General features: G+C 57.0%; 1 protein-coding gene and 1 pseudogene across 3 annotated transcripts; one reads left to right on the plus strand and one right to left on the minus strand.

Moving 5' to 3' along the window:
- Positions 1-25,706: 25,706 nt before the first annotated feature.
- Positions 25,707-121,092, plus strand: CFAP46 (cilia and flagella associated protein 46). 3 transcript variants are annotated; one of them, XM_078435037.2, is made up of 59 exons: positions 25,707-25,786; positions 26,245-26,369; positions 26,593-26,724; positions 27,298-27,362; positions 29,040-29,204; positions 30,072-30,195; positions 30,662-30,756; positions 31,542-31,652; positions 34,181-34,280; positions 40,353-40,451; positions 42,138-42,328; positions 47,304-47,532; positions 47,666-47,786; positions 48,790-48,913; positions 49,092-49,222; positions 50,081-50,208; positions 51,043-51,176; positions 51,956-52,168; positions 53,614-53,779; positions 54,173-54,322; positions 54,674-54,781; positions 55,065-55,231; positions 65,199-65,330; positions 65,727-65,889; positions 71,209-71,293; positions 73,482-73,620; positions 73,911-74,094; positions 77,568-77,727; positions 78,027-78,232; positions 79,312-79,539; positions 80,181-80,330; positions 83,180-83,328; positions 84,116-84,214; positions 84,603-84,735; positions 85,481-85,627; positions 87,524-87,724; positions 87,812-87,918; positions 89,163-89,339; positions 90,471-90,606; positions 98,570-98,758; positions 99,449-99,637; positions 100,597-100,731; positions 100,800-100,979; positions 101,413-101,583; positions 107,152-107,249; positions 107,692-107,768; positions 108,273-108,403; positions 108,902-109,023; positions 109,883-109,962; positions 111,370-111,528; positions 114,914-114,987; positions 115,089-115,149; positions 115,220-115,255; positions 115,853-115,955; positions 117,019-117,131; positions 118,462-118,543; positions 119,110-119,246; positions 119,325-119,405; positions 120,432-121,092. In XM_078435037.2, the coding sequence occupies exons 1-59, from the start codon at positions 25,738-25,740 to the stop codon at positions 120,554-120,556; spliced, it is 7,866 nt and encodes a 2,621-aa protein (XP_078291163.2). In that variant the 5' UTR covers positions 25,707-25,737; the 3' UTR covers positions 120,557-121,092. The 3 variants fall into 3 exon arrangements, with proteins under 3 accessions (XP_078291163.2, XP_078291161.2, XP_078291162.2); XM_078435035.2 differs by lacking the exons at positions 115,853-115,955; positions 117,019-117,131; positions 118,462-118,543; ... (1 more) ...; positions 119,325-119,405; positions 120,432-121,092 and having other exon boundaries at positions 25,711-25,786; positions 26,191-26,369; positions 115,220-115,834; XM_078435036.2 differs by lacking the exons at positions 54,173-54,322; positions 115,853-115,955; positions 117,019-117,131; ... (2 more) ...; positions 119,325-119,405; positions 120,432-121,092 and having other exon boundaries at positions 25,711-25,786; positions 26,191-26,369; positions 115,220-115,834.
- On the minus strand, positions 81,254-81,731 carry LOC132684724 (phosphatidylinositol N-acetylglucosaminyltransferase subunit P pseudogene; annotated as a pseudogene).
- Positions 121,093-121,896: the final 804 nt, after the last annotated feature.

Below are 121,896 nucleotides of genomic sequence, written 5' to 3' on the forward strand. Positions count from 1 at the left end.
GGCGAGCCTTCGTCCAACTCAGGCCTCCGTGTGGTGTCCGCAACCAGAACTTTAATGAGAGGCATTTCTATGGAAACAAAAGGAAAACAAGGGCTAATAGTTACTATCATAAACTCAATTTCTCAGTTTGGAGAGCAGCCGGTTGAGAACATTTCTGGCTTTGGGCTTCCAGCGTCTTTAGATGGTGGACTAAGGGTGGCAGTTCCATCGTGCTGGGCGCCCCTGGTTTGCAGCTCGAGGTCCCTGCTGGTGTCGGCAGGTGTCCCAGTGAAGTCTCTGAGAGGTCCAGGCAGAGGCAGGCGGAGCGTTATGCCGACAGGACCCGTGGTGGTAACGTCTCTGAAGTTTACAGCAAGCCGTCTGCCGTCATCAAGCTGTTGGACCTTTGGCAAAAGGGCAGTGTCAGTGCCAGTGATTCCAAGTCAGGAAGGTGGGAGGGAAATCGGAAACATCAGTTTGGAGAGTTGTAGCCAGATAGCGGAGGAAACCAGAAGAATTCGGGACCCAGGAGCAGAATCTGGCGAGGGGCTGCGGCTTTCTACCGAACGGTTACTCATTCTACTCCCAGCCTGTTTTTACCAACGATAATCGCGGCCAGAAAAAGTAAATCTAGTCTCACCGACCACGGCCTGACTATTTACATAAGTGCAGTGGGAACGATGATTTTATGCGTATTCTCAAGTACAGCATTCCGGTCAAAGCTTTGGTAAGATCCAGGGGGCTTTATGGGCTCCCACAGTCAATCTTGGTTCCTTAAAACTGTCCAGGAATAAGGAATCTCAGAGATTTTTTTAAGCATCCCCAGGCTAAGAAACCAAGTCAGAGACTCATCCAATTGTTTCCTGTTCAAAGGAGAACAGATGCCTTTTGAACTTAGGTCAAAACCTATATGGTCGTGAATATAAGATATTTCGATAGGACTTTCTGAATTCCGGAGGGATCAGAAAAAAATAAACGCTTCATTTCTGCTTATGCAAAAGTATATTTCCCCAAACTGCTGTGATTTACGGATAGCTTAAAAGAAAGGAGAAAGGGGATTCTTTAATCTGGAAAACAAAACACTAAAGAATTAACAATGCTTTGAAGAAAAAGTTATAAAACTTATAACCACCCCATTAGTTCATTCGATCCCAAGTAATCAATTCTCGGTTCACTTGGGTTGGGGCGGGCGGGCCGATGTATGAATCGGTGTCTTCATTAGAGTTGTAGAAATTCTCACCGAGTTCAACGGCTGGATCCTAAAGTTCTCACCTGTGTTCTGGTCCTTTCCAGGACTCTCCGTGGGGATGAAGCCTTTCTACCTGTGCTTGATTGTAAACGCTCTCAGGGAAGAATCAAGAGCCAATAGTAACTAACTGTGAAATACAAAAGTTGCAAAAGTGGCCACAGTGAAAAGATCTGGTGAGAGCTCACTATTAAAGAAGGATGCATTGATGAGGACATTTGGTTATTTCGGTAACATACAGCATTTTGAAACAGTAATTAGAGAGAGACTATACGGATGGCAGGACATTGACAAATTTCTAGGCATTTTGTGTAATTCTGAAAACATTAATCAACACGCACCCAAACAAATAAAACCTAAAGAAGCTAAGTCACAAACGCCGTCTCTGCTGCCCTACCCCAGACCCGCTGAATCAGAGTCTCCAAAAACTCAGAATTACGGGTGCCCATGAGTTCATGACTTTCCTGTGGCAGTCGCGGGGTCCGGCCGGGGTTTAAGCCCACTGCCTGGCGAGCACGGGGCAGAATGAGCCTGGCCCGACTCTGGGCTCCCACAGGCCGGCTGCACGCACCCCTCCCGGCAATTAATGGGCATCCGCCAGGTTGCTTCACCGTCCCTCACCGTCACTTCCCCAGCCGCCAGCTGCAAACACTTGATCCCCGGAGGAGGCGGGAGGGGGCTTGCTTAGAGGAGAGAGGGGAGGTCATTACTGATCGTGGGGCTCCTCCCGCCCAAGCGCGAGCTGGACCCTCTGCGGGCGAGGAGTCCTCCCGCGCACCAGCGCCGGCGGCCCCGGGGGCAGAAGCCGCCCTCACCTCGCGCTCCCACGGCAGCTGAAAGCCTGGCGTGGGGCTCGCTGGGAGCCTTCTTCCACACCAGCGTCTTTTGAGTGGTCACCGTGATTTATCATAGAAATGAGTGTGTGGTCTTTGCCGGCCCCTGGCACAGAGCTCCTAAAACTCTTGGAATTTCCTAAGTGATGCGCCTAAAGGTGTCTTTTGTCCTGTGAACGAGGTGACCCTGGGCCGCCCCTCGGCCGCTGCAGGGTGGGCGCTGGTTGCCAGGAACCAGCTCAGAGATGGGGGCTTGGAGCGCTCATCCCGCCCCGGCCTCGGGCTAGAGACCCAGAAGGGGGTGTCCGGAGAGCTTCCGGGGTGCCGGGGGAACCTCTGCGCCCCTTCTCCACCCCTCCCCCTGCACGTCTTCGGTCTTCCTTTCCGGAGCTGTGTCCTTTCCTAAAAAACCAGCGATCCGGTGAGTGAACCGTCTCCCGAGTTCCGAGAGCCTCTCTAGCAGCTTGATCGAACCCCAGGAGGGGGTTGTGGGAAACTGCCACCCGCAGCCAGGCACCCAGAAGCCCAGGCGACGGCCCGGACTGGGGACCAGGGACTCACGGGACCGAGCCCTCACCATCTCCAGGGGGACAGTGTCAGGCGGGTCTGGATGGTAGGACACCCAGCTGGGTCAGAGGGTTGCCGGGTGCATTAACGCGCACACACCCCACACCCACACGCCCACACTCACACCCCCCCACACCCCCCACACCCCCGCACACTCACGCACACACACCCCACACCCACACACTCTCACACACCCCCACATACGACATAGTCTCTCACACTCCCCCCCATGCATGCACATTCTCACACACACACACTCATTCACACACCTCACAACCACACTCTTGTATGCACCCACATGCACAAACTTACTCACAGTCACACACACGCACACTCGCACACATTCTCACACACACATTTGCACACCCACCCACACGCTCAGGTCCCACACCCATGCAAACACATTCTTTCTCTCTCTCCCTAACACACACACACACACACACACACACGCAAATGCACACTCATACACCCCCACCCCCACGCAACACTCACACACATATTCACACACAATCGCACGTGCAAGTGCACACCCACCCACTCTTACACACGCCCACACACCCACACGCGCACCCTCTCGCACATGCACGTGCACTCGTGCCGTCATCCGTGAAGTTGGTCGGATGTCACTCTTCAAAAAGATGTCCGTGTTCTAGTTCGGTGTCTGTGTTCTGGTCCGGTGGTTGAGGCCGTGGCCTTACCTGCAAACAGGGTCTTTGCAGATGTGATTAAGGGTCTTAAGCTGAGATCATTCTGCCAGAGCACGGACCCTAAATGCAACGACTGGTGTCTTCACGAGAGAGGAGAGAGGGATTTGCACCAGACACAGGGGCCAGAGCAGGGGAGGAGCCACGGGAAGACGGGGCAGAGAATGGGCCGAGGCTCTGATCCCAGGAACACCTGGGGACACAGGAGCCAGAAGAGGCAGGAAGGGCCCTCCCCCGGAGCCTCCACAGGGAGTCTGAACCTGGCTTTGGGCTTCTGCGTCCAGAACTCCAGAGACATTTCTCCTGTTGAAGTCTCTCCGCGTATGTGGGTTTGTCGCGGCCGTCAGGCCCCCCGACCTCGGCCTTCTCCTGGAGTGTCCGTGGCATCGGGGATGCGCGCAGGGGTCCGGAGCCTGGTGCCACGTCCATCCAGGGGTGTTGTGCTCCCGGGGAGGGGCCGACAGCCTCTCCCTGGGCCTCGTGAGGGGGGGCCAGCACGAGGCCGCTCCCGCCCGCGGACTCTGGACCCGCACCTCCAGGGCAGGTACCAGGAGGGTGGACGGACGGGAGGAAGAAGGCGGGACCCCCCAAACCCCCAGCCGGGCATCGGCCGAGACGTGGAGAAGGGAATGAGGGAATGGGGTTCAGAGCCAGCTTGGGAGAGTTACTGAACAAGACTGACTTTCACAAAGCGAGTAACAAAAAGCTCTTACATTTTTCATTTTCAATCAGTCTGCACTATAAACATCTTTGTTTGGTTTTCACTCTGGGCAGGGAGGCCATTTAAATTTTAATTTTAATAGCTCCAAAATATGAGGGCTGTTACTCTTGCCCACGTTCTTTTCTTGGAAAAGATCAGAAGCTCCTTGCCAAAAGGAAAATAAGTCACTAGCTTAATAAATAATGAAACACAAAGCAAACTACTAATGCTTAATTTTTCCTACCTCCATGAATATTTCAGCAAACAATGGAGGCTCTTTATATCGCAATAACAAGGGCTCCGGGGGCCAGGGGACAGGGGCGGGGGCGGGCTCTTTCTTCCCTTGACTCTCCCGATGTCATTTGTTTAAAATTAAGGCAGGAGTTAGTATCATTTTCCGATTCACTGAAGAAAGACATTTATATTGCAGACGACACCTGATGGCATCTGCGTGCACACACCTTCCCGAAGGCAGCTGTCGGCTTCCTCTCCCAGAAGGTGTTTGTCAGTGAGGCTGGACCCCGCTCTGCCTGCCGTGCACATTGGCGACGCGCTGAGCACCTGCCTCATCGTGGTCCGCCCGTGTGCGCCGACGGCTCGGTGACGCCAGTGTCCCACGTGGGACGGCCAGCTGTCATGCACGGTGAGGGAGACCGGCAGGGACAGGGCTCGCCTGCTTGGGGCACACACGTGGGGAAATCTGTCACAGATACACACGTGTGGGCACACGCTCACACACGTGCATGCTCACGCTCACGCTCACATACCCCCACCCTCAGAACCGGCTGGCCTGTGCCCAGGGGCTCCCAGGGCACGGGCTGGCAGCCAGAGGTTTCAACTCCCCAGAAATTTCGACGTTTCCGGCTTGCCTTCATGCCACCGAGCCCCTCATTCTTCCGGCTTTACGAACATGATGAAAGCCACCCTCGGTGGCTTTTTTTTGACCCTCGGTCAAACCATTTCCAAAATTCCCGGGACATCGGCCGACACCATGACCTAGTGACCCTCCCCTTCCCACCTCTCGCAGCCTCACGGTAAGAGCCCTCCCTCTTCCCCCGGGCAGGTGCCGAGCCTGGTGCGCACTGGGGACACAGAAACGGCTCCCAGGCCCTGCCATCCTCCCAGGCACCTGAGGCCCGATCAGGACAGTCGGGACTCACGCATGTTCTTTCCCCTCAGGGGACAGTGTGTGGCATCCCGGGGAGGTGTGGCCAGGCACGGGGACCTCTGCACTGACTCGCAGCTGTTGTTTCACACTTGCAGGGGGGCCTCTCTCCTAGCAGTGAGGGGAGGGAGCCAAGTCAGGACGAGGGGGGCGACACGAGCCAGGCAGTCGGGTGGTGGCCCATCCAGGCTGCGGGTGTAGGCGGCTGAGTTCCTCACCCCTTCATGTTCTGTCCACACCCCCATTCGCCCACCTGCTCGGCGGCCTGGCCAGAGGGGTGGAATACGGGATCACCCTGTTGGGTCAGACGTGGCCTTGTGGCTGAAGTCACTGAGCTGGGTCAGCCCCAAGGCCAGCGTCCATCCCTAGGAGGCTGCTCGGCTGCGTCGTGGGCTGGCCCGGCCTCGGGCTTGCTGTAAGGGTCCCGTGCAAGTTTGCTGGGGTGGGGTCTCAGGAGCACGGGTGGGGCACAGAAGAGAGAGGTGGAAGCCAGGCACACAGTGTAGACGGAGGTAGAGAGCTGGGCACACAGTGTAGACGGAGGTAGAAGGATGGGCACACAGTGTAGACGGAGGTAGAGGGATGGGCACACAGTGTAGACGGAGGTAGAGGGATGGGCACACAGTGTAGACAGAGGTAGAGGGATGGGCACACAGTGTAGACGGAGGAGGGAGGTGGAGGGCCAGGCACACCGTGTAGACAGAGGTAGAGGGCCGGGCACACAGTGTAGATGGAGGTAGAGGGCTGGGCACACAGTGTAGATGGAGGTAGAAGGATGGGCACACAGTGTAGACAGAGGAGGGAGGTGGAGGGCCAGGCACACCGTGTAGACGGAGGTAGAGGGCTGGGCACACAGTGTAGACGGAGGCAGAGGGCTGGGCACACAGTGTAGACGGAGGTAGAGGGCTGGGCACACAGTGTAGATGGAGGTAGAGGGATGGGCACACAGTGTAGATGGAGGAGGGAGGTGGAGGGCCAGGCACTCAGTGTAGACAGAGGTAGAGGGCCGGGCACACAGTGTAGACTCCTGCTCTGGGCCCGGGGCTCAGTCCTGCTGGGACCCAAGAGATGTGGAGCAGCCCGGGCAAGTGACTCCCATGGCTGAGTCTCTCAGGGGGGGCCCGGCCCCAGGGGACATGGCAGCCCATTGTGCTGTGGACAGGTCCACACAGGGGGGCCAACTGCACCCTTGCATGGACTGCAGAAGCCCCTCTCCCAGGATAAGTGCAAAAATCACCCCCAGGGCTGATGGGCCCCCGAAGGCACCTGGAAGACACTCCACCGTGACCCCAGTGGGCGGGGGACGAATGGCCAGGGGAGGGTGGGTCCTCTCCGCCTGAGGGCCTTGGCCGCGTCGCCCCTACGCCTGGTCCCTCTTGTCTTGAGGTCAGCATGGCGAGAACAGGGCCTGGTCTTGATGACGGAGTTTGTGGCCCCTGCTTCTAGAGAAACGAGACAGGCTTGCGGGGAGGTTTCTGCCAGGGCCACCTGAGAAATGCGGGGTGTCCCCCGACCTGGAACCTGGGGGATGTTTCTAGGGAAAACTCTAAGGTGACAGTCTGCGTTAGTCTGTGTCTGCCCCTTTAGCCGGGGACTCCGGGGCCCCGATAAGGGACCCCCACCCTGAGCTTGACCGAGCTAAGTCCTGCCGGGGACAGCAGCACTGGGGCCGCCACCCTCAGAACCCCCTGTTGGCATGGCTCTCCCCACACGGCGACAAGCAGCTTTCAAGCGCAGACCCCTGTGGGGACTGTGGCCTGGAGGTGGGGGGGGCGGGTGCTCGGGGATCCCCGAAGAGGATGGGGATGGGCCCAGACCCATCACTCCACGACTCCCCCTGACCTGGGCCTGAGCAGGGCAGCCGGACCCCTGAGGGGACTGGACAGAGGGGGTGCGGGGAGGAGCCGTCGCCTGGGCTGGGCACGCATATCAGGGTCCAGTGAGGAGCTGTTTTCAGAAGGTCACAGTGGCCAGGCCACAGCGGAGCCCAGGGACAGGCTGTGTACACAAGCCCTAGGCAGGGACACCCCATGTCCAGGTGGCAGAGAGGAGCCACCGGCAGCCCCACGAGGTTGTGGGGGAGCCCACGTGGCCGCGAACCCTGAGTGGTCCTGAGTGCAGGGAGGCGGCCCCAGGATTCCGGAACCCGGTGAGCACTTCCTCATTTTACTGCCCAGATGTGGAGAGCAGACACAGGAATCCACAGTGCCCCTCGGCCAAGGGGCCAGTGACCTGCCACCCAGAGGCCGGGGTGTCAGGCCCGGGGAGGGGCCGTGCCCTCCCCAGCAGGGTCTTCGTCTGGGGAAGCCCCTTCAGGACCCCCGGGGTCCTTGCTGTGAGTGAAGCCCAACGTGGGTCACCCGGAGAGGGCGAGGGTCACCGGTCCACGGGCATCTGCTGTGGTTGGCCAGTGACACCTCCACCACAGGGGACCATGTCAGCTGGATTTCCCGACTAGGACCCTCGTGAAACTTTACCGATCTGCACACAAGTGGCTACCTGCTTGTGACTGTCGGGAGACTTACCTGGTGACTGTCCTCGGGACACTCAGGGCCACTTAGACGTCACCAGCATGCGGGGTGTCCTGCCCGTGTCCCGCCCTCCAGGTGTGGGGTCGGGGGGGCCGCGGCGTTAGCCAGCACGTGCCCTGCTCCTTGTTTGACACCCGCCTCCTTGTGTGGGTCTGCCCGCGGCTCCCAACCCCCCAGCAATGCCCACCCTGGCGTGGCCACCACCTGGGGCGCCCCTGGCCTGTCCACCAGCCGGGGTGGCAGCCCAGCCCAGCAGTCACAGCGTTGCCCCAAGAAAGGACAGGACCGCTGGGCACCCCCTGGAGGGGGCAGTCCTCACACTGGGCTGGCCTGCGGGACCCAGGCCCAAGGGGCTCCGTGGCTGGCAGGTGCCTGGAGGGGGCGGTGCCAGGACATCAGGGGGCCGCGGGGCAGCCCGTCCCCGGGAGCGTGTGTGGTGCCTCTGGGGGTCCTGGAGGGCAGGCGGCCGTGGTCTGTGCGTGAGGACGGCGGGCTCACGGGGGGCATTCCCAGGGGTTCCCAGCTTCGGTGAGTACAACCGTGAAATTTTTCTTTCTATCAAATCGCCGAGCACGGTCACAGCCGACTGAGCCTGCATTCAAACAGCTGCCTGCGGCGTCGGGGCTCCGGGAGGGAGGACGGCGAATGCCCGTGAATGGTGGCAGCGAGCCGGAGGAGAGGGGACAGCTGCAGACACACAGCCGGCGCCTCCGCGGAGGCTCTTTCTTCCCCGGACCCAGGAAGGGGCAGTCTCCGGGGACGCAGATGCTCAGGGCCACTGGAGCCGAGCAGGCGCCCTTGCAGCTGGACCTTCGCCAACTGAGCCCAGGAGCCCCGTTCAGAGGTCCGGGCACCAGCACGTCCCAACGCCACCTGCGTGCTCCCCACCCAGCCCAGACTCGCTCCCCAGACTCAGAGGGCCCCCCGGGCAGGGCCAGCGTCCCCAGTCTACAGACGGAGAAACTCGGGCGTGGCGGCTGAGCGAGTGGCCGGCAGCTGCCCCACGAGGCGTTAGCGGCCCACGGGTCCGGTTCCAGAGCCCAAGCCCCGCGGGGCACCTGCCGCCTCCTCCCCTCAGCGCCCCGGCCGCGGCCCCCGCACCTGCCCCGCGTGCCTTCCGGGTCCTGCCTCGGGCCTAGAGGAGCTGGGGCTGCGGAAGGAGGCACCTCCCGCCCCCACCTGTCCCGGCAGCCGCTCCGAGGACACCGTGAGGTGTTACAGACCCCGTCCCTTCTGGAAGCGGGAGCTCTCTGAACCCCGGATGGAGGCCACCCCGTGTGGTGGGACACGGGGGCTGGCGTGGGAGCAGAAGGAGGGGCCGGGGAGGGGCGAGGTGGTAATCTGGGGGGCAGTGGCAGAACTGGGGGTATGAGAAGGGACAGGCTCAGCCCGGTTTGGGAGGCAGAGCCCACGCAGACACCGACGTTGGGTCCCGTGTAACCAGTCGTGTTGGTAACGGCCACACTGGTGGTGCGGACACCTCTTCCCTGCACGCACGGCAAGGTGGGGACGCCGGCGGGGGCGGGGGGCGGTGCGGGGTGGGGACCCAGTGCCACAGGCCGCGTGTGGAAGCTCTGGGCAGAGGAGGTGCGGCCGGCCGGGGTCGCCGCCGGCCCTCCTCACCGGGGTGCCGTGTGTGTGTCCTCGGTCCGTCCGCCTTCTCCCCAAACCACCGTCCTTCCCACGCAGACATGTGACCAGTGCGGTCCTGACCTCGGGGTTTTCCTCTCTCTTCTTAGCGGACAGTTCAGCTCAGGCCCGTCTCCGTTTTCTTCCTTCTGCACCACCGGTCCGACCCCTGTGCCTACGCTCCTGCCGGCGCAGGGTCACTTTCCGACCGGTTTGTAGACATTAACCAGGAAACCAGCCTTCCCTTCACTGCCTTTTGCAAAGTGTCCTCAGGGGTTCCTTTGTCCGTTCACCCCCTTACAGTGGGTGAACAGTGGGATTTTTCTCATTTTGAAGTTTCCGGGCTGTCTTTTTGTGGTCATTTATCGTCTGAGTTTGTGTCTTACTTCGACCGGACTAAACGTCTGTCATTCTCCTGCTTTCTTCTGGAATTTCCCATCCCATTCAGCTTTTCTATTTCGTTTGTGGATTCCCCTAGGACGATTTGCTGTAGGAGTGAGGTCTGGCCGCCTGGCTCTCAAGCTCTGGTGGCAGGGCCACCTCCAGCCTGACCCTGGATGTGCCAGTCGCCCTGCTGCTGTGTGCGTGCCCCAGGGCACAGTCTAATGTCCTGACCTCACAAAATGTCTGTTACCCAGGAGGACTGGTCTAACCTCGACTGCGCTACAGAATGTTTTGAATGCATATGTATTTGTCAAAATCAAATTTAGAACGAACGTGATCAGTTCTTACACACACACACCCTTTTACGGACTATTATTAGAATTACATCAACTTTACAGGTTAATTTAGGGAGAATTAATGTCTTTGGAATACTGGCCTTTTCTATGAATATGGCAGTTTCTTTTATTTCTCTTCCGAACTTCAATAGCATTTAAAGTTTTCTTTGTGAATATCTAACCTATTTCTTGTCAGATTTCTTCCTGGGACTCGAGTGCCAGTGTTGTCATGGTTATGGCAAACAGGGCCGTTTTCCCATTTTTCTTTTAACTGGTCACTGTTTTCATAGGACATCTGCGGATTGTTACGGGTAATTTCGCAGCTGGTCTTTTAATCCTCCTGTTTGTAACATGCCCCTGGAGTGGCCAGGCACAGGGCCCTGCCTTCCTGAAACAAAAGCCAATTTACTTCCTTTTTTCCCCCTCTTTATGCCTCTGATTCCTTTACTTTATCAAATTGTATCAAAGTAATATTGAACATCTCTGTCTTGCTTCTGACTTGATGAGAATAACGATAGTCTCTCCTTAGGATCCTGGCAAATGTGGACCTAATTAACTTAGAGCTTTCAATCAAGAATGGACACGGGATTTTATCAAATGCCTTTTAGGCACTTTGGAAATAATCATGCTTTTTTTTAATCGATGCTCGTTACATGTTGATTTAGAAGAAAAAAATGTCTGAGTGTTAAACTACCTTTGAATTCCCAGGATGAGCCCACCTGGACGGTCTTGTCTTGTCTTGTCTTTTCTTTTCTTTTCTTTTTCTTTTCTGTTAGATTCTACTGGCTAATATTTTATTTATTTTAGATTTTTACATTGATATTCACATCCAAGATTGGTTTGGAGCTTTCATTTCTGTGCTACCTTTGTCAAAATTAAATATCGATGTTGTTCTGCTTTAATGGACATAATTTGGAAGATTTCCTTCTTCTTCGATGCCCTGAGACAGTTTAAATAGCATTAATTATTAATTCTGTTTAAAAGAATTAATATCTTTGTAAGATCGAGTCTCTGTATCCAAGAATGTGGCGGATCCTTCCCTTTTCTCCAATCTCCTGGAAATAGCAATGGAGTTAGCTTTTCCGTGAAGATTCTGCGCCCTGCCCTTGGTGACGTCGGGTCAGGGTTCAGGGTGCACAGCCTTCTGTCACAGTCGCTGCGTCTTCCATGGGAACGGATCCACTGACAGGGCTTTTTCTCCCAGGTGCCCTCCTACTTCACATTTTCCTAGAAAAGCATCCACATAAACGAGGTTCTGTAAGTGATTCCTCCTGTATCATTTATTAGTTTGCCCATTTGTGCTTTTTCGACATTTCTTAATTGGCAACAGGATAACTTGGTATTGGATTTCTTTGGTTCTTCTGTTTTCCAATCATTTTTATTATTACCTTTTAAGTTCCTTTCTTGTGCTTTTATGTTAATGTTATTCTTTCTAAAACTTCAGTTGGATGGTTGATATTCTGTTTGGTTCACAATCTTAAATATATTTTTCCTCAGAGGACTGTCTTTGGCTGGAATGTGCATGACTTTTCCTCTGGTTATTTCTGAGATGCTCTATTTAATAAATTTGTTTTGATTTCTTCTTGAATCTCAGAGTTGTTTGAGACAAAGGTGTTTTTATTCGGTTAGTAAGGCTGTTTGTAGTTGTGGGTTTTTTTTTAAATTTTTTTAAGGTTTATTTATTTTTGAGAGAGAGATAGACAGAGTGTGAGCAGGGGAGGGACAGAGAGAGAGAGAGGGAGACACAGAATCTGAAGCAGGCTGAGCTGTCAGCACAGAGCCCAATGTGGGACTCGAACCCACGGACCACGAGATCATGACCTGAGCCGAAGTAGGACGCTTAACCGACTGACCCTTGTAGCTGTGTTTTGATGTCTGATTTTGCTGTCATGTCAGACAATGTTCTCTGCCCTCTTTCTACTTTGGGGACTGTTCGAGGGGTTTTGGGGAACCTCATTTGGGATCAGTATTTGAATGTCCACAGGCACTTGAGACAAAAGTTTTTTTCTCTATCCTCAGCATATGATATAGGTCCCCATTGGAATCTCTAGCTGATACATAACATTTTACGTTTGCCTTCTTGGCCCATCATTAGCTGAGACAGAATTAAAGTTTCTTGTTATGAATACTTTCTACTGGTTTTACTGATGCTTTCTTAATTCGACCTTAACCTTGTCTGATGGCAGGACGCACTCTATCTCTGGCCTGTTCTCTTCTGTCCCATCTCTCTGGGTCACTCAAGTGGTCACGGGTCCTGCTTTAACAGCAGGTAACTACTTTGCTTTGTGGTCCCATGTCAGTCTTTTGCATTCAGCAGGTGTGTGTCAGGCCCATAACATTTACTGATATGACTCTGGTCTTATTATATTTTATGTATTTATATCTATTTGTGGTTTATTTATATTTTGCATTTATTCATATTTTTGAATTTTTATGCAACGCTTTCTGTTTTGTATTGTTTTTATTTTTTTTTCTTCCCCCCAAATGATCTGTGGATTCTGTGCTCAGTCTGTGCGGCTGGTCCTCCCCCTGTGAGGACGCGCCTCGTGGGGAAGCTTCTCCCGGGGGCCGGGGCATGGCCGTGGTGACCCAGGGCGCCAACGCTCCTGTACTCCTGCCAAGTTCAATGGATGCTGATACTTCCTCAGTTTGTCTAGGGTGTGCTATGCTATTTAAATCTCCTCACACTTTTATTGACGGATACACAAGTTCCAAATGTCTTCTCAAAAACTGTTTTCCACCCACCGCCTCCCCTGTTCACATCTCCTGTGCTGCCTCCTCCACGCTGACCGCCGTGTCTCTCTGTGGACGAGGCTGCCCTTCCGATGTCTTCAGGAACGGCTCTGCGAAACCCCACCCTCCAGTCCTTGCAAGGTGCTGGGTTCTGAGCGGTGCTGCTGGGTAAAGTAGAAGATACCTCGTTACATTAGAATTTCAGGTGAACATCAAATAATGTTTTTAGCATGAGTATGAGCTGTGTGAACATTTGAGTCAGGACCGTGTTTTATGGGACATACTTATACTGAAAAGTAATGTTTTATCTGAAATTCGAATTTGACTGGGTGTCCTCTCTGTGCATGTGTGTGATTCGTTAAATCTGCCAACTCTAAATCTGAGTGACGCGGGCGACTGGAAGCCAGCGTCCCCTCACCTCTTAGGCGACCGTGACAGGTGGTAACGCAAGGTGGGAACGCGACAGCGGACTGAAGGCCAGAGCTCCAGAGGTAGTGGCGGTCAGGCCGGATGGGGACGCTGACGGAAGTCCCCCGGGGGCACTCGGGGCTCTGCGCTGCCCCCCCCCCCCCGGCCCACAGAACCGTTCATTCTTGGGAGACGGTGAAGCCAGAGGCCCCTGGTCCAAACGTTGGGAGGCTGGGGACACCCCTGCCTCGTTGAGGTCTGCAGTGGCCGCTGTGGGGTCTCCCCGGCCCCACCAGATCCCCGAAGCACACGCTCCAGCCTGCTCTTCCTCAAGGCTGATGTCCCAGAGCCCCGCCTGGGTGCCCCTCGCCTGGGATTCGGGGCCATCTGTGACCTGCCTGTGACTTGTTTGCCAAACTTATACAGAGGTCACAGCACGGTGCCGACCAGGAGCCGAGAGGCGGCCTTGAAGCCGCGGCCTGGGCGTCTGGCTTCAGGAGCCGTCTGACAGACCCACGGAAGTCACGGCACCGGCCCCGTTCTGCTGGGACATCGCCCGCTCGGCCCAGAGAGCGCTGAGACCGAAGTCTCTGGGACAAGGCTGAGCTCCGGGAGAGCCCGCGTGCCCCACCCGGTAGGCCCCCCCGAGCCTGGCCCGTCTGCCCCCCTCCCACGGACATGCCAGCCCCTTCTGCCACACAGCACTTTGTCCTCCAAGGTGGGCCCGGGACAGGGGTGAGTGAGTCTGGGTCAGCAGGTGTGAGGCTGCTCCCAGGGGCCGCGCCCACTGGACGGAAGACAGACAGGGGCCGGGTCCAGAGGAGGACCCGGCGTCTCCCTCCCCGCCTGCCCCCGGCCCGGACCTGGGCAGGATTGGGGTTGGCCACTATTCACACCGGAGGCACAATCCCAGAGACACCACGTAAATTGGGAATGAAGGGAGGTCACCGGGGCCACCGTGGCAGTGGACTCAGGCTTTTGCCACCTGTCCGGTCCCCTGAGCAGCGTCAAGGAAGGAGCGAGAGAGGAAGCTCAGGTCTCCAGTCGTCCATCTTGACCCAGAGCTGGGGCTGGCCGACTTCGCACAACAAAGACAAGTGACGGCGTCTCAGCAGCTCCTGCAAGCGGGACCACGGACTTTGCATGAATCCCAAAGAGGGTACCTGGGTCCTAGGGGACTCCTCCCCATCCCCAGCATCTGGTGGCTCCCACACGGACTTCTCTGTTGGGCATTGTCCTGGGTGGACGGCACCTTATGTGTAGGACACATGGTCTCTTCAGGCAGCGGGGGGGGGGGGGGGGCACATTTCTGTTTCTTTTGGAAGTGCTGTGGTTCTAAACACGGTCAGGCTTGAAGCCGTGTCCAGGCAGGTGTCCGCCCCGCGTGGGTGCAAGGTTCCCGCGACACCTGAGGCTCCCACAGGTGGCTGGACCCATGGGAAGTCCAGAACCCGGCCGGAGAAGGCCACCGTGCTCGTTAGAGGGCAGGTACCCCGAGGTGTGGGAGGCAGTGCTGGCCAGTCACCCCTGCCGCCGTGGGGGAGCCTCTGTCCGGGGTCGTTGTGGCTGAGTCTCATCTCTGTTGTTCTGGAACACAGAACGTCTTTCCCTCCAGTCTTTCAGCTGCAGGTGACAGCGGACAAAGCAACAGAGAGACAGGTGTCCCCACCTGCCCCCGCCTGTCAGGTGCACGCAGAGGGAGAGCGTGCCGTCCACCCCTGGCAGCACAGAGACCCAGGGCCCTGGGTGGGGGGCAGGGGGAAGGGCAGGGCAGGGTGACCATCCACTCTGAGGCAGAGAACTTGCTAGAACTGACATGTTTATTTCTCTTCCTTCTTCAGATCAAAGGCCTCTTGAGTAAGAAGTAGAATTGTCTAAGGAACAGTGACTTTTTCCTGACTTTCCCTCCAAATACATTTTTGATAGTAAACTTTAACTCTCTGGGGGAGGGGCAGTGAACCACCAGAAGGGATCTCTGAGGTTCTGCAGACAGGAGCTGGGGCGTGGCTGGTGCGCATGTCCCGCACCCTCGGAGCGGCCGACAATGGAGGGAACCCCCCCCCGCCCCCAACGTCACTGGGAGAGGACAAAGTGCCAGAGCTCTGGGACCGCGGGGGCACTGTTTCCCGGGGCCGTCGCCCTGTGAGGCTCTCCTGTGCAGCCAGTTGGTTAGAACCACACCGCACCCCCACTCTCCCTGCAAGGTCAACCCTGTCCTCCACTGAACAAGCCTCCTTTGGGCTGCTTCTCCCCGCTTCGCCACCACCAGGCCCTCTGCTCGGGAGCTGCCTGGGACGGAAGGGCTCCGTCTGCCCCTCCCCCACCTCCAGACCCCCTGGACGACACCCCCACGGGTCCGCCCTCCCAGGCGGGCCTGTCCCGGATGGATGGTCCCCCTTCCCCAAGAGTGCCAGGCTGCCTGCCTGCCCCGACGGGTCCGGGGCAGCTGCCCAGGTCACAGCAGGGTCCCCAAGCAGGGGGCAGGGGTTAGGAGACTTGAACACACAGGGAACTATTTGGGGCCTCCTCAAGCAGGCGGTGGGTGCAAGACACCAAGTGTGGTGCTCTAGGCCAGGCCTGGGGGCTCCTGAGCTGGGGGTGGGGGCGGTCCCGGGGGCATCTGGCCCCGTCAGTGGGGAGAGGTGACAGCAGGGCCTTGCTCAGGTTTGGGCGCTCGGAAACCGCACCCCATCGCCCACCCGTGCGTCCACCCTGCCCACAGGGGCCTGCTCTCCACCCTAATGCCCGCAGCAGGCCTGGAGCTGTGCGTTAGGCACGATGCCCGGCACAGGTGACCGAGTGCTGGCTCCAGACTGTGCAGGTGTCCGTGGCCCTGCCACCCTCCTGGGGGTCCCATCCTGCCAGGGCCTCCTGGAAGCATCTCACTTCTTCCCAGATGTTTCTGCCGAAAGAACTGGGCCGTGACCCAAAGACCTCTCTCCCCAGGGTGGGGCTGGGGCCATGCGGAGCGCCCCCCCCGCCCCGCCCCCCACCAGAAGTGTGCCAGCAGATCTCTCCTGTTTGCAGGACATTTTCCACGGATGATGTTTGAGTTTGGCTGCTTCCTCCACCAAATCCTGCTGTGGGGACAGTGAGGGGAAAGCTGCAGTTCTGGAAGGTTCTCCTTGCCTTGTGCTTTGCGCACAATGAAAACCCCTCTGGGAATCCTTCTCCTGCTTGTTCTCATCCTCAGACCAGGGCCTGAAGGGGAAAGCCATCAGCCCACCAGCTCTACCAACTACGGCTGGCAAAGTCCTCAGGTCCCGGCGGGTGGGGGAGGCAGTGAGCCCCTCCCACACTGGAGACCCATCAGGAGAGAGGGCCCCCGAGTCACCTTCCTGCAAGGTTCTGTAAAAACAAGACAACAGGCCCAGACTGGAGTCGCTCACGCTAAGCCCCGCGTCACCAACCCGAGGCCTGACGACAGGTTAGGCTCCCCCAGAAATGGATCCTTACAGCCGTGAGGCGGGAACCGCCCGGGCCGCGCGGGGTAGGTCATCTGATCGGCCCCCGCCGTCCCCTGAAGAAGAGCGACCCACCAACCCGCCTTTGGCTACCGTAACCTGCTCGTCAGCTCCTTCCGCCTCTAAGTTCTCCATTGCATCCGGCCTGTCGAGCGCCTTCCTGTCTGCTGGGTGGGATGCCGCCCAACTCAGGAATCATTGAAGAAACCCGATAAAATCCTTAAATGCACTCAGTTGACGTTTGTCTTTGAGCAGTTCCAAAAGAAGCTGCCATTTTGGATCCAGGGTCGGTGGCTACGTGGGCGCCTGGTCTCCACACCCGTGAGGCTGTGGGGCCCGAGCGGGGTGTGCGGGGCGGCCTGCATTAAACAGGTGGAGAAGTTGTGTCTGCCTTGCACCTGCCACCGGAAACAGAGGGTGCGTCCCCGTTTCGGGTACAGGAGGGTGTGGGGGGCTGGGACTGGGGGTTCCCTCTGGCTGCGCCCGCTCAAGCCTGCTTCACCCCAGCTCTGTGGCTCTGGGCTCACAGGCAGATGGACCCGTGTGCTTGAAACACTTGAAAAAACTGCAGATTCCCTGGAACAGCCGTGCGGAGAAACCGCAGAGAAACTTCAAGATCAGCCACAGAACGGTACCAGGGAAACAAGGCCCGAGGCTTCTCCGCTGCAGCCCGGGGGCCACGCCAGGGGCTCGCGTCCCTCCAGCCACGCATCTGCCACATTGCACAGCTCAGGTGACCTTGACTGTGACCGCCAGAAAAATGCTCCGCAGATCTCTACGCTGACTGTCATTGTCCCTGTTTCTTCGCCAAAGAAGTGAAGGGATCAGTGCCACAGACCCACTCGATACTTGAGTAGCAAAGCATGTTTCACAATTTGAAAATTCAGGTTTTTTTTAACACTTTATTTTTTTTTAATTTTTTTTAAGTTTATTTATTTTTGAGACAGAGAGAGACAGAGCATGAACAGGGGAGGGGCAGAGAGAGAGGGAGACACAGAATCGGAAGCAGGCTCCAGGCTCTGAGCCGTCAGCCCAGAGCCTGACGCGGGGCTCGAACTCACGGACCTTGAGATCGTGACCTGAGCCGAAGTCGGACGCTTAACCGACTGAGCCACCCAGGCGCCCCTAAACACTTTATTTTTAAGTAATCTCTACACGAAAGGTGCGGCTTGAACTCACAACCCCGAGGTCAAGAGTCACACGCTGCCTGGGCCGAGCCGGCCTGAGAATTAAGCTTTTAGACTACATATCGGAAATTATGGGATCTGTAGTGCTTCGATGCAAATTCATACCCTTGCTTATATTAACAAGAAAAGGTGAAAATAATTTAATGAGGCATCTGACTCAAGAAGAACCAAAACATACCGCCAGGTTAAGTGACAAAAGGGTGGGGTAAGAATTAAAGAAGAAATTGATCAACAACAAATTGTAGGATCAGTAAATACACCCAAAAGCTCATTCTTTAAAAAGAGGAAGATAATAAAAAACAAACAAACCTGTTAGCTTAGCTAACCAAACCAAGAAGGAAAAAAGGAGACACAAAATAAAGAAATGATAATAAGGAGATAACCCGAGACACAGAGGAAACGAAAAACAACCATAAAGACTATTTTTTTCAGGTCTGTGCGTTCTAAAGTTTGGGTGACATAGATGCTTTTCCAGAAAAATACAGGTGGACTCGGGAGAAGCCATCACAGGGAACAGTCGTCAAGTTTGTGACTCTCCCTCACTCACACTTGGGCGAGAGCACGCACACCTACGCACACACATATACACAGCCATACACATACACATATACACCCCCCCATACACACCCACGCACACACATACACACCCATGCGCACACAACACACCCACATGCACACACATATACACCCCCCCACATACACACCCACGCACACACATACACACCCACGCACACACAACACACCCACATGCACACACATATACACCCCCCCACATACACACCCACATATACACCCTCCCACACACACACCCACGCACACACATACACACCCACTTGCACACACATATACACCCCCCACACACACACCCACGCACACACATACACACCCACATGCACACACATATACACCCCCCACATACACACCCACGCACACACATACACACCCACGCACACACAACACACCCACATGCACACACATATACACCCTCCCCACATACACACCCACATATACACCCTCCCACACACACACCCACGCACACACATACACACCCACGCACACACATATACACCCCCCCACATACACACCCACGCACACACATACACACCCACACATATACACACCCACATGCACACACATATACACCCCCACATACGCACCCACGCACACACATACACACCCACACATATACACACCCACATGCACACACATATACACCCCCACATACGCACCCATGCGCACACATATACACACCCACGCGCATACATATACACACCCATGCAACACACATATACATCCCCTGCACACACACACCCATGCACACACATACACACCCACGCGCATACATATACACACCCATGCAACACACATATACATCCCCTGCACACACACACCCATGCACACACATACACACCCACGCGCACACAACACACCCACATGCACACACATATACACCCCCCCACATACACACCCACATATACACCCTCCCACACACACACCCACGCACACACATACACACCCACATGCACACACATATACACCCCCCACATACACACCCACGCACACACATACACACCCACATGCACACACATATACACCCCCCACATACACACCCACGCACACACATACACACCCACGCGCACACAACACACCCACATGCACACACATATACACCCCCCCACATACACACCCACATATACACCCTCCCACACACACACCCACGCACACACATACACACCCACATGCACACACATATACACCCCCCCACATACACACCCACGCACACACATACACACCCACACATATACACACCCACATGCACACACATATACACCCCCACATACGCACCCATGCGCACACATATACACACCCACGCGCATACATATACACACCCATGCAACACACATATACATCCCCTGCACACACACACCCATGCACACACATACACACCCACGCGCATACATATACACACCCATGCAACACACATATACATCCCCTGCACACACACACCCATGCACACACATACACACCCACGCGCACACAACACACCCACATGCACACACATATACACCCCCCCACATACACACCCACATATACACCCTCCCACACACACACCCACGCACACACATACACACCCACATGCACACACATATACACCCCCCACATACACACCCACGCGCATACATATACACACCCATGCAACACACATATATACCCCCTGCACACACACACCCATGCACACACATACACACCCATGTGTTACACATATACACGCCCCCACATACACACCCACGTGCCCACATACACAGACCCACATGCACACATATATACACCTCCCCCCCACATACACACCCACGCGCACACATATACACACCCCACACACATACGCACCCATGCGCACACATATACACACCCACGCGCATACATATACACACCCATGCAACACACATATACACCCCCTGCACACACACACCCACGCACACACATATACACACACACATATACACCTCCCCCCACACATACACAGCCATGCACACACATATACACACCCACGGAACACATATACACACCCCACGCACATACACACCCATGCGCACACACACATGCACACCCATGCACGCACACATAACCACATGTACACACATCCATGCAAGCCACATGCATGCGCACACACCCACACACAGCCACGCACATCTACACTCACACGCATGTGCACCCCCCCACACGTACACACCTGCGTGCACACACCCACAAACTCACCTGCTCAAAACACACGAAAGAACACGTCCAGCGTCACCAGTGCCGGCGACTTTAGGGAACAAATGAGCACAATGTTACTAAAGCAGTCCAAGAGTGTAGAGGACTCAAGGACGAGCTTCTGAACTGTTTGAAAAGATGGCCCGGCCCCTTTCCCTACCAGTTTGGAGGCACAGATTCTCAGCAACTTGTCAGCAGGACCGGACCCCTCCCGCGGCCCCAGGAGGAGCCAGCCCGGCCTGGCCGCCATCTCGGACGTCTGCCCCGGGCTGTGCGGAGACAGACAGTCCTATTGTCCCAGGCGCCCGCGGTGGAGATACGGGTGCAGCCCGTGCGGACGGAGACAGCGGGCCTGGGGCCCAGACGCAGGATGAGGTCCCAGTGGCCGAAATGCTGCTGTGAGGGACACGCAGGGCGCACGTTAGGGACCTCCTGCTGCAGGTGGGCCCGGGTGCCGCCCGGAGACCGGCCAGGGAGGCGCGAGGAACAGCGAGGGCAAGAGCGCCCGGAGTGCAGTGTGTCCCTCCATGGGCGAGGCCGGACCGCTGGGTGGCGTCGAGCGGGCCGCCCCGGCCTTCCCTCGAGGCGTCTGGGGTCAGAGCACGGACAGGGAGGAGCACCGGCCCGGCAGGAGTGGACTTTCAGAAGGAAACACACTTGTTCTCACGCCAAACAGGGGAAAGAGCAGGTGGGGCCTGACCTGAATGGTCTTTACTAAATGGAACACCAGCCAGCAAAACAAGAACCTTGTGTCCCTGCCTCATACTTAAGGCCCCTGTATAACTAGGAAAACGAGTTTTAATGTTTAATGCTCTAGGACTTGGAAAATCTCTTACTATATGATGTTGGGAGATGCTTCCTTGGGGGATGAATATTTAATAATCGCTGTGCACACAGTGCCAAGTGTCTCTCGGAATAAACAAAGACACGTTTGAGAAGTCCCTGTGGGAGCTCGTAGCTGACTAACAGGGACTGGAGCCTTCCACCTCCGAGACGGAGCGTGATTGTAGACCCTGACGAAAATAGGGCGCTTGGGTTTCAGAATCACACCCAGGCAGAATTATCATACATACCCCCCCCCAACAGACCTCATGTTACCCCGTGTATGTACGTATACATGCAAGTACAGATGCTTCATCAGGCTTTGAATTTCAAACTTTATCTAAGAACACAGACACAATACTTGCCAGAAATCTGCCCTGCGGTCTGCACTGCATCCTAATCTTCAAAAGGCCACATTGAAGCCCTGCTGAGGACATCGCTTGGGAGTGTCCCAGGAAAAAGGAAGCAGCAGCAGATTTAACAAGAGAAATGTCTATTTCTTTTTCCCATAAGGCCTCGCAGGACTGAGTAGCTTCCCCACAGAAGGGAGAGCCGGGCTTCTCCATCCACAGCATGGAGGTTACTTCCTCATGACACAAAATGGCTGCTCAAGCTCCAGTCCTCACAGCCACATTTCCACCAGCAGGCAAAAGGAAGGACCCATGAAGGGTTGCTCTCCCTTTGAGAATACTCCCCTAAAACTGCTTTAAAGTGACCAGAACCTGGTCACTTGGCCACACTGGCAACAAGGGAGGGGGGAAGTGAGGTAGGCTTGTGCCTCAGAGTCTGTTCCTGAGGCAGAAGAATGAGAGGAGAGAGCGTAAAGGAAGATGAACAGTACTCGGAGCAGCATGGACGTCCCACAGTCTGGGAGGCGGGCTGTTCGTACTGCTCAGCTAACGCTTTAACATTGCTGGACGTTTTCCTCTTCTGTCTGTCCTCCTGGGCTCACCCAGTGGCAGCCCCACACCCTCAGGCCGGTGCCCACCCCCCCCCAACATGGCCGGGTCACAGCCTGGTCCTGCTGCACAGGCCGCGGCCGCACACGGAAGCTCCGCTCCCCACCCCCCCACTGGCCCCGGGTCCCAGGTGCCCCCACGACCGCCCGCGGGAACCTGCGGGGCTGCACCGACCTCCCCTCCCAGAAGGACCCCATCGGGATCTCTCATCCTGGCGGGGAGCAGGTGGGTGGAGCTCATGGGGCAGGGGCCCTAACCTCGAGGGGGCCTTGGCTGTGCCCACATCCTGGGGCCTCTGGTCCACCCTCCTCCGTGCCCAGCCCCGACTGGCAGTGCTCCCACCGCGGTGGACCAGCAGCCCCGCCACATGTTCTCAGGCGCCAGAGGCTGGCAGAAGCTCCTGCAGCCTCGAGGGCCAAGCGCCCGCTGCCGCCCCCCGCCGGTCCCACCCGCCTGGCCTGGGGCCCCGCTCCCTCTCAGGCCAGCCTTCTTGGAGCCCGGGGCTTGGCATTCCTTTGGCTTGGTTCGTCCTTGAGGTACAACTGAAGTAAAATAAGATGCCCCACGGTGAACGGTGACTGCAGGGAGTTTGGTGTTGTTTTATTTTATTTACTAATTTTGAGAGAGAGAGAAGGGGGGGGGGGCAGAGGGAGAGGGAGAGAGAGAATCCCAAGCAGGCTCCACAGTGTCATCGCAGAGTCTGACACGGGGCTCCATCTCAAAAACCGTGAGATCATGGCCGGAGCTGAAATCAGGAGTCAGAGGCTTAACCGACGGAGCCCCCCAGGCGCCCCAGGGGAGTTGTGAGGGGACTACAGCCGGGTGCCCGACACCCCAGAAAAGGTGTGGACTTGCCTGCCACCCCTGAGCACTTAGCCCCACCCTGATCCCCACGGTCTTTGGTTCCTCCTGCCTGTTCTAGAACCGGGTGGAAATGGACCCGCAGAGAGGACTCTTTGACTCCCGGTTCCCTTGCTCTCCGCTGTTCAGACGCATCCGCCTTGGAGGTGGGGTGTCCCCGGCTCAGTCTCTTCCGTGGCTGAGAGGTGATTGTGCGAGCACCCCACAGTTTGTTTACTGTTGGATAGTTGGGTTGTTTCCGCTTTGGGGCTCATATGAATGCAGACACATCATTTCTCTTGGGGAAAGCTCTGAAAGTAAGATCGTGGGGTCGTGTTTAACTTCGTCAAAAACTTTCTGGTTCTCAGCGTTTGTACCATTTTACGCTCCCACCAGCAGCGTGTTAGGATCCCAGTTGCTGAATCTCACCGACGTTCATCATGGTCAGTCTTCAGCAATTCTCCTGGGCCTATAACGGTATCTCACTTTGATTGGAATGTGCAACAGTTCCCTCATTACTCGGGACGCCGAGCCCCCTTTCGTGTGCTTACAAGATAATCCTGTCTTCTGCCATCCTGTGTCTATTTGCTGTCTTCTGCCCAGGTTTTTTGTGTGTTTTTGTCTTTTGTTATTGATTTATTGGCTTTTAAAAAGATAACCTTGGCACAGCTCCTGTGTCAGGTGTACTTATTGTGAATTTTCTCTTCCGATCTGCAGTTTGCCTATTCATTTTCTTAACAGTCTTTCAAGGAGCACAGGTTTTACTTTTGATGACAGATTTATTTTCTTCCTTTACGGTTTCCCTTTTCGTGCCCTAGGTAGGAAACTTCTGCCTGCTCCAAGATGGTGTGATATTTTGCTTCACTGTTTCAAACGTTTCCATTCCCTCTAAGCCTATGACCCGGCTCAAATGAAAGTTCCGGCCCGGCATGGTGCAGGGGCTGCGTGTCCCCATGCCCACCCACCTCCCCGGGGCTCTGGCATCATTGCGGAAAAGGCTCCTCTTCCCCATTGAATCAGCACATCTGGTGCCATCGGTGGACTATGGACATGGGATCTGGTTCTGAACTCTGTTCTGCTCCACTGGCCCAAACTGTCTTAAATGCTGCAGCCTTCCAGGAAGGCCTGAAATGAACACTGCTCTCCTTCAAGGCCATCTGGCCGCGCTAGTGGCTTGGATCACCCACAGCCTCCACCTTGCTAATCCCAACCGCTCTTTCTCAGTGCTCCTCTTACTGACCTCGTGGCCATATCTGACCCAGCAGACCCGCTCCCCCGACCCGACCTTGGCTCCCAGACCCGGCCCTGCAGTCCTCCCTTCCACCTCTCGGTCCGCCAGCGTCTCCCCTGCAGCGCACCCTGCTGCTGCAAGGCTGGTCTGCAGCCCCGCTCCGCACACAGCAGTGCGGCTGTGCGCAGGCCGCACCTCTGCTCAGAGCCGTCCGCTCAGCCGGGAGCCTTCCCGCGAACGTGAGCTCGAGTACCTCGGCATCCCGCGCGCCCAGACGCAACGTCCACGACCTGCTCCGGAGCTGCCACGCGCCCAGTCTTTCCTGGAGCTCCCGGCGCCGGTGCACGCCCAGGCCACCCCCGTAGGCCCAGGGCTTCGGCCTCCTGGCCTCTTTGGCCCCACCCTCGTCACCCAGACCCGCTCTCCTCTCCTGCCCGGGGCATGTGGGCGAGCCTTCACCCTCCCCAAAGACAGTCTCCGCCTGACCTCAGAAAACGCCGAGACCCGGGCGCACAGCGCCCAGCGACCCGGGAGGAGAGGGACTCGGCCCCGCGTGGCGCCCCCGCTCCCCCCCTCCCCCCGCAGCCCAGCCCAGCCCAGCCCAGCCCAGTCGCCCTCCCCAGCGCCCCTCCCCGCTCCGGGCCTGCACAGGTGCAGTTCTCGTCCCCCGGTGGCGAGCCTCCTCTCCCTTGCAGATCTCTGCTCAGCCGTCCCGTGCTCGCGCGACCCCCTCGGGAGCCGACCCCTAGGCACGGCATTCACGGTTAGCCTGATGACCTCTCCCCGCAGGGGGGCTCCCCCGCGCCCCAGCCCCGGCCCAGGCAGGGGCGAACTGCCGTCTGTAGGGTGGGTGGATGGATGGATGGATGGATGCGGGAATGAGCTACGGCAGGCAGGAATGCGTTCCGGGGTCCTGTGAGCGGGGTCCGCCGCGGCTCAGGGCCAGACCCGGGGCATCCTTGCCGGGCGGGGACGCGGGGAGGCTCGGCTGGAGCGCCGTCCAGGGGGGTGGGCGGGGGTCTCTGAGAGGTGGGGGCGCGCGGGCCGGCTCGGGCACGCCCCCCCGGGGCCGCGGCCCCGCCCCCAAGTCCTCTTCCCTCGGGGCTGGGATGAACGCACGTGGGATGGCCGCCCGGTGGCGATTCGCCTCCCGAGTAGTGTGGCCCCGTCGCCGACCCGTAGGACCGGTTCCGCGTCCCCCTTGGTTGCTAGGCAACCGCCAGCCACTAGAGGGAGGAAGCCAACCAGCCGGGGGGTCGCAGCGCCATGGACCTGGTCATCACGCAGGAGCTGGCCCACGCCGAGAGCCAGCAAGGTGGGCGGGGGCCCCGACCCTCCGCTCTGCCCCGGGGGGCCCGGTGCCGCCCGGTTCCGAATTCCCACCTTGGCAGGTCCCGCGACCCCTGAACCCTCCCCACCCCGCGCTGGGACCCCCGCGACCCTGGGGAGCTCCAGCAGGTGCCAGACCCATGACCCTGAGACGCCCTGGGACCCGCTCAGCCCCCCCCCCCCCCCCAGTTGCCCCGGGACACAGTGACCGAGTGAAACCCGCGCTTCTCACCTTTGGTCGACCTGGGCGACGGTAAACCGAGCCGCCCTTTTAAAAGGAGGCGTCGTCAGGGCCGCTGCTGAGGCTCGGGCTGCTGGAGGGGGCAGGGGGCCGTGCAGGGAGGACCCCAGACCCCTCCTCACCCTCCCGACCATCCCCACCTTGCTCAGTGGTGCCAGGCGTGCTTTCCCCAGCCCAAACCCGCCTCCATGTCGACCGCCTAGATGCTGCCTCCCTGCAGAGGGCCTACCAGCTGATCAAGTCCGCCAACCTGGGGAAATCCGAGTTTGACCCCACAGAAAGCTTCAGCCCTGACCTGTTTGTTCTGTGTGCGGAACAGGCCCTGAAGGTACTTATTCCCCGGGGTCCTGGCGGGGGGGGGGGGGGGGGGGGGGGGAGCCTTCTGGAGGTCTCTGTTCTGGGTTTACCGGAAACGGAAGTGGGGCAGGAAAGTGCTGGCTCCCCGTCTCAGATCGGTCCTCCAGCCACTCCCTCAAGGGTTTGCTGGAGGGGAGACGGGCCCGCCAGGGGCGGCTTTCTGGGGCCTTCCACGGTGCTGTGTGGTCTCGCAGATGGGGCAGCCGGACGTGAGCGAGGACTGCATCCAGATGTACTTCAAGGCCAAGGGGCCGGTCACCCAGTTCCTGGGCCGAGCGCACCTGTGCCGGGCCCAGCTCTGCGCCCCCAAGTCCACCAAAAACCTGGTGAGAGGCCCCATGTCCTTTATTAGTGCGTCTGAGCGTGCCATCTTCCTGTGCACAACCTCAGCACGTCAGTGAGACAGGCCACACCACGTGCCCGTTGGCCATTCGCAAATCAGTACCTAATTGTTTGTCCCGCTTAGCTCCCCGCCCCCCCCAACCCGCCGGGCTGCCTTGAGCCTCCTCTAAGTTTTACATCTTGTGGCTAAATAGTCAGTTCTCCCCCCCGCTTCCAAAATGCGTCGGGCTAGACAGATCCGAAAGTACTCTTCGTGGAGAGGCAGGCGAGCGGCGTCGTGTTCAGTGACGGGAAACTGGCCGAGTTTCCTGCTTCTGCCCTTTCCCTGAGCTCCCGTTGGACATTTGTGCGGGGGTCACGCCCGGAACAGCCGCCCTCGGGCCAGGCAGAGGGGAACCTGCAGAGAAAGCGCAGGCGCCCCAGCCCCGTCTGCCTACACTCGGGGTGCCAGGCCAGCCTGTAGTGCGGTTTGATGGTCACCAAAGGGACCACGAGCCACGGTCGATGTTCTAGTGGCAGATTCAGTGTAATTGTGTATGTTCTTTATGTCGTTTTAGGAGGAGTTTGAAAATTGCGTGACTCAGTATATGAAAGCAATAAACTTCGCCAAAGGAGAACCCAGGTAGGCCCGATGGACCTGGCCGTCTCTAACGGGGATTGTGTAAAAGGTACCAAACCAGGGGTCACCGAGCGCTGGCACCTGTTCAGACTGTAGGGGTTTTCCTTGTCCTGGTCTGTGTTTGGGGTGCACGTACGGCTGTGTGCTCGTCTCTAATGTGCGGAGCTGGGCCGCACAGGCGCATCGTCCCCCCCAGCCTCATCGTTTCCTCTGTTCTGTGGTTTCTGTGGTCTGCACGTGACTTTTATCTGCTTTCTCTCTGGGAACCTCTCCTTGGCCCAGTCTCCGTGGCTCCCTTACTTTCTGGGCCTCTCTGAGGGTTCAGCCGCAGGGCCCCCTCCCCCTGCTGCCTCCACTTACCTATTCCCCCCCCCCCCCCCCCCCCCCCCCCCCGCTGGATGGCCCGGGCCAAGGCCTCGTATCTCTGGTGATTCGGCTAACACTCCAGCACCGTTTTCTACTTAATCAACGTTTCGGTTTTCAAGAACTACTCTCGAAGCTGTTAAGCTTGCATACGAACTGGTGTTCCTACAACCTACTTAAGTAGGATCCAACATTTAAAGGAGGTTCAGGTGTAAATAAATCCCAGATTCACGCATCCGGTGATCTCGTAGGTGCTGCTCACGGCCCCCTCTGGCAGCCCTGCTGTGGGTGCTGGGGTACCGGGCCCAGCCCCACAGACCCTCCTCACTGGGGACGTGTGCTAAGGGGAGTGGGTATTTCAAGGGGACCATGTCCCGGAACCGTGAAGCGGGAGTGGCAGGCAGCCCGCATCCTGGGGATCTTGGGGGCACCGCAGACTGCCTGTTGCCGACCAGCAGCCTTGGCGGCCGGCAGGACCATCTTTACAAATAGACGAGGGCGCAGCTTGGCAGAGAACGAGAGGGGCTCTGCGTTAGTCCCTTGAAGGAGCAGACAGCCTTGTTTTGTTGCCGTGCCCTGGGTCCTTCCTCCATCCGGGGTAAGAGCAGGCATCCACGGTGCTCGCCCACCAGGGGAGCAGTGTGGACCGCCGGGCGCCTGGAGTCTTGCAAGGCAGAGCCGGCCCCTTGGAGAGGCCCGAGCGAGAAAGGCGGATCGGCCACTGTGATTCTCTTGGTCAGCACCTGCTTCCAGCCCTCAGGAAAAAGCCCAGCTTCCGGGGGGTGTCCCTGCTCCCCTCTTCCTCCCCCACTTGGCTCTATCATGTGCAGGTTTGGGAGTTTTGCTCCCTAAAGATTTGCTCTCCTTCTTCTGCCTGCCGGACCCTGCACCTGCACTGCTGTCCTGGCTGATTGCTCATCGCATGTCAGGTCTCAGCAGGATGTTGCTTCCTCCAGGAGGCTTTCCTTGATTCCCCCTGCTCTTGCCCGTTCTTGTCTATCCCTTGGGAACCGAAGGAGACCTTGCTGACTGGTGTATTTTCACAGGGAGCTGGTCACTTTTGGAATGACCGAATGAGTGAAGGGGTCTCTGGGCTCAGGAGTCATGTGGCGGGGTGACCATGGCCGGGGCTGAACTTGGAGCCACCAGCCCCTTCTGGGCAGGGCGCCCGTGGCCACCCCAGGGAGGGCTCTGCTCGCTCTGGCAGTGTGGGCCGGGGGCAGCTCAGATGCTGCTGCTGCCATCTACTGGAGACGCCCGAAGGGGCTGGGGACAGCCTTGTGGCCTAGTCTCAGACTTCCTCTGCTGCGGTCGCAGGTATCACTTCCTGGTATATAACGCATCTGTCCTCTACTGGCAAATGGTGAGGCCGTTTCTCAAGCCGGGATATCATCACCATCTGATCTCCAGCCTCTCCCAGATCGTAAACGTGTTAAACCAAACCGAGGAGGAAGACAAGGAGTGGCAGGCAGAGCTAATGCTGTGAGTGGAGGTGGCCCGCCCGGCCTCGGGTCCCTACCCGATGGCCCCGTGCAGCCTCTGACCTGCTTCCCCTCCCACCTTCACCGGGTGGGACTTACACTGCAGGGTGTAGGGCATTGCTTTGGACTCTGTAGTTAGAAGTGCGTGTTCTGTGTGCTTGTCTAATGATATCTAGGGATGAACTCGCAGCGTGCTGATCATGTGGGTGTCACGAGCTGAGTGTTCAGACTGAAAACGTAGGAAATGAAAGCTTGTGTCACAATCCTGGTTCGTGGTTCTAAAAACTTCGTTCCGTAACTATTAATGCAGTAGACATTTTAGCAACGTAAACTCAGCCCGAACGGCCCTATTTAGGGAAGCACACGCCAAGGCATCACCACAGGGACGGCCCTGAGGAGCCACAGTGAGATGTCAGCACGCGGTCTTTGTGCGGGGAGGAGTGAGCAGCGGCCAGACTCACCCCGTGTTTGGGGAGTGCCGTGTGCGGGCAGCGGCCGGGCGGGTGTCCACGAGACGAGCCAGAGGGTCTGCCCGGAAGTTGGAATCAGGAATCTAGACGCTTTCTTCACCTGCTTTATGGCCACGTGGGGAGCTTTTAAGAGAAAATCGATACGAATATGATGTTTTTTTTGAAAAAGCTTATTTTAAACGTCTTAGGGAGTTTCGGTGCGAATATTCCCTTTTTCCCTCCTGCCGGGAGTAAGAGTGCTCTCTCGGCCCCGGTGAGCCGCACTGGGGTGGGGGGGCGAGCCGTGTGACTTCCTGAAGCTTGTGAGATGTGAAAATAATAAATGCATACTAACCTGGTTATTAGACACGTGCAGCAAAAAACGATTCCGTCACGTCCAGCATTTTTGCATCATCCAGGGAGCTTCTGGAGTGTTATCTGCAAGCCGGACAAAAGGAGGAGGCCGCGAAGTTTTGTGCCACCGCAGCGCCCTTTATAAAAGCTAACGTGCCCCAGAAATACCGACACATCTTTTCTGTTATGGTAAGCTGGCGTGTTGAAAAACGGAGACAGAAGTGGTTTTCTGAAGTGTCATTTTCAGAAAACGGTGTAGAAAAACAGCCCCGTCCACCCACTGAGGGGTACAAAAGCATACACACAGTGCACGTGCGTCAGCAAAACAAAACAAAATCTTTTGCTTTCATCGTGATCTTTGAATACTTCACTCGCAGCATCACTGAATTAAAAAGGGTCGCAGAAAACTTGTTGCGATAAAGTCGTTGTAAACCCCAACAACCTGCATGAGGAGCATCGTCGACCACTCGCTTCCGCGGGGAGACAGCGCGGGTCGGCTGTGAAAACTGAACATCAGCACAGTTAACGAGAAGACACTTGCTCATTCCAAATATTAGTTTTAAAGGAGGGTGTATGTAATATAACAACGGAAATCTGGATCTCTACCTAATCATTTGTTTAAATCCGTTAATAACTCAATTCCGTTTGACAACAGGTGCGCCATGAGTTACTGGACGAGGCTCAGTTAAAGGAAGAAAAGAGAACCTCCGTAAGCCTGTCTGTCACCTACCACATGAACGTGCTGAAAGCGTACGTGTTTTAGGAGTCGAGGGGCTGGCCAGCGTCTCTGTGCTGCCCGAGGGGCTGTGGCTGTGCGGGGGTGGCTGAGGCCTGGGCCCGGAGGACGGGACTCTGCGTCGCCTCCCTTTACTCAGAAGCAGCCAGAGAGGCTGCCATCGGTGAGGAAAGTGGTTTAGGAGGAGACGGTCTCCAGCTGGGTGAGACTGTCTGACAGGACCTTCCAGGGGAGGCGTGACATTTGACCCTGACATTGAGAAAAACAACAGCAGGTAGTGGGTAAAACCCTGACAGGGGAGGGTCAGAGCAAACGAAGAGTGGAAATGTACCCGGGCACACACCTGCAACAGGGCTTTAGGAAGGGGGAGATCCACTGTGTGCGAAGAAAGGGCAGTGGGAGATGAGTGTGTGTGAGGGGCAGTGAGTGTGTGAGGAGATGAGCGCGTGTGAGGGGCAGTGCGTGTGTGAGGAGAGGGCAGATGTCCGGAAGCAGGCAGGTTGCCGACCCAGGGTGCCCAGCAGGGGAGGTACGAAGGGCCAAACCGGCCCACGAGGGAGCCGTCTTCTGGCTCGGGTCCTGGCAGAGGGTCTGTTCAGGAAGAAAGCTTGCTCTGGGAGTGAGGAGGATAAGGAGTGTGAGACGTCCTCTTGGAGAGAGAAGGAACGAAGGGGGAGCGATTTTTCAGGCCTTCTGTCGAGTGGGAAACACAGGCTCGTAGACTTGGGAGTTTCTCTTAGGATACCTTGAACAAATCTGACATGACGTTTTCGTTATTTAATGTTTGAATACATTCTAGGAAATTGGATAAAAATGAGTTACCTGAAGATGTCAACGCAATTCTGAAGAAGACCTATAAACACTTAAGTTATTACAATCACGAGCGCTTCCCTTCAATCAGAGAGGAAAAGTAAGTGTCTCCGGTTCCACACGTCCGTAGTCACTGCGTGAAACTCGCAAGTGTAGGAAATGTGAGAAGACAGAAAAGGCCGTCCTAAGTACCGTATGGGCCTCGGCCATTGTGGAGGGTTTCGTATATTTCTTCCCACTGTCTTTTTTGGTCTTGAGGTGTGTACCGTTTGGGGAGCATTCGGGACACGTAACTGCATATTGGACTCTAAATCAAATTTGACTTCTTTTTTTTCTTTACTAAAAAAATTTTTTTAACGTTTATTTATTTTGAGACAGAGAGAGACAGAGCACGAACGGGGGAGGGTCAGAGAGAGGGAGACACAGAATCTGAAACAGGTTCCAGGCTCTGAGCTGTCAGCACGGAGCCCAACGCGGGGCTCGAACTCACGGACCGCGAGATCACGACTTGAGCTGAAGTCGGCTGTTTAACCGACTGAGCCACCCAGGCGCCCCCAAATTTGACTTCTAAGTGTAGGTGCCTTTCAGGTCATTATAGCATCTTACACAGCATTTCAGCGTCTCAGTTCTGTGCCTTCCAGAATCCTCTCAGTGCTGTTTGAGTTTAGGATAAGTCCCGGGTCGGATTCCCAGGAGTGGGTAGCTGAGCCAGAGGCTGACAGAACGAACCAGAATGTACTTTCCAGTTTATTCCCGCAGAGATGATGGGTTTGCTTCCCAATCCACTGTTACATTGTCACATTGACATAAAAGGACGGAGCGAGCACAACCACACCCCGTTGGTGTGGCTGCTGCAGTTGCCGTATCGCTTTGTGATCCGTGTGCACGTCCCCCAGGATCACTGAGGGGTGACCCTCAGCCGTGTCTGGGCCCTTTGAAGTCCCGCTGTTGAGAATTGATCCCTTGATAAATCCCACCGATTTTCTCATCAACTCTGCACTCCAAACACGTGAAACATCCTGGCCATTGTCCGCAGTGATTATTTATATACTTTTTCCATCCATCATTTGTTAGTTGACTTGAGGGTGTTATGGGTGGCATTGAGCCCCCCCAAAAGATCGTTCAAGTCCTAACCTTTGCTGCCGGTGAACATGATCTCATTTGGAAATAGGGTTTTGTGGATGTAACCAAGTCGAGATGGGATCACACTGGATGAGCATGGGCCCCGAGCACTGACTTTTGTCCTTATGAGAAGAGGGAGGTTTGGGGCACGGATGCCCCTGGGGAGGAAGGCCGGTGACGATAGGGGCAGACACGGGAGAGCCGTGGCCGCAAGCTGAGGAACACCACGGATGGCCAGCAAACACCAGAAGCCGGCAGAGCAAGGAAGGATCTTGCCCCGGAGCCGTCAGAAGGGGTGTGGTCCTGGGACCTCCATCTCAGTCTCCGGGCCTCTAGAACTTTAGAGATTAACTTGTTGCTGTTAGGCCACCTCGTTTGGGGTAATTGGTCCCAGGAGCCCTAGAAAACTCTTAGGCGGGGTCTATTTTCAGCTGCTACGTCACAGACTGTCACAGACATGGGGGCTTCAACAGTGCACGTTGATGACCTCCCTGTGCCTGTGGGACAGGGATCCGGGCACAGCTGCCATCGAGGTGTCAGCAGGGCAGTAGTGGTCTCTTGTGAGACCCGACTGAGCAGGGGCATTATCAGCGCCAGCTACAGATTCCGGACTAGCACAGGAAGCCAGCGCTGTTTGGGGTCTGGCCAGGGAAGCGGCCTCTGCCCAACATTGTGGGTTCCTGTTGGTTAGAAGCGAGTCTCGAAGGGAAGGGATCACACAGGCCATAGGCACCAAGGTGTGGGGTCACTGGACATCCTGAGGCAGCTTGTGTCTAGACGGGATGACCAGGGCCACAAGATGTCTTGGGTTCACTGTCACTTCGTGTATGAGCTCCTCCACTGCTCTTGAATTTATACAGAGTTAATGGGCCGGGGGTGGCCTGGGGATGCATTTTTAAAATGATTTTCATCATTTTTTATTTCAAATTTAATATGTAATAATTGTAGAGAGTTTGAAAATGAATCGATGTCAGATTTCAACATGATCACGTAGGCTTTCACCTGCTTTTCCCATATAAATTGTGAACACGTTTCTGCATCATGAAATACTCTACAACGGGGTTCTCAACATGGGTTTTCAGACCCTCGAGGCGGTCAGTGAGGACACCTCGGGTTGTGCGAACCTCGGGTTGTGTGAACCCAGGCACACGCTTTTGAAGGCGGACGCATGTGTGCACGTGGATGTGTGGCGTCCCCTCCGGCGTCCTCTGCTAGGGCTGGGCCCTCCCTTGGGGGGGGTCTCACTACTCATATGAGCGGCCCCAGGGGAAGTTTCTAGAAATGGGTCTCTGGGGCACCCGGTGGTGCAGAGCCGGGCCTCCTGCTGAGCTTGGATCGAGGGGGAGGGGCGGGTCCGTGCGGTGGGAGCTCAGGGAGCACCGAGGGGCAGCACGTCAGGGGGCCGGGCCTGCCGGGGCCTTGGAGCCCCAGGGGCTGCAAGGTGAGTACGGGGTACGTTCCTGTCACCTCTGTCCATTCATTGCTCTCTTGTTTCTTGGTTTCCAGAATTGTTTTGCTTTTTGAACTGGCTCGTCTTTCCTTGACCTTGAAATGTGAGCAGATCTCCTCTGACTGCATCTCCGACTTGAAGAAAATCGACAGCCAAGTAAGTGACCGATGACTGTGGCACGCAGCGCCTCCTCCCTGGGATCTGAACACAAAAGGCGAAAAGCAGGGAAAGGAATTGCAGCGGCCCTCGTGGGGAGGGTCTGGAAACGGGGGCCTGGTAAACTCCTCCCAGTTTTCCTCACACGCACGTCACGTCGTTGAGATGATGCGATGTTTGCATCACACGCTGTTCCCGCCGTCCCTGGCACCGACCCGTGTTGCCACCGGCTGTTTGCACGGTCCACTCGAACGGCTGCACCGTTATTTCGTGATATTCATGGTCCGAAACTTACTCCTCGGCCGCGTTCTTGGACGTTCGAATCCTGTTACCTTTTGTTCTTACATGAACATTTTGTGCCTGAAGATTTTATCTGCACTTAGGGGTTTCCCCCTAACATAAGGTCACTGACGGGAAATTACTCTGGAAGTTTCACTTTTACGATTTGAAAATGCATATTATAATATTGCCCTCCAAAGAAAAATGTACATTCCCGCCAGAAGTTTCTAAGCCAGCTTCAGGTTTATGTGTTTTAACTTAAGAAGCCGCAAGGGCTCTTGCGCAGAGCAGAGGCTATTTAGCGGTGGCGTGGACAGTGTTGAACACGGTGCCCGGTGACCAGCAGAGGCCGTGAGGGCCGCTGCCCGCGAGGGTGGGGAGGTTGGAGGGAAGATTCACTCGCACGGTGGGACCATTCGCTCGGGTTGGGTGGGGGGGGGGGGTCACTTCCTGCACTTTCCATTGAGCACCTGCTGTGTTTAGTCCCAGATTACCTGTGGGTCCCAGATACCAGCGGGTCCTTGGGAGTCTCCCTCCAGATAAAGCTCTAGAGTGCCGCCCCTTCCGCGGTGCAGAGAATGGGACACTCGGTTTGGCAGAGGGGACACCAGTCATGTTTGTGGTTCTGTGGATCGGGAAATCGTTCTAAAAAGGGAAATAAAACTTCATTTGGACCTTGACCGGCTGGTAGAGCGTGGATAGGGCAGTGGGGTGGGGGTGGGGCTGGAGACCGCCGAGGCCAGAGAGCGGGGAATGAAAAGAGTGGACGTACCTATTTGGAAGCACTTCCGGGTTCTTTTGCGGGCTGTTCCTGTCTTCTGTGTCCACACACAGTGGCCCAAACTTAGCATCGGGATCCCACCGGCTTCCATCACTCACCAGCTGAGTGACACCCTCGAGGTGTAGTTTTTTGTCTCTGTACGGAGCCAGCAGGGACAAGACCGCTTTCCTGGGGCCGCTGTCGGAGTCCAGTGCTCTCCCTGTGGTGAGGGGGGTGGTTCTTGCTGCCGTCGGCGGCTTTCTGCAAAGGTGGGTCACGTGTAGGCGACGGGGCCCTCACCACCCTGCTGCCTCCGGGGGAGGTCCCTCAGGGACTCTCTCCCCGACTCTGCCCAGCCGGCCCTGCCCGCCCAAGCTCGGAGGTGGCCTCCCTTCGGGCCGCCTGCGAAAGCGACCTCCAGCGAGAGGAACATCCCTCCTGGGGGGGTGTTATCCCTCCTGGTGCTGCCATCTGACAGGGTCAGCGGGTGCTATCGGGCCTGTGGCATCTGGAAAAGTCCAATGCCCGTTCTTGTTTATGTAGATTTTTCACTCGAATGAGGCGGGCTCAGCGAAGTGCACCTCAGAGGTCAGCGCCCCCTTTCCTCGCTGGTCTTTCCGACACCCTCAGTATTTATTGGTGCTGGATTTTGTGAATATTCTGCGTGTCCTTGAAGTGGATTCCTTCATTTTTTTTTAATGTTTCTTCATTTTTGAGAGAGAGAGAAACAGAATCTGAAGCAGGCTCCAGGCTCCGGGCTGTCAGCACAGAGCCTGACGCGGGGCTCGAACTCACGAACTGTGAGATCGTGACATGAGCTGAAGAGTAGGACACTTAACCGACTGAGCCACCAGGAGCCCCTAACACGGGTATTTCTAATATCACTTGAGAAAGAGCACATTGTCCTATGTCGTATGTCACCCCACTTCTCAGCGTAATGCCTGGCCCTGGAGAGGTGCTCTGCAGATTTTTGTTGAACAGATGGATGGGTGTTAAGATCATTCCGGTCTCTCTAAAGCGGGCACGTTCAGATTCCCGTGGTTTGCCAGCTCTTTCTTCGTAGGGTCTCCCTGCAGTGACGGGCAACGTGGTTGGGAAGTCACACGGCTGGGTCAGGGCCGGTCCAGATCCACCCTGGGTCAGTGTGGAGAAGCGGCAGCCGAGAGGGAAGAGGCGTCATCGGGGAAGCAGGCAGAGCGACGTTTCTGGCACTGACTGTAATGGCTGATGTCTTACTATCCTCTTAAGAGGAGAGTTAAACAAAAGTAAAGCAAAAACAAACATGTAGTTCTAGGTGATCGTTCAGAAATGAGTGGACCTTTTCTTAAAAGGGGGAAAGAATACGAAAGGGACATGGTGAAAGAAACGAACTTTTTCTGGCCAAGATGGAATAAAAGGCCCTCAAGCCTGAAACGACGAAAAAACCAAACAGTATGTGAAACGCTACATTTCAGGACACTGAACAATAGATGATGAAGGGAAGCGAAACCAAGAGGTGGGGAACAGGTGGGGTGGGTCTTAGCATCGTCCAGTTTACCGCCTGGAGAGTTTGTAGACTCGGCGGGCGGAGGGGAACACGGGTGAAGCCAGTGGCATTCTCCTGGAAGGAGGACGAGCTGCTGGTCAGGAGGACGAGGCGGCCCCAGTTCACGGGACCGAGGACCGGAGAGGAGCCAACTGCACGAAGGGAGCTGTGGAGAGCTCCAGGGGCTGCGTCAAGTCTCTAGCCGCGTTCTGATTAGCGCCCGTGTATGAGGAAACTACACGAGCTGCAGAGAGAATCCCCCAAAAGGAGACCAGGGAGCAATCTTCAGAGGTTACACGGGGCTGAGAGTACTTCCTGGAGTGGAATTTAAAGCCGCTAGACCTAGATCCTGGCTTCGTGGCCGCTTAACACACATGTGTGTCACACACAGCATCACCACTGCCAGCTAGCCAGTGCCCGGGCCCCCGGAGCTGCTGTCGCTTTGCAAGCACCCGCGACGCAGGCTGCCGCCTGGGCGCCTGTGCGTCGGACATCGGTGCCACCACCACTACCAGGGTGCTTGCACCCCAGGCCGGGTGCCAAAAGAGATCCCCGTGGACATACCCTGTGGGAGAAAAAGGGATTGGGGGGTCCCCAGCAGCCTTCACCACCAAAGACTCCAAGAGACCTTGAAACTAGAGACCAGCAGCCTCGACTGCTGAGGAACCCTATAGTCTTCGCCGATGCTAACCTTGGCTGATGGAGCCGCACGGAGACCGTGACGCTGGGCCTTTCCTAGAACTGTAGCCGCCACATCCTGTCCACCCACAGGCGAAGGTCTTTCCCCACCAAAGTCTGGAAAAGATGACTACTTTGTCAAATGCACAGACGTCAACACAAGGCTGCAAGAAACACAAAAAATCAAGGAAACGCGGCATCACCAAAGCAACACAGCAGTGATCTGGTAGCCTCCTCCAAAGAAATGGAGAGCTATGAATTGCCAAATAATTTGAAACACTTGTTTTAGGAAAAGTCAGCAAGCCACAAGAGAACACAGATACACAATGAAATCAGGAAAACCACGTGAGCAAAACGAAAAGGTCGATAGCAATAGAAATCATAAGAAATAATGAAATAGAAATTCCGGAGCTGAAGAATACAGTGAATGCAGTGGAAAGTGCAGTAGAGAGCATCAGTAGCAGACTTGATCAAGCAGAAAAAAGAATGTGTAAACTCAAAGGGCATTTGAAGTTACCCAGAGGAGGAGAAATGAAAACGAGTATGGGAAGCCCATGTGAAGCGAAACAGTGTTTGCGTCATGGGAGTCCCAGAAGGCATAGGGAAAGGGGTGAAAACCTGATTTAAAGAAATAATGGTTGAAGTCTCCCCAAATCTGGGGAGAGATATGGTCATCCAAGTACATGAAGTTTGTTGGTCCCATAGGGTTCAACCCAGTGGGGACTTCACCAAAACGTATTATAATAAAACTGTCGGAAGTTTTATCATAAAAATTATTATAAAAGAGAATTCGAAAGCGGCAAGAGACAGTGATTTCATACAAGGGAACTGCCATACGGCCATCAATGGATTTATCAGCAGAAACCTTGCAGGTCAGAAGAGAGCTAGATGATATATTCAAAAACTTCCAAACAAGTATATTCTATCCAGCAAAGCTGGATAGTCCTTTCATTTTAGAAATGAAAGAGAAATAAAAGGTGTTCTCAGACAAAAGCTGAGGAAGTTCATGACCACTAGACTTGTCTTAGAAGGAAAGCTAAAGGGAGTTCTTCAAGCTGAAATGAAACGACATTAATTAAATATATGACAGTATAACGTTCACTGGTAAAGGTGAGCATATAGTCACGTCAGAGTATTCATATTTTAATGGTGGTGTGTAAGTCGCTTCCCCTGGTATAGAGTTTAAAAGACAACATTATTAAAAATAACACTACAGTAATTTGTTAATGGATACAAAACGTTAAAAGATGTAAATTGTGACATAAAAAACATAAAATGTAGTGGGGGGTAGTGAAAAGGTAGAGTTTTTGTACTGATTGGAGTGAAATTGTTTCAACTTAAAATAGATTGACATTACTATACATTTGTAAGGAGCCTTTTGTAACCGTGAAGCACAATGCGCAAAAGAGCGAAGGAATCAAAGCATCCCACAGTGGAGAGCCGTCAAATCACAAAGGGAAAAAAAAAGCGAGCGAGGAAGAAAGAAACACAGGAAGTGCAAAAACCAGCGAGGAAGGAAGGTGGCGGTGATAAGTCCTTACCTATTAACGACTACGTTAAATATAAAGGGTTAACTTCTTCTGTCAAAAGAGACAGGGTACTGAATGAGTTAAACAACAAACCAAAACAGGCCCGACTATGTGCCCACAAGAGACTCACCTCAGCGTCAAGGGCACGTGTAGGTGGAAAGTGAAGACGTGGGGAAAAGATGCTCCGCGTAAATGGCAACCACAGAGCAGAAGTAGCTACACTGATACAAAAGTCGAAAAACGTAATGAGACCAAGAGGACCGTTATATAAGGACGTGATGAAGGATGGAGATGAACAGCCTATGAACCGAGAGAGGGCGAGGTCTGGAAGGGTCCCAAGGGCAGGAACCTCTGTCCCTGTAGAGTGGAGGCGGCTCACCCTCCTGGTATATGGACGTGTTTGCCAACCTCGAGGCTCCCCGAACCCTGTACTGTTGGGACGTTATGGAGCCTTCCTCCCATAGGCGTGACGCAATGAGTAATCCATCTCCAGCCCCTGCCCCCTCTCTCGGGGGTAGAGGCAGGTCTGAGAATCCCAAGCTTCTAATCATGGCTTGGTCTTTGTGTGACCGGCCCCCACCCAGGAGCCCCCCCCCCCCCCCCCGGGAGCCACATCTTTAGGAAAGATGCTCCCGGTGCTCTGTCACTCAGGAGATTACCGGGGTTTCAGGAACGCTGTGCTGGGAACCGAGGCAGAGACCAATGTTGATATTCACTCACGTCGACACACCTACTCGAACGGCCGCAGTGAGCAGACTGACCGCACCAGATGTGGGAGAGGACGTGGGCGGGCTGGGGCTCTCTGTCTGCCCAGCCGCTGGGGACTCAGGATGGCACGACACCTTTGGAAAAGCTTAGCAGTTTTGTAAAAAGTGAGGTAGACGCCTCCCCGACAAACCCCGGGCTCCTGCTGCGGCCGGCCTCCGCGTCCGGCGAGCAGGGCACTCTCTTCCTAAGCCGGCGGGGGTTAAGTCAAAGAAAACACGTTGGCCAGACTTTATAAGAGTTTACCTGAAATTGGTGCCATCATGTAAAAATTCGACGTCCAGTGAAATGGGCTCTCTCCCCCGTGGTTATAAAGGTAACCAAAAAAGCTGTTTTTGCTTTCTCACTTGAGTCTTTGCATTTTGGGGGAAAAAGGTTACGTTTTTTAATATATGTATTTGTGTTCTCTAGAGGTCTTTTTGTTGAGTTTCTACCTAGTACGTTAATATCTTTAAATGGTTTTTGAAGTTAATGAATGTGTGTGATTTCTTTCACTAAAAACCCCCACGTGTACAAAAACTATGTGTGTCCTGTAGGACCCTGGGAAGCTGATTGAAATCAAATGCCTGGAGTATGAATTAGAAGCTTTAGGACTCGAAAGTAAAGTTAAAGTCTACGCCCGAGCAGCTGTTGAGGTAAGTCCTTGAACAGGAGTCAGCGTCACTGAGCGGCTTTGCACGTGTCCTGGAAGGTCGCTGGCCCCCGGGTGAGGGGGACACAAGGCCAGCCTCCCGTGCCTCGGGTTCCCACCGGTGAACACAGCCTCCCCGGCAGGAGCCCCGCCAGGACGGGCTCCCCCATGGCTCCTGGGCCACCACATAGCAGGCATATCGGGGTCACGCAGCCTGGGCAGGGGGCGGGACACGGAGATGAGCTCCCGAGAGCCCTCCTGCTGCCCGAGTGGCGGTGCCCGTCCCCGTAGCCCCATGCGCTTGCCCTTGGTCAGGCCTTCGTGTCCCTGTCATGGCTCTTTGCCATCCAGACTCACGTCCAGGAAGGCAAAAGTCACTCCCTACCACAGCGTGGGGCTATCAGCCACGCGGGGCCTGGAAACCCGAGGGGCTCGGGGTAGGCGGTAAGGTCGTTGCATGCAATGGGGGCAGGCAGGGGTCTGGGGGTGGGGAGACGAGGGTGGCCAGAGGCTGTTGGGGATTCAGGGATCCCCAAGTGCGTGGGGAGAGGCAGCGGCCCCGGGAAGGGCGGATCCAGGGGACGCCCAGGAGGGCGCGGTGTGTGCTCCCCGTCTGCGGTCAGAGAGGAGGCAGCTCCCCAAATGTGGTGGTGACGTGAGCTTGGTTTCACTCTCCCATCTGCTTACTCGGCGCGGTGGGATTTGGACCGGCAGCCACTGCCAGAAAAGGAGTCCAGAGATCGTTTTAGACCATTGTTTAATGAGAAATTTGCAGCTTAAAAGGAGAAAAAAAGCTGTCGAAACAGAGATTTGGAGCCTCGTGTTGATTGGAGCCAATGCGGGCACTCGTGGGCTTGGCTCCTGGCACCCCCAGGGAGCCTTCGGGCCAGGAGATCGGCGGCCGGGCACGGGGCCCCGTCCCCCACACCTGCAGCAGGCTCTGTGTGGCGCCTTCATTGCGGCCCGGCGGATATGCGTTGCTCTCGGACTTGCCCGTGTGGCTCCTCTAGCGTTGACCCTCCTGTCTGGCACCTGGTAGGCGCTTGACAAACGCTGTGTAGGAGACGCTTTGCAGGGAACACTTTGGCCCCACGTGTGATCAGGAGATAGCAGCAGACGGGCGGTGCGTGTGGCCCTGGGGGCCGCAGGGAGTGCTGTGTGGAGCACAGAGCAGCTTCGGGCACCGGTTCATGAGGCAGCGTGAGGGGAGGCCCCGAGGGTGCTGGCAGCCAGAAGCGTGGGACGTGGCCGAGTTTAGGACCCGTGGGCAGCCCCCGTGGGCTCTGAGGAGGCGTGGGGCTGGGAAGCCGGTTCCACGCATCTGAAAACGCGGGACCAGAGCCTGTCTGGTGGGAAGGGCACATGCAGCACGGAACAGGGGACGTGTTCTTTGGGTTGTAAACGTAACAGGCCGTGGGCCACAGGGAATGTACAAGGCTGAGAAGTGCACTTGGATGGACTCAATTCAGGGAAGAGAACCTCATCCACGGGTGCGCAGAGGCCATTCCGGGCTTTTTAAGGGAGCATCTCACAGACATTCTTACATCCCTTCTAGAAAAGAGGGTGCAGGCCATTGCCACAGACAGGCTCAGACCTCGGTCCCGGCTGGCCCTCCAGCTTCCGGGCCTCGGGACCAGGCTCCCCACGCGGTACATGGCGCTTCACGGACCGGTCGATGTGTTTTGTGCAGGCCCAGCTGAATATCGTACAGAGACTGGACATCACACTGCAGCGAGCCGTGCGCCTGGGCGACCCCAGGGTCATCCACGTGGTGTGCACCACCCAGTGGAACACGTGTCTCCCTTTGCTGCAGCACAACCTGAGACACCACCTGCGGAAGCCGCTGGCCAACGTCGCGGACGTCCTGGAGAAGGGGGACAGGTGGCCTGCGTGTCTTCGTCCTGGGCTGTCCTCTCAGAGACGGGGAAACGTGGTGGGAGGGGGCCGGGGCAGAATCCCTCAACACCGGGAAAAAGATGAAATCCAACTGAATTCCCCCGAAAAGGGTGCAAGCGGGAAACCCCACCTGTAGCAGAAAGGGCTTGTGTGGCTGCCGCAGGGATGGAGCCATCCGTGTGCCCCGCGCGGGGCTCGGCGGTCCCCCACCGCCCGCTAACGGAGAGCGGGCGCCCGCCTGGGTCCCGGCACCGAGGGTCCCCGAGCCTGCAGGCACACCTACACCTCCACTCTGCTTTCAGTAGGCCAGCCGTGGGAAGTGCTAAGAAGGCAGTAGAGCAGGGAGGGAGGGTGGGTGGGTGCTGTTTAGGCAGGACGGTCCCAGTCGGTCTCCGAGAAACCGAGCCCAGACAGAGGAGACGGCCCGGGGGCCGGGAGGATGACGCCCCAGGAGCAGAGCCCTCCATGCACGTAGAAGGGGGGCTCATCAGTCCTCCAGGGGCGGAGATTGTGCGGGGGGACAGGGTCATCAGAGGACCCGGCACAGAGGAGGTATTGCCAGTTGTCAAATGGCCACCCCGCTGTCGAGAACAGCCTGTGGACAGGGCTGGCGCCGGGTGGGATGGAAGCCGGCGTGAGCCGGGAGGGACGGAGCTGTGGGAGGTGGGCAGCAGGCCCACGGCCCCTTGCAGACACCCCGGTCTTGTGCGTCCAGAGCTCACAGGGGTCTCTGGGAAGGTCACCTGGGCTGTGGACAGGGCATAAACCCAAGGTGGCACCCATTTGAGAGCAGGAGGGCAGAGCGGGCCTTGAAATGCCTAAAGAGACAGGCCGGGCCATGGGAGGAGGACGCAGTTCCGGCCAGTGGTCCCTGGGCTCCTGCGGGGCGGGGGCGACCCTAGGTGGGCACGGGCACAGGTGCAGGGGGCAGGGGGCGGGGCGGCTGGAAAGCACACGTGCCACATTCCCAGCGTCCTCGTTTTCCATCAGTTCTTTCATTTCACAGATTCTCTAATTCTTCCTTCTCTTTGGCCTGCTTTTAATTTTAATGAGTATATTTCTTATTTCCTATTAGCTTATTTTCATGTATGACTGAGTTTAGAAAATAACTGGTAGTTTCCCCCTTTTTCTCTGCTAATTCTCCTAAGTGACATTGAGACACCGCTGCCCCCAGCAGGACGCACGCGTGGGGGCATCCGCGTTGGCAACAGGCTCTTTAGCCCCGGATGGTGTTTCTTCTGCGGCTGTGAAGACGGTCATGCGCCTTTTCTCTCCCGTTCTTACTGCCTGAATCACGCCGATTGAGTTTTGAGGGTTGAACCAACCGTGCACGCTCTGTGTGGTCCCGATCTTTTCACTCTTTAATGTATTGCCAGGTTCGGCTTCCTTCCCGTGATCTGTTAGAGGGTCTTATGCATATGTTCATGAGGACATCGGCCTGCGTTTTCCTTCCTTTGTCAGGGTTGACATCAAGGTCATGCTGGCTTTATAAAATGAATCGGGAAGCTAAGAAGTATTCTTTCTCCTTAGAAGGTTCTGGGCCTGGGGGCTGTGCCGAGTGGCTGCTTCTGGAGGAGGGTTCCAGGCTGCCACACTCCCCGTGGCAGGTCAACGCCCAGGAGTCCTGGTGGCAGCTGATGGCATTGTCTGTCCTTGTTGAGGGGCTCTTGGCGGCTCCTGTCAGTGTCCCCTCGGGCTGACCCTGAGGTCAGAGTTCCCCTGGGTGCAGAGTGCTCAGCCCAGCGAGTGCCGGCCGGAGTGTGGGCCTCCGGCTCCGAGCCGCCTGGCCTCCGGCACCCCGTGTCTCCCTCGGCTTTGCTCGGCGTGGTCCCAAACACCGCGTCCCGCACGTGTGGGGTCGTGTCTCCTCGTGGCCTCTCAGCCGCTGGTGACCCCCCTGCCTTGAAGGCTCCGGCGTGTGGGTAACACCACCTCCCCAGATGCACGGCCTCTCCTCTTCCGTCCTCTCAAATCCTGTCCTCTGTGTACCTCGAACGCGCGGAGCACGGCCTGCCAGCGTCGGGTGGACCGCTGTCTGTCCGCCTGCCTTCACTGTGACCCTCCGCGTGGAGCCTGGAGCCCCAGACCCTCTGCGCTCCGTGTCCTGCTGAGCTGGTCTTCGACCTCCCGTCTTTCCGCCCGTCCTTTCTGCTTCCTGCGGCTGCTTCCCTGCCTTCCTCGAGGTTGACTTTTAGAATTCTGTCCACTTCCTGGGGCGCCTGGGTGGCTCAGTCGGTTGAGCGTCTGACTTCGGCTCAGGTCATGATCTCATGGTCCATGAGTTCGAGCCCCGCGTCGGGCTCTGTGCTGACAGCTCAGAGCCTGGAGCCTGTTTCCGATTCTGTGTCTCCCTCTCTCTCTGACCCTCCCCCGTTCATGCTCTGTCTCTCTCTGTCTCAAAAAATAAATAAACATTAAAAAAAAAAAAAAAAAAAAAAAAAAAAAAAAAAAAAAAAATAGAATTCTGTCCACTTCCTCGGCTGTACCTTGCGGGGGGGGGGGGGGGGCGCCGCTCGAGGGCAGAGTCCGTGAGGGCCAGTTGCGCACCTGAGCCCGCACCCCGCAGGCAGGGCCCCCGCGGCCCTTCTCCTCCCTCAGCCCGCTGCCTGCCGCCCCGCCGTCGTGGCCGTGGGCTCCCCTCGACGTCGTGAAGGTGTGTCCACTTCAGCCTGCAGTGCTGCCGTCTGGTCTTGGCGGCCGGTGGTTTTCTTCAACAAGGAGAACGTGTCAGAGGGAAACGGGGGTTTCTCAGGTTTGCCTCCCTCTTGGCCGGTCCCGCTGGGTCTCTCCCTCCCACACGCCCAGGCTCCCACCTGCTTGATCTCAGCCCTAAGAGCTTCTGCCGTGTCGACCCGAAATGGCTTCACCTCATCCCCATCTTTGAAGAGTATCTTCACCGGTCACCGGATTCTGGGTTCAGGGACAGTTTTCCTCTTCAGACACTTTGAAGACGACGTTCTGCTTCTGGCCGTCCCAGTTCCTGAGGAAGACGTGCGCTGTTTTCAGCGTCGTTCTGCGTGCCGTGAGTCTTTCTGCTTCTTCTGTTTGCAGAGTTTTGGTCATGGGATTCCTCAGAGCCTCAAAGAATCCTCCTTGGGTTGGCTGCGATGCCCGGATATGTGACAGGACATCTCAGGTTTGCGGAGTTTTTGGCTGTGACTTCGTCCTTCTCGCTCTCCGCCCCCTGGGACCTGGGTTTCGAGTGCGCCCTCCATACTGCCCGCAGGTCCCCAAGTCTCCGCTCATTTTTACATCTTGTTCAGTCTGTCCCTCTGATGGCTGATTTCCTTCCGCCGTCTCCTGTGTGCCGTGAGCCCTGAGCAGGAGTTTTCCCCTCACGTAGTCTAGTTCCGAGCTCAGGTACCTCCCGTGTCTGCATTTCTCCACCTCCCCTGAGATTCAGTATTTGTTCTGTCCTTAGTATTGTTTTCCTTCAGGTTTTTGATATATTTGTGCTTGTATTTTAATACGTGCATTAGTGGATTTATCTGGTAAACTCAACATGTGGTCCTTCCTGTATCCTGACTGTGGTCACATTTTTCTCGTCCTTGCTCGCCTGGTATGTGCTGAACAGTGTGGGTGATATGCTGCGGGGTGCTAGGCTCTGTTGTCCCGTCTGGAGAAGTTGGTTTTTGTTGGAAAGGCGTCGAGTTAACCACGTCTGGTGACGAACAGCCTCCTGGTCATCCGGTCTCTGGTGTCACAGAGCCCCTCCCTCCCGCCAGCCTAGGACTCCAGCCGCCCAGGCTGTGCTCTGATGTCGCCTCCTTGGCACGGCGGCTCCGCGCTCTGTCCCCGGGGGGCCGACAATCACGGGCTCGCGCCTGACGCCCCCCAGGGGCCGCGGTCTCGCTCTGCCGGAGCCTCGTGCCGGCCGCCTCGCACATGTGGCCCCGCTTTGTGGTTGCTGCGTGTCGCAGAGTCACTTACCACCGTCGGAGGATTGCTCACTTCTACGTCCTTTTCGCCTGGTTCCGTTCCTCCCGTTCTGGCAGCTGTGTGCCCTCGTTCGAGTCACGGCCTCTTCAAGCGAGCCGTCTGCCGGGTCGTTCCCAGAGTGGGCTGACCCTCCGCGTGGCCCCCTCTGCTGTGTGTGGCATTGGCTGGCCTCGGCCAGCTCCTAAGGTGTCCTCTGTAGCCACCCCAGGACCATGGCCCTGGCTGCCGCCCGCACTCGTAGACAGTCTATGGACAAACCTGGTTCCCCGTGAGGAGCGTGGGTCCTCTCCCGGCACTAACCAGGGCCACGGGGCCTCCCTGCCTCCTCATCCCTGAGGTCACAGGCAGGCCACGTGGCATTTGCGCCTCCATCTGTGCTCAGTTCGTGGGTCCTGTGGAACTTGCGTTCGGCCAAATCTGTTGGATTTGCCAATGCTGGCATCCCAGGGCATGACCCCGTGACGTGGGCTCTCTGCCTCCCGTTGATGGAAAGGCTGTGAGGACCCCTCGCTGATACCCGTAGACACTGGCAGAGGTAGGGTGAGGGCCCATGGGGCACGGTGGCTGTTCTGAGCGTGGGGTGTGCCCCAGCTGCTGAGACCCGAGCGGGGCTGCCTTCACAGGGGCAAAGAGCAGGCTTCTGCCCGCACGCTGCAGGGGGGGGCAGGCTGCAGGGAGCAGTGGGAGTGGGGGGGAGGGCGGGCGGCACCTGTGGACGGACCAGGTGGCTGCAGCGTCCCAAGCTTCCCTGTGCGCCACCCGGCAGGCCTCACTGGCGTGTCCCTGGTCTGCCAGCTTGCTGCTTCTGGGCCTCGGAGCGCAGGCCCCAGCCGCTCTGGCTTCCGCAGGGCCCTCGCTGCTTGTCCCCCCGTCTGAGTCCTCCAGGCAGGCCGGGCAGGGCCTAAAGGATGCGGGAAAGCCAGGAGCAGCCGGAGGCTCACTGCACGTCTCCCCCTGGGGCGTCTACCGGGAAGCCAGTGCTCCCGGGGCCCGTGTGACGCTGTGCTGTCCCCCCCCCCAGCCTCATGGTCCTGCTCCGCTGCCAGGTGCACATGGAAATGGTGCACATCGAGGAGGACGAGGACCGGCTGGAGCCGGCCATGCGGCACCTGCAGAAGGCCATGCGTCTGGACAGCCTGGGCCTCTACCAGGACCAGCTCAGGATGGCCTTCAACCGGCTGCATCTGTGCACCAGGCTGTACCAGTCCCCTGAGCGTGCCGAGGACAAGGCCGTCGTGGCCATCGAGCAGGTGCTGTCATCACGGCCTTGTGGGGTTGGCCGGGGGGCTGGGGCCCTGCAGGAGCCCACGTGCCTCCTTGGAACAGCCCGGAGACGGTGTCGCTTCTGGCAACGTGACAGCCCACCCTTCCTTCCCGCTGCAGGCGAAGAAAGCTATCCCAAAAGACAGCGTCAGCAAGAAGCGGGCTCTCCTAGTGAACGCGGGCCTGGCCCTGGCCCCCGACACCTTCCAGATTGTGCTCGACAGCGAGAACGGGGCCAAAGGTAGGCCGGCTTTCTCTTCCAGAGCCCAGGGGCCGCCTGAGCCTCGTGCCGTCTTGAGGCAGACGCTCAGCCTGGCGTGTGGGGGCCACGCCGTGCCGGCCGAAGGTCCGAACCTTGACGTGTGCGGTCTGGGCCTCTGAAAGCACCGGTCTGGAGGGGGCATGGCTGCAGCCCCCCTGTGTCTTGCAGGTGGCAGTGTCCTCCGTGCCTTCCCCTCATCCCCGTGGAGACACAAATAAGGCCACATTCTGAGGTTCTGGGGGTTAGGGTTCATCATACCTTTTTGGGGGCACAGTTCTGCCCACTGACCCGCCAAGCACATCACATTCTTGGGGACGGCGGCCGGGTGCCCGGCTGGGGGGCCCCACCGAAGGCCGCCCCGAGGCTCCCCCAGCTGTCATGCCCCAGCGGTGGGTGGAAGACGGCTCTGGGACGTGGCCCTCTGTGGCCGTGGGGCTCATTGGGCGTGGCCGCCCTGGCTTTCCACTGTGCCCTACAAGTGTCGGCAGAGTCCTGAGGTGCTCCGATCGGTAAGAGCATTGCTGGCCGGCCGGGAGCCCAGCCGGAGAAGGCACCCCGGCCCTGCAGGGTGAGGGGCCCCAGGGGCGGGGGGCTGGCTCCTGGAGGCGGCTGGCGTGTTGGCTGAGAGGGGCACAGCATGTGCCACACGCTCTGTGCAACTGTGCCGGGCAGCCCCGCGCTCGGGCGAGCCAGGCTCTCCGTGGCTTGCGCTTCGTTTATCAAAGGGAGCCCCCGCCACCCAGCAGACCAGAGGGCCAGGCTGCGGGAGGGAGCGGGGGGTGTCGGGCAGGGGCCGGTGTGAGGGAGCGCCCTCCGGAGGGGCACCAGCTCACGCCTGTCCGGAGCGCAGGGTCCCCGGGCTGCTGCGTGTGGGGGCGGCACCCCCCTGGCACCAGGGTCCCCGGGACGGAGGTGCGGCCCCTCCCAGTCCTGGGCCCTGGGACACCGGACGCCAGCCTTGCCCTTCCATTTCCGCCCGCAGTGTCTACAGGGAAGACCGGGGGCCGGTTCAGCTACCTGTTCGCGAAGGCACGGCACCACATCATCAGCGTGGACAAGGCCGCCGGGCACTTGCGGCGTCTGGGGGGCGAGAACGCCAGGGAGCGGTGGGTGAGGCGGCGCCCCTGGCCGGGCTAGCGGGACACCCGCCCCAGCAGGGAGGGGCGCGGGCACCCCCCACGGGGCGAGAAGGGCCGTGGCTCGCGCGCCCCCGCGGTGGTGCCGGGTGGCCTGTCACGAGCGACACGCGCGCACGCTCTTGTCGCTTGGCTCCTCGGCGAGCAGAATACAGATCTGGGCCGAGCTCGCCAAAGTCGCCCGGAAGCAGGGGGTGTGGGACGTTTGCCGGACAGCGTGCCGCTTCTGCCTCCTGTACGACAACGTCAAGGCCAAGAAGCCGACGCGGCCGAAGAGAGGTACGAGGGCCCCCACACACGCGCCCAGGCACCAGCCAGGGTCGCATGTTCTCCGAAGCCCAGAGCCGGACCGTGCGGCCGCCCCTGGGCAGGGGCCGGCAGCCCCGATGACCAGCGGGGCAGCTCCTGCCGGGGGCCGGGTCAGTGTGCACGTGCTGGAAGCAGGGGTCCTGCGATGGAAGGGACTCCCGAGCGTCACCGTGACCCGCCGGACCCTGTGCAGCCGGGCCATTGTCCCTTTGCTCTTTGGTCCCTCAGGGTCATCGGGGCTCTAAAAGGGAAGGCACCTGCTGTGAGCAAGAGAACAGAGGCCGCCGTGTCGGGCGCCTGGGGGCAGAGGGCAGAGGGCAGAGGGCAGAGGTGACAGTGAACGGTGGGGGGGGGGGGGGCTGAGGTGGGTGGGGTTTTCTCGGGAGTGTGGGTGGAGGACGGCTCCCCACATCAGCACAGATTCTGGGGCTGATGGGTCAGCGGGCAGGTCCGGTGGACGGTCAGGGCAGAGGCATGTACCAGGGGTCTGAGGAGACCCAGGGCAGGGTTGCTGCAGGCTTGGTGGGGCCGGGTGCTTCTCAAGGGGCACAAGCAAAACCAAGAATGTGTTGTCGGGGACGTCAGTGACACGTGAGCTGCGGCTGAGCCGGCTTTGGGGACACGTTAGCCACCCGCCCAGGGAGCCCTGCACCCCGGGGGTGGGGGGGGGCCTTTCCTCCAGCCCCTTCTAGCAAAGACGCACCTCCCAGAGACCCCTGTCTGCCCCCGGAGCTGGGGGTGAGCCAGGAATCCTTGAGTTGTTCTTGTTCCTTTGCTGCAAAAGAAGCACCACGTCTGACCAAGGCTGAGGCTCCGCTCTTCCCCCAGGAAAGAAGAAGAGGGGCGGAGACAGCGCGGCCCAGGACGGCTGGGGCCCCTCAGAAGTGACGTCGCAGCGGCAGGCGTCCCCGAGCCTGCTGCGCAAGTTCGCCGAAGTGGGGTTCATCAACGCAGAGGTGCGTCGCTGGTGGGTGGGCGTGGGCGCCTGTGCTCTTGTGGAGCACTGCCCCTGAAGACCTGCCTCCTGAAGGGACAGGTGCCGAGTAGGGGCGCCTTCCTGGTGCACGAGGGCCCCGTGATCACGTGTCCCCTTTCCTTAGAGATAGTTTCTGCATCGGGAGCCCACAGTCACGTGGGGACTACGCAGTGACCTGCTGTTTTGGGGGGTTGCATCGGAGTGGACGTCAGAAGCACTTTGAGCAAGTTGTCGTGGGGAGAGGTGTGCCATCAGGGGTCAGCACTGGGCCACAGCACCTGCACCTCCGCCCGCGGGGGCCACGCTCCACGGCACTGCGTAACCAAAATCCTTGGAGCCACGTTAGGTCGTTTCTCCTGGGGTCTGGGGAGCCGGGCTAGAGCGCTCTCTGAATTACTCGGGGACCGTCTGCTAAGTTCCTCCCAAATGCCGGGCCGATGCCATGAGCTGGGGACGCAGTGACGACTGGGGCACAGCCAGTGGTGGCAGGGCCACCTGCCCGGCCGTGCCAGTGCTCTCGGCAGCCTTCAGTGCCTCTGCGCACTCGTGAGGTGACCGGGGGCAGACGCGGCCGGGCGCTGGCTAACGTTGAGAAGTGACTGTGTCCGAGGAATGGCGTGACTTGTGTGGGGCTCATAGAAGGAGCCGTCTCTTCCTGGGACACGGTATTTGTGGGTGAGGTGGAAGGAGGACCCTTGAGGCTGAGAGGACCACGGGGCATCGCGGGGTCTGCCCACCCTGTGCCTGGCCGCGTGTTCCCGCCTGGCGCTGCGTCTGTGCCCTGTGACTCTACCGCCCCTCGCTTCCTTCGCAGGCCACCGTCCACCTGCTGCGCTCAGAGGGCGTCCAGCTCAATGACCACCCCACCCCCCCGGAGGACCCGAGCCAGCACTCGGCCGGCTACACGCTCGAGGGCCCCGAGGACAACACACAGTGGGTCGTGTACCGGTAGGTGGCCCGGAGGGGCCCCGGCGTCCCCGGCAGCTGCCAGCACGACTCAGCCACGGAGCGGGCCGGGTGGCCCAGGGAGGCTGCGCCCACACCAGGGGCGTGGCTGGTGTCATGCGTGGCCGGCGTGGCAGGATGGTTTGTCTAGTGTGTTTTAGTAGAATCCACACTTTGGCTCCTTCCAGTTAGCGTTTTTTGTTATTAGTAAAAAGAGGATACGATGGGTTGGTGTAAGCAGTGGGGTGTGGAAGGGGAGCGGCTTTCCGTGCGCTCAGAGGACGAGCTGTAGTCTGGGCCTCGGTCACGAGTGTGGGTGAGCAGAGCGCTTCACGTAGAACATCCCAGAAGACACAGCACGTGAAATGCCACGACTGAAACGCTCGTGAATTTGAGATGCTCTGTTAACAGTGATACCAGGGTCTCAGTTGCCTTTGATCTAAAACTAAGTATTTTTAAGAGAGAGTGTGGTAATGCGTGAATATCGGCCCCATGTCGCAGGAGCCGCACACCGTCTAACTGCCCACCCGCTAACTGGAGGGGCGAGCCTCTGTCACTAGCGAACAGGCTCCCGTGGAGGCAGCGGGCAGGCGCAGCACGGGGACACGGCCCGGCCCCTGCGGGCGGGTCGAGGGGACACAGGGGGTCGCGGCAGGCAGTCCAGGCCGGGGGCGGGCTCCGCAGACCAGTGGGCCACAGGCAGACCGCGTGTTCGAGTCCCTAATGCCCGTTCGGGAAAGGTCTTGTTTCGAAGGAAGAGCTTGACGGGGTGCGTTCTGCAGGGCCTGGATTGAGAGTCTGTCACAGGGCGCCATGGACAGCTGGCTGCGGTCCGCCGAGATCGGGCAAGAGATCCAGGAAGGCTGGATCGTGCAGAACGCGGTGGTCTACGTCCTCAACCACAACCGCCACCTCATCGTGGCCGGGAGGCAGAGGGAGCTTGTGGACGCCTTGGACCACCTCCTGAGCATCGTCAAGGCCACGGGCCACAACGGGTAGGTGTGGCTGGCGGGTCCCGCGTGCGGTCCTGACCCCCGGGGAAGGCTCCGTCCTGCCGCTCCGAGAGACCTAGATTCAGGCCCGGGGACCGTGGGGTCACACACGGGTCCGCTGGTGGGGGTGGTGCCCCGGGACCCTCCCCACCGTCGTCAGTGCTATCCTTCCAGGAAAGGCGGGTCTGCCGTTGGCTGGTGTCTGACAGTGATTGGGACGTGGGGACAGGGGGACAGGGGGAAGGCTGTGGGAGCACAGCATCCCAGGCTTCGTTCACTTGCTGTGCACCCCAAGCCAGATGCTCACCGTCTCTGAGCCGCAGGGCGGCCTATAGTGGTGGAGGAAGGCCTCGGGCCCACCCGGCAAGGAGCCCCCCACCCTCACTGTGTCTCAGCGCGGAGCCGGCCTGCCCCACTCTGTTCCAAACCGAATGATTCTAAGGAAGGTTTGCTGAGACCCAGATCAGCTGGGAAAAATGGAGGCAAAGAGCGACTTCTTTGTACAAATCTCATCTGGTTTCATGGAAGGTTGCAAACGTGCGTCTGTGTTTTCTTACGTAGACGGATGGGGGCCCGGGAGATTGCTGTTTTCGTGAGCTAAAATCGGAAATTTAAAAGCAAGACAGACCACAGTGTCACCCGACAAGGATGACATTTAAAGACTCTCCTTGTGTGTTTTTTTGCTGGTTTGGTTTTTAGTCTGAACGATAAGCTTTAGGTTTTCTCATCGGATACCAAAGTGGATGTGCTAGGCGGGGTGGGAACCAGCAGGCCGCGTGCCGGTTTTCGTCAGGGACGATTAATAACGAACACGGAGCCCGAGCTACAGAGCCCCTCGCTGGGCAGTGAGCAGGCCCTGTGGATGCCCCTCTGATGCGAGCGCCCCAGCGGGGCTCCGCAGACGCCAGCCTCTCGACCCTCCCAGCACTGCCGTGAGTTTCCATCGCAGATGGAGCTCAGACTTTGAGTCCCCGGTTCTGGACGCGCGGAGACCGTTTGCAGCAGTTTTCAACGTTTTGGTGCCATAACGTTGCCAGTGAGAAACGTGGGCGTTCTGGCCGAGGCCCATTTGATCTGTTAACCAACCGGTAGAAGTGCCCGGGCCGCGACTGAGGCCTGACGGACCCCCGGCAGCGGGCACGGAGGCCAGATGGGCCTCTCTGTCCCGCCCCGACGATGCCCCGAGGAGCCCGCCCGCCTGGCACGGCGGCGCCCTCTCGCCAGGAAGGCCACCTGTGGCGGGGGAGCCAGGCGTCACCGGAGCGGCCCTCGTCACAGCCAGCTTCCCCTAGGAGGCCTTGGCAGCTCGGCAAACTGGCGCCGGGACCACGGGCGCCTGTCGTTGGTCCCGGCAAGATGGGAGCCCGGCAAACGCACTTTGTCACGGACTCGTCTGCTTGAGTCTGTGCGTGTGACTGTGTTCTCACCTGCCGGCACGCTCTTTCCAGAGACTGCACTCTGCTGGGGATGCTCTGCAACACTTTGGCTCGAGGCTTGATTATCAACTGGATTCCGACCCAAGTGCCGGAAAAATCTAGAAGGCCCATGCGCCCGAACCTGTTTCACGCACCACTGGACTCAGGAGCCAGCGCTGAAGTCAGGACCGCGGTGGAGGTAGAGCCCTCGCTGCGCGAGGCCGGGGGGGACCCTCAGTCCACTAGCGCAGGTGACGGGTGGCCATTAGGAGGTGAAACTGGCTAGGGTTTTCTACTGCCAGGAAATGGGGTGCAGGGCAAGGAGGGGCAGAGAACATGCATTTCTGTAAGAGGAAGACAGAGAGCCGGGTGTTGTCAGGGAGGGGAGGCGGCAGAGCCGGGCAGGTGGCAGGGCCAGCCGGGGGCCCCCCAGGGGCGCGTGGGGGCCAGGCCGCCGGCTGCAGGCCTGGTGCCTGTTTAAACCCCTGCCGGTCTGACCACGAGCCAGGTCCACTTACTTTTACTAGTTTGGGTCTTGGCTCGGGCTCCTGTTCAGAGTTCAGGCTCTAGAACAAGGCCCCATCTGTGTCAGGTTTGCGAGTTCGCCCTGAACCTGAGCACCGGGACGGAGCCCGAGGAGGTGGTGCCCATGAGCACCCAGCAGCAGCTCCTTGCCACCTGGGTGAAGGCCCGGCAGCTGCTACAGCAGCAGATCGGGCCGCGGCTGGGCGCAGACGAGCAGGTGCCAGGGGCCTGGGGCGCGGGCGGCATCTGGGAGTTCCCCGGGGCCTGCAGGGCGGACGCCTCCTGCTGAGGTCTTCCCTGGTCCCCTGCCTGAAGGCGGACAAGCAGGGACCCAGACAGGAGAGCTCCCACAGACGTGGGCTCTGAGGTCATGGGCGGCCCCGCCCCACCCCCCGGCCAGCCCAGCCACCAGACCTGCTGCCTCGTCACTGCCTGGAAAGGGACCTTGGAGAGAAACCGACACACCAATGGCTCTGGCTGTCACCGCGATGCCGGCGTGTCCCAGGGCTCCAGTCCCCAGCGTCCCGGCACCCCCGCGCTGACGGGCGCTTACGCTTCCTTCCCCCAGAGTCCCAACGAGGACATCAACTCGGTGACCAGAGTTCTCATTGCTCTGGAGATGTACTCCTGCAACGGGCTGGGCCTCATGGACTTCTCCGTGCCCCCCTTGGCCCAGGTAGGCGCCACGAGTGCCCAGAGCCCCCAGCCTGAGGCCACTCGTTCGGGTCAGCTGCTCAGACTCAGAGCCGGGGTCAGAGGGCCTTGCCTGAGGCGGCAGACTGGGTGCCCTGTCGCGGGACCCCGTCCTCACCACGGCGCTCACCTGCCCCTCGCACGGTGCCCGAGCCATTCCACGTGGGAGCCACCCGTGCGCTTCCTCTGCAGTCGGCTCGGGGCAGGGACCCCGGGGGTGGCACGTCAGCCGCGCTAAGAGACGCCCCTTCTCCCCTGCCCGGAAGGTGGTGGAAATGGCTTCCGAGTGCAACTGGTCGGACCCCCTGGTGGAGCTGCAGACCCTGACACGACTGACCCACTTTGCCCACATGGCCCACGACCACGAGGTCGCCATGGCCTGCTCGCAGAAGGCCATCCAGATGGGCATTAGGCTCCTGAGGATGTTTAGCCGGTAAGTAGCTGTGGACCGATCCCCCCGAGGCCTGAGCACCAGCCCTGGGTCATCCCAGCACGTGTCCCGGCAGCCTTGTCCGTGTGTCCGTGCGCCTCTGCCTGCCAGCTCCTCGTCAGCCAGCACGAGGCCGTCAGCCATGGCTCCAGAGAGCCGGATTCAGAGGGGTTCTGAGGCCACACGAGGCTCACTGGCCGTGAGCATGACGGTCACGGGCACAGAGGCAGAAAGGGGTGGGGCGCCTGGGTGGCGCAGTCGGTTAAGCGTCCGACTTCAGCCAGGTCACGATCTCGCGGTCCGTGAGTTCGAGCCCCGCGTCAGGCTCTGGGTTGATGGCTCCGAGCCTGGAGCCTGTTTCCGATTCTGTGTCTCCCTCTCTCTCTGCCCCTCCCCCGTTCATGCTCTGTCTCTCTCTGTCCCAAAAATAAATAAAAAACGTTGAAAAAAAAAAAGAAAGGGGCTCCCGGGTCAACCACCTGCCATCCCCGACAGACAGAGCTTTGATGAACGTAGTTCTGAGTGGGCAACGTAGACGTGCCACATAAATTCAGAAGTCACCGAGGAGGTGTCCCAGTGACAAGAAAACCCTCCGGCCCTTGTCGCCCTGCCCGCTGCGGGCCGCTCGCTCTCCGGAGGCCGTGGCTGCCGGATGTCGCGGCACGAGCTCCAGGACCCCGTCCCCGTGCGGCGCTGGACGCCCGCTTTCCCTCGCAGCTTCCGGCGGCTCTCGCGTTCCGACCTCCGATCGGGAATTGTGTTTCTGCGTCTTTCCCCTCATTGTGAGTGTCAGCTGTTTTAATTTGTTTCTACTGTGAGTTTTTTCTGTGGTAACGACCGTTTTCCTTGAGGGTCTCGTGGGTTGTTTCCTGGAAGCCACGAAATCACCGACTCGAGGGTATGAAGAAGACGCTCGTAGTGACTCAGCAGCCAGGGTGGGCGGGCCAGACCCAGGCGTGCCGAATTGCCACGTGAGGCCAACCTCGGGCCGCGTCCGCGTCTCGGGCTGCCCGCTGTGGCAGCGTGATTGGCAGCGTGGGGGGGGGGGGGTCTGTCCCCGGCTGAGAGCCCCAGGGACACGGATGCGTCCGCCATATCTCAGCGGCAGTTCCGGGGCCTGCGTGGGACACACGCAGCGTGTATTTGGGGGCCGACAAATGAATGCCACCTGAGATGTCTTAACACCGCCGGCCTCCAAGTGGCCAGGGTCTCAGATGCGCGTGGGGTCATGATGGGGGCGGCGCGTGTAGGATGGCTCCCTCCGAGGACCCTGCGGCACCACCTCAACCAGCTCTCTGGTGGGTGCCACCGTCCCCGTATTGCAGGTGAGGAAACTGAGGCAGGCGCAGGCTACGTCTGTGGCCGGAGGCCACCTCCCCGGCAGACGGCAGAGCTGGGCCCGGGCCCAGGCATCCGGTTCTACAAGCCCACGCTCCCAGAGACCCCCGGATGCAGCCTCTCGGATACGGCCACGCGCCCATTCTGTGGGCTGGAGCACTCCAGAAACTGCCGGAAGAGTCAGCCGCGATCCCTGTGGGTTCACGTCCCTGAGATGGGCACAGCACCCGGCGACGGGAGCCCCCAGGACGCAGGGCAGCAGGAGAGGCCCCCTCCCACGGGAGGGCTTGGGCCCAAGTAACAAGGTCCATTGCTGAGAGGTAACGGGGAGCCTCGTCTCTGGCTGGTCGCCGTAACTTCCTCAAGAATCGGACGCTGTTGTGGCAGCCTGTGTTCTGAGGGCGTGCGTGGGTCCCAGCTGCCCCACGAACAGAAGACCGCGTCACACACCGCAGCAGCCGACTTTCCACCGCACGCCTTCTCTCCGGGTGGGGTGGTGCGTGCCCGCCAGGACCTGCCCTCCTCAGACGGGACGCTCAGGCACAGAGGCCCGGTGTGGGGCAGCGGCGGGTCGAGGGGAGACCCAGTGGCTCTCGTGCCAGCCGGGGGGCTCCAACCACACGGGGGCACAGGAAGCTCCCTCCGAGGGCCGCAGGGCAGGGAGGGGATGGACGCGTGGCTGAAGAGTCCGGCTGAGGACTCCAGTCACCGGCCCGAAGTAGCAGGTGGTAGTGCCAGTGAGAAGGTGGCCCTGCGAGGAAGGTTGGGGTGGGTTCCCAGGACCGTGGGCCACACCACCCGTCGAGACAAGGCTGCCCTCGGGCGACCCCGGAGCTCAGGGCAGCGCCTCCAAGGCCCAGGGGTCCGTAGACGCAGAGGCAGAGATTTCCGGAAGAACGCCGAAGCCGTGGATGTCTGTTGGGATGAGGTGGGGCGGGACGAGGCTTCCCCACAGGAGGGGAGGAGAGGCGGCCGGCGGAGGGTGAGGGCCGTCGGAAGCTCGTGGCGCCGGCAAGTCGAGGAACGGGCAGTTGACTAAACCCTCTGAGGCGCTGGATGCTTGGGGCAGGTGTCCGTCAGCCTTGCCCGAGGTACCCGTGCCCACCGACCTGAGGCGGGAGCCGTGGGGGCGTCAGAAGGGCTCCGTCTGAAAACAGAGTAGCTGGAGCACAGCCGTGACGGAGCCTGTCCGTTCTCACCGCCAGCACTGAGGGTCATCACGAGGGGCCCTTCCTCCGGCACAGTGTGGACTGACCTCTCTCAGAGGCTACGGGTTATTTTCTCTCAACAGTCTGTCCTGAGAGGTACTTGGCTTCCACAAGGGAAGTCTCCCACGCTTTCTGACTTCCCACCCCAGCTGGGGGAGACCGAGGGGTGGTCCCTGGTCATGCAGCTCGGTGGCTACCGGGCGCCCACCCGCTGCTGGCCTCCACCCACACAGGAGCCCGGTGCACTGAGGCGGGACGTGTGGCCGCCGTGCACAGACCACCTGGCCGCCTGCCGGGACGCCTGACCCCGGGCAGGGCACCAGGGCTCCCCTGCTTGCTACCGGCTCCCCACCAGCATCTCAGCCACACTCTCAAATAGGGGGAATCCCTCGGGATACGCAGATTATGCGACAACCAGAGGAGAACGTTAAGAAAAACCCCTCAAACTTACTTGAGAAGTTGCGGCATTTAAAAAGCGTGTAGTGTTGTGGAAGAAGGAATAATCAAGGACTGGAGATCCCTTGGAAGGAAATTGAGTGAAGATTGCAGCGCGAGGAGGGGCTCCTGGGCGGCTCAGTGGGTTGAGCGTCCGACTTCAGCTCAGGTAACGATCTCACAGTTCACAAGTTCGAGCCCCGCGTCGGGCTCTGTGCTGACAGCTCGGAGCCTGGAGCCTGCTTCAGATTCTGTGTGTGTCTCTCTCTCTTTGCGCCTCCCCTCTTGTGCTCTGTCTCTCTGTCTCTCAAAAATAAAACATTAAAAAAAAAAAAGGTATCAGTGTGAGGAAATCTCTCAGGAAGTAGATGAAAAAGGACACACACAGAAAATGTGACGGAAAAGCCAGGAGCCACACCGGAGCCACACAGGAGGTCCAAGGACTAACCTTCAGAACCCCGGAAAGAACAGAGAGTGTGCTTCAGAAAGTTTGAATGCGGATTGTGATGCAGGAGAGGCTCCAGGGCAGACAACGCCGCCGCCTGACGGACGCTCTCACCAGCGGGCAGCAGGGGAATGGAGTCACCCTCACGTGCAGACGCACCACAGGGACACGTCTGGTCATCGCAGACGAAGAGAGTGTCCGAACCGCCTTTAAAAGAAATCCGTCTGCACCTCAGCAACTTCTTACGAGACACGTCTCCAGAGGCGAGGGAAACAAAAGGAAAAACGAACTACTGGGACCTCGTCAAAATAAAAAGCTTCCGCAGAGCGAAGGAAACAAGCAGCAAAAGTAAAAGGCAACCGACGGAATGGGAGAAGATATGTGCAAACGACATATCGGATAAAGGGTTAGTATCCAAAATCTATAAAAAACTTACCAAACTCAACACCCAAAAAACAAATAATCCGGTGAAGAAATGGGCAAAAGACATGAATAGACACTTCTCCAAAGAAGACATCCCGATGGCCAACCGACACATGAAAACACGCTCCACATCACTCCTCATCAGGGAAATGCAAGTCAAAACCACAATGAGATACCACCTCATACCTGTCGGAATGGCTAAAATGAACAAGTCAGGAGACTCCGGATGCTGGCGAGGATGTGGAGAAACGGGAGCCCTCTTGCACTGCTGGTGGGAATGCAAACTGGTGAGGCCGCTCTGGAGAACAGTGTGGAGGTTCCTCAAGAAACTAAAAACAGAACTATCCTACGACCCAGCAACTGCACTACTAGGTATTTATCCAAAGGATGCAAACATGTGGATTCAAAGGGGCACACGTTTATAGCAGCGCCATCGACAACAGTCAAATTATGGAAATTATGTCCATCGACTGATGAGTGGATAAAGAAGATGTGGTGTGTATATATATATATATATATATATATATATACACACACACACTATGGAATATTAATTACTTGGCGATCAAAAAGAATGAAATCTTGCCATTTGCAATAATGTGGATGGAACCAGAGTGTATTATGCTAAGCAAGATAAGTCAATCAGAGAAAGACAAATATCACATGATTTCACTCATATGTGCAATTTGAGAAACACAGCAGATGAACATAGGAGAAGGGAAGGAAAAATAAAATAAAAACCAGAGAGGGAGGCAAACCATAAGAGGCTCTGGAATATGGAGAACAAACTGGGGTTCCTGGGGGGGAGGTGGTTGGGGGATGGGCTAAATGGTGATGGGCCTCAAGGAGGACACTTGTTGGGACTAGCACTGGGTGGCGTATGGAAGTGAGGAACCACTAAATTCTACTCCTGAAATCGTTGTTACACTCTATGTTCACCCACTTGGATTGAAATAAAATTAAAAGTTAAAAAAAAAAGAAATCCATCTGCAGAGTCACAGGAAACATCAACGCAACAGCCTTTTCCAGACACCGGGAGGCAGAAGAAAAATGGCGCTTTCTAGGTGGAAATAATTCGCAGCCTAGACTTTAACCCACTCAGACTTTGAGTCAAGTACGTGGGGAAGGAAAGCCATTTTTAGGCAGACAGGGACCCGGAATATATGTTTCCCACACGCCTGTTTGTGGGAAAGTCACTTGAAGGATATGCTCCAGAAAAACAAAGGAATAAACCAAATGAGAGAGAGATGTGGGATGCTTGGAATAATAAATACGTTCCAGAAAAGTTGTCACACTGTGCTGCTTGCTGGGAGGGCTCCCTGTCTGAACTGGAGCAGGACGGAGGGGGCTCTGGAGCGAGGGCAGGGAAGACAGAGGACCCGGGGTTAGGTTAGGAAGAGTAGAAAAGGCACGGTGCTAAATGAAAATCGTACAGTGGAGAAAAAGCCAGTGGGAAACTCTAGGAGACACAAAACATTTGCATTATCGTGGTGTTCACTGATACTTTAGTTTTGGGATTAACAGTTGTGGCTACTTCACAAAAGTGTTACCAGTTTTGGCAATTCAAAAGCCAAACGCTTTTGCCCAGAAGAGAGGAGAATGGCTGTGACAGCAGCCTCGCCTGAGAAGGTGAGCGGTCAGGTGTCACTTGCTGAGGGTCCACGAGATCTGAGCTGGTATAATGTTTTAAAGAATAAAGATAATAAATAGGGGGATTAAATTAATCCTGTAATCATCTATATTAATAAGTTGAGAAGAGGGCAAAAGGAGGGTCTGAGTAGTTTAAATTTTTAATTTTAAAGAGAGAGCATGCACAAGAGGGAGAGGGGCAGAGGGAGAGAGAATCTGAAATCTTGTTTTAAAATATCTATTTATTTATTTTGAGAGAGAGAGATAGAGAGACAGCACGAGCAGCAGAGAGAGAGGGAGAGAGAGAATCCCAAGCAGGCTCTGTGCTGTCAGGGCAGAACCTGACAAGGGGCTCGATCTCACGACCGCGAGATCACAGCCTGAGCTGAAATCAGGAGTGATGCTCAACCGACTGAGCCACCCAGCAGCCCCAGGTCTGAGTAATTTAAACTTCATCTATCGTCGTAAGAATTCCACAGGTGATGTGTGCAGCTGATAACGTTGGGAAGTCAAGTTAGATGCCCAGTTTTAGAGGCAAGCATATGCCTACTAGAGGAGAGGGCTAAGCGTTTAGAAGTCATTCCCTGCAGGGAACAGCGCTGCGAGCTGAGTAGAAGTAGAGATGCCTCCCCGTGTGCAGGTACCGTTTTGATAAAAATTCACAAGTTATTTTGAAAAGAGAAACTGCAAAGACATTCTTCTAGAAAGAGTCAGCACCTGAACGCTGCTGCATAGTCGTTCTGTTGGGTTAAAAGTCGCTTCACTGCTGGTGGCGAATACAATAAAGAAGATAAAAATAGAAATTTATGCAAATGGTAATAGGGAAAGTGGAGGTACCATAAAAATGTAATTTCCGCCTCGACTTTTGAAAGCTCATTTATATAGCATCACTGCCCTCTAGCGGCAGCCGGAGTCACTGCACTCAGCGGGATTGCCCCTCGTACCCGGGTCTGACTGTGGTTCTGACCGTTCATCCAGCCTCCTGGCTTGCTAGCTGTGTCCAGGCATGCTCCTGGGTGCTTGGCAGCTGGAGAGACACGGCCCCTGGTTCTGGAAGAGATGCCCACTTGATAGTGACCTTGCTGGCCACTCAGAACGTTGGACCTTGTGCCTGGTCAGGCAGGATACATGGTCACAGTCACATTCAGCCACATGGCACTCGCTGCAGATGATTCACTGTTTAAAGAAAATGACACGTATTTCAAATGTTTATGCTAATCTTTCCACTTTGCAATTTATAGGTAGAAACTCTAGTGTGGAATTGGTCACAAAGTAATTTTATAATAGCAATGCACAGTAATAGTAAATTTTTAGTTCTTGCTGAAAAATAGTACAGTTTCTAATCAGTATTTTCATCTCTGAGTGTTTAATTACCAGAATAATTTTCACATTCACACTATCAGCATAAAGGAACGTCCATTAATAAGAAATTTCATGCAGATCCTTAAAACAGACACAAAATAGATTCGTCTAATTCCAGATAGTCTAAGATTATTTGGGACATCTCTACTTTGTTCAGCATTTTCATTTAACATAACCATCAATGTTGGGTCTTTATAGAAATTTATATAATATATACAATATATTTATGTAATTTATTAATAATTTATATATGTGTATATAATATTTATATCTTACATATAAATATGTAAGCTATTTAATATTATATTTATTGCATATTATATTATATTTATCTATAAAATAAAATAAGTATATACTATATAATAAAATAAGTCATTTATAGAACATGTTTATTTATATGTAAAAGTCCCTTTTCCTACCATTTCTGGCCATTACACAGTAACAGTTACTATACTCTTGTGCTGTGAGAAAAAACGGTAAAGCTTGGCAAAATACATGAACCAATCACTGCCAAGCATTGGACAAAAGATGATCCAAAGAAGAGATTTCCGTAAAAGGGAACATCAAACGTGGCTGCACGTTCGCCCTTGCTTTCTGTGGGGTGGGGTTGGAGGGGTGTTCAAACGTCAGCATTGGGAAGCACAGCCCGGACAGAAGACATACTGGGACGAAACAAGGACCCGTGCCTGGGGCTACTGAGACAGCCGGCATTTGTCAGATATGATGTGAGAAAAGAGATTACTGGACAGAGCACGTATGTTCCCAGGCACTGAGGTGTGATTTCTAAGCTGCAGAGAGATGCTGGAAGCCATCCGTGTTGAGGTGTTTGAATTGGCCAACCAGAGTCAACTTGCCAGGCGTTCAAAAAGACCATATACCTTAGGAATAGGGCTGTAAGGGCCACTCTAGACTTACCCTACAAAAGCCTCATTCAAATCTTCATAGGATAAACTGAGGCACCAGTAAATTAACTGCCCGTCAGAATGAACCCCAACATCCCATTAAAGGAAGGCAGCAGCATCCACACTCAACAATACAGCCCTTGCAGTGTCCAGCAGAAAATAAAAAAACTACCAGACATATGGAAAAACAAGAAAGTGTTCTCCCATACCGGGAGAAAATACAGTCAATAGGATAGAAACAGTTAACAGACGCAGATATGACACAAAGTTTGAAATTAGAAGACAACAAATTTAAAACTTAAAACAGCTGTCATAAATACAAGAAAGCATTTTTCCTGGAAAAATTAGTGTACAGGTGGGGAATTTCAACAAAGAAATGGAAACTGTAATACCTAAGTGGAAATTCCAGAACTAAAAAACACAACATCTGGAAATGTTTCGCTGGGAGAGCCTAACATCTGAATGCTGAAGAAGTGGTAAGTAACTGAATGCAGCTCAACGGAGTATTGAAACCAAAGCACAGGGAGAAAAGACAGAAAAGCAAAATGAACAGAACTCCAACGACACGTGGGGCAGAATCAAGTGGCCTAACCCAAGGGAAATAGGAGTCTCAGGACAGAGGCAGGAGAGGGAGGCAGAGATATGTATATTTGAAGATAGAAGAGTTTACTTTTTTTCCAAATTGAGTTAAAAACATCAAGCCAGAGATCCAAGATTTTCAATGACTCCAAGCAGGATAAACACAAAGAAAACCACAGCTGTTTTCACCGTAGTCCCATTGCTGCCGGCCAAAGGCAAGAAATCATTGGAGAGAAGTCGGAAGGCAAACGGGTGCGTTGTGTGTAGGAAAGCAAGGGTGGGACTGCAGACTTCTCAGCAGAAACAACGTGGACTGCCTAACATTTTAAGGGTTAAAAAAGAAAAGAAACCTGTCAATCTAGAATTCCTGTAAGAATAGCCTGCAAAAAATGAAGGCAAAATCAAGGCATACGATAAACTAAAGGTAAGGTAGGTAATCCATTCCTCGAAGAGATGCCAGAGGAAATTCTTCAGGCTCAAGGAAGATGACAGCAGGCGGAAACGTGGTTGACGAAGCCAGGAGAACGCCGAGGTGGTGAATGCGTGGGTGAGCACAAATGACTTTCCCCCTCAGTTCTTAAATTCTTTAAAAGATTTTGCCTTTTTAAAACGGAAGTGCATCGCGTGGTGGGATTCTTAGTAAATATGCAAGTAAAACGCGTGACCGTGAGAACACAAGTGACAGGAATGAGGCACGTCACAGAATACTGCTCAGAGGTTTTCCCACCGCCTGTGAAATGATATATTAACCCAAGCTACACTGTTAGTTAAGGATGTACGTTATAATCTCTTGAGCAAGTACTGAAACAATAGTAAACAGAAGTAGAACTAAAAATCCAACAGGGGAGACAAAATGGAATACTGAAAAGTCATTCCGTTAGCCCAAATCAGGGAGGAAAGCAACAACATACGGGACAAACGAAAGCAAATGGAAGATTCCGCCCCAACCACACCGTGTATGTACCAAGCGGAAGTGAGCCGTCACTCCAGTTAAAGAGCAGGGTTTATCCCACGGAATACAGGAAGCGTCTGAGACCCAGCCAGAGGCCATTTGAAGACACGCTCTTCAAAAATAAAGGCTCAGGTGGCCCGTGGAGGGAGCCTGCCCAGGAACTGTGTGTATTTCTCTGGGAATAAATCCAGGGTCCCCCGAGCTGGGTGTTGGGGATCTGGTCCCCTCCAGCACGGGATCCCCCTCCCGGGGGCGATGTCTCCGCGTGTGTGGTGTTACCTATGCACAAGCCATGGCGAGGCCGGGGTAGTAAACGTTTAGGGAGAGGGTCCGGCATCCTCGACACAGCTTTGAGTCGAAACCGTACCGGACTGAGCTCCCGGCACAGAGCGGAGGCCCTCTGAGACCAGCACACGGGGGCGCAGGGAGAGGAGCCCCGTCGCTCCCGGCGGGGCTCGGCCCTGCTAGGAGGGGCTCGCTGTGCCCACCTTTTGCTGCCGCGCAGAAAAACACTTCACAGATTCGTCATTTAACACGCCGGTTCGTGGTTCTGTGGGTTGAGTGCGCTCGGCCAGTTAGCTGCGGTTTGGGGGCTCGCACGAGGCTACTCTGGATGCCCCCAGGGCTTGTTCACCTCTCTGCACGGCACCTGTCTCCCCCGAAGAGCCCTCCTGCCCTCGTACTTCTCTGTCCCCAGGGTGGAGACTCAACTGGTGGCCGAGATGCTGAGCACCACAGCCTGCATCCAGGGCAGGAGCATCATGGAGAACCTGAAGGGCAGAAAGCAGCTGCGCCTGGCGGCCGCGAGGTCCTTCATGGAGAGCGCCAGGTGTGCCATGCCGGGCTAAGTGGCCAGTGTGACCGCGTGGGCTGTGGGCTCGGCGCGCGTGCTGCCTGTGGGAGGTAGACGGACCGCAGTGCCGTGGGGTGACGGGTACGGGGCTCAGTGGGGACTGCTACTAGGGCTGGCCCTCCTTTGTGACCCCGTGGCCGGGGCCATCTCGCCCCTTGCGGTCACATCCACTCCACCCCATGTTCGGGAGGCCCTTGGGCACGAGTGGGTCGCCACAGGCCCCATGGCCATCGGGGGGAGGGAGCACCCGCGTCCGGGGTGCTCCGTGGCGCCCAGCCGTGCCCGCTGCCCGGTGAATCGAGAAGCTTCCCATGTCGCTCCTGCATCATCGGTGTCTACGCCGCTCCAGCCCAGGGATTGATTCCCTTTCAGGTTCGGGGGCATGGCGGGGAGCAGCGCCCTGGTGATGCTGGCTGTGAGGCAGTACTGGAACACCTGGCTCCCGCTCCTGTCCTCCGCGGCCAACAGGAGGAGAGCCGGGACTGTCGTACAGAGGCTCATCGGCATCATCAATAAGACAGAAGCGAAGAAGCAGGTGTGCCATGTGGGGCCACGGCGGGGCAGGCGTCCTCCGGAAAGGGAGGGCGAGATCCCCAGGGAAGACAGACCCCGGGGAGCCGTGGAAACCGGGGACACGGGCCAGCAGAGGAGGGGGCCCAGAGGACGGTGACGTCCCTGAAGCCCGGCAGGGCAGACACGCAGACCTCTCTTTCCTCCTTCCTCCCCTCCAAGGGGACACTGACCGTTCCCCAGAAAGCCCCAGCAGGGGAGGGGAAAGGACAGAACAGTAGATTCAGATGGCCGAGGAAAACCACAGAAACCTCTGGGCCAGAGCCGAAGTCTCAGCCTGACTCCACCCCACGGGCGCCCGGTCGCCAGGGCGTGTGTGGTCTTGGTAAGTCACCGCCTGCGGCTGGCCCCCTCTGTTCACCTGGGCGCAGACCCGGCTTCAGAGGGCATGCAGAGGTCAGTGAGGGCTGTCCCGCCTGCTGACCACGTGTGTCCTGTGCCCCAGGACTCGGCTTCCCGTGGGGACTCCAGCACCTTTCCCGTCCGCCCAAGAAGGCCAGGCTCAGACCTAAACCTGCAGTTTTCAGCAGGGCCTTTTTCTAAGGGAAGGTCTGCAGGTCAAAGGCTTTGACAGACAGAGGTCTGTGGTCAGACGGTCTAGGGTAGAGCCCGTGGGCGGAGCTTCGTGGGCCCTCAGTCCGGGGCCCAGCAGAGCCCTCGGAGGCCGGCGGCCAGACGAGCTGTGGGAGGTTTGGGGGGACAGGACGAGATGGGGGAGGTTTGGGGGGACAGGACGAGCTGGGGGAGGTTTGGGGGGACAGGACGAGATGGGGGAGGTTTGGGGGGACAGGACGAGATGGGGGAGGTTTGGGGGGACAGGACGAGATGGGGGAGGTTTGGGGGGACAGGACGAGCTGGGGGAGGTTTGGGGGGACAGGACGAGCTGGGGGAGGTTTGGGGGGACAGGACGAGATGGGGGAGCCGCCCTCTGTGCTGATCCAGAGCCAGGCCTGTGGCAGGAGGGCCCACAGCTGTGCGTAAAATCCCCAAGACTGTCTCTGGTCGGGGAGACTGCTGTTCAAGAGACAGCAAGAAGAAAATTGAAAATCAGAGCCTCATAGAAGAAATTGGCTGATGCTTCCTATTTTCTTACAAAGATATTTATGACCTCTGATGGCCTAAGCCAGGGGTGGGCAACCCCCGCCCAGGGGCCAAATCTAGCCTGTCTCCTATATTTGTAAATAAAGTTTTATTGGGACGCAGCCATGCCTGATCATTTACATATTGTCTGTGGCTTGGCTACAACAGCAGAAGGGAGTGATTGTGACAGCGACCATGTGACCCACAAAGCCAGAATTACTTGCTCTCTGGCACTTTACAGAAAAAATTTGCCCAGCCCGGGTCTAGACACTTATAAAACTCACCTAAAGTTCAGTTCTTTCCGGTGGGCTTTTTAAAAAGTTGTGATCAAATATACTTAATATAATTACCATTTTAACCATTCAGAAGTATATAATTCAGTGACCTTAATTATATTTAGTGTTTTATGGCCATCACCAGGGTCTGTGCCAGGAACTTTTTCATCATCCCCAACAAGAACTGTCCCCATGGAACAACAGCCCCACTCTCATCTGTATGAATGGGAAGACTCTAGGTTCCTCACTGAACAGGAATCACACAGCGTTGGTCCTTCTGTGTCCGGTTTATTTCACTCAGCATGGTGTCATCAAGGTTCATGTAGCAGGTGTCAGCATTTCCTTCTTTTTTGTGACTGAACAATGCTCCGTTGTGTGGATGGACACCATTTTGTTTATCCACTGTCTGTTGCTGAACGTGATGGCTTCATCCTTTCCACTGTTGTGAATAATGCGGCTACGCACATGAGTGTGCAAATATATTTGTGTCCCTGCTGTCAGTTCTTTTGAGTCCACACCTAGGAGTAGAACTGCTGGGTTATATGGTACTTCTGTGTTTAACCTTTGAAGGAAATGCAAAGCTATTTTCCAAAGCAGCTGCTCCATTATACATACCCACCAGCAGCGTTCCAATTTCTGCACATCCTGTCAACACTCGTTTCCGATTTAAAAAAAAAATTATACCCATCCCAGTAGGTGTGAAGAGATCCCTCATTGTGATTTTGATTTGTATTTCCCTGATGACAAATGATTTTGAGCATCTTTTCATGTGCTTATTAGTTATCTGCATATTTTCTTTGGAGAAATGTCTGTTCAAGTCCTTTGCCCATTTTTGGATTTTTGTTGTTGTTGTTGTTGTTGTTGTTGTTGAATTGCAAGAGTTCTGTATATATTCTGGATATTAATTCTTTATCAAACATCAGATTTGCAGATTTTTTTCTCCCATTCATTTGATTGCCTTTTCACTCCCTTGATGGTATCCTTTGACACACAAAAGTTCTTAATCTTGACAAAGTTCAACTATATTTTTCTTTTTGCCTATGTTTTTGGTGTCACATCCATGGAGTCATTGCCAAATCCAACGTCATGAAGAATTTTTCCAATGTTTTCTTTACGAGTTTTATAGATTTAGCTCCTATGTTTCAGGTTTCCCCCACCCTCACTTTGAGTTAACTTTAGTATGTGGTGTAAGATAGGGGGACAGTTTTATTTCTTTGCCTGTGAAAATCAAGTTTTCCCAGCACCAGTTTTTTTTTTTTTTAATGTTTATTTAGTTTAGAGAGAGACAGAGTATGAGCAGGGGAGGGGCAGAGAGAGAGGAAGACACAGAATCCGAAGCAGGCTCTGGGCTCCGAGCTGTCATCACAGAGCCCGACACAGGGCTTGAACTCACGAACGGTGAGATCATGACCTGAGTCGAAGTCGGACGCTTCACCGATTGAGCCACCCAGGAGCCCCACCCAGCACCAGTTGCTGAAGAGTGTTCTTTGCCCGTTGTATGATCTTAGTGTCTTTGTCAAAAGTCACTCACCATGTATCTGAGAATTTATTTCTGGGCTCTCTGTTTTATTCCATTGGTCTATATGTCTGTCCTTGTGCCAGGATCACACTGATTCGATTCCTGTAGCTTTGTGGTAAATTTTGCAGTCAAGAATTGTGAGCCTTCCCACTTTATTAATCTTCTTTGAGGTTGTTTTGGCTACTTGGAGCCGCTTGCAATTCCACATGAATTTGGGGTTTGGCTTTTCCATTTCTTTGGAGAAGGGTGTTGGGATTTTGAGGGATTGTATTAAATCTATCGATCACTTTGGGTGCTGTGGACAGTTTAACATTTTTCCATCCATGAACAAGTGATGTCTTCCCATTCATACAGACCTTGTTCACTTTCTTTCAGCACAATGTTTTCATAGTTTTCAACATATATGTCTTTCACCTCTTTGCAAGCATTTAATTCTCTTAGGTGACAGTATAAATGAAATTGCTTTTTGTCTCAGCTCAGGCGGCCATAACAAAATGCTGGGTGCCTGGAGGGCTTAAACAGTGGAAATTTGTTTCTTACTCTTCTGGAGTCTGGAAGGAAGTCTAAGATCAGAGAGCCAGTAAGGCCTTGTCCCGTCTTGTATACATCTGCCTTCTTGCTCTCTCCTCGTTTGGGGGTGTGTGGAGATCAGCAAGGTCTCTGGTGTCTCATCTTATAAGGACACTAACACCATCATGAGGACCCTACGTCATGACCTCATCTAATCCTAATTACCTCCCAAGAACCTCATCTCCAAATATCAGCGCCCTGGGGGTTAGGGCTTCTGCATGGGAATTTGGTAGTGGAGGGACACAGCTAAGTCCACAGCACTTCCTGGTTTTGTTTTCAGACTGATCACTGCGGGTACATAGAAAAACAACTGATTGTTGTATTGTTGTGTCCTGCAACTTTGCTACATTCATTTATTTGCTCTAGTGGTTTTCTTGGGGATTCTTTGGGATTTTCTATACCTAGGATCGTATCATCTGTGAATAGGGACAGTTTTACCTCTTCCTTTCCAGTTTGGCTGGCTTTTATCCTGTTTTCTGTCTATTACTCTGGCTAGAATGTCCAGTAAAATGCTGAAACTCCCTCATCTTTTTCCCGATTTTAGCAGGAAGCTTCAGTTTTTCACTGTTGAGCACAACGTCGGCTATGGGTTGTTCATAAATACCTTTTATATGTTGAGCAATTTTCCTGTTATTCCTAGTTTTCTAAGATTTTATGATGAACAGTTGTTGGATTTTGTCAGATACCTTTTCTCCATCGGTTGAGATTATCGTGTGGTTTTTCTCCTTCATTCTGTTAATGTGCTGGATTAATTACACTGATCGGTCTTACGTGGAACCACCCTTGTATTCCTGGGAATACACGTGGTCATGGTGAATCATATTTTCACTATGCTGTTGGATTTGATTTGTTAAATTTTGTTGAGCATTTTTGCATCTATAGTCATAGAGTATTGTCTTGGTCTGTAATTTTCTTGTGATGTCTCTGTCTGGACTTGCTATCAAAGTAACGTTGGTGTCAGAATCGCGTCAGAATTGGCACGGAAGCATTTCCTCCTCTTCGGTTTTTGGAAGTTGAGGAGGGTTACTGCCAATTGTTCACATGTTTGGTAGAATCCACCCGTGAGCCTTGCGTCCAGGACTTGTCTTTATTGGGAGATTTCTGGTTACTGATTCAGTCTCTACTTGTTTACGTTTGTTGACGTTTTCCATTTCTTATTGAGTTAGCTTGGGCAATTGTGTGTTTTAAAGTATTTTTCCATTTCTTCTAGATCTAATTTGTCAGTATGCGCTAGGCCAGAGCCTTCTCTTAGAATCCTTTTTATCTCTCCAAGGTCATAATAGTCCTACTTTCACATCTGATTTTTTTTTTTTATTTAAAAAAATGTTTTAACATTTATTCTTGAGAGAGACAGAGAGAGAACGCGTGCATGCGCGCATGAGTCGGGGAGGGGCAAAGAAGAGGGAGACGCAGAATCCGAAGTAGGCTCCAGGCTCCGAGCTGTCAGCACAGAGTCAGGCGTGGGGCTCAAACCCGTGAACCGTGAGATCATGACCTGAGCTGAAGTCGGACGCTTAACCGACTGAGCCACCCAGGCGCCCCTATAAGTCTTTTCTAATGTGCTTTTGGTCCCGTTGATTTCAAGCTCTAACACTGATTTGGATGTGTTGCGTCATTAGAAAGGGTGCAGGCCGCGTGAGGCAGTCTCTGTGCATGTTCTCGTGTGCACTGGGGGGCCTTTCCTTAGGGGTGAGATGTGACTTCAGTGTTTGTGGCTTAGTGGTTCAGGAACTTGGCTTCCGTTTCTGTATTCAGATACTGAGGCAAATAAAAATCAAAATGGTGAAAGAATAAATTGCACCTTTGCGATATCTGCACGGTTTCTTTGCTTTCACCTTAGGGAAAAGGAAAAACACTGCTTCTGCACCAGTGGCCTACAGCGGACTTCCAAAGCGGAGGGACTCCCGAAGGGCATTTTCTCCCAGGTTTGTAGGCGCGAGACGCGGCCGCAGCACAGAGAAAGGGAGGTGCCGCGCGCTGTTTATTCCTTGCACTAACGCACAGACGGCTTCATCACGACAGTAACGGCTCCTGTGTGACGGGCACAGAGTGCTGTTTGTGAACAACTTCCTGGAACCTGCACTTTGCGCGCAGGGAAACCGAAGCCCGGAAGGGCCCCTCGTCCAGCGCCTGGGTTCCGGGCAGGGCTCTGGGCGGGTGGTGGCCGTCTCTGTGGTGGCCGCCGGGAGGCCCAGCCTCTGGGTCACTCTGGCAGATAAGTCGTGTTTTTGTACTTCCAAAGCCAACGTAGAGACAGACTCCTGCAAAGCAGAAGCAAAACACAAACTGAACTTAGAACAGTAAGACCGTATTTAAGAATTCATGTTTAAAGAAAGAAAATGATGACTAACCGCTAAAACATCATCATTCCTGTTACTGTAAGGTCTCAGTGTGTATTGGGAGCGTAAATGCTGGGGGCTGGGCCAGCGGGCCCCCTCCCCGAGTACTGCGGGTCTGTTGGGTGATAAAGTTGATTTGAGATAATGAGCAGACAGTAGGACCGTGTGTGATTGAAGAGTGCGTTGAGCACCACGCTCCAGACGGCAGCCCGGGCCACGGATCGAGGCTCCTGGCGGAGTATGGTTGGGGGGAGGGGGGGGGGGGGGCTGTGCAGGCCCCGCCCACGCTGAACTCCACACACCGAAATGATCAAATAGGTCAGTTTAGTAGTAGCGAAAAAGGCAGATTGTAGGGGGAAGATCGGAAAGTACGATTGAGCCAAGCAGGTGTTTCGTGGGAAGATTACTTCTTAAAGTGAGTCAGGGAGTAACTTCTGTGATACGCAGGCGTGTTGGTCAGGACGGGCCGTGCTGTGGGAACAGACTCACGCGAGCGCCCAGAGGCTTGACTCCGCACAGCACTTTCCTCCCTGGTGGCCACCCCACCCCGAGGCCCCGCCCGGAAGGACCTGCGGGGAAGGGGTGGAGCAGGAGGGGGCCCGGCGCACAGGCCCCCGACGACAGCTGCAGTGCCTGAGGGGAGGGACTGGACCGGAAGAGCGGTGGACGGTCCAGAGCCGTGACGGTGACGGTGACAGTGACCGTGAGGGCAGACCAGGGAGGATGTTGCTCCTTGGCACAGATCAAAGAAATGCAGAGCCAAGGGCAGGACCTGAGCCAGTCGGGACTGAAATGGCAGACGCTGGCGGTCCTCGCCGCCCCACCGGAGCCCCCCGAGCTGATCGGGGTTGACCGGCTTACCCAGTCACGTGCCCGAATCCACCTGCTCCTGGGTGTGGACGCAGGGACACCTGTGTCCTGAGATCCCAGCACTGGCGGTGCAGAGGCCACGCAGGTCCCGGGCAGTGTGTGCTGTGCTGGCCGTGTGGCCGTGTGTGTGGCCGGGTCCTTGGGCCTGCTCTCCCGGCTGCTCTGACATCCAAACAGGACAAGAAGGCTACACGGTCACCCATGTAAACTATTGCCGCTGAGGGCCCCGTACCCGCGACCGGGCCTCTGCTTACACGGGACAGGGGGGCGCTGAAGCTGGGCGGCGCAGTGGCACGGTTGGCGGCAAGTCAACAGGAAGGCGTGGTCTCCGTCCATCAGCCCGATGCCGCCACCTGCCGGGCCTGGCCAGCAGCCACTCCCGGCAGTGCGGGTCAGGGCTTTCCAGAAAGGATTCTTCTTCCCTCACGAGGTAGAAAAGTAACGGGAGTCCGAAACAGAGACAGGGCTCGGAAAACCAAAAGTCTGAGCCAGCTCAGGTGTGGAGGGTGTGGAGGCCCGGCCGGGGAGGGGGTGGGGGCGCTCAGGAGGCACCCCTCGAAGGTGAGCCACGCGGAGGCAGGAAGAGCAGTGGGGCAGCCTGGGGGACAGTGAACCCCTCGCGAGCCTCTTCGGCGCGGCCGGTCCTAAAGGACTGCTGTCGTGCGGCCCTGCTCCCCCTTCCCCCGCGACCGGACAGCTGTCGCGTTGGCCCGGGGGTCGTTGTCAGGCCCGCGGGGTCGCCGATGCACGTGACAAACCGGGCGCACGCCGCCCTCAGGGACGTCCGCGGCCTCCGGGCTCTCACGTGGTGCCGGGAGCCCTCCCTGTGGCGCCCCGAGGCCCGCGGGTCGGGGCGGCCTGGAGCTGCCCCTTCTCGGAGCCCCGAGCACCTCTCCTGCCGCAGGTGCCGAGGACGACCTGACGCTGCGCGCCGCGCTCTACGGCCTGCTCTTCCACTGCCACGCGGACCGCGGCGACTGGGAGGGGGGCCTCAAGGTGCTGGACGAGGCTGTGCAGGTGCTGCCGAGGACAGCCCACCGCCTGTGAGCGCTCCCCCCTCCCGGGCACCCCGTCCCCCCCTCCCATCTCCACTGGCGACTCCGTTTCCCCTCTGGGAATTCAACACAAGAAGGGAGGGGACTTAAAACACACACAAGTCATGACAAAGGAAAACACAACCCAAAAACCCCCAAGTAACTCAGGTTCCGTCTTGTTTTGTCTTTGTAAGTAGGAAAATGGACAAACATTTCTTAGTTTTGGGTGCCTTCTATATATTTAATCGTTTACCGTTCAGTTCAAGCATTAATTTCTCTCTTTTGCTTTTTTTTTTAAGCCTAATTTTCAAACACATGGTCATCGTGAAGGCCAAACTTGGCCAGAATTTTACGATGGAAATACAGAAATTCAAAGATGAAAGTGAAGATTACTTGGCACACATGTGGCACCGTCTGGCCTTGAACTCCAGGAGTGTGCATGGCGAGCTGACCTGCTATCACAACGCCATCCAAGCCCTACAGGTCTGCCTGGGTGCTCGTGACGTCAGCCTCTCAGTTGTAGACGCGGGCCCGAGGAGGGAGGCCTGGGGAACCCCTGGCCCAGCGGAGGCGTGGGGCGCAGCCACAGGGAGGGGACGCGCCCTTCTGACGAGCGCAGGGCAGCAGGCAGACAGACCCCTGTCTTCCGTGGCACCTTCCAGCGTGGAGGGAGAGGCCCTGCGTGGGTGCAGCGCCCGCACTGCTGCCCCGGGGGACGGTTGTGGGGGAGGGGGTGAGGCCCGCAAAGAGGGGGTGCCCGAGGCCGGACCGGGCACAGAGGAGCAGGCTGTGTCGCCTTCTGCGATTCGGGGGTCTCGGGCTCTCTCCCCACGACGAGAATCACGGCAGACATTCGTCTCCATGCACCTGGAGTGAAGCAGGGCAGGTTTGGGGAGGGGACGGCGCCTCCATGTGGCCCCACGGCCGGTGGGGGCTCTGCTGGGGGACAAAGCCGCCCCTCAGTCACGGCCCCGGGCTTGTCCTGAGGACACCACCAGCGCCAGGTAACTGACGGGGCTTTTCTGTTACTCGGAGTGTCTCTCATGGAGCAAATCCTGCCGTGAGGATTGTCGACGGGGCCGGGGGTGCTGTGTCCCTCGGGAAGGAGTTAGCTGGGGACTGGTCAGGACGCTGCTCTGGGTCCAAACACAGGCTCTGTGCGGTCAGCGCTGAGCGGCCAGTGAAGAGGCTCCTGGGACCTAGGTCCCCACCGGGCACAAAGGGACCAGGCAGTGTGGACCCCACCCTGCAGGGAAAGGCTTCCCCGGCACCAGGCTCCTTGCAAAGGCTGTCTGTCCCCACCGACCCCAAGTCCCCTCGTTCCTCGTTTCTGGTTTCTTGGGGTGCAAGGTGTATCTTCACGAACTCACAGGGTCACGTAGCCATCACTGCCATCGGTCTGAGGACGCTTCACCACCACCCAGAAAACCTGGCCCATTAGCACCCGTCCCCTCACCCACCGCCGGCCGGCAGTCCGCTTTCTGTCTGTGTGGGTTTGTCTGTTTTGCACGTGTCGCACAAGATGTGTCCTTTGTGCCTGGCGTCTTTCATCTGGCCTAACGCGTCCAGGCTGTCTTGGGTTATGGCCGTGTCCGAGCTTCACCCATTTCTCTGGCTGGTAAGGCTCCACTGTGTGCAGACTTTGTCAGGTAACGTTTTGTTGACGGGTGTGCGTGTTGTTTCCGAGTTTAGCTCTTGTGAATGACGCTGCACGGACGCCCCGTTCGTGTCTCCCGGGCACAGACCTAGCAGTGTATGCGAGGTGCCCGGGGAGCTCTACTGGACCTTCCGAGGGGCGGTCACGGCTCTCCAGAGCTCTTTCCCACCAGCAGTGGCGAGGGCCCCAGTGTGGCCGCGTCCTGGCCCGCACCGCCCCCTGGCTTTCTGACCTAGTGTCCTGGGGGAGACGGTGCTGTCCCATTGTGGTTTGACTTGTGCTTCCCGGGTGACTCACGCATGTGTGTATTTTCTTTTTCTTTCTTTTTTAATGTTTGTTTGTTTATTTATTTATTTATTTTTAATGTTGGTTTATTTTTGAGAGAGAGAGAAAAAGCACGAGTGGGGGAGGGGCAGGGAGAGAGGGAGACAGAGGATCCAAAGCAGGCTCTGGGCTCTGTGCTGATAGCAGAGATCCTGATGTGGGGCTTTAACTCACAAACTGTGAGATTGTGACCTGAGCCGAAGTCAGATGTTTAACCAACTGAGCCCCCCAGGTGCCCCCCTGTTTTTAATGTTTATTTATTTTTTAGAGAGAGAGAAAGCAATGTATTTTCATGCATGTATTGGCCATTTGTCTATCTTTTTAGCCTGAAAAAAATTTTTTTTAATGTTTATTTACTTTTTGAGAGAGAGAGAGAGACAGAGACAGAGACAGAGGTGTGAGCGGGGGAGGGGCAGAGAGAATCCGAAGCAGCTCCAGGCTCCGAGCTGTCGGCACAGTGGCTCTCGAGCCCACAAACTGAACCGTGAGATCGTGACCTGAGCTGAAAAGTACGACGCTTAACCGACAGGTGCCCCCTGTCTATCTTTTTCAGAGAAATGTCTATTGAGATTCTTTGTCCATTTTTTAATTTAGTTGTTTGTCTTTTTATTGTTGAGTTGTAGGACTTCCTCATGTGTCCTGGGCACAACCTCTGATGAGATAGGAGATTCGTAAATGTGTGTTGTCTTTTCAAGCGCTTTTCACTTTGTTGGTGCTGCGTTTATAGCACAAACGTGTGTAGTTTTGATGAAGTCCACTCTGTTTCTTTTGTTGCTTGTGTTTATGGACCGTGTCCCCGGAGCCATCTCATAGTCCAAGGTCACGAAGATCCACTCCTGTATTTGTTGTAACGGCTTTGAGTTACACTTTGTGACTGGTGTGAGCATGAGGGCGCCCCGTTTTCCCAACACCATTCGTTGAGAAGACGGTGTCCGTCAGAAACCCCACCCAGGCTCTGGCACCCCCCAGCTCCCTTGCAAAGCTCTTGCCAAGCCCCCAAGACCGCCGTGCGCACCCTGAGGCCCCCCCTCCCCGACCTGCCCCTGCCCTGACTGGCTTCCTTCTCTGGGCTCCCAGGTCCCCCTGCCTCCCGGCCCAGCCACCCCCCCCCCCCCACCGCCAGCCACTTAATGGGGAGAGGGCGAGACTCAGGGCTCCGATCCCTCCATCCACGACTCCCCTCCCACCCCCGCCAGTGATCTCAACCAGAGCCAAACCCCACCTCTACCCTGAGTCTCCTCACAACTTCGTGTCTGGCCCGGACCCCCCTCCAACCTCACCTCCCATGACCCGTCGCCCGTCCCCCTCTGTCTTCTTGCGTGCCAGCCCGACACCCAGAATCAAACGCCTGCTCCTCAGCGCCACCCTCCTGTCCTGTCCTGCCTTTCCCAGCCCGCGGATGGCGGCCCCCCCGGCCTGGGTGTCAGGCGAGGTCTGTGGGGTTGGGGCGAGCGTGCGGGGCCCTGCAGGTGGACCAGACATCAGTTGGGCTGTCTCTGCTCCAGGAGGGGTGGGAAGCGGCAGCCCTGTCCCTCGTGCAGTGAGTTTCGACTCACTTTGTGCGGGGTTCTGGGGCTGCATGCTGGACGGAACAGCCTTCTTCCCTGACCCCGGAGCCCTGGGTAACCACAGACCCGTCCAGAGAAAGCCTCGCATACACATTTGAATGAGTGCCCGGGGAGGCACAAAGCTGAGCACAGACCGAAGGCAGGCAGACTCAGGAGGGCCGGCGGGCGCCCGCAGCGGGGTGGGAAGGGGGCCCGGAGACTGCCCGGCTTTGGTCTCGTGACAAGACCGTCAGCAACGGAAAGGTTGTGCACGAGTGTGGACGGCGTTGGGTCCCATCAGAGGATCCCGCGCCGCGAAGGTGGGTTGAGAGCCCTCCGCCCGCTTGCGGCGACGCGCTCAGTCCCAGCGTTTGGGACGCTGAGGAGTGAACACATACCCCTTCTGGCCTTTTTGTTTAATCCCAAAGAAGCCGGAGAGTGACTGGCAAAAAGTAGAATACATCCTGGAATTCAGCGAGTGGCTGTATGACAAACAGTTTCCCATGGAGGACGTAACTTTCCACCTGACGTGGGCGATTCACATCCTGCTGGCGATGACACCTGCCAGGGACGCCCCTGAGCTGGCAGGTGAGGGTGGGCTCGGACGCCCCTCAGTGGTTATCCGCTCTGGTTCACGGTCAGCTGCTCAGTGCGCAGGGCCGCGCCCTCCCCGTGGCACCGGGGCGCTTGGGTGGGGGGCTCCCTCCTGCCTGGGACGGGCGTGTCCTCACGGCCCCCACCGGGACCTGCAGCCCCCAGCGGGCAGCCCTATGGTCCACTGGCTGGGGGAGGAGCCCTGGACGCCCGTGCTCCCAGGTGCCCTTCAGAAGGGCCCACGCCATCCGAGCGTGGACATGCTCATGGCCGTGGGCACCCCTGTCTTGCAGAGGAACAGCTGCCCACTCAGACAGCCCCTGAAAGTCCAGTGTCCGAGGCTGCAGGGACAGTCTCCTTGGAGAAGCTTTGGAACGTGAGGCAGCTGGAGGCGCTGGCCCGCACCTACACCCTGCTGGCCCTGATGGTGTCCCCGAGCGCGGCCAGCTACCAGGACTACTGCCTCATGGCCTACACGTTCCTCAAGCGCATCTGGCAGGTGAGGCACGAGGCTGCTCCCTCCTGGGTCCCCAGCTCTTGACGGGAGTCCGAGCCTCTCCCTGTAGCCCGTGGGCCTCACCTGCTCGAGAAACCCCTCAAGGAAGGCCCGCTCCAGTGGCCGAGGCCACTCGTCTCCGAAACCCACCCAGCACCCTTGTCCGTCCGCCCAGAAGTTCCCCGGCGGGGGTGCCCGCAGCCCGTGCAAATGGAGCGGCCGGCTGGCCCATGTTTGCATCTCCCTGCCCCTCGGTGGCCCAGGCACAGCAATCCTGAGCTGCCCTGCGGCTGGGCTTCCAGAACCTTCTGTGCACGGCCTGTCCCTACCATCTCTTTACAGGGCCCCCCACCCGGGGAAGCTCTTGGAGCCTCTGGTTCTTGAGGACCTCCTGCGGGCAGTACCCGCCCCCCTCAGAAATGTGCTGGGAACCTTGGCTGCGGGAAGGACGGGCGGGACTGGGAAAGCAGTCTTCAAGATGCCCCAGCCCACTGTCCCACCACCCATCAAACAAGGATTCTTTATGCTTCTTTTAGGAGAACTGCTAAAAGTTATGTGTGTTCTATTTTTTTTTTTGTTTTGTTTTTTTATTTATTTTTGAGACAGAGAGAGAGCATGAGCAGGGGAGGGGCAGAGAGAGAGGGAGACACAGAATCCGAAGCAGGCTCCAGGCTCTGAGCTGTCAGCACAGAGCCTGACGCGGGCTGGAACCCACAAACCGCGAGATCGTGACCTGAGCTAAAGTCAGACGCTTAACCGACTGAGACACCCAGGCTCCCCAAAGTTATGTGTGTTCTTAATTAGAGACATGAACTCACTTCACAGAGCTGACAAGCCCTCCTTGGAGGTCAGCCCCGTGTCCCCACCGCGCCCGCATCCTGGAGGCCAAATGTCCCACTCACCAAGGGATGCTGTGGTAACCCGTGCGCAGGTCGGGCTCACCGACGTGGCCCTGGCACACGAGTGGCATGAGGTTGCCACTCGGAGCGTTAGGACCACTGGCCGCCCTCAGATCTGAGCGTGTGCGGGGGCGTGTTCACGGCTGTTCCTCATGTTGCGAATCTGGATTTCATTTTTCACAGGTTTCTTTGTTAACAGCAGGAAAATCAATTTCAGAAAGCAGAATTCTAGCAGCAACAGCTAGCTCACATTTGCTACTGCCTAAAAAGGAGAAGGAGAAGAGGAAGGAGAAGAAGGAGAAGGAGCCAGGGAAGGAGAAGGAGCCAGGGAAGGAGAAGGAGAAGGAGAAGGAGAAGGAGAAGGAGAAGGAGAAGGAGAAGGACAGAGACAAGGGCAAAGACCCCAAGCAGGTACCCTGACAGTGGGGCTCCAGGCCACGGACTGGGGCCACGCAAGAGGGCCTGGACCCACACCAGGGCTGCCGGGCCGTCGGGAGGGTGCCCCAGGGTGTGTGCCCCCCACCCCCCGGCAGAGGGTGTGCGGGTGGGAGGGCAGCTCTCTGGAGGAGTGGGAAGACAGCTTCCTCGTCACGTGGGGCCCCACCTCGCTTGCGTGGCAGTCCTGTCCGACTGCCCTCCGGAGCGGGCGCTCCCCCTGGACTCCGGCCCCACGTCCTCCGTGCTCTCCTTTACGCGGCGCTGGCCGGGCCTGGAGGTGCCGGTGGCGGGGTCACCGCGAGCCGGGGTGCCTCCGGGTAGACTCTGTTGGGCGAGGGGAGAGAGCACCGTCTTCGTGCCCTCGGGAGTGACGTCAGAGCGGGTTTTGCCTGTGAAACCGAACGTGGCTCTGGTGTGGCTCACAGCCCGGGCGCGGACCCCAGGGAGGACAGACGTGTGCAGGGGTGCTCTCGGGGCGGGGCGGGGCGGGGGTGTGGGTCCGGGCGGCACCCCGCCCCCAAGGGCGCCGGGGATGCGCTGCCTTCTCAAGCTCACCACCTGTCTGCTCGAGCTCAGCCGCCTTCCAAAGCGAGTGCGCCGTCCCCGCTTTACAGCATCCAACCGCGGTTCCTGACAAACGGCTTGAGGACTTACCGGCCAGCACAGAGGAGTGGGCTTCCTACTCCTGCCCCGAGGAAGCGATATCTGTATTTAAACAAGATAAAAGCGACTTTACCGTCAACGCGTCAAGCATCCAGAAGCCGGTGAGTTGACTCAAAGAAGTGGTGTGGGCCGTGGCCACGCGCCCGCCAGCCTGCGTTTCCGAACCGTCTCCCCGAGCTGGAGCCTCCCTGTCGTGAAGTACGCCCAGAAGAGGGGCGGGGACAAGGCCTGGCCTCGCGAGGTGCCGAGGAGACACTTGTGGGTCGCCGCCCAGGCCAAGGCGCAGAGCAGGTCAGGCCCGGGGACCGTCCCCAGGAACGCGTTCCCGGCCGCCGCTCTCCCCAGACGACTGCCGGTGTCAGCGGGAAGCACTTCCTTCCTTTCGCCACGCACCCCCCCCACCCGCCAGGAGCACCCCGAACACGCCAACGCAGCTGCGTGTCGGGGTCTGTGGCTGCCGTGGCCGTGGCGGTCGGCACGGGCCGGGTGGCAGCAGCCTCAGACGTCTCTCCTCTCGGCCGCGGAGCCCAGGCGTCCAGAGTCCGTCTGGCCCGGCCCGAGTCAGGGCGTCAGCGGGGCCACCTTCCCTGCGGGGCTCTAGGGGAGGGACTCCCTGCCTCGCCCAGCTCCCGGGGTCCCGGCGTCTCTGGGTCAGGGCCGTGTTCCCCCCGTCTCTGTCTCCGACCTCAGGGTCCTCTCCTCTGTGTCACAGCCCTCCCCGCTTCCCTCTTACGATGACCCGTGGGGTGATGTCTAGGGCCCGTCTGCCTAACCATGAGAATCTCTCCTTCTCAGGACTTTTTTTTCTTTTAAGTCTGGCATATGGTAATGCACCATTTCAGTTATTTCGTCCATTAATAACTAATATTTGAGAACATTTATATAATAATGGAGCTTAATCTAAGGGAAGTTCAACTTTTTTACATTTCAGTGTTGGGAATTAAGAGAAATGGTAAAAATAATTACGGTCAAAATTATTACGTCAAAAATATAATAAATACTTGGTGTTAAGTCTACATACAATTCAGTTTTTGGCATCGGGTTCTTTGGCTGCAAGAAAGAACATTCAGTTTACATCATTAAGGGGAATATTTCTTAATGTTGGGATGGGCTCTTGGTATTTCTTCTGCTGTTGATTTTTAGCAGAGTTCTCTGATTGTATGAATGGAGTTGAGTGGAGAGGTACTGATGGTGTCTATTCCAAATAGGAGTACATACGTGATTACTGTCGTGATGAGGAGGTAGGCAGGCAATGCAACCTCTCTATATTTTTGAGGCCAGTAGGCTAAGCCTAAGGAGTTTAGCCAAGACTTAGGAAGAAAAGCCCATACAAGATAGAGTATGAAGCCAAATTGGGAGCTTAAGAAAAGAACAAAGCCGTAGTTGCCCTTTCTGGCAATGGGGGCAGTGAATTTTCCACCATTTTCCCTGTGGTTTTAGACAACCTTTCTGACCTGGGATGCCAGAGCACAGGGTCAGCCAGAATGTTCCTTTCACCACCAGAGAAGATCCCCCCTACACACACCTTTTATTTTAACTATTCTTGGGGAGCATTTATATAAGATTTTTTGTTATTTCTTCCTTAAATTTGGTAGAATTCCCTGGTGAAAACCTTTAGGCCTATTCTATGAGGGAAGGTCATAAATTATGAATATAGTTTATTTCATGGTTATACAGATCTTCAGATTTTCTGTTTCTTCTTACAATTTGATGGATTGTGTTTTTCTAGGACATTTTCACTTAATATAAAATTTCAAATGTATTGGCATAATGTTGTTCTTAATATCCTTTTATTATCTTTTAGTGACTGTAGGGTCTGTAGGGATTTCTGTGTCTTCCCACCCCTCTTTCCTGATCAATCTCACCAGGACTTATCAGTCATTAGTCTCTCAAAGAACCACATGCTTTCCAGGCCACCCAAAGACCACTAGGTTTCAATGAAGTTCCTGAAGGGGCTGCTTTACTTCTAGATCACCCTTAACTGTAAGGTGCAGCCCTTTGGGAACCAGCCGGGACATGTAGCTTTCAGTGGGCCCTCAACTCCAGTTTTTTGCCTCCACCTTACAAAAAAAAAAAAAAATCAGAAGCATCATTCAGCCTCCCAGCTTCCTCTTGAATCAGCAGACATGCCCAGGACAAATGTACCCCAATACGTGAGGCTAATTTCTCTGGACACCCATCGTCTTCCAGGTCTTGGCCCAGTGATTTTTCCCAGCATTTCCCAGTTTTCAGTGCCTTTAGTGCATTTTAAAAATAGTTCATCCAACTTCTCTAATTTTATCAAACCTAGTTCATCTTTGTAAGCATTAGTTCTTTTCGATCTATATTCAATTTTAAAGCAGGTATTTGTGTTCCTAAAGAAAGTCTGTTTTTAATGGATCAGTAGTTTTTAGTGGAAGAAATCTAACAAAAACATTAATTTGAGTAAATATGTAAATGGATTGTTTCTTTGTTTTTAAAGTTTACTTATTTATTTTGAGAGAGAGAGAGCACAAGTGGGGGAGGGACAGAGAGAGGGAGGGAGATGGAGAATTCCAAGCAGGCTCCACACTGTCAGCACAGAGCCCGGTGTGGGGTTCAAATTCATGAACTGTGAGATTGTGAATTGAGCTGAAATCCAGAGTCAGCCGCTCAACCAACTGAGCCACCCAGGCACCTCATAAATGGATTGTTTCTTGTGAGGACTTTTAACTGTACTTGGATGTTGAAGATTGTGGGTGATTTCACACGACAAGATAAAAGTTATTAGTGAAGAAGAGGAGGAAAGCACATCATTCATTCATTCATTCATTCATTCGTTGTTCAACAAACACTGTTGAACACCTGCTGTGTGCTTAGAGCTGTGCTTGGAATGGAGAAGGATAGAGATTTTTGTAGAAAGACCCTAGAAGCTAGTGGTCTAACCTTCCTCCCTTCTCTGACCTTACATGTTTGTTGTGTGTTTATGTAGACATACAGTTTATATTATCTGGACCACTTGGTCAAAGCCCTGCAGAAGATGTCCCTTTACGAGCTCACCATCCCAGTCCTGCAATTGGGCGTACTAATTGCAGCCTCCGTGGTAGACAGCAAGAGCCTCAAAGATCTGTACCATCTTCGGTCAGTATAGCTGTTTTATTTTCAGGGAAACTGGGGAGCATTTAGGTGGCTAAAATGAAAATTTCCCCGAAGCAATATAAAAGCAAACAGCGTTTTCATATATCAATTCTGTAGTCAACTATTTCTATAAATAATAGTGCCTATGATTTGTAAAACCAAATAAATCAATATATTTGAACATAAAATAGTAATTTTATTTTACAATTTCTACCTGGTCTTTAAGAGAAGATCATTGTTCTAAGGAAATGCACACTGAAGTGTTAGAATAAAGGGCCACTGTGCCTGTAGCTGACTCTCAAATCATCCAGAAGAAAATATAGGGTGTTAGGGGAGGAAAAGAAAACGGTAAAGCAAATGTGGTGAAGTGTTCACACTGAAGGAATCTGGGCGAGGGGCGTATAGTAATTGTGGTATTTGTGCCGCAAGCTTGACATCATTTCAAAATACAACATTTTACACCAGAATCAAAGTGGAGCCTCTCTCCTTGAGGGGGGAGGTGGTCAGAGCCCCAGCCACTGTGCCTGAGTTTTACCTCTGAAGGTGACCCTGAGACCATAAGGAGGTATTGAGTAAAATACACGAATGAGTATTAAAATTTTCTCTGCCTGAAATTTGGTAGAGTCACCTGTGTAATTTTGCTTGGGTTTAAACATTATTGAAAACCTCACTAAATTATACATTTCTTTTTCCGTTTACCAATTTTTATCAGGTCCCAGTACAGCCTGACTCTGATCTACCAGGTCCTGTGTAACCCCATTAACTCTCCTTATTGCCCCCCTGCCCCTAGACTTGCCCTAGTTTGTTCCGATTTGAAGTTGCAAGAAGCAGCGACTTACCATGAAGAGGTGGTCGGGCAAACATACCTTTGTGACATGGAGCAGGCCAGGTACGGCGCCTCCCCCGGCTGTTAGGTCTCCTGTCGGCGGGACACGCTCCCCTGTCCAGAAGGGACGATTTGGCCAACCTGGGGCTGCTCTCGGCTGAGTCCCCTCCAGCCCCAGGCCCCATCCTTCATCACAGCCAGACGGTGGGCTGTGGGGAGACCCTCGGCCTTGGAGGCTGTGCCTGGGGGGGTGCAGATCTGTGCCTGGGGTCAGTGCCTGGGGTGGGGGCTGTGCCTGGGAGCAGTCATGGGCATTTTCTATTACCTGTAATCTCGATCTTCCTGTAGCTATTTTCATTTGTATTTCTTGACGACCGATGAAGTTGGACATTCTCAGATATTTCTTGGCCATCATATTTCTTTGGCGTCTTACTTACGTTATTTATGTTAGCTGCAGAAAAGAAATAGCCTTGAGAAAGGAGAAAAACAAGGAACTGCTCTCCGAAGAAAGTCTGACGACGGTGCCCGAGCCCGTAACTACGGTCCAGAAAGCAGAGACAAAGCCGCTCATAGCGAAGGATAAGGTACCCACTCTGCCCGCAGCACCGTGTTCCTGGCTGGGCAGGGACGGTGCTGAGGCTGCAGCCCGAGCCACTGGCCAGGACCTGCTGTGACTGCGCTGTGCCCAAACCCTCCTGCCGGGTTTCCCGTGTCCCCTCCCTGTGGGTCCCGGACGTCTCCGGGGAAGATGGGGCTACAGACCGCCATGGAGTGCTCCCCCCAGGGGCCTGGGCAGGACTCAGAGAAGACAGGCTGGGGGCGGCACGGAGGGCCCACCAGGAAGGGCAGTGGAGGCCCCGGGCAGCTAGAGACGCGGCCCCGGAGGTCTGACCACCAAGCAGCTCTCCCCTCCACGCAGTGGGCACACTTTGGGCGGTCTTGCCCCCGAAGGAAAGTCACCGTCCAGGCCACCATGCTTGGGACACCGCTCCATATTTGGGACTCCGTTTGTGAGCCCCCAGAGTCAACCGTTTGGGACACTTGGTAGGAACGTGCCAGGAGCCCAGGTGTCTTGCCGAATTCAGGGGCTCGGTGACCCCTCCCGTGCTGGTGTGGGTGCCGCGTGGTACAGGACAGCGGGTCCACGGAGCACGGGGCTCGGGCGGGAGCAGGGGCCACCTGGTGCTGGGCGTGCTGGGCGTGAGGCAGCCGGTCAGAAGAGAGAGGCCCCGGGAGACTGCACGCAGTGGAGACAGGGGGCCCGGCCCGGCGAAGCGGGTCCTCCTGGTGTGGAGCCGCGGGGGCACACGTGCCTGCCATGCCTTGCAGATCTTGAAGATAAACGGAGAGACCGGGACTGGGCTGGAGGGGACGTCCTTTCCCCTTCTGTGGACCCTCAAGGCAGAAGTTCTGCTGGAGGTGGATGTGTACCAGCCTGCGAGGCTGCTGCTGTCGGAGGCCTACCTGGCCTTCCAGGTGAGAGGCCGCCCTGCCCGCGGGGACACGCGCCCTCTGCTGGGAAGCCAGCCTGCTGCTGGCCATTCTGGAACGCCCATCTTAGATTTGTATCTGAGTCTCTGCCCTTTGCCTGACGTTCCTCTGGTTTCCTTGCCTTCTGTACACAGAGTTTGCTAACATCCCTGCTTCCCATGGCTGCCGTGGGCCTGATTCCACGGCCGCTTTCTCTTGGATGGTAGGGCTCCTAGCGGGCCGTTCAGCATTGCGTTTCCTGCCGTCGTGTGTGGAGGCTGAGAGCCTGGAGGCTCGGGCTGAGCCCCCCCACCCATGAGTTCTGTCCTGTCTCCTCAGGTGTGGGCCCTGCAGGTGTCTGGGGCCTCTCCAGGGCCTCCCTGGAAGCCTGGGGTTTTCCGAGCCCCCTTGGAAAGGCTGGCACTCGGGCCTGGCTGTTCAGATCTTCGCTCGGCTCCTTAGGCCCCACCACTCCGTCCGCTGGGCTTCTTGAACCTGTTCTGTCCTCGAGCACAGATCTTTGGTCCTCCTGGTGTCCCCCATGAGCGGCCCTTCTAGTGCCTGGAGGCTACAAGCCCAGCCTCCCCTCCCATGCTGGGCCTTTGCTTTTCTCCTGGGCTGTGTCCCCATGAGCATGGATGCCCACGTGTGCTCCCCTCCTCCGAGATCGTGGCCCTCCAACGCCCGCGGATGGGTGGTTCTACCTGCATCCGGCTCTGAGAACTGAGCCAGGCAAAGCTACAGAGCCAGACAGGTGGTCAGAGACAGAGAAGTCCCCGATAAAGGCACAAAACTTCAAGGCGTGGGAGGTTCAGGCAGCTGGGACAGGCGTGCGGGTCTAGGCCAGCAGGAGAGCCGTGTGCAGGCCTGGTGGCCAGATAGGCGCGTGCGGTCCAGACTCCAGGGCCAGGAGGGGTGCGAGGGGTGGGGCCCGAGAGGCCGCAGCGCCCTGCTGGCCACGGCCTCTTCTGAGAGCCCCTGGGGCAGAGTCAGTCCCCAGGGCGTGGCTGGGCCACCTTTGCCGCCTCCAGATGCCACCCGCCCCTCCTGAACCTGACACGGGTCCCACGTGCCCACGGGTCTTTCCCTCCCGGCCATCCGCTGCCCTGAGCCACCCACCCCATGGCCGCGCCTCTGTGGGGCCACAGCAGTCACAGCCTGGTGACATGTCCGTGGGATGTCTGCAGGTACGGGCCCCGCTTCCGTCCACGGCAACCCGCCATCAGCCTCTTTGCCGTGGCTCCACCGGCCAGCACCCCCCCCACCCCCCCCACACGTCCGCTTCCCGTAGGCACCTCGTCGCCCTCCCCGCCTCCAGCCTGCATTTGCCGTCCAGGGCCCCGGCTCTTGGGACGGCAGGCCCCAGGCCCACCAGGTCCTCAGTCCGTTTGGGCTACGTGCTGGCTGCCCTGTCCGGGGCCACCTCGGACCGCCGCTGTTCCGGCCCGCGTCCTCCTGCCGGCTGCGGGTCAGAGGCCAACAGCACCCCCGCCCCACGCCCAGGCCACCTGCGCCATGCGCAATGGGCAGGGGATGAGACAGCCCTGGCCAACTAGGGTGCAAAATCTGCTCACCTGCCGGCCCTTGGCCAGCATCTGGACGGGGGCTCCTGGGCAGCGGGGGAAGGGGGGGGGGGGGACACCGGAACCTGCTGCGAAGGGGAGGGGGCTTCCCAGGGCCCTTGGCACTGTTGGAACCCTGGAAGTGGTTTCAGCACACGTACAGGCCTCAAGCCCCCCCCCACCCCGCCCCGTGCCCTGAGGGCAAATATGGGGCCTCCTTCAGAGGTCAGGGAGCAGCCCAGTGGACACGGTGCGGGAAGGCCCGGTGCCCGGAGCTGCTGTCTCTGTCTCTGTCTCTCTCTCCCTCCCGACCCCCCTCCTGTCTTTCCACGTCCTTCAGGAGCTTGATGATCCTTGTGCCCAAGCAAGATGCCTGCACCTTCTAGCGCAGTTGGCGAACAAGGAAAGAAACTACGGCCAAGCTAAGCAGTTGGTGCAGTGGGCTCAGCGCCTGGGGGGCAGCGAGGAGTTCTGGTACAGCTCAACCCTGACCCTGGCGGACACGCTCCTGTCCACGGAGGGCAAAGGCAGAGAAGTGGCGGTGAGGGGGCCGGGTGCGCTCGAGAGGGGCCCGTGGCCGGTCCCGGTGGCCGAGGGCCACACCCCGACGCCACGTTGCCATCCCCAGGTCTGCCAGTTGTTTCAGAGACTGATAGACACCTTCAAGCTTCTGCAAAAAGAGAGACCGAACCGAGTGCCCGTCTTGGAGTTTATGGCCACAGACCTAGAGGCCAGGTAGTCCTTTGTAAGAAAAGCTTAATTTGCATGACGGTCGTGGCTCACTTTGTCCTGTATGCGGCATTTCAAACCTATGGCGAGCAGGGAGTCACGCGGAGAGCCCTCCGCCCACAACCCCCTACCCAGGCGACCTGCCCTGGAGCAGAGCCTTCCCTGGGACCCCCTGCCTGCTGCACGCGGCCCCTGGGGGAGGGAGGCCTGGGGACATCGCGGGAGCCCGACCTTCGGCCTTCGGGCTCCTGGGGGCAGTGTGTGTTTCTTTCCAAAGTGCCTTTTTCTTGGGACAGGGGCGCAGGCGGCTTGGTTTGTGCCTAAATTCTCAGGGGATGCTTCTGAGCAGACGCTCTTATGCTGAGGGGCGGGCCCAGCCCCGGTTGGGGGCTGGCTGCAGGGTCTTCTCCACCCTTCACCCTCCGTCAGTGTGGAACTGCGTCCGGGAGCAGACACCTCCCTGGGGTCTGTCCTGCTCCGTGTCCGCCTCTGTTCTGGCCGGTGGTTCCGCGCCTCCCGCCCGGGGGGGCAGACGGCAGGTGCACTGGGGACAGAGCCTCTAAGAGCAGCTCTGGGTCTCCTGTGCTTACCGGTCTTGCAGACTTTCAGCTTGTTTTTGAGCCAGCTTTCTGGTAACTTCTATCCTTCTAGAAAATCGTTTCCTCTGGTTGTGTTAGTAGACGTGTTTCTGGGCTCTTCCCCTGTGACTTTACAGAGCATTTCTCGTAGGTCCCGCTCCTCCTCGGTGCCCTCACTCTTTTCCCAGATCAGACTCCACACCAACGGCTAACTGACCTCAACAAAGAAGCAGCTCTGGCTTTCTTGACCAGAGCAGCCGGGACTTTGTCGTATTTTGGTTTTCTTGATTTTCTGCTTTGTCTTTGTTCAGTTCTTGGCTGTGTATTTGAGAGGCGCTGTCCTGTTCCGTTTTCACTGGTCCCGTGGGTCACCCAGCCTGTCCCCACTCCCCTGGCAGGCGCCCCTGACGTCCCCTGGCAGCGGCCCACAGGTCTGATGTGCGAAGACCGCCCCGTCCATGTGGGTTTCTGTCCCTGAGTCAGAGGAGAGCGGTCCTGAATTTCCAGAAGCATGTGATGCGGGCTGCTACCTTCTGACTTTATTGCGTTGTGACAGAGGCGTGTGTGTGGCCCGTGTGGTCTCTGCTCTTCCGGAAGCGCTCCTCAGGTGTTTCCTTCGGCAACGCTGGTGACACTGCGGTGGCCACACGTGACGGCCCACGTCCCCTACAGGTGCGTGAGCCTCCAGATCAAGGCCGCTCAGGAGTCAGCTGATGGCGAACCTCCCAGATGCTTGCTTCTGCTGAACAAAATGGATGATTGCTTGACGGAAATTGAGAAAAGGTTGATCACCTGGGGCTACAGAGACAACTGTGTGGATATAAAACTAGAGCGCGCCAAGATAAAGAGGTGAGCGGCCCTCCCGGGCCCCCGGAGCTCTGCCAGGGCCGGCGTGCCACTCCCCCCCATGACCGCGCACTGGCCCCGGGGCTGTCCAGGCCGTTCTCCCTCCGGCCCCCTCCCCGCCCCTGCCCCCTGACTCCGCGTCCTGACCACAGGCCCAGCTTTCCTCCTGGGTCAAGCCCCCACCGGCCCCCGTTGCCCTCCAGCAGAACCTCCTCCTGGCCCCGCCCTGTGGCCGCGGGCACCTCCGTCCAGGACAGCGGCACAGGGAGGTGTCCTTGCTCTCATCCAGTCCCCCCCGTGTCCCACCAGCTCCATCTCTGCACACACACGGACGTACACTCACAGCCCCGCACGCCGCCCCACCCGCACACGCAGGCACACACGCCCACGCCCACAGCGTTCTCACATCGGTCACACACACGTGGGCACGTCACCCGTGATCACTCACAGGTGTTCACACACAGCCTCGCACACGTCGACCCCGCACACCCCTGCACCCGCTCACACTGGCTCTGGCCTGAGGAGCAGCCCAGGCGCTGCCCTCCAGTGGGGCTCTGTCACCCTCCCCCATGTGACCTCCCGAAGTCCCCACTGTCATCACGGGTAGGCGCCGGCCCAGAGGCAGAGGAGTGAGGCTTCAGTAAATGCCCTCCCCCTCCCGCCTCCCCTCCACCCACCCCGCCCTGGCCACCCGCGTGCTTGGGGTGCACACAGGCATTTCGAAGCTCAAAACCGCGTGTGGTACTAACAGCGGCCTTTGTGAGGGAGAAGGAGCCTGCACACAGGCTCACAGTGTGCACAGTGTGAAGGGTGGCCTTTGGCCCGTCATCACAGAAGTGACACGCGGTCGTGGAAGAACTTTAAAACATGCAGAAAAGCACCAATGGGAAGATTCGGTGGTTGAATGAGCACAGTTAACGTTGTGTTGGTTCGTTGGTCTGTCTGCCAGGTGTAGATTTAACTTTGACAAAAGCAGTACAGGGCGTGTACTTGTTTTTGTATCTTTACATACAAGACATCTCATCAAAGGGTTTAAAGTACTAATAAAGATATAGTCACATAGAAATTATATACTCCGCACTTCGTTAGTGCTTTGAGATTTTTGTTCTGAACCCCACTCTTGGTCTTATAAAGATTATGTGCCCAGAACGAGAAAGACCAGGAGCAGAGAACCGCGTATTACTTGGAGGCACATGACTTGGTCCAGAGAGCTGTGGCTGATGCAGAGGAGCTGTTCTGCAGCGTGCGGGCCTTACTGTCCCTGCAAGAGGTGAGTCTGTGCCCTGGGCCCCCCGCCCCCCGGAGCCCAGAGCACCCCCGGGGCACGCACAGACGCCCCCCACTTGCCTTAAACAAGCCGCCGGCTTCCACATCTGGGAGTGACACCGACCGGATTTGCCCTCCCTTCTGAAATAACCAAAAAGCAGACAAAAACGTGAAGCAGATGTTCAACACACTAGATGTCAGCATCCGTGCCGTCATCCTGAGCAGAGGCGGCCCCACCTCCGTCCACACTCCGGGTGGCCGAGGGGCACCCAGGGGGACAGGTACGGGGCTGGGCCCCCACTCAGGCTTGGGGCAGCGCCTGCTCCCACCAGCGGACAACCTCGTGACCCCGAGGCCAGTCGGGGATGATCCAGCCCCGGATGAGCCCTGCCCCAGATCAGCCTGCAAAGTCATCCAAGTGTCTGCGCACTGGGGTCCCAGGGCCAAGGCAAGAGCGGGGCACAAATGTCCATCCGCCAAAAAAGCAAGATGCGCCACGTCTGGCAACGGGTGAGAAATCACCGTGCCAAAATCTCAGTCAAAACTCGCGTGCGAAAATCACCATGCCCGAGCAGGAAATACACCTCAGACAGTCTGTGAACTGGCACAGATACCAGAGTTCAAAGGCAAGGATGTTAAAAATTACTACTGACTGCATTCCTCACGCTCCAAAGGCTAAGTGGAGATACAGGAGACGTAAAGAGAGAGAGCTGGGGAGGCACGCACCGGGTGGGTAGGGGAGCAGAGACTGAGAGGGTCGGAGGCGGCCGCGGACAAGAGTGGGGATCGCCAGAACACCCGTGAGTCGACGTGCCGAGAGCGCAGTAATCGGAACCTTGCGAGGAGAGGAGGGCCAGGAGGGGACAAAGGCTGTTTGAGGAAATAGTGGCTGAAAGCCACTATGAGCCTACTGGAATCCAAGTATGCCAAGGGCATGTTGTGACCCAGCTGTCTCCGGCTGGGGGCTGCGAGGGCTCTTCGAGACGGGTCAGAAGTGAAAGCACACGGTAAGTGCAGGGCAGCCGACTTCAACAGAAAGAGTGCCATCTGGAAGACGGTGACGCAGCATCACGAAGAGCCTGGAGCGAGAGCTGCTGATCGGTACCCAGCAAACACGTCTCTCGAGGATGAAAACGAAGTAAAGACTCCCCCGGACCTCCAAGACCTGAGCGCGTGGCAGCGGACACGTGACGGGACCGCACAGTTGTCCTTGAGGCAGAAGAAAATCGGCCCCACATGGAAATGTGATCTGCACAGATGAACGAAGGGCACGGCGAGTGTGAGCTACCCGGGAAAACCTGTGACGATTTTCTCTTGTTATTTAAATCTCTCCGAAGGATAGCTGACTGTTCCGGCAAAATGATAACAGCGTAGCATCAGGTCGGTAGCACCCGTGAAAACAAGATGTGTGACAAGAGTAGTGTGACGGAGTTTTGTGCTCTGAGTGGAGTGGCAAAATATACTCTAAACCCCGAAGGGATTACGAAAATCTCAGAACAAAGAGGCACGCCTAATAAGCCAAGAAGGGCTTAGGAGATCCTAAAAAGCATTCACTTGTCCCTCAAGAAAGCGGAAAAAGGGGAAAGAGAATAAAGAACAGCCGGGCCGTACAGGAGACAAACAAGTCATGTCCCAGTCCCGCGAACCAGAATGGTCTGGATCCCCAGTTAAATGACAGAACTCGTCAGACGGTATGAAGAAGCAAAATCCAACCATGCGCTGCCTATAGGGAAGCCACTTTACAGACATGACTAGGCCGGAAGTAAAAGGATGGGAGACGGTACATGATGCTGACACACAGCGAAGGAAGCCGGGCGGCCCCACCCGCATCAGGCAGAGCAGGCTTCGGAGGAAGAACGTCACGGGGACGAGCGGGTCGGTTTCACGGTGTAAGGGGAGCCGGTAACCACGGAGACGTCATGTTCTAAACTCTAAATACCTAATAGCAGATCGTCCAAAGAAACGAAGGAAAGACTTGTGACATTGCGGCAGAGAGGCAGACAAATCGGTATTAACAGAACAAGTAGACCTCAGGCAGAGAGCTGGGTTTTGCACCACCACCGACCAGGTTGCATAGTGGGTGTTTATAATGCATCTCCCCAGCAGCAGCAGGATTGCATTCTTTTTGTTTCGTGGGCACACGACACAGTCTCCACGATAGATCATATTCTGGATCCTAAACATAGAACAAGTCTCAATAAATATAAAGAGATTTAAATAAATAAAAAAAAAAAGATGGTGTACCAAGACTGCCATGGAATTAACGTAGAAATCAAAAAGCAGCATAAAAGAATAGTTTAGCCCATGGAGGCAGAAAGCTGATTCGTGGTTGCAGGGGAGGGGCTGCAAGGCCATAGAGAAGAGATGGCTGTTGAGTGGGTAAGGGGTTCCCTTTTGGAATGACAGAAACATTTTGAAAGCAGAGGAGGTGCCTCCCAAGGCTGAACACACGAAGCACCACCGAGCTGTGCACTTTGAAACAGTTAACTTCACGTTATATGAACTTTACCTCAATTAAAAAACAAACCCAGAAAGCTATGGGTGGAATTGCCCAGATACATGGAAAATGAGTAGCATCTACCAAAATAACTATGAGCCAGAGAGCAAATCAAAAGGGAAAGTGTTTCTGAACTGAAGGGGGGAAAAACACGTCAAAATTTTTAAGGCATCTCTAATGGAATGCTTAGGGGAAATTTTGTGACACTAAATGACCGTATGACAAAAGAAATAAGATCCCAAATTAATGACCTCAGTCCTCACCATAAGGAAGGAGATAAAGAACCAGCTCCCCAATGAACAGAAGAAAGGAAATCAAAGATCAGAGCAGAAATCAGTAAAACAGGAAACATTAAATTAGAAGGTAAAATCAATAAAACCACAAGTTGTTATTTGAGCAGATCAATAAATACACACACTTCTGCCTGACTGATCAGGAAGAAAAGAGAGAACGTGAATAACCAATATCAGAGAATAAGAGGTGTGACATCACCGTTGATCCCACACATATTAAAAGGATAATAAGGGGCTATCCTGAACAACTTCACGATAATGTGGAAGATTCCTTGAAAGACACAAACAACCAAAACTCACTCAAAAGGAGACAGATCACCTGAATAGCCCTCCATCTGTTAAAGAAACGGAATTTGTAGTTTCCACAAGGAGAACCTCGGACCCGGAAAGCTGTAGCAGCAAATCCCAGCGGACATGTAAGGAAAGCATAACACCAATTCAACACAAACCCTTCTGGAAAACTGAGGAGAGGGGAGCACCCTATGAGGCTAGTGTTACCCTGATACCAAAACAAGAGCCTCAGATAGATGCCTCTCGTCACGAACATAGATGCAAACGTTCTAAACAAAAATTCAGCAAATTAAATCCAACGATATGTAACAAGGAGAAGACATCAATGTCAAGTCGGGACTATCCTGGGAATTTTTTTTAATGCTTTTGCTGTTGTTGTTGTTCTTTTTTGTTTATTTATTTAAATTCAAGTTAGTTAACATACAGTGTTGTCTTGGCTTCACGAGTAGAACCCGGTGATTCATCTCTTACATATATGATGCCCAGTGCTCATGCCAACAAGTGTCCTCCTTAATGCCCATCGCCCATTTAGCCCAACCCGTCACACACCTCCCCTCCAGCAACCCTCAGTCTGTTCCCTGTATTTAAGAGTCTCTCATGGTTTGCCTCCTTCTGTTTTTATCTTATTTTTCCTTCCCTTCCCCCACGCTATCTGTTGTGTTTCTTAACTTCCACATATGAGTGAAATCCTGTGATATTTGTCTTTCTCCGACTGACTTATTTCTCTTAGCATAATACCCTCTAGTTCCATCCACGTTGTTGCACATGGCCAGATTTCATTCTTTCTTCATCACCGAGTAGTATTCCATTACGTATATAAACCACATCTTCTTTATCTATTCATCAGTCGATGGACATTCGGGCTCTTCCATAATTTGACTGTTGTCGATGGCGCTGCTATAAACGTGTGCCCCTTTGAATCCGCATGTTTGCATCCTTTGGATAAATACCTAGTAGTGCAGTTGTGGGTTGTAGTGTAGTTCTGTTTACAGTTTCTTGAGGAACCTCCACACTGTTCTCCAGAGCGGCCTCACCAGTTTGCATTCCCACCAGCAGTGCAAGAGGGTTCCCGTTTCTCCACATCCTCGCCAGCATCCAGAGTCTCCTGACTTGTTCATTTTAGCCACTCTGACCGGTGTGAGGTGTTATCTCAGTGTGGCTTTGATTTGTATTTCCCTGATGAGGAGTGATGTGGAGCATATTTTCAAGTCTCGGTTGGCCATCTGGATGTCTTCTTTGGAGAAGTGTCTATTCATGTCTTTTGCCCATTTCTTCACTGGATTACTTGTTTTTTGGGTGTTGAGTTTGAGAAGTTCTTTATAGATTTTGGATACTAACCCTTTATCCAGTATGTCGTTTGCAGATATCTTCTCTCATTCTGTCAGTTGCCTTTTCGTTTTCCTGATTGTTTCCCTTGCTGTGCAGAAACTTTTTATCTTGATGAGGTCCCAATAGTTCATTTTTGCTTTTAATATTTATTTTATTTTTTAGAGAGAGAGAGAGGCAGAGAGAGAGAGAGAGAGCATGTGCACATGAGCGGGGGAGGGGCAGAGAGAGAGGGAAAGAGAGAATCCCAAGCAGGCTCCAAGCTGTCGGCGCTGAGCCCAACACAGGCTCAAACTCATGAACCGTGAGATCATGATCTAAGCGGAGAGTCGTATGTCCAACTGACTGAGCCACCCGGGAATTGTGTAACATTCAAAATCAATCAATTTGGCTCACCATATTTTTTTAAAATTAAAGTAAAAACATACGATCACCTCAGTAGATGTGGAAAAGCAGGTGACTAAACCCAACACTCATTCCTGATTGAAAAAAAAATACTCTCAGCAAACTATTAATAGAAGGAAAACTCCTCAAGCTGATAGAGGGCATCTGTGGGACTCCCATCACACCTGGGTGGAAGTCCAGGGCTAGGACAGCGCTATGTACTCTCACCCCCTTCCTCCTGAGTTGTATTTGAGTTGTAGCCCACTCAGCAGGTGAGAGAAGGAAATTCAAAGTGCCCTGTTGGGAAGGAAGAAATACAGAAGCCTTTGCTTTCAGACAGCATAATCACGTGTATGGAAAACCTCATGCAATCTACAAAAATGATAATAATAATCAAGCTACTGGGACTACCAAGCAGTTGCACCAAGGCTTCAGGACGCAAGGACAAGATGCAAAGATTAATTTTATATTTCTGTATCGCTTCTCGGCCTTTTGGCTAAGATCAAGTGTAATTTTATATTTCTGTATACTCCCAACAATTTACCAGATATTAAAAATTCAAAAACAAGGGCACCTGGGTGGCTCAGTCGGTCGAGCATCCAGCTTTGGCTCAGACCGTGGTCTCGCAGTTCGTGGGTTCGAACCCCACATCAGGCTTTGTGCGGACAGCATGGAGCCTGCTTGGGATTCTCTGTCCCTCTCTCTCTGCACCTCCCTCACCCATGCTCTCTCTCTCTCAAAAAGAAACATTAAAAAAAATTTTTTAAATAAAAAAATTCAAAACAATACCATTTGACAGAATGAAAATGAAATTTGATAAAAAAGTGGAAACACCTACCCTGAGAACTGTAACACATTGCTGAGAAAGTGAAGGAGGCCCAAACAGATGGCGGGATATACCATGTTCATGGGCCAGAAGACTTGATATTGCTAAGATCTCAAATCTCCCTAAATTTTCTGTAGTCCTGACCAAGAAGCTGCAGGCTTTTTTACAGAAATTGACAAAATTATTTTAAAATTCATGGGGCGCCTGGGTGGCGCAGTCGGTTAAGCGTCCGACTTCAGCCAGGTCACGATCTCGCGGTCCGTGAGTTCGAGCCCCGCGTCAGGCTCTGGGCTGATGGCTCGGAGCCTGGAGCCTGTTTCCGATTCTGTGTCTCCCTCTCTCTCTGCCCCTCCCCCGTTCATGCTCTGTCTCTCTCTGTCCCAAAAATAAATAAAAAAGGTTGAAAAAAAAAATTTAAAATTCATATAGAATTGCAAAAGACATAACATAGCAAACACAACTTTAAAAAAGAAAAACTAGGGGCACCTGGGTGGCTCAGTCGGTTAAGCGTCCAACTGCGGCTCAGGTCATGATCTCACGGTTTGTGAGTTCGAGCCCCACACTGGGCTCTGTGCTGACGGCTCAAAGCCTGGAACCTGCTCTGGATTCTGTCTCCCTTTCTCTCTGCCCCTGCCCCGCTCACACTCTGTCTCTGTCTCCCTCAAAAATAAATAAACATTTTAAAAAAGTTAAAAAAAAAAAAAAGAAAAACTAAGTTGGAGATCTAACACTATCTGATTTTAAGACTTATTATAAAGTGACAGGAACCAAAGCAGTGTGGTTTTAATGTAAAAGTAAGACATGAGATCAATGGAACATAACAAAGAATCCAGAAATAGACACACTTTACAGACACAAAACTGATTTTCAACAAAAGAGCAAAGGCAATTCAGTGAAGAAAGGCTACTCTTCAAAACAGTAGGCTGGGGGTGCCTGGATGGCTCAGTTGGTTAAGCCAGCGACTTCAGCTCAGGTCATGATCCCATCGTTTGTGGGTTCGAGCCCCGCATTGGGCTCTGTGCTGACAGCTCAGAGCCTGGAGCCTGCTTCAGATTCTCTGTCCCCCTCCCTTTCTGCCCCTCCCCCCGCTCATACTCTGTCTCTCTCTGTCTCTCAGAAATAAATAAATGTTAACAAAAATTTTTAAAAATAAAATAGCTAAATAAAACATTGGTGCTGGAGCCACTGGAAATGCACACCCAAAACACAGATGGAAGGACTGAGCTCAGAGCAGATCATAGACTTACAGGTAAGAGCTGAAACTACAAAGCTTCTAGAGGAAGACACCTCCGGGACCTTGGGTTCAGCAAAGATTTCTCACCTACGGCAACAAAAGCATGATCCATGAAGGAATAAATTGATAAATTGGAGTCTGCTCTTCAAAAGACACTATTCAGGGAATGAAAAGGGAAGGCACGGACTGGGAGAAAATATTTGTGAACCATATGGCTGACAAGATTTGATCCAGAATATAAAACACTCTTGGGGCGCCTGGTGGCTCAGTCGGTGAAGCGACTGCTCCGGCTCAGGTCACGATCTCGAGGTTCGTGGGCTCGAGCCCCGCGTCGGGCTCTGTGCTGACAGCTCGGAGCCTGGAGCCTGTTTCGGGTTCCGTGTCCCCCTCTCTCTCTCTGCCCCTCCCACGATCCACTCTGTGTCTCTCTCTCGAAAATAAATAAGCATTAAAAATTTCTTTTTGATTTAAAACACTCTTAAAACTTAATAATAAGAAACAACCCAACAAAAAGAGGGCAGTTGAGCAGACACCCCCAAGGGGAACGTGTGGATGGTGGACGATGACATGCAGGGATGGTGAACCCACCAGTGAACCAGCGAGACGCCGACGGTCATGGAAAACCACAGCACGCTGTGACAATGGCTACGATCGGGAAGACTGAGCATACTGATCGTCAGCGAGGACGGGGAGGGACAAACCTCCGGCCGCTCGGCTGGGGGCGTAGCACGGACCACGCTCTGGCAGTTAGACACAGGCCACCGTGTGAGCCGGCCCCGGGTGTGAGTGGATAAACGCCCCGTGGCGGGTTCTCCCCGTCAGTTAACGGGCACGAATGCGCGCAGCGATGTGGATGGGCCTGAAATAATTACGCAAGGGAACAGCGCCGGAGAGAGCACGTGCCGTCAGCCCACGGGCGTGAAACCCTAGAAAACGCAAACCGGCTCAGAGTGCCGGAGTGTGTGGCTGGCGGCCGCCAGGAGGGAGGGACTGAGGGACGCGTGCGTTGTTTGGCTGTGGAGACGGCCCGTGACGTCTCATCGGAGCTGATGGAAGCACGGGGCGTGGGGGGACGCGGGGCCTGCCCGCGCCCTGACTGTGTCTCTGCGCGCCCAGGTACAGAACGTCAACACGCCTCTGATGAGGAGGCTGGCGCAGCTCCGACTCCATCTGGCGGAAGTGTCTCTGGACCTGCTGGAGCTCATCTGGGCGGAGGCCCTGGCCCGCCAGTTTGAGCAGAGCCCCGTGGAGAAGCTGCTGGTCAGCTACCTGCAGAGCGTCAGTGACTACACCTCCGTCGGCTTGGTAACCGTCCCCGAGCCCAAGGGGCCTCCCCCGCGTGCGGGTCTGCGGGGGCCGTGCTGTGATGGCAGGGCCACCCGGGGGCGGCTGGCGGGACGGGGCCCTGGGCCTGGCGGGCCTGGGGGTCTTGCCGAAGAAAGCCCCCCCCCCCCCCCCCCCCGTCTGACGGTCGGTGGGGGGTCTGCTGGCGGACTGTGCACGAAGCACTGTCCTCCCCAGGGCGTGCGTGTGCTTTGCCTAAGCACGTCGGCATGCTAAAGAGCTCCTCAAAGCTGAATTCGTGTTGTTAAAGAGCAGCTGAATTTGCAAAATACCTGAAGGAAACACATTCTGCCATTTTTAGACACTCTCCTAGATTTCATGTAGTATGAGTCAAATTAATTTGACGTAACTATGGAGACGTGGAAGATAGCCCTGAAACTGAACTTGAGGCAAACTTACATTATTCGTTGGTGAGCCCCACCTCCGGGTTCTGCAGCCAGGCTTCCGTGACCTCCAGACGCCTCAGCCCCGGAGACCCGCCCCCCCCCCAGATGCAAAAGGGAGCGTTTCTCAGAGTGCTCGGATGTTGTCCCTCCCGGGGGCCTGAGACCAGGGACTCCAGGGGCGCGACCCGGGGACCCGGGGACGGGAGGGGGCCGGTGTCTCCCAGGGCCGGGCGAAAGTAACCACAGGCGCTTTGTGCTCCCGAAGAAATGGTTCACCCTGAAGCGGACTCTGGCCCACGTGGTGCTGGCGCAGCTGGGGGCCCTGCACTCGCCACGCACCGGCTTCGCGGAGCTCCGCGCCCGGCAGCTGGGCCTGGCGGGGAGGGCCCTGCGCCTGCTGGCCGTGCAGGCGGACCCCGTGCGCCCCACCGTCTACTGGGAAGAGGGCCTCTCGGTACGCGCTCCTGCCCTCGGCTCGCCCGCAGACCCCTCACCCGCGCGCGAGAACAAACCGTGTATCTAAGACTCCCCTACTCTCTCAGTAAGAACCGGGATGACAAACAGGCCTCGAATTGTCCCTGGTTGAGAAGGTGGTGTGGCCTGGGGCGCCTGGGTGACTCAGCCGGTTAAGCCTCTGACTCTTGATTTCGGCTCGGGTCATGATCTCACGGTCTGTGAGTTCGAGCCGCGTGTCAGGCTCCAGGCCGACGGCACGCAGCCTGCTCGGGATTCTCTGGCTCCCTCTCTCTGCCCCTCCCCACCCCTCAAAATAAATAAATAAACATTAAAAAAAAAAAAAGGAGGGTGGTGTGGCCTGAGCGAGGGAGAAAAAGGCAAGAAGTGGTCTGTCCGGTGTGACCAGCCGGCGGGAGAGAAACACAGACCGCTGGGGACAGACTGGAGAGGAGGGGGGGCAAACACACGGGTGGTCCGAGGGCAGGACGTCCCCGGCAGCGGCCCGCGGTTCCTGGTGTTCCCCGCACCTCAGCAGCTCTCCAGCGAGTCCAGGGTGCGCCCAAGTGCGGGTGCAAAACCCCCGCTCACGTGCAGCAGGGGACCCGAGCCCCTTCCTCCCTCCCACCACCCACACTGCCTCGTGGAGCCGACACAACGGCTTGTGCCCCCGCACTGGCCGCGTCGTGCACGCAGGCCCACACCCTTCTCTAGGGCCCCCTGCCAGGCTGCCCCGCAGGCCGGGTGCCCCTGGGGAGCACCCCACCCCCGAAGAGACCCTGCTGACGCTGCTGCAGGGCTCCAGGCCACCGTCCAAGGTGCCTCGTACATACCCCTTCTTCCATCTGGAAGGCACCTGCCCAAAGGCGAGGGCAGGCTCATCCCCACAGACCCTGCTCTTCTAGGAAGACCCCCAGCCCCAAGCGGCTGAGCTGGCCGACAGGGGCGCCTTCTCCACAGGCAGGTGCTGAGCCGAGCGGCCATAAGCCTCTGGAGACCATTCTGGAGGACGACGCCTGCGAGGACCGCTACAGGGACCAGGGGCCCTCCAGGGCCGCCTCCCAGGAGCACGGCAGGAAGGGCTGGGATCTGCAGGTACGGCCCCTCCCACGCGCCCCGCGACGCCCCGCCCGCGGCCCCGGCCTGAGCCTGTGTCCCTGCAGAGAAAGATGAAGCTGGCCCAGCGGTACCTGGCCCAGGCGTCCGAGGTGCTGCTGCAGTGCGTGCGGGTGGCCCTGGGCGGCTGCCTCCCGGACATCGCGGCGGCCGCCAGCCTGGAGATGGTGGAGTGCAGCGGCACCCTGGACCCTGTGGCCACCTGCCAGTTCCTGGCGCTGTCTCAGGTGGGGCTCTGTGCCCCTTCCTCCGGGCCCTTCTTGGCCACCTGGGGAGGGAGCGGCCCCGGAGCACCCGGCGCTCCCTCCCGCCGGCGCCCGGCCGGCCTCTGTCTTGAGAGCGGCGCTCAGCCGGAAGAGGGCGCTTCCGGCCACCGGAAGCAGTAGGGAAGGCCGCCCCCCCCCCCCCCAGGTTCCCTGAGCCGCAGCCCCTGTTACCGACATCCCCGGTGGCCGGGCAAGCCTCGTGCTCTTGAGGCTCAGAGCAAAGGGGTGGGCGGGTGCCGGGAGCGCGGTGGCGGGGGGGGGGGGGGCCGGGAGCAGCACGGCATCCCAAGAAGCCGGTAGCAGGAGCGGCCGTGCAGCCCCGTCCACCCTCGCGCGTGGGCGCCACCGGCCCAGGGCAGGGCTCAGGCCCCCGGGCCTCTCCTGTCTGGTTCAGAGCTGCTCGGCCTCAGAGATGATGCGGGACGTGCTGTTCACGGCCACGGACGACACCAGCAGCTCCCAGCTGGCGGCCCTGCTGCGGCTGGAGCACCAGCTGAAGCGGAAGGGGAGGACGTCCACCAACTTGTTCGCGAGCGTGAGGCAGAGGCTGGCGGTCGTTTCCAAGGTGAGCGAGCCCCCCCGAGCCGTCCCCGTTCTCACAGCTGTGCTGCGTCGCTCTGCTGTGGCCAGCCCGGCTGGGGAGGATTCGGGCCGGGTCCAAATCCTGGCTCCCCTCTTGTCGGCGCGCGGTTCTGGGGTGCCACTCACCCTCTGTGACCTCCCGTTCCTCGAGGGCCTCGTGGGGATGAGGGCCCGCCGCCTCGGTGACCCTGCATCCCAGGCCCGCGGCAGAGGGCGGGAGCGACAGGGCCCCCGAGGGTCCTCCTTCAGCCGCCGTGGAACGCTGCAGTCACCACACCTCCTCGTGCTGGGACGAGCAGCTGTGAAGAGGGGTATTTGAAGGAGCGGGACTCGGTGAAAACCTAGCAAGTCGGAAAGCAGCCTGGAGCCCCCTGGCTGGTCCCTCTCCCCTCCTTCCCTGTTGCTTCTGTGCACCTGTGTGGGTCTGACCTCGTTCCCTCCCTCCACGGCTTCCTGTCTCCCTCCGTCCCCTGTCTTGCTTGCGGTGAGGCGTCCTGTGCTCCATGGGAAGTTGAGGGGCGCCCCTGGTCTCTTCCCACCAGATGCCAGTAGCTCCCCTTCCATTCGTGACACCCCGAACTGTCCCCAGAACCGCCCCCTGCTGAGAGCCAGGGCCTTAGCGCCCGTGCTGGAAAGCCTCCCTCCTCCTGAGGAGCACTGCAGGCCCCAGGAGGTGCAGGGACCGCAGGCCGGTCCACAGGCAGGCCGTTCCCCACAGCCCAGCTGCCCACCTTTGGAGGACACGTCCGTGTGTGTCACTGTGGCTGGGGTGATGGTGACCCAGCGCTAACTTCAGAGGAAACCTGAGGGACCATGTACATCAATCAGTGCATGTGCAGGGCTGAGGACAGAGCCAGACGCAGGGGGCGCAGGAGCTCGGTCCAAGACGAGACCCAGTCCGAGGTGGGATGAGGTCCAAAGTGGAACAGGGTCCATGGTGGGGTGGGGTCCGAGGCAGGATGGGGTCCAAGACAGGATGGGGTCCGTGGGGACAGGGTCTGAGGCGGGACGGGGTCCGTGGTAGGATGGGGTCCGAGGCGGCCATCTCTGTCACGGGTGTTGTGTCAACTCCTCCTCCTGTTGCGAGGATCCTTGTGGGAGACCTGCACTGACTCTGGTCACAGACTCGGGGGTCGGCTGCACCTGGGGGTGGGGCGCAGAGCACAGCCAGGCTACCGCAGCGGCCACAGCAGGAGCCAGGTCAGTGGTACCAAACGCTGTCTTTAAAGGCCCAGCTGTGGACACACTGAGAGCAGGCTGAGCTCCAGCTCCCGAGAGGGGACTCTGTCCCCGTCTGTCCCTGCATCACTGCCGGCCCTCTGGGACATGTGGCAGGCTCGAATACTCCAAGTGCCTCGAATACTCCAAAGGCAAACGTTTAGTGATAGGAAATAAAATTTGACTGCGTAAGACAGTAATTCTAACATCTTGTGGAGCTGAAATTATTTTGTGGAATTAATAGGCAAGACAGTAAAACAAAGAGCAGGAAGGATTAGATGAAGGATTAGATGATGCCGAGGGTCTGTCACTCCTTGGGAAAGGTAAAGTTACATCTTTATTAGACTCTAATGAGCCAAAGGTGAATGTCTTAGTTCCCAGGGTAACCACTAAAGTAATGTGCGACTAAGTTAATAAAAAGGAAAAAATCAAATAATAGTATTTTATTATCCCAGAGACAGGCAGAAAGAGCGGGGGAGGTGAGGGAATATAAAAGCATATGGTCCCAGTGGGGAAAAGGCAGAGCAAAGTAGACAGAAACCCAACGGGTTTGTGGTCGTAGTAAGTATAACAAGCCGAAGACCAAGACTGTCAGAGTGGATGAAAAGAAAAACAAAGTCCAATTACGTGCTGCTTAAAAGGGGTACGTTTTACACACAAGGACCCGGAAATATTGAGCGGAAAAGATGAGAGAGAGCATCTACATCATGAAGTTACTACCGACATGAAAGCCGGGTGACCCGGAATCAGTCAACAGGGAATCACAATCCTAAACCTTCACATACGACGACGGAGATTCAAATACCCAAAGCAGAAGGGATAGGAATAGAGGAGCCCTGGACAGGCCCACGTCTGGCGGAGGACCCACGGCCACGTGGACGGCTGGACGGAGCGTGTACCAGAAGGGACCAGAGCCGGGCCGTGGCAAAGCTGAACACACCAACAGAGCGAGATCCTCCCATTTGTTTTCCAACCACAGTGAGACTGAATTAGAAATGATGCAGCTGAAAGATACTGTTGCTTTGAGAGCATCATCATCGGTTAGTCAAAGAAGGAATCACAATGAAATTTAGAAAGTGTTTTAAACCGAGTTAGAGAATGAAAACACTATATGTCAAAACCTATGAGACTTGTCTAAAGCAGGGCTTAGAGGAAAAATACAGCCTTGACTAGAGGGAGAAAAATCTTAAAAACGGTAACTAAGATTTCGATTTCTAGAGGCTGGAACAAAAACACCTAAGAAAAATAGAAAATAAAAAATTAGAAATACAGCAACAGAAATAGCGAAATTTGAAAACAAACATACAATAGAGGAAACCAACACTGATCAAAGGGCTCCAAAGAGAAGATTTTGATAAAGTTGATGAACATTTAGGAAGACCCAATAAAGAAAAAAAAAAAGGAAAAAAAAACCCAGAAAGATTCCAATACCAGTACCAGAAAGACATCATAGAGACCCTTTGGACATCACAAGGCTCGTAAGGGAATATTCTCTTTAACCTTACTCCAGTTATCTTGACGATTGGGATGGAATAGACAAATTTCTCAAAAAATACAACGTATAAGCTGACAGAACAGAAAATCTGAATAATTTATTAGCTGTTAAAGAAATTGAATCCTTTATTAAAAACATCCCCACAAAGAAAATCCCAGACCCAGTCGGCTTCACCAGTAAATTCTGCCAAACGGTGAAGGTACAGATAACCTCCCCAACGCTCCTAGAGAATAGGAATACTTCCTCTTTCTTTTAAGGTCTGCTAAGTCTCCATACTGGAAACCTAGTGGTGGTGGTACAAGGAAGGAAAATCTCTCTCATCGGCAGACACGAGACACTGGCCAGCCAGATCCTGGTCGTGCGTCAGCGTCAAACGGCCACGTTCCCCGTGGCTTCATATTAAAAACATGAACGTAATTCACCATATTGACAGAACTTGATAAAGGACGTCCTTTAAACCCCGAGCAAACCTCAGCCTATCTGCTGAAGGGTTGAAAGATTTTCTCCAGCCAGGAGTGGCGGAGCCCCGGAGGCCGTCAGCGCTTCTGTTCCGCATCGTCCAGTGAGGCCAGAGGTGAAAGGAGGGGTGAAGGAACAACAGTCAGCACAGAGGCCGGGAGCCCAGCCCGATGCGCCCATTTCGCAGGTCGTTAGAGAAGCGTCAGCTGCACTCCGCGTGCCAGGTGCAAACAAGCAGAAAAGGAAAATACCTGAGTGACACTGTCTTCAGTAGCAGCAAAACAATCAGTACCTGGGGGAAATCGGACACGAGATACCCCTGGCCTCTCCCCTGAAAACTACAAACCATCTGAGAGAAATCCGAGAAGATGCGCACAGAGGAGGTGGGCTGTGTGTGGGCGGAAGGCTCCGTGCCATTCCGACGACCGTCTGCTCTCTGTGGACAAAGGGACAGGTGTGTGTGCTTTCCTCCTTGGGCTGACTCTGGCTGTGTTCCCCCGAGTTCGTGGTCAGTATCGCTTTCTAAGAAAGTGGCCCGTGGTTGACGATGAGCCAAAACCACTTGACAGGTGATCCCGCACCCGCCCTCTGTGGAGCTCATTCCCATGTACCTGACCTGTCACTGGGCGGACAGGAGTCTCCAGGAATGGCTCCCAGAGAGAGGGGTGCCCAGCACTGACCTGTCCTGATTCTCCTGGGCGGCCTTGTGAGCCTAAATGCCAAGTCACCCCAGGAAGGCGTCCTATGGGCCATGAATCTGCAGTTGCCACAGAAGCCTCATCAGACTCCCAGCAGGCGTTTACCTTTTTAAGAACTGACGATCCAATTCTAAAATTTGTGCAGAAATGCCCACTTGCTATACAAGGTATCAGGACCTTGTTATTGACGCGATCAGCATGTTATTGACACATGGGAAATATATACACATACAGAGACAATGACCAGTGGCACAGAAGAAAAGTCTGGAAATGGACCCATCCACATAACGTCCAACATATGTCAAGGGTGACCCCGAGGGGCGAGGGGCACCATGGTGCAGATCTCGGTGACGGGACCGAGGAGGGCACCTGTCGCGATGAGCCCTGGGTGCTGCGTCGAAGTGTCGAATCACCACATTGTACACCCGAGACTAGCATAGCAGCACATGTGTACTTTAATACAAACTTAAACACAAGCGAGCCCGAGAAAAGGCCCCCGAGCTCACATCCCGTGGTACTGGGGATGTGCTCCCGTCAGTGAGAAAAAGACACTCCCGCGGGAAAGAATGACAAGAGTGGAATTTCACAAAAGATACCCAAATGGTCGATAGACATTTTTAATGGCCCCCAACTTCATTAGTTATTAGCGGAATGCAAAGAGGCCTGCATTCAGATGCTGCCAGACCCCCAGAGGCGCTAAAATGGACAGGTTCAGCAGGACCCGGGTCACACGGGTGGGGTGGGCCTGCATCCACGCAGCAGCCCCTCTGGCGTCGGGGTCCGTGCTCAGCTGCACCTGTGTCCCTGGCCTGCACCCCCGTGGAATGCCCCCGCGTGGTCCCCAGGGAGCACATGCCCAGGGCCCGACCCGCAGCTTCCCAGGTGGCCCAAACGGGACTGCCACTGCCACTGCCACTGCCGGGAGAGGACGGAGGCTGTTGGCGGGCTCACTGCGCTCTCCAAGAAGCCAGTCTGGTCCCCAGCAGGGGGCGCTCCGCGCCAGACGCCCTGGCTCCACCTCTGGGCGGGTGGGTGTGGCTGGGTCATGCTTCTGCTTTGTGCCTGCTCCGCCTGTAGCTGGGACATGAATGCAGATACCATCGGTGCTCAGGCGTGAGTGCAGACACCCGTCGGTGCTCGCCACCCCGAGGCTGGTTTCAGTAGCAAGTGGGGACCCGTGCTTGTGGGCCGGTTCCTCGGGACGGCTGCGGAGCGGGATGCGCCTCGGAGCCGGGGAGGGTGAGGGGGTGGGCTCGGGACGGGGTGCGCGCCCCAGCCAGATGCGCCTCGGAGCAGGTGCCCTGGGAGCAGGGTGCGCGGAGGGCAGGGGCACGCGTGTGACCACGCCTTGTGGCGTTCAGGGGACCGGGCGGAGGAACAGAGGGAAGGCACTAGGTTGCGGGTGGATCTTCCGTTTGTTACTTGTTTGGGTTCTTACGCCTGCATGTGTAGGGCAGGTCAAGTTTGCGACGCAGGCCAAGAGGATGCAAGCTGGGTGGATCCCAGTGAAGTCCGCGTGTGCCCTCTGCCCCCTTGTGGCGGCCGCGAGTCCTGCAGGGGTCGCGCCCCAGGCCGGCCTGGGCAGACCCCAGCCAGAGGCCTGGCACGAAGCGTCTGAGCACAGCTCAGGGACTGTGCCAGCATCTGGCGTGGTCCGTTGATTCCTGTCTGTCACACGCAGGCTTGGCAAAATCTCTGGGTCACTGAGCAGCATTTTAACCACCTGAATGAAATGCCTCCTACTTTTCGGATTCTCTTTCTGCAGCACGGGCGGGACAGGTAAGTCCTTCTTGTCCCTGTTCTGGGGACGTTGGCCACCCTGTTAAGAAGTCTAGCGGAGCAGCGTGGACACGGCACTGTCACTGGGGGCGGGGGGGGGGGGGGAGGTTGTCACCATGCGGGGCACGTTATGGGTGCACCGAAGGCCCTGGCTGGACAGACACAGGCCAGCAGGTGCTCCAGGCTGAGAGGGGGTGGGTGCGGCATCCCACCAGGCTGGCATGACAGGGGGACACGATGCCCGTGCACCTGCAGAGCAGAGAGAAGTCAGACAGCTCACGGCGACAACTGTGCCCAGATGGGTCTGTTTCAATTCTGTGTCTTGACTTGGCCAAGGCATTCGTGGGGAGGGGGCCCCACCAGGGTGTGTGTGGTCCGCTGAACGGGCTCCCCGAGGGCCCCACGAGCTGGGCTCTGACCCTGCCCCGTGTCCTGGCAACAGGACCCATCTGTATGGCGCTGCCTACGAGAGACCCAGGTCGGTCCCTGCGGCCAAAGGGAAGATGCCCCAAGCGGGCGGTGAGTTCCGTTGCAGGAGGCGGTCCTCAAACACGGTCCTCAGCAGGGGGGCAGGTGGACCTGCCTTTCTCCACCGGGGGGGGGGGGGGGCCTGAAGGGGGGGGAGGCTTGCTGGGTGGGGCTCGTTGAGCCCATGAGAGACGGGAACTCGGGCAGAGACGTGTGTTTCCCAGGGCCGGACCCCAGCCTCGGCTGCCCTCGGGGCTGGTGATGCTCAAAGTCCCTGGGTGGCCCTCACTCGGCTCCACAATCTCTTCTCCCAGGAATCACTACTTCCCCCTTTCTTCCTTACACCTCAGGCACATAATTCCACTTCCTGTTTCACTGAAAACTAAGGAAGGCTGTAGACTGGGGGACACCCGCCTGAGCCCCCACTCTGACAGCCACCATGAGTGCCCGTGTGTATCGACTCCCAGTGTTCATGCACAGCCCCCGCTCTGTCTGTCCTCGGCCCCTCAGACTATGGGGGGGGGGGGGGGACAGCGGCAGTGTCGGTCTCCACAGGCTTCTGCAAGGTGGCACGGGTGGCCGTGAACCCAGCCACCTTCTCCTGCCTATTGGCCGATGCCCAGCAGTTCCGGGAGCTGACCCAGGTAGAGGTGACCAATGAGGACATGGCCCTGAACTCAAGCACGGTGAGACCCCGAACCCAGCTGCCTGGGCTGCTCCATCACGCAGGTGGGACCAGGACCCCGGCCCGGCTGCAGTGAGGTGAAGGAGGGGTGCTGGGTGAGCGGCAACGGTCATCCGGACCCCAGGCGTTGCCGGACGCCCAGGTCGGGGTCCCGGCAGGATGGCCGATGCTTTTCGACTCCTTGAGCGAGCCTGGTGCAGGTGCCTCCATGATGTGAGCAGAGGAACCAGTGGGGCTGGGGGCGCCAGGGCGGGCCCCAGAGGAGCGGGCGGCTGGGACCGGCAAGGAGTCTGGGGTCCGGTGGAGCCCGGTGCCTGGGGCGGGCCGGTGGGGTGCAAGGAGCCTGCTGTGCAGCTGAGCCGCGCCCCTGGCCGCCAAGCTTTTTTCTGGAAGGGCGGGTCCTGCAGTGTCTTCCTCACTCTGTGCGCTAACTGGGCTGGGATTTTATGAGGCCCCCTGAGATGCCTCTGATCACGGCCTGATGTTTGGGCTGAGTCAGGAATTGGAAAACGCGCCTCCTGAGAGGGAAGGGCACTCTCTGCGGAAGTTTGGGGAAGTCCTGGCGTCCATGGAGGGGTACCTGAGGCCGCTGTTTGCAGTGCTCGGCAGCCCTGAGGCCAGGTACCTGTCGCGGGCTGATTGCGGAAGTGTTTGCTGTCTGAGCAGCTCCCGGCACGAGGGTGGAGGCCACGGGGTGGGGGGGTGGGGGGGGTGGGGGGGGGGACAGGGCAGTGCTAGCTAGATGTCGTGGTCCGGGTGGGGGCGGGTTTCGAGCACAAAGTCCAGGACTCTCCTCGGGACAGGGAAGGGAATCACCATCTCTCTGTCCCCAGAAGTGATGCCCGAAGGTGCTGGGGGCGGTCAGGAATAGGGGGCTGGGGGCCAGGTTGGCCAAGACGGGGGCTCAGCCTGCAAGCCAGCTCTGACCCCAGCCTCCCCGAAGCCCAGCATGAGCTGAGTGGCCGGCGGTGGGCTGGGTGGGCGTCATTCCCACGTGGAGGTTCGGGTCTCTGCCGTGAAGTTGATGAGCTTTGCTCTGCCCTAAATCAGACCGTGCTGAATTCAGACGGGAAAGGTCAAAGGGCCCCTCAAATCCAGAATGCCCGACTCGGGGCCTCTGTCTCAGGGAAAAAGTCCCGACTCTGCTGAAAATCTTTTCTGGGGGAACATCCCCACCACTCAGGTCCCCTCCGCCCCATGCCCTTGCAGTGCCTGGTGCCCGTACAGGGTGGGAGTGGGACACGTGGCCCGGGGTCCTGAACCCCTTTGACTTATTCTTGGTAGGGAAGGCAGAGGCCTTGGGCCGCCTTTGTTTCTGTCTGTGCCCAGTTATCCCTGCCCCCATCTCCGTGAGACCGGCCCCCAAAAGTGACACTCCCTGCCCTGATGTGAAACGGTCCAGGGAGATGTTCTTTACGTCCTTAGTACGTGTGATTTTCGTGTGTTTTTAAAAACCTGAGGACGTGCCTTTGGCCTCCAGAACACAGGTGCCCACCGTCGTCACGGATTCAGGGAGACCAAAGGGCAAAGACAAGGAAAGGAAAGTGTCCCTGCCCCGGGGTGAGTGAGAGCGCGCCGGAGGGGAAGCTGGGTTGGGGGAGCCCAGGTGGGTCAGAAATAGGCGTCCCCTGAGGGTCTCCCAGGGTGCTGAGCGCCCACAGGGCGTGAGAAAGTCCCCTCAGGGGTCTGTGCGCCCCATGTACCAGAGCCCGGAGCGGGGGCTTCCTGCACCCGCAGACCCGCCCCGCCTGGGGGAGCTGGTGGCCCGCGGGGTGGCATACTGCCCGTCACCCTCGGGAGCGGGCGCCCCAGATGACACGAGGGCGCGACCAGCTTCTGCACAGGGACCTGCTGGCTCCTGAGTGAAGGACGACGCGTGCTGGTCTGGCCGCCCCTGGGGAGGGGGCGCCCAGCGCCTGAGCTCCGGGGGCTTCCCGGTCGTCTGCACGCGGTCAGGACAGCCCCTCCGGTTTCCCACTCGATGGGCCTGAAAACGTGGGAAATGCGCTCGCGCCGCCCTCCCAGCCCCGCGGCCGGAGCGGAGTGTGGCCACGAGGCGTCCATCTCCCACCCGGCGCCTGCGGTCGGATCCATCGCTCTCGTTCGAAGGCATTTTCATCTGTGTCCTTTCTGGGGCCCACGCGGGGTCATCGGGCGGGAGGGAAAGGAGCGCGCCCGCCTCGGGTGCTCTGACCCAGCAGGTGCTCTGACCCGGAAGCCCCGCTGGCGCCCCCTCCCCACGCGGCGCTGCCACCGCGCACCCACCTGCACGCACTCACGGCTCCGCAGCCGGACGACAGATGAGGGTGGGGGGTGCGTGCGGCTGCGGGGCAGGGGGTGGTGCTTCCCGCTCCAGCTGAGGGGCCGGGGTCGGCCCACCCGCGGTCACCTTGGTCCGCCGGGATTCGGACTTGAGATCCCCAGACGCAGCCCTCGCTCACCGCAGTGATTTGTCTCCCTTCGTGCGTACGGTAAATTCGACCGAGGGGTCCAGTGGCCTCACCCTTACTACCATTTACGCCTGTCGGAAAGGACAGGGTTTCTCTAACTGGCCAAGCAGGGCCCACGTGATCCTCCGAGGGTTCCGTGGTCACGTGGAGGAGCTGCCACATCACGGGTGCAAGGCTTCGTCCTCTGAGAGGTGGCTCCCCGGTTAGGAGTCGTGGATTCCAGGACCTGCTCCGGGAGGCAGGCCCTCAGACCCGCGGAGGCCCGGCCATCCTGTGACCCAGGCTGCGTCCGGCTCGGAGCCGTGACCCAGCTGTGCCGTCCTTCCCCCGGACGCCCCCCGCGCGTCCTGCCGCCCCCCCTGCCCCCCTCCCGTCACAGGCTGAGCCGAGCTCAGACTTCTTCCTGTGTCTCCGGCCGATCGGCATCAGCGGTGACGGGCAGGCCCGCCCAGGGGTCTGCGCGTCCTCGGGAGCTCGTCTCCTGCGGCCTCCGTAGCTGGTGCTGCCCTGTCCACAGCTGAGCCCGAGGCTGCGAACGACACCATCCTCATTGCGGACAGGCATCTTCTGGAGCTGCCGCTGGAAGGTCTCTCCGTGTTTGAGGAAGGGGTGGACTCCGTGGCCCGAGAGTTTTCCCTGCAGGTGCTGTGGAGCCGCCTCCGTCGAGAGGAGACAGGTGAGAGGTGTCCTGGGCCACAGTTAACTTCAAAACGGGACCAGGTTACCTTCACGTGGACTCCTGGCAGACGGTCATCATGGGCCGTGGCAGCGCTTTTCTAGGCACGCGTGGGTTCGAGGTATCGCAGAACCGCTGGTGTGTGCCAGGCGTCTGTGAGTCGCGCCGAAGGGGGCACTGAGCGTCGGCCGTGGCCTGGCACGCTTGGGTTTGAAAGGCAGGGACGGCAGCCAGCAGCCGGTGACGGGCTAGTCACGGACCAGGTGGCGAAAGGTGATGACCGGAGGTTCGGGGGCCGGGACGTGGGCCTGGGGGCAGCTGCGGACTCCGGCTGACCGTGGCCTGTCCGCGGGCGCCTTTCACGCAGGTGCGCCGGGTATGGGAAGGCCCTCCCTCCGTGCCGTCCCCGGCAGACATGCTGCACTTCAGTGAGTAGGAAGGGAAGCTGAGAACAAATAGTTTGCACCTTCACCTGCATCCCGGATGGAGCGGCAAGGGCCACCTCTGCCCTTCCAACTGAAAGCAGGGGAAAGGCGACGTAGAGGGAGCAGCGGCTTTGCGACGCCAGAGAGCGGGCACGGAGCCTGAGCCCCGAGAGGGAGCCACGGGGGACGCGGGGCCCAATGCGCCACGGCCCGAGCCCTGGGAGGGGAGTCCTGGGACCAGGGACCGCCGGTGTCCCCCCAGAATCGGACAAAGACTGTAACCCCGTGTGTCCAGAAGTTTCCAGAAGCCCCCAACATGAGAAGCGGAGCGGAGACTCCAGGGAAGGCGGTCAGACTGACGAGCCCCCCGGCGGCATTTTAACGGCATCCAAGGCAGAGCAGCCCCTCGTAAGATGGAGGCAGGAGGTCACAGACAGATGGGAGGAGGCCGTGCTGCTGCCTCTAAGGACGGGGCGGCGCCCGAGCCCAGGCTGGACAAGGTGGAGCCCGTTGTGCGCAGCCCCAGGAGGAAGCAGTCCCGGGCAAATCGTCCGCCAGAAGGACTCCTCTGCACAAGTGTGAGAACCACGTGTGTGTTGCTTTAAGTCCCTCCATTGTGGTCACTTGTTACAGCGGCAACGGTTCTCACCGTGGAGTGACAGAAACACTGGCTAAATGGGAGGTGAGCCTTTCTAACGCTTTGCCGAGGGGTGACAAGCAGAAGTGTCCAACGGCCCAGGCTGGAGGCAGGTTCTCTGTGTGGTGAGTGCTCCCAGTACACGTCTACGGACAACCACAGAAGAAGGGAATCGGCGTATAGAGTCCACGCTGGTGAAGAGGGAAGACGAACGAGAGAAATGACGCAGCCGTGGGGCTGCGAGAGCCGGTGACGGGGAAGCACGCACAGATAGTGGGACAAACACAAACCAAACAGTGGGGCGACGGGACTTATTCCATCTAGATCGTAAGTAAATACACAAACGGGCCACACGCCTGCCCACTGAGTGACGGCGTGGACAAGAGGACGTTGCACACACAGGTGCCGTGTGTACAAGAGACGTGGCTAAGCCAAAGGACACCCCGCGTCAGAAAGAGATCGTCAGGGTGACCGGAAGGGACAGCTGCCCACTGCCGCGTGGAACAGGCTCCACAGCCAGAGGTGCTCTGGGGTGGGGTCGTCACACAGCGGCAACGGTTGATAGCCTCAAAATATGGGGAGCAGCACCCGGAACCATCCCAGACGCTGGCCGACGCCAGCGTGGTCAGCACGGAGACCACTACCAAAAGGTGGCTTTCTTGAATCCCCATTTGGAAATTTAAAACCGCACCCCCTTGGGGCGCCTGGGTGGCGCAGTTGGTTAAGCGTCCGACTTCAGCCAGGTCACGATCTCGCGGTCCGTGAGTTCGAGCCCCGCGTCAGGCTCTGGGCTGACGGCTCGGAGCCTGGAGCCTGTTTCCGATTCTGTGTCTCCCTCTCTCTCTGACCCTCCCCCGTTCATGCTCTGTCTCTCTCTGTCCCAAAAATAAATAAAAAATGTTGAAAAAAAAAAAAAATTTAAAACCGCACCCCTGCGTATCTCGTGGGACTCAGGAGAAGTGATCACAGGAAGGCCCCAGACTGCTAGTCTCTGGAAGTGTGGAAGTTGAGCGTGGAATTTATGGCGTTGGAGCAAAAACACAAAATCCTCAAGGCAGAGGAGGGGGGGCCGCAAGCACATGAGCAGACATCAGCAAAGAGACAAAAGTTTTTAAAAACTCGTAAAATAGACACATTCCAGTGAGAATGGTCAAGAAAAATGTGGATGGGGCACAAATGCACAACGTGAGGAGTGAAAAGAGACTCCGACCCTACAGATGCATCAGAGATCCGAAAGATGGTAAGACGACGCTACGAGTGACCTTACGAAGTACGTTCAAGCGCGCGGCTGAAGCAGGCCAAGTCCTGGAAAACACAGCTCGTGGACTCAAGGAGGAAAACTCCGCGTGCTCTCATAACCAACAAAGAGGGGAGATTAGTGGACCTACATCTGCTGTTGAAACCGACCGGGTAGTCTTTCCAGAAACAGCTGATGTCAATCTTAACAAATCTCCCTGAGAATTGGGAAAAAGGGCCACCCCTCCAGCCTCTGTTGGCCCCACACCTCCAAACTGCCAAGAACGGCACGAGAGAGAAAAATATGATTTTCATCACCCATTCTGACCTTGAAAGTTATAAGCGTCATTAAATTAGACCAAGGGAAAACGAACTTAATAAGCATCTTAGTCACTGCAGAGAGACAGCATTTCTTAAAATGAATGCATTCGTAATAGAAATTCTTAGCAAACCGGCTGGGAATGAACACCACTCGCCCTGGCGGAGGGTCCATCCGGGTCCCCAGCAAACCGCCTTCTTGATGGCACAGCACATAGGACGCGGCCAGAGCCCTGCTCTTGCACCCGTTCCCTCCTGGAATGTGAGTGCACCCACAGGAATAAGAGACATGAGGGCCGACAGAGAGGAAGTCACCTGTCACTATTTCCAGAACTTGCAAAAGAATCCACAAGCCAGCAGAGCAGTGAGGTGGAAATGCCCGTGCAGGAGGCAGGGAGCCAGCAGGGTCTGGCCCCGCAACAGGGCCGCTGCAGCAGGCACACTGGCGGGTGCCCCGCGTGGTGTGTGAATGGCCAGCCAGGTGGGCCGGGGGCTTCTCTGGTGACTGTTCCTTTCTCGAGGTCTCCTGGCTCGGGCCTTTGCCAGTCCCGCGAGCCTTTACATGGGAGAAATTGCTGCTTTCACAACTTCAGAAAAATTAAAATCAATCGTTGTCACTACTTCTTGGGTTTTTTTTTTATTGAGATGAAATTTACAGAATGTAAAATGAACCCCCTTAAAGTGAACAGTTCAGGGGCGTTTAGTGCGTTCGTACTGCCTCGTGCCTCCACCTCTACTGGCTCCAAACACCTTCTTTTCTTGTCCGCAGCCGACGGGGCCGTGAAGAAGGAGGGCAAAGGCAGACAGTTCAGGAAGAGAAATCCAGCTAAGAAGGGACACAAGGTGGGCAGAGGAGGCCTTGCCGGCCACAGGCAGAGGGCCCAGGGAGCCCGGGGTCTGCCTGCGGGCCACGGGGCCCCTAAAGACCCTTGTCTGTGGAGCAGGACGCTGTGCCCCGGCTCATCCCCCCCGACTGCATCGTGGTCGACCCCGACAACTTCAAGTGTATCCTTTATCTGCCCCACCGCCCGGGACACCCAAGCCTGCGGGCTGTTGCTCCTTAACCCAGACCCAGTCATCGTGGACCCCTACGAGGAGGCCCGGGTCATAGGCAAGTGCCTCTCACGGGCCCTCGACGTGCACACACAGGCCACAACCCCCCCGTGGACTCTGGCGCAGCGTGGCGCGGGCTCAGCTCTGCGGCCTCTGCTCTCGGCCGCCTCCCGTTACCCCGACCACGCAGGGGGAGTGGGGCCCTGGGGCCCGGACGCGCACCTGTGCTCTGCGGCCCTTCCTGGCCATCACAGCCAAGTCAGGACGTCAGTTGTACGACGAATGAGCCCCTGACGCGAGGTCCGGTGACCCTCAGGGCCCGAAACGTGGCTTGGTGCCATCCCCTGTGGCTTTAAGTGTTTAGTTCCTTGGGTTTTTCTTTTGCTAAGCTGGTTTTCAAAACCTCTTTAGGAGAGATTTAGGGAAGGGAAGGAGCGCTGACATTTCCACAAGCGATAGATGTCGACTCCACCATGTCCCCCTCTGTGCGCACCAGGTCCACCACAGCCACACGAGGGCCACGCTAGGTGCGCACCAAGGGACACGCCAAGGCCACGCCGCGGTCACACCGGGGCCTGCTGCTGCCTGTAGCCCCTCAGGGTTCCACGTGTGAGACAAGCTCCTGTGTCTCGTCCCCATTCAATTTGTGTTGCAGACATGCTGACTCCTGTCTCCGTAACCCGGGAAATTTTGGAAAGATTCCGAGACTCGTTCACTGCTCTGTGGGTGGGACATCTGGGAAACATGCACTTCCCGAGGTCGGTGTCTGTTGTCTGGAGACACCGTCCCCCATCGAGCCGGTTTATGTGACCCACCAGAGGGGTGCTCCCCACACTCGGGGGTGGGGGTGGGGGTGGGGGCGGTGGGACCACTGGCTTCCGTCTCCCCCTGGCCCCTCGCTTCTCCCTGTTTCCCTCAGCCTCCCCCCAACCCTGAACCCCCATTTTATCCCGGGAACCACACTCCCACCCCACCCCCAGAGGCTCCTGTGGTCCGGCCTTTGGTCATCACGCGGTGGGCTCCTGGTCCTCAAGGTGCCTGGATGGCGGGGGGGGGGGGGGGGGGGGGGGGGGGGGGGTCATTGTCTTTGTCCCACTTTACAGATGAGGACCTGGCACCCAAGGGTGTACTTCTGCCCAAGGTGCAGGGTGTGCCCCAGGCTTTGGCACTTGGTTGAGGGAAGGCAGGGGAGAACGTGCTGGGGGCAGGGGGAGGGGGTGCTGGGTGGGGCTGTGGGTGGGCGGGGCCTGCGGGGGGAGGGGCGGGGCTGCAGTGGGATTGTGCCCTGGGGCCTGCTGGGGCGGGTCTTCCGGCAGATGCGCAAAGGCGTTAGTGGGCGTGGCCTGTGGGGAGGCGTGGGGGGGGCAGGGCCTCCTGGAGTGGTGCAGAGCGCTGGCTGGGAACAGGGATGCTCACCTGGGGTCCTCTCAGAGACCTGGGAGAGGTTGGCCATTAGGGAAGTGTCCTTCCAGCACTTTCCAGAGCCGCTGCACAGTGAAAGGAGGGTTCATTCCAGGGACGGGATGTAGCTTCTCAGGAGAACCACATGGGTAGAACCCAGGGTTGAGGGCAACAGGGGGCACCAGGAGGGTGGACATTATTAGTTCTGCCTGAGCGGAGGGGTGGGACAGGGAGCAAGGAGCACAGGACGGGCTTTGCTTTAGAAACACGTCCCGAGAGTTTCTCCTGCCCGCAGCTGCAGCCCTAAGGCCTCAGGACAGATCCGGTCCTGGCTGCCACAGCCAGGACCCCCTGGGACGCCCTGGGATACCTGCTGCCTGCCCGGCTCCATCCACCGGGCCACCCTCCTTCCCTTTACAGCCAGGCTGAGTGGGAGCAGCTCCTGGGCAGCTGCAGTGGCTTCTTCTTCTACGGGATGGAGAGCTTCCTGTCCCACATAGTGGTGGAAAGGTTGGCTGCCACGAACCTACAAGGTGAGACAGCCCCTCGGCGCCCCCAAGCCTGACTGTCTGCCAGGACAACAGGAACCAGCACAGACACGGAGCAAGGCCCCCGCGTCTCCATCAGGCGTCGACTGTCTGATGAAGGGCTCCGAGGGCTGGGGCCTCCCTAGAAGCACGGCAGAGCTGTGGGGGAAGCCCCTCCTGCCCTCACCCCCCTCCTGCCAGTTCTGAGTTCTGGACCTGGCAGGCCCAGCCAGAGTTAGGGCCTGGGTGGGTCATCCCCCGGGGCTGTGCCTGCAGAGTCCAGGAGGGCTGGGGTGGGCATTTCCGCGGAACATGCTGATCACGCCCCCACCACTCCTTCTAGTGTAACTGTGGGCACCCTGGGCCTTGTGTTCCCTCTGGCTGTCCCCTGAGGGCTTCTGAGTGGTGGTCTGGCTCGCCCTGGAGTCGCCTTTTCCTCAGCGGGTGGCTGGATGACTGGCCGCCCTACACAGTCGCTAGGAGAGCCCTTTCAAGGATCCCTCGGAGACGCCCTCAAACTGACCCGCTGATGGCAGCACGTGGACACTCGTCCCGTGGTCAGGGCACCTGAACACCGCCCCCCTCTGCCGCACACGGTCACCTGGTACCTGTCTCCTTCCCAGCCCCCTGGAGATGGGGGTGAGGCCAACACACCGCCCCATCCCAGAAGCCTGTCACCCGGCAGAGTCCTCGCCCCAAAGGGCAGCAGAAACAAGGCCTCTCAAGCTTAACTCCAAGCCTTCTCAGACGAGATGGTGTGCGAAGTCACCGTGCGCGCGTGGGGCCGACGGCACCCTTGGTGCCCCCCGCCCCATTCCCGACCAAGGCTTGTCCTCACGCATGGGAGGTCCCGCCTGCCCCTGGGGCAGCCCCCCTGAACCGCCCTCAGCCAGGCCACCGTAGCAAGTGGGGAGTCCACCTCTGTCCCGTGTGGCCCCCTGCACATCCATAGCTAAGTGTCACACTTCAGGCACTGGCACCTGTTTCATGGGCCCACGGGGCCAGGGTGACCGACTCTCACCATGTGTGTCCAAATACCCCCCCCGGCCCCCCCTTCCCCCAGCAAGACCGGGGCCAAGAGCCTCTGCTGAGCAGGGGGGCCAGGCCATGGCCCAGAGGGTGCCTCCCAGCCCCCCTGCCGCCCAGCCCAACCCCGCTGGCACCAGGAGCCTGTGAAGGGTGTGGGGTTCCCGAAGCAAATGCTGTGCCCGCGGGCTCAGGTGGCCGGGGGGCCTTGGAAGAGGGCCCGTGGACGTCAAGCCCCAGCCGGGCGAGGCCACTGGCCTCCTCCACCTGGGCGTGCGGCGGCTGAGCTCTGCCCTCCTGGGTCCCGCAGGGTGCCAGATGATGGTCCTGCTGGACCTGACGAGGTCCTACGAGAGCATGCAGCGGCACACAGAGCACTCAGACAGCAAGAGGTGCCCGATGTCCCCCCCCCCCCCGCCCCCGCCCCGTGCCAGCAGCCCCGCCTCCACATCCCTGACTGGGGGGCTCGTGGTGGGGGCCGGGGGGCGTGGGGGGAAGACAGAGCCCCACGAGGGAGCCGGGACTCCGCAGTCTGCCCCGACCCCTTCCCTGGAAGAGTCTGGCGGGGGCGTTGTGGAGGCGGGAGGGCAGCCCCAACGCAGACCCCGAGGACAGAGGGCGGCGGCTGGGAGGGTGCCCTGGCTTCAGGGCTCCCCACAGGGCCGGGGGGGCCGCCGAGGTGGCGCAGCAGGGTCCCCGCCTCACGACGGATGCCGCGACTCCTGGCTCCACTGCCATGCTGGGAGTGGTCCGGAAGGATCTGGCAGCACTCTGGAGGCTTCTTGTTAGATGACATTTAATCTGCCCAGGCGGGCAGGGTGGGGGGTGGGAATGCGTTCTCGATTCTTCCAAGAACTTGGAGAGCTGTCCATCGAAGGACACATGCCCAACTTGGTGCTATTCGGGCTGTGCACTGGGGACGGGTTCAGGCGGTCACACTGGATCCTGGTCCCCGCAGTGTGGCCCAGCTGTCCCTGGAGAGGCCCGTCGAGACTGCCGTCCTTCTGAGTCTGGTGGGGGTCAGGAGCATCCTGGCAAACCAGTGGCCGACCTTCCTGCAGGACAATGCGCTGCGGGCCAGCGTCCTGTGGGAAAGTGAGTGGGCGCGGCCGTCCCCTCCCCGGGAGCCTGCCGGCGGGGTCCCTGGCCAGCCTGAGGATGTTTCTTTCCTAGATCTGTTGACAGCTGGCAGGCCCATCGGGAGGGCCGCCCATCTCCTCCGGCAGACGGGAGCTGGGGACACGAACAACCATGGTAACGGAAGCTGTTCCACATCCCCGCTCGTCCTCTGCCGTGCAGGGCCACCTCCCGGCCTGTGTCCCCGCCCCTCGTCTCTGCCAGTGTCCCTGCAGCTCCACAGCCCCGTGTCCCTGCCCGCAGCCCCGCAGCCCCGCAGGCTAGGGTGTCTGCCTCCTGTCTCTGCACAGGCTGACAGCAGCCTCAGGGACGCCTGGCGTCCTAAATCCTTAAGGGAGGCACCCTGGCTGTTAGAACTGCCCGTCTGTCTTTAGAACCGTCCAAGTCACATAAGTTCTGAAAGCCCAGGTGTGCTCCCTGGGAGCGGGGACCCCGGGACTTTGTTCTTCAGAGCAGACAGACACCCCTTCACACCTTCACGTAAGGTGCTGGGGCTGAAAATAAATACGACACCAGCCATAGCTCGAGCAGAGCAGCGCGTTAAAGGAACAGTCTGCCGTAACTAAGAGAGGTTTATCCCAGGGTGACTTACCACGAAGTCTTCAGACAAACAGCACAAAGGGTTACGTGGTCCCCGGTGCCCGGAACACAGTGCCAAACGATAAGCGCGGCTTCAATGGATGGAGGAGGGAGGGAGGGCCTGGCGTCAGCAGGTGCACGAAGGTCGATGGCATCTAGAAAGAGCCGGTGGTGGAGGAGCTGCTGACTTGCGCTGGGGGCGGCAGGAGAGGAAGCCGTGGCTCCTGCGTGCTCCGTGGTCCCGCGCTGATGGGCAGTGAAAGGAAGGGACAGCACCGTGATTGTCAATGCACACCCTGCCCCCAGTTAGCGGTGGCGGCCAGCTGGTGGCAGGAGGAGGCCCCGAGCTACTGGAAGCTTCTGGACGCCTCACACTCAGAGTGGGGAGGTGGTGCGGAGGGGACGGGGGGTGGGGACACTTGGTGTCCCGGGTGTGGGCGTGCGGCAGGGCCCGTGTTCAGGGCTACGTCTGGAGGCAGGGTCGGGAGCACCCCCGCCCCCCGCGTGCGTGAGCCTCTCTCGGGCCCCGGGCGTCCTGCCCCCAGTGAGCTGTGCCGTCCTCAGATGAGTCTCCGTGGGCCTCCAAGGACCAGCTGCCGTCCTTCCAGCCACAGCTGCACGGCTCCGAGCGGCTCCCCGTCGCCCTCAACTCGGTCCTGTATGGGCTGCCACACCTGGCCATTGGGTGACTCCAGAGGACACGGACCTCGATGGCCCCTCTGAGGACCCACCGCCCACCCCTCCCCACCCTATCCGTAGGCGCCCCTCCTCCAGCGGCCTTGTCCCCGAGTCCCAGTTCTGCGCAGGGTCACGCCAGGGCCTCCCGGTCCGGCTGCCTCTGGGGCTGCCTCCGTTCCCCCCCCCCCCCCACCACGTGCACCGGACCCTCGTGGAGGGGAGGGGATGCCTCTGGGGGCTCCGCAGGGCGGGTGGGGCGAGGGGTGCATCAGGGCTGGCCCCACAGCTGCCCGACCCCCAGATCCCTCCCCTGCCCCGGGCGTTCCCAATAGTCCCGTGGTGGGGGGGGCCGCCTGGACGCGGGCCTAGGGGCTGGGACAAAGGGTGGCCTCCACCTCCCACGGGTGTCAGCAGCAGGCGGGCCCTTTGGAAGACAGCCTCCCTGGGGTGAGGCTCACGGTCCCAGATGCCCACCCTGGCCGCCACGCCCTGGCTCCTGGAAGTTTATGTGCTTTAGTAAAAACGACTAAATCACTGTGGTGTGGCATCTGTGGTGTGGTTTCTGTGACCCCGGGCACGCAGCTTGGCTCAAGTCCCTGGAGGGGCGCTCGGTCTGGCACCATGCTGTGGCGGGGTCCAGCCAATGTTTGCTGAGTGAATGCATGAATGAATGAAGTCAAGCCCGGAGGAGGCCAGCAGGAGGTGCCCGTGGACGTGCCCTTGAGGCCGGGCCCCCAGGAGGCACCCGGAGGCTCTGTGTGGGGCAACCACATGTGCGCTGGAGTTCCCCAGCATGGGACACACAGCCACATCACCTCCCCCAAAGCTGGACTTCCAGCCCCCCCTCCCCCCTGCCCCCGTGGCAGCACCACACGCAAGGACAGCCCCGGGAGAAGCCACTGTCCCAGGGTTGGACACCCGGCCAGAGTTGAGGGTGGCAGGAAGACCGGTGCCGTCCTGGCCCACGGGGAGCTTCGGGCAGGAGGCTGAGTGGCTAGGACCCGTGTCCCAGGGGTCTCCCAGGCTGCGGCCAAGGGGTAAGGGAGAGCCAGCTCCACGTGTCTCTGGGGTGAAGCCAACCCCGGTAGAGGGTCCGTAGGCGGGGCGGAGGGGGAGGGTCAAATCTCCCCAGGCACTGCGTCCTGGCCAGCAGCCCCTCGGACATCTGCCAAGGCCAGGCCACAGAGTGTCTTTGTCCCCAGGAGCCCGGCAGCAAGGCCCGGGCACGCTGGCCCTGGGGGCCACTGAGAACGCCCTCTCCAGGCCTCTGAACACTGGCTCTGGGGCCACCTGGGAGCCAGAGGCAGCCACCCAAAGGCCAGAGGATGCCAGGTCTCAGGCCAAGTGACCA

Source organism: Panthera onca, chromosome D2 (genome assembly GCF_046562875.1).
Source record: "Panthera onca isolate mPanOnc1 chromosome D2, mPanOnc1 haplotype 2, whole genome shotgun sequence".
Lineage (NCBI taxonomy): Eukaryota > Metazoa > Chordata > Mammalia > Carnivora > Felidae > Panthera > Panthera onca.

Bases quoted from the DNA above. Each gene is read 5' to 3' on its own strand.
- CFAP46 (XM_078435037.2), top strand. From the start codon at position 25,738: ATGGACCTGGTCATCACGCAGGAGCTGGCCCACGCCGAGAGCCAGCAA. The intron at 98,759-99,448 runs GTAACCGTCCCC...GTGCTCCCGAAG, and splicing joins ACTACACCTCCGTCGGCTTG to AAATGGTTCACCCTGAAGCG. The intron at 119,247-119,324 runs GTGAGTGGGCGC...TTTCTTTCCTAG, and splicing joins GGCCAGCGTCCTGTGGGAAA to ATCTGTTGACAGCTGGCAGG.